The sequence below is a fragment of the Punica granatum genome, chromosome 3 (genome assembly GCF_007655135.1).
Source record: "Punica granatum isolate Tunisia-2019 chromosome 3, ASM765513v2, whole genome shotgun sequence".
Taxonomy (NCBI): domain Eukaryota; kingdom Viridiplantae; phylum Streptophyta; class Magnoliopsida; order Myrtales; family Lythraceae; genus Punica; species Punica granatum.
The window spans coordinates 26,010,165-26,154,343 of NC_045129.1; the positions used below are offsets into that span (position 1 = coordinate 26,010,165).

The following is a 144,179-nucleotide window of genomic DNA, read 5'->3' on the forward strand; positions in this document are numbered from 1 at the left end:
AGAATCCCTTTGGACTTCCCGCCGCAACATCCCTATAAAATCCACCCAAACAAACTGATTCAACCTCCCATTTCTCCCGCATTCCCTTGCCCCCTTCATCGATGTTCTTCGTCGATCTAGTTCTTCATCGATGTACACTGTCCGATATATTATTTTTCCAAAATTATATGCTGCTGTTTCCTCAATGGGTTGCAAGCTAAGCACTTCACAGCACTCAAGTTCGAACCGCCGGCTGAAAATATCCGATCACGAAGGAGGCCACAGTATAAGTAGTACATCCAGACCCAGAGGTTCAACTGTGCTTGGTCTCATCAAGTCCGACTGCTTGAAAGTGGGGAGGAAGAAAAGGCAGTTGAATCTCAATCCACGGGATGACAAAGTCGAAACAGTGGTGAAAAAGATGATCATAGAGGAGCAGAAGCAGAAAGAGAAGCTGGTGATATTAAATCCCGATCCACCAGAGGAGAAGATCACAGCCCTGACGAAGAAGCAGATGCAGATGACACTGGAGGATTGGCTTCGAGGCTCCCCTAGCCCGAAGCTAGAGCACCTCATGAGCAGCAGCGAGCTCTGCGTATTGAAGGCCTTCTCTCGGAAGGTACACCCATCTACCCCGAGAAGCACAACTTGCAACGGACTTGGAGATGAAGATAAGGGACGAACGACGGGAAAAAGGCTTCCTGAGAAGTCGAAGAAGAAAGAATTAAGAGAGATCAATGGCAGTTTCGAGAGCGCCTGTGACTATTTCCGAGCACTTGATGGGTTAGAATCGGCTGCTGCTGTGAAGATCAACCCGTTCCTAGACCGGTCACTGGACATTGACAACACCCAATGTCCTCGTCAGGAAGAAAAACATCTGATAATAGAGAGAAGATGCAAGATCGATGGAAGGGAAGAGGAAGATGGAACCGACAATAGGTCCAGCAGGAGGGTTACATTTAGGTCACCTAAGGAGTCCGACATCATTGTATTTTACTCTCCAAAGGACAGAGATGATGAAAGCGTCGCTGAGAGTGACATCGATGAGAATTGCAAGTGTGAATTTTGTTTCTGATCTGTAAGTTATCCGGGTTCTTGAAGGACCCAACTTCTGAACTCACCCGATTTTTATGATCCATAAACCCTAAATATCAACCAGCAGGAATAACACCAATATATGTATATAGAGCTTGCCAAAGTTCATCCTGTCCAATCACACGATCAAAGTTCATTTTGATCCAGCCACTGATTGTTGACCCTCTTGTTAAGACTTCAACAGTGAACTACAAAAGCACATGAGCGACGCTCCGCCCCGGATCCGATCTCCCAAGATGCTATCTCCTTGTTTATTGCTATTTAAAGATTTTCCCAAGCTGTAAAGCTTCTCATCTATACAAGAAGCATCGTCCCACAGAAAAGACAAATGCCCTCATGGGAAATAGATACTCCAACACGGTTAGTTGACGCAAGTTTCTCGAAAATATCGTGCATCACTTATCCAAATATATATATATATATATATATATCGTACATAATCCTCACTTTTCTCTCAAAACCACATAGCTGGATCCGTTTGTCTTCTGTATCTTTGAAATTCTCCTCAGTATTTCTGCAAACGCATCCTTGTCCTGGCATCATGTCAGAGCGGAGCTACCTCAGCAAAAGTCCCATCATACCCATTCAAAAACTTTTTCTAAGAAAATCCTCATCCTATTCTACAAATCCTCAAACTATCCCAGATTTCAATTGCTCTTTGCGCCGATAGGCCATAACCATGAGTTAGATGCATCTTTCCCATAATCAACATGGATGACACTCAAAACTGTGGATTTTTCGAAGCGTTAGTTATCTAAAAAGGCACGACATTTGTACTTTTTTCTAAATATAGCACAACTTTTACAAAATAACACAAGGCACGACTTTTGTATTTTTTTTTAAATATAGCACGATCTTTGGAGAGTTGCACAAAAAAGCACGGTATTTGCAATTTTTCTTAAATATAACACGACCTTTAAAAATAGCACAGAAAAACACGCCTTTCATGTACAATCTTTTTTATATGCTAAAATCGAAGCTAAACCTAAATGCCATGAATTTTCTATGATATTTTTTAAAAGTCGTGCTATATTTAGAAAAAAAGTGCAAAGATCGTGCATTTCTATGCTATTTTCGAAAGATCGTGCTATATTTAGAAAAAAACTACAAATATCGTATTATATATAGAAAAAATTGCAAAGATAGTGTTTTTTTAGATGATTAACCTTTATTCTAATTAGTACAGGGAAATCCACTCACATGGCAAATTTATGTCTGAATGCATTTTGTTTGCTAAGTATGTGTTCGCTCCACAATAATTTGCCACCAGTTTTTCCCATGTTTTGCATATGAAATTTCTATCAACCGTGTTTTATTCAGCCAAATATCCAAATGTCTCTCCTTCAATCAAACAATTAATTTCCATCAAGACGTAAATTCTGATCTCCCATCTATCCATTCCAAAATTAGTTATATTCTGTGCATCAGGTATATTTATTAAAGAATTTTCCGCTACTACTAGATTACAATATATAACAATTATGATCAACTAGAACGATGCATCCATACATATCTCCAAAGAAATTTACCTAAAGAGCAGGTTGCATAGATTGAATAGAGCTTGCCGCTTATTGCCAGCCAGATGACACAGTACATGTGACGACCACTAGTGAATCTTTCTGATCAGTGATAGCTTATTTACTTCTGAATAAAAGACTTGGTGTTTTTATAGATTCCAACTCTCGAACTATTCATGTTTAAGACTTCTCGTTTCCCTAACTATAATTTATCAAATTATTATTGCTTGACGAAAGTCGTCCATTGTCAAATTATCTAAACTTCCACTGGCAGGAATATCACTTAAAAATTTCAAAGATCAAAGCACAATACTCATGTTTGGCAACATTTACCATAACAAATATTTGCATGAGTTTTCATTATAGCTTACGTCTCGAAGGTGTCCATTTACTTTGTTATGAATCCGGCACTTGCTACTTAAGACTAAACATGCAGTCATGCACCCACTTATCTCATGCATCAAGAGGAATCTATTAACGTTATATTCATTATGATTTCCAACTAGGAAGGAACAGCACAGTTTGCTGCTCCACGTAGTAAGACATCAACTAAAAATACATAAGAGACCAGACTTGGAGGACATACCTCACGATTTTTGAGTTTGTCTCTGAACTTAGCAACAAGATCCTGTGTAGTAATTGGTGATTTTTGCAGTAAAAAGGCCCTCAACTCAGCCTCTGAAACGGGCCCGGCAGGTGCTGTTGATGCTGTCTTCGAGTCTGAAGGCGTACTTTTGGCAGGTCCACTGCTTTTTGATGGGGCCGCGCTCTCTTCTTTCACGGATGATTTCTGCTCCTGCTCATCCAAGAAGAATTTGTAATTTTGGAAAGAGGATTGTGGCATAATAGGCTGTTTTAAAAACCAATGCAGACCAAAGGGTCTGATAGGTCTGATTGGGAATAGCCTTACTTGCTGGTATAGATCTCTGAACAACAGCATCAACAAATGAACCACTGAATGGCAGAACCTTGAACATCTCACTGGATAGTCAGTTCTTTGTGTTCTGCCAGTCCAGTTCTCCTTAAAATTATCGATTTTAATATTCTTTTACAGTACTCAGTTTATGATCCTACAGATCCTACCCAACACCCAGTCAAGCGCATCAACCTAAAGATCAGTCAGTTCAATCTTTGGTCCAACTCAGTTATATATGCAGCATACAATCTTAACGGGGACCAAGCAAAAAGACCATGTAAGTGAAAGACTTACTGATTCAGCCTTCACCTTCTCTGAACAACAGCATCAACAAATGAACCACTGAATGGCAGAACCTTGAACATCTCACTGGATAGTCAGTTCTTTGTGTTCTGCCAGTCCAGTTCTCCTTAAAATTATCAATTTTAATATTCTTTTACAGTACTCAGTTTATGATCCTACAGATCCTACCCAACACCCAGTCAAGAGCATCAACCCAAAGATCAGTCAGTTCAATATTTGGTCCAACTCAGTTATATATGCAGCATACAATCTTAACGGGGACCAAGCCAAAAGACCATGTAAGTGAAAGACTTACTGATTCAGCCTTCACCTTCTTCGAAGGGGCACCGTTTGGCCCCTTCGTCTCATCACTGTTCAATTTCCTCTTCGCCTTCGATGCCTTTGAAGCAGGTGAGACTCCCTTAGTGGTACCCGTAGGTGTAGGCTTTTTTACAGGACTGTCTTCTATGGGTTCCTCTTTGAGTATGTCCTTCTGCTTAGGTGCCAGAACAGGAGACATCCCAACCTCATCTTCCATCTGGAAAAGCAGAAAACAATTGTCAGTGGAAACACATCGCTGATAACCTTCTGACGTAGCAAAAATTATTATTGTGCTTGCGAAGAAGCATATATTATATGTTACATCATCGTCGTCGTCGTCATCATCCTGGTCGGATTCATTAAGCCCAGCAGCTTTGCCAAGCAGCTTCTTCAACTCCTTTCCAGATTTACTCAGTCCTCCTTCCTCTTCATTAGCTTCATCCTCCTCATCGTCATCCTAGAGAAGATAATATGTATAAAAGTTAGCAGTTTAATAGATATTAAAGAAACTCTATATGGACGGAAAAAGGGGACATCTAATTGCAGCAAAAGAAGCTACATATTATTGTAATACCAGGTTAAAGTATAACTAGAAAAGAAACAAGTGAAAATCTTCTCATATTTGAGGCCAGCTTTAACTGATAATACCACAAGGCAACATATGATCCTTTAATAGAACAATCTGCATCACATACAGAAGATCCTCCAAGTATGCTCCCCTTATTGATCAGCTAATAAGTCACTAAGTCGGATCAGTATAAAGGAGAAGCCACTGCTTTTTAGGGTGAGAGAATTTGGAACTGCGAGACATAGACCAAGAAAAGAAAGCAATTGGGCTATTCCATGTGCTTTTAAGGAAAATTGTTTGTAAACTGAATTTAAAATGACATTTACCAAAAATGAAAAGGTTTCCTAACTAGACACGTCTTTTCCCTATCTCCAAAACCAAAACAAACAAAAAAGAAATGTTCAGAAATGGACTATACTATACTATCTCTTGCCAGAGGAAATAATCCGCAGAAAACTACTGATCCAACAAAAGAAAAAGGGGGCGAAAAAATGTTCCTTGAAGCTAGACCAATATTCCATTATATCTAGGAAGCAGCTATTAAGCTGATTACAAATTGAACATCAAATACATGATCTGATGGTCTAAAGTAAAAGTGCCAAAGGCTCAACACATCAGATAACTTCTGCATGAGGACAGCTCAGAAGGTAAAAAATTGTATTTCATCCACTAAAATGACATACACCAACTATAACACATCCTAGATTGGCATTTTCTGCCAACTTCCTAATTCATATCCTTTTGTCAGCATAATAAGAGCCAGAGACTACACATATCACTAGTAGTAGAGTTATATAAATTCAGTTTTGTCACCACTATACTTCATCCATCCAATACACCGTCTTGCTGCACCTATAGATGATGTACTTATTATGATGTCCATCTCATATAATAACAGCTCCTAAAGTGAAAAAGGATATGATAGCATCAATACAATCCTAGAAGAATTCCCCCTTTTGGAGCACTACGGGACTAGACGACAGAAATCTCTACTGTACCTACACTTAAAGTCAGGAAGAAACAAATAATTACAATGCATAAGAAAAAAGGCCTCCATATTCTCTGGTTCTAAAACATACAAACTTCAATTAAAACTAAAGAGAGGAGCTCATGTCTCCCTTTTTTCTGAGATAACTATGCTTTGCTTAATTAAATCAGTGAGAAACATTTATACAGACCTTGATTTCTGGAGGAGCCGCCTCAGGGGCCAAATCTTCTCGTTCCTCAGGATCATTTCCAACAGCCTCATCATCATCCGTGAAAATTTCTTCATGCTCCCAGTCATCACCTAGAGTGAAACAAGAAACATCCATAACATGAATATTACTAAATGCACAATTAGAGAAGGGAATCGAAGTACAGATTCATATTACAACATGCATAATAAATACTGATCGCACTGATATATTAGAAATTCAAATTGTAGGAGCATCATTTATGGAAGTAGAAATTGAGCCAACTCATATAATTGTTCAAGAACCAATAGATCATGATAAGCAACTGAACTATGGCTTTTACTGGTCCTGGAGAAAAATAACTGAACCTTTTATTTTCTTAGCTTCAATTTGTATCCGGTCAAAGTGCTCACCTTTCTCAATATCATCATCATCCATGTCTAGATCACCACCCCTTGGACCTTCATCATCATCATCTGCATCTCTTTTATTAAGACCAAGCCTACTCTTTCTTGCGGCTTCTTCTTCTTCATCTTCCTCTCCCTTATCTGAGGCACGACCTTCATCATCATCAGCACTTGCTTTTTTACGTCCTCTCCCACCACCGCCGCCGCCAGCACTTTCTTTATCATCAAATTTCTCCACCTCGCCAAATGCAGCGGCTCCATTATTTGCAGCTTTCATCATCCACCTCTGATAACCATCTGCAGTTTTCTTCCTATTCTTCATCTTCTCTTCTGCTTCCTCCAATGTCAACTGCTTATACTGTGCAACCTTGTTAAAGTTGTACCTGTTTCCAGCATATTGGATATTACTGAAACTGTGTGTACAAAATGACACAAACATCAACTATCCTATATAACTGAATTATGTAGAACATTGCATAGGGAATTCAAGTTTAAAGACAATCTATGAAGGAGAACAAAAATCTACCCCTACATTGCCCTATGAAGAGTGGAACATCCCCAATTAAAATGACATATCTATTTCCAATGAATTGATTCTATTTCATTATATGATGGTGAACAGAGAAATACCACTGGCCAATGTTATCGCTTATATCAACTTATTTAAACTGGAAGATAGATTCTTTACTGAAGTTCAGATCAGTTTGCTGGGACGGCAACACAAACCACAAACAATAGGCCAACACAACAAAATTTGCAGAACACGGCAATCCCACCGCAGCCCAGAAACTGAAGCGGAAAGTGCACTTTTGCCTCCATTAATTCAATTTAAATAGATATACAAAGACCAAATCAATCATAGATTATCACGTTGATGCATTATACATACCATGAGCCAGCAGGAATAGCCACAAATTCTTTTCCTTGAAGCATCAGAAGGTAGTAAGTCGCTGACTGTGAACCTTCAAGATGTCCATGGTACTGAGACTGCCCCGTCTCATCCTCCAGGAGCCAAGGTTTATTCTTATACTTCTCCTACAAAACAATTTTCAAAAAATAATGTGTTTAAGGCTAAGACAAAATTGGTAATACAGATGAATCAGAAACACAAATAATGTGAAATATTAAGATAATCAGACCAATAATGGGAATTAGCAGCACGTACACAAAAATACAGCAGTCTATGAAAGTCAATCACGGCGTACAACTAATAAGTCAAATCCAGATACCAAAGAGACTGGAAATTGAAGACAAATGGACCTCCATTCAGAACCAAACTCAAACCAGTATCAAGGCACTTCGCTCAGACTGAGAGTGCAGAAAGACAATCCTTGCAAAAAGATTAAAGAAAAACTAAACTTGAAACAGACAAAGCACCAAAGTTTATCACACAAACAAAAGATACTTTATTTTGGTACGTGACAAACACTTCCACCAATTAAGAATACCACGTCAAAAGTGCACTTTGCAAATGATTTTCATTACCATAACAATGACCAAGAGTCCAGTAGCTTCTTAAGACATTTACATCAGGCAGTCTGGTATGATGTAAGGGTGGACCACAGCTTCACTTTAGGAAATCAATCTAATCTAATGCAGGGTATCATCACACTCACTTGTTCCGACCATTTGACAGAAGAAAGAATGACAGTAGGCCACCATTTCCAAAACATTAACAAATGCAAATAAGGGACATGCACGCGAGTGAAATTGCGAAAGCAAGAAGCATGGATGCAGAAAGAACTTTACGGCTAGGCATCAGTCTGCCAAAACATTGATAAACAAGCAACAAAATCCCTCATAAATAACCCTCAACTACCGAGACCAGAAAAGACACTCTACCTTATAACCTGACACTAGAGCGCCACAACAAGCAGCTTTTCAGGAAGTGAAGGGACCGTTAATTTAAGCAAACAATAAGCGTTAAGCAAGCTAAACTGACTGACGCAGAAACAAGTACAGGATCAATACCCGCAAAGTATCAGTCAGTTGACGACCCTGCAAGCCTTCCTTGTGGGCAGACCATTTATTCTCTGCGCTTTTCTTCTTCGAGAAGTTCGGCAGCCCACTGACAAATCTGCCGATGAAGTAGTTCTTATCGCTGCCAGGACCCGCTCGGACATTGTACTCCTATAATTAGGGAAGACAAAAATTAAGCACCAAATTCGAGTTTCCAATATTATTAATTGATCGTTCTTCCAGGATAACAATAATTTCAAGAGCCAATATCCCCATAAAGCATGTCGTTACGGAAAACTATTATATTCAGGCGAAGATTCAGCAGGATCGCCAGATTGAGCTTCCAGTGATTATGAGAATACTACACAGCAATTAAGAGATCCCTAAGGACTGGACCTAGGATTCGAGCAAAGCGAGGGCTTGGAGCGAACCCGAATGAGACGAGTGAGGGTGGTGCCACATTCAAAACACTTGCTCCGATTCTCGGCCATATTTTTGCCGCAGGAGGAGCAGAGCGTCATGTGCTTGCAGTTGCTCCCATACAGATCGGTGGTGGCCCCACACCCGCCGCAAGACGGCTTCAGCATGAGGTCGAACGACATCTTCCTTTGCCCTGAAATCAATCAGCCCCATCAGAAAATCTCGTGAAATAGGAGCAACTGATCAGGACGTTTCAGGGTTTTGCGGGGCAAACGAATCGAGGGGCAAGTCGAGAACTCTTTGGGTACCCACCTGTGGCAGTCCAATCCGGGATTCCTTCGTCACAGTCGGTTGGTTCTTGAAAATTCCGATGGAAGGAGGAGGAGGAGAGAATTGGGAGCCCCGTTCTCCTTTCCGGTGGAGGAAAAAGGAAGCCGTCAGTGGCGAACTGAGCATTGCCTGCTGCAATAAATATTGTTAGAGATATTATCAGTGTAATTGATTTTAAAGTTTAGTTGAGTTTAATTTTAATTTTAATTAGTTTGTAATAATTGTGTCGTTGAATTATGAGAAAAAAAATGTGAAAATATAATGAATAGTTGAGAGAATTTATTATTAAAAATTGAATTGAACTGTTAAAAAAATTAAAAAAAATGAAAAAGTAATAATTGTGTTGTTGACTTTTGTTGTGTTAGGGTTAAAGTTAGAATTAAAATTTTAAAATTAGATTGCGAAATCAAACGGATTGTATTAGTTTATTTAGGAAATGAGTTTTTACTCCAAATGGCCCATAATTTACGAGCTTTATCAAATCTATTTCATATTTTTTTATTAACTATATCTCATAGTTTACATTTTGCTTGAAATCTATCCCACCGTTATATCTCCGTCAACGTCTAACGGTTTTGCTACAGTAACCCCTTTTATCCGGGATAGATTTGAGAAAAAATTAAATCATGGGATAGTTTTGAGGAAATAATTAAAATCAAAGATAGATATGGAACAAAGTTGAAATCATAGGATAGATTTGCAGCCTACTAACGTTTCATTAACGAATAACAAAAACGGCATGATTGATTTCGAGTAAAATGTAAATCATGAGATATATCTGACCAAAAAAAAATAGTATAGATTTGACAAAACGCATAAACCATTGGTCATTTGAAGTAAAAATCCCTTTCGAAAATAGAATATTTTCATAATAAGATCAATTAAGTAATATAATTTTAGGATTTTTTAAATCTGATTTTGATATTATTTAATTTTTTTTACATTTATTTTTAGATTCTCGTAGCCTATAAATGGCGCATTCTCTATGATATTTTTGGAATCGTTCTATCTATATATTTCAATCCCGTAGTTTTGGCTTTATGGCCACCACGTATCATTTTATCTCTATTCTCTCTTCAATGAGACGACAAATACGAGAAGAGATGAGAAAGACGGTTTTTGTCCTCAATGAGACGACAAATACTAGGAGTGACGATAAAGACAGTTCTTTGAAGGCAAAAAGGTTCAGCTCAATATTTTATGGCCTCTGAAGTCAAGATGCTCAAGCCATTTTATTCGACCTCTAAAGGCAAAAGTCTCTAGTCGATTGTTACGTTATTCCTCGACCTTTAGCCAAGGAGCTTAAGTCGATTTCTCAATGATTGTTGGGCAAAGAACCCAAGTCAATCCATACATATTATCTGCTATGTCGGGAAGCCTCTGTCATCGTCAAACTTGTCTCTACATGCAAGACGACCATTTTGCAACGCTACATGCTCATCTTGAAGGGGAGTGTTAGAGATATTATTAGGTTATTTAGGAAATAGAATATTCAGAATAAGATCGTATTGATCAATTAGTTAGTTATTATTCTTAGGATTTTCTAGATTTGATTTTGATATTATTCAGTATTCCCCATAGCCTATAAATAGGCGCATTCTCTATGATATTTATTGAGTCAAATAATATTTATTTAGTCGTTCTATTCAATCAATACTCCTATGGTTTTGACTTTATAGACACCACGTGAATTGACTTCATATTTCAATTATATGAAATTCGTTATATATATTGGCCGATTTGATATTGTTTCCTTTGGGTCGGGTCAACTGATAGATATAAATGTTGTGTTTAGTTTTAGAATTGAGTTGAGTTGAGTTTTGATTTTAATTGGTTTGTAATGATTGTATTGTTGAATTATGAGAAAAAAATGTGAAAAAATAATAAATAGTTGAGAGAAAGTAATGATTGTGTTGTTGAATTGTGAAAAAAGTAATGAATAATTGAAAGAATTTAATATTAAAAATTGAATTGAATTAAATGGTTAAAAAAGAGAAAAGTAATAATTGTATTATTGAATTGAAGATAAGTAGAGTTAAAATTAGTTTATAAAACCAAACGGATTGAAAGCTTCCATCCTTCCTTGTTTCCTTGTTCATCTCGGGTCGGGTCACTAATCCGCCTCTACCTCTTTTGCTTGGCTTTCTCTTCTCCTACTTTTGGTCTCAATCAACCAATATATACATATAAAAGCCGGGGCACTCTTATGAGATATCGCCATGAGACCCATTTTTTAGAGCTCTCGGCTCGTGGTTGCATGTCTTTTCAAGTGCACGACCTCATAAATATCTTATGAAAAATTCATGTATTTATCATCGTAACGCATGCAAGCATTTTTTTTATTGTTTCTAAGAATTGCAACTCTCCGTACCATTCATCCTTTAATTAAGAAAAGCTTAACAATCTAAATTCTCTCAATTTATCTATTATTGTATTTTTATTTCAATGTATATATGTAAAAGTTGAGGCACTCTTATGAGAAATCACAATGAGACACATTTTTTAAAGCTCTCAGCTCATGGATGCATGTCTTTTTAAGTGCACGACCTCAGAAATATCTTATGAAAGATTCATATTTGTCGCCGTAACGCAGGCATGCATATTATTTTATTTTTATTGCATAATTACATTAAATTATTACATCAAAAATTGAGAATAAACATTAAAAGATTTCTAGAAAAATAAGAAACTTATCCAATTCATAATATATATGAAATATATTCCCAAAAGGCAAAAAAGTCTTCTAGATAAATTAAGTGACTTCTCGATATGTAAACCGTGTAAGGCCACAACCATCTAATTATGATCTTTAATTATTATATAAAAATTACAAATAAAAGTCAATCGAATAAATTATAAATTGAAAGAAAATCTGTAATTTAGAAAATTTTCGATAAAGTATTATTTCTTCCATGAGATATGGAGCCAAAATCTAATAAAAAAATAAAATTATATATCCACGCAATGCACAAGCTTTTAATATATATCTATTATCCATCTATTACATATATAGTGTGAAGCTCAATATTGTGTTTCTCGATTTTTATAATTTTCGCTTTTACCTTTAATGTATGTAGACAATTATTATAATTCATATTTCGTCCACTTGATGTATCTGGATATCCCAGAAACTCTATCAATTCTTCCAATTTATTTAGACATATTTTCTATTAATATTTTAATTATGATAAAACACGATTCCCTTGTAATAGTGTCTATTAGGGAAAAAGTTATATCTTGTTTAGAAAGATGATGATATATATATTTTTTTTGTTGTGATTGCCAAGATACTTCATACACCATCAACTAAAATTTATCTATTATTATTATTATTATTATTATTATTATTACTCCTCCTCCTCCTCCTACTACCACCACCACCACCACCATCATAAAAATACTGAGCTGGACAAAGTGGTTCTCGATTTTTCTTAATTTCAGTTTTACTATTTCAATGAATTTAGGCATATTTTAATTTATATTATATCGATTCGATGACTGTAGCCACTTCTTACATATTGAATGTATCAAGACAAAATTTAATTCATTCATGTATCTTACTGCATAGAATCATGTTTCTTCACAACTAGAGTGACTAAACATGCTCTTTCATACATCAAGACACATCCCTTCGTTTTATCTATGCATATTGACTGAAGGATAAATACATGCCTCTTCAGTCTTCACTTCATCTAATCTATTATTCTTCAGTATGACATAATTATCTTTTTATGACGCGTTTTCACTCATTTAATAAAAGAACTTTGAATATTTTCTTATTCTTATTCGGGTTAAGTGAGTCAACAATCATGAACCTTCCTTAGATTTTCAAATGTAGCACGATATTTTTTTTACGGAAATATACTAATAATCATTTTAGTTTTAAATCTAACGTTTGTCAATTTTTACATCACATAGCAATCTATTAGTAATATGGCACCAGAAAAATATTAAGTAAAATAAATAAATTGCATAAAAATAAAAAAGGGAAAACTCATAAAATTCAGGAAATAAAATAAATTTTAGAAAAATAAAATTAAATATAAAGAATTAGAAAATTAAATTAAAAATAAAAACTAGTATATTTCTAAATAAATTTTCAAAGAGTTAGGAAAATTAAAAAAAAAGGTTTTAACATTAAAAAAAATTCAAAATCTACAAAATAGAAAGAGAAAGAAAATCAAAATTTACACCTATAATAAAAATGTGAAATAGCTTGAAGTGTTTTTGCACTTGGAGAAGTCAATTGTGTCCTTTCATAAATTCCCACTTTTTATCTCTAATTTATATGTTTCATTCTAATGCCTTTTCAAGGCTTCCACTTCCCGCCAATTCCCTACTCTTTTCTCCTTCCCGTTCATGGTCGGTAATGTTGACCACTCTCTATCTATACATACATCACTTCCCACAGTCATGCCACCTAGCCCTATATTTCCCCATTCCTTCTCCTGCACCCTCTTCCTCTCTCTCTCTTTGCTTTTCATTCCCAAACCAGACAAACTTCCTAATTTGCATAAATTATTCCAGTGAATGGTGCATAACTACGACTCCATACTATGGTGAATGAATCTCTAATTAACCAACAGATTTCAGAAGTGTATTTATACATTACAAATATTTTTCACTAATTCAATGAAATTGAGTCACTCTAAAAAGTCCCAATAAGTATCTAATGAAAGGTTTAATACCAACACCTTCCATTGTTCCTCCCTTGTGAAGTACGGGCAGAGATCGATAACATATATGACAACAGATAGATTTAGTATAGACTATTTGATTTGTTAAGAGGGACTTAAAGTTGAAATTTTTTCACCAGATAGGGCAATTATGGCATTTACGAAGGAGTAAAGGAAATGGTTCGTGGTTGGGAATGATATAAGAAGTAGACGAGGCAGAACCATTTTATTATTTATGGGCAAAACAAGAGCAAAATCTTATTTGAGGCAATTTAAACAATCATCTGGCTGAGAAATCCCTAGAATAAAACAGCAAGTATCTAATTAATCAACGATTTTATATCCAAGTCAAGCGTCTGAGGCACCGGTAGATTATGATTCACGGTTAGGCACCCTTGACCTGAGCATTAATCCATCCTGCACCAATATTATAACGAAATGATCAATCAATATGTTTAGTGCGATAAAGCAAGATACGCATATGATTATATAAAACTGAGCAAGGAACTACTTCATGGCAATCCTTCTGCTCCACATTCTTTTTATATTCAGAGTTCTCATCCTCTTCAGAGTTATGTTCATCCTTACTTTCCCCGTTATCGTTGTCCTCATACCCACCAAGGTTATAGTCATTACACTGAGCCTCCTAAGTGAAGTCAAAAGGGTTGACCAAGAGGATAAGTTCAAGAAGGTTGGAAATAGCAGACGTGAGAGACATAATTTTTCCTATTTGTTTAAACTTTTAGTTTTTTATTATATTTTAATATTTTTAATATTCTCAATTTTTTTATTTTATAAAGTTTACTTTTCATGAACTTTCTAATATTTCACGGTTCATAGTAATTTTATTTTGAGTTTTTAATTATTTTTAAACTTAATTTTTTCTATTAATCTTATATTTACTATTATTTAAGAAAGTTCAACGTCTTATTTATAGGATGTGGTTAGAAAGCCGAAGGTGCCCTTTATTCTTAATCATATGATGCAATATTTTACATTAGGTAAATTACAAAAAAAAATCCAAGTTTTGTAAAATGTCTCAATTTTGTCCTAAATTTTGTTTTGTAACAAAAAAAACCATAAGTTTTCTAAAATGTCTCAAAAATGACCTCCGTTATAACTTCCGTCAATTTTTGCTGCTGATGGTGGGTCCCTTTAACAGTCCAGGTAGGTCACACATAGGCTAGTGGGTCCCTTTAACAGTCCACGTAGGTCACACGTAGGCAAAAATTGACGGAAGTTATAACGGAGGTCATTTTTGAGACATTTTAGAAAACTTATGGTTTTTTTTGTTACAAAACAAAATTTATGACAAAACTGAGACATTTTACAAAATTTGGGTTTTTTTTTGTAATTTGCCCTTTTACATTCAATGTTACTCTTCTCTCTTTAATCTCTCACGCGTGACATTATCAATTTATCTATTATTATTATAGATTCAATGTTATTCTTTTCTCTCTAATCTCTCACGCATGTCATTATCAATCTATCTATTATTATAGATATTTAACTTTGACTCCCTGATATTATGCAATATGAGGCCTCCATTCGTATAACCAAAATGTGCCAAATCAGCACTTCGAGAACTTTAGAAGTATCTAAGCAATTTACCCTTACTTTTTCTTGCATTATTTTATATGCCCAAAACCTAATTAAAAAGACACCCTTCATTTTCTTGCATTTAGTTTTTATGCCAAAAACTGATTAAAAATAAGTGATTCTCAGACAAATCTTTTAGTTTAGGGTCTGTCACTGGCCTTCTTGTATATATTAATTCACACTATACTCATGAAATTCTCCCTTTTATGTGATGAGTCTTCTAGACATACTGTTAGCTCGTGATTGATTTTCCCTTCAAGTCTCCTCATCAATATATACTTTGACTTCTTTTTACAAATTTCCATAAATAATTTTCAAATTTTCATAATGCATTTAATTGAATGTTTTTGAGGGGATTATTTATTTTATATGTTTTCATAAACACGACAATATCAACAAATTAATCAAAAAAATCATTTTAAAATATAAAGTGCAAAATCCCGCGCAACAAACGGGTTATATGACTAGTCTATCCTTGTTTCACTATCTCCAAGTGTATTTGTCCATTTAAAAACATTCTTTCACTAATTCTATGAAACTGAATCACTCTAAAAAGTTTTGATAAGTTTCTAATGAAAGATTTAGTTATTTAATACCAACAATTTACGAATTGTTCCTCCCTTGCAAAGTACAGGTGGAAAGTGATAACATCATATCATCGTAATAAATTAAAACTGTAGTAATAAATTCATTTTATTTTCAATATTTTCAAAAAAAATCTCCAATTTTTCTTGACATTCTTCTAATATCATATTATATCATACATATATCTCTTATATTGAAAACGGGTACTTGACTTATGCTTTTCTAATTAAGTTACATGTCCCTACTTTTTTAGTTTTCACTTAATTGCCCCAGGATTTTATTTTATTTTCAATATTTTCAAAAAACTTCTCCAATTTTTCTTTACATTCTTCTAATATCATATTATATCATACAAATATTTCCATTACTACATTGACAATGGGTAATTGACTTTTTGAGGACGTCCTATGTCATGTCATGAAATTTCTAATCTATTTATTTTTAACTTATAATGCTTACTATATTATTAAAAAGATAAACTTGAACACGAAAAGGAAGAAAATTTTTGTTCTGCACAAATTTACAAAGAACCATATTATGCAAAATTTCATTATTATGAAATACTGAGAAGAAAAGGATATATAATTTTTCAAATTTTTAATTCTAATAAATATCGAAAACATCTTTTCATAAGTTAACAATTTATTTTTTTACTTTAGTGATGTTGTTTCGATTTATTTTCTTCCACTTATGCACTTATTATTATTTATAAATATTTCTTTTTGGTATGTACTACTTCATATTCGGAAGTTCACTCGGTCCAATAAATCCAAATTCGAGCGAGGACGACCTACTAAGGGATAAACCTCTCCTAATTGTGAATTTTCTCCAATCATAAAACTCGCACCCAATGTCTTACCTAAGAATAACATGAGCCACTCACCTAAAACCAACCCATGTTGATAAAAAAAAATCTATTTCAATTTATTATCAATTTAAGTAATCTCTTTTTATTTGTGATTCTTTTCAGTATACCACTTGATATTCGAAGTTCGAAAATCCATTAGGTCCAATTAATCTAGGTTCGAGTTAGGACAACCCACTAGCGGATAAAATTCTTTCATTCCTGAATTTTCTTCAATCACAATATTCACACCCAAGGCCTATGTAGATAACAACACTGACTCACCTAAAACTAACCCACATTGACATAAAAAAAAAAAGAAAAAAAGAAAAAGAAGTAGCCTATTTTAATTTGTCACCAATTTAAATAGTCTCTTTTAATTTGTGGTATTAGAAATGTCCTTATGTTTATGGTGAAATGCAATGCGAGGCTAACATATTGACTAAGACTACTTTTTGTTTGGGTATTATATTGGTCTTGGTCATAATATGCTTTTAATAAATATCAAACCTACTATAAGAAAGTCCGTCTACCTAAATTAGCAGACTACTTAAGGTTTACTATATTGACGATCATGATACTTTAGAAATATTCAAAACCTTTTTTCAGCGAAAGAAATATTGAAATTTCAATTATATTATATATTAATTATTACAAACTACTATAACAAATCAACAAATTCGTGAAAAAAATTATGACCCACGACATCGTGCGGGCATTGTCCTAGTATATATGAAAACTTAAAGATTTAGTATTACATAATATTAATCAATAGCATGTATGAAAATAGATAGATTTAGTATAAAATATTAAATTTTGTTTCTATTATTGGTTCATAAGAGGGACTTACAATTTTTTGCCAGAATGGGATCCACAAAGGAGAAGAAGCAAATTGTTCATGGTTGGGGATGATATAAAAGATGACAACACACGCCATTTATATCTATATGTAAGCATATATATCTATTATATATGATTTTTTCGATTTTTGTAGTGAGAGCTCTCCATTCTCTCAAGGAGAGATTTACATAAGCTTTCCTTCAACTTTAGAACATCCATTCACATCCCTTTATTAATACACTATATGATTAATAAGATGAGCTCATTAACTGCATGAGCTTTCTCTCAACTCATGATTGAATGCCCATTCACATTCCATGCATTAATGTACTATGCGATTACCAAAATGAACTAGGTGACAACCCGCGACTTGCATGGAATACTTGGAACTAAAAGTATTATCCCTAATAGCTTATTAATACATAAAGTTGCCTATACGTATATTGAATTATAAACTCTCATATGTCAATATATAGAAATTGTTTTGAGAGCAAAAGGAACAAAATTGTTAGTTTAACGATTATAATATTATGCACGATGATTCGGACTCAATCATAGTAATCCATGCAATACATTGTATAATCCCAACACGATGTACTAAGCAACCTAGCCACCATAGGTGCTTCCAGTATATGCAAAAAATTATGTAAAAGATCACCATATACCGAAATCACAATAATCAAGTAACCTAGTTTACACTATTCAAATGCTTCAACATATGCACGAAATTACATATTACCATATGTAAAAAAAGCACTGAATATCTCATTTTAAAAAGAGAAAAATTCCAAGCTCTTGAGTGATGGTGTGCTATCTAGACATAGGTTTTTATAGGCATAGTAAGAAAAACAAAGTATCTATAACGTATTTCCATTAAGTATAATGAACTTTTTATTGTGCAAATATGAATTGAACATGGACAATAAACTAATTGTAGCATGTATTCAAAGTATGCACGAATGTGAGAAAATAAACTGTCAAATTTAATGAATTAGCTTGAGAAATAAACTTATACACAAATCCTTTTATTAGAAATTTAATTTTTCGAGCAGATCAAGAGGCAATTATAACCACGAGTTGAGGGTTTACAAATGATGATGCCTCATGAAAGCTTTTTGATTTGGGATTTTTACCCAAATGGCCCATGGTTTACGCGTTTTGTCGGGTAAATTGCACCGTTGGTCCAAAATGTTTTACAAATGTTTCATGATGGTCCAAAAAGTTTTTTTCGCTACATGATGGTACAAAATATTTCAAAGTTGTTTTATGATGGTACAAACCGTCAACTCGAGCTTGACGCCGTTAAGCCGACGCTGACGTGGCTACTACGTGTCACCTCCTTGCTGACGTGGCCGAAAATTTTTAAATAATTCCAAAAATTTTAAAATTTTAAAATTTTAAAACTTTTAAAAATAATTTTAAATTTTAAAAACTTTTAAAAATAATTTTAAACTTTAAATTTAAAATTTAAATTTAAAATTTAAAATAATTTTAATATTAAATTTTAAATAATTTTAATATTAAATTTAAAATTTTTATAAAATTATTTTTAAAAATAAAAAAATTATTTAAAAATTTTTAAAAAAATTAAAAATAATTAAAATTTTCAAAATAATTTTCAAATTTTCAAATTTTTAAAATAATTTTTTATTTTTTTCAATATTTTTACTCTTTTTTTGTATTTTTTAAATTTTTTAAAAATAATTTTCAAATTTTCAAAATTTTAAAATTTTAAAATATTTTTTATTTTTTTTCAAAAATTTTACTCTTTTTTTTTGTATTTTTTTGGACTTTTTAAAATTTTATTTTGTCTTAAATGATGTGACGCACTATGATTGGTTCCACGTAACAAAAGTGACACATAGGACGCGGCACGTCAACAAAATGTTAACGGCGTCAGCTCGAGTTGACGGTTTGTACCATCATGAAACAACTTTGAAACATTTTGTACCATCATGTAGCGAAAAAAACTTTTTAGACCATCATGAAACATTTGTAAAACATTTTGGACCACCGGTGCAATTTACCCCGTTTTGTCAAATCTATCACATACTCTTTTTTTTGTCAGCTATATGCCATAGTTTACATTTTGCTTCAAATCTATCATGTCATTATCTTTTCCGTCAACTTCTAACGGCCGTGTTGACGTGGCGCCCACGTGGCAAATGTGGCCCACTATCGCTCCACGTGCCACGTCAGCACGGCCGTTAGATGTCGACGGAAAAGATAACGCCGGAATAAATTTAATGTAAAAAGTAAACCATGGGATATATTTGACCAAAAAAAATATAGGATAAATTTGACAAAACGGATAAACCGTAGGTCATTTGGGGTAAAAACCCCATTTTGATTTTTATATATTGTATTAGATAGATTAATTATATAATAGATAATAGACCAAAAAAAACACAATGAAAATCTATTTTTTAAGTTTTATGTCAATATTCTTTAATTCAATTTTAAATATTAATTAAAATAATAAAATGAAAATGGTCGCGCAATGCGTGGATCACTACATTTTGCTTCAAATCTATCATGTCATTATCTTTTCCGTCAACTTCTAACGGCCGTGTTGTGGCGCCCACGTGGCAAATGTGGCCCACTATCGCTCCACGTGCCACATCAGCACGGCCGTTAGATGTCGACGGAAAAGATAACGCCGGAATAAATTTAATGTAAAAAGTAAACCATGGGATATATTTGACCAAAAACAATATAGGATAAATTTGACAAAACGGATAAACCGTAGGTCATTTGGGGTAAAAACCCCATTTTGATTTTTATATATTGTATTAGATAGATTAATTATATAATAGATAATATACCAAAAAAAACACAATGAAAATCTATTTTTTAAGTTTTATGTCAATATTCTTTAATTCAATTTTAAATATTAATTAAAATAATAAAATGAAAATGGTCGCGCAATGCGTGGATCACGTGATTAGTGTGTATATATATATGTATAATTCGAACTCACGTGAGGAGAGTGCTTGATTCTTTTAACGTGAGGGTTGCACATAAGCCTTTTGCCTCAAACCCTCAGTTCCGATTGCCTATCTCTTTGAGTCCCTTACATTTAAAAATTTTGACCTTCTAAACATTTTTTGGTAAAAGAACTTTCATTTTCTCAGTAAGACCACCGTCAATCCTACCCTCAATTAAAAAAAATTTCAACAAGTTGTTATTTAGTTTTACCTTACACCAAAATCTTATTTTCACTCTATCCTTCGTCCACCATTATTTCTCTCTAGAGCATTCTACATCTCCTTTTATATATCTCTTTATTGTGAGCCTAATGACAGTCAAAAACTAGCTATTCCAAAGTTGCATTTTGATAACGTAACTTTGCTGTAACACTTTTATATGTGTTTGCACTTTATTTTCATTTATTTAGTTCTTGTTTTCTTGATTCTTCGGCGATCTCTTTCAAGAAGACCCAAGTTTTTTTTTTGTGCAACTTATACAATATGAATTGGGTATAGTCCAAGCTATAAATTTCATCCGTACATTAGAATTATCTATATTTATATATAATATATAAAAGCAGGAACGAATCTCTAAATTACATGACATAGGATGAGGGTGACCTTATTTTAAGTGACTCTTCCTACCCCGACTTGATACTAAATAACATTTGGCTTAATATGGATATGACACATTGCATATTATTAAAGAAAGAAGCTGATGTAAGGTTTAACCAATTTAGTTGAGACGATTTTCTGGATTTTTTCTTTTAATCGTTATAAACATCAGTCCTATAAAAATTCCAACCAAATTTGATAAAAAGAAGCCAAGAAGAATGCAACAAGCTCTCTCAACAGAAGAAAGCGTTGATCAATAAGGAAGGGAAGAAGTTGAAAAATTAAGAATTAACTAACATTTTTAACTAGTAATTTTCTAACTATGCGCAGGCCAATCGATTAATTTGGATATGAATCTCGAATATCTCAGCTTAGTTTTAATAATTCTTAGACATTTTTTAAGTGTTTTTCTTGTGAACTTGTTGTTTTGGTGCTTTACGAAGGAACAACAAAAATAAAACTTGATTATTCACGTTAGTTATTCAATATACTTATGGCATTTGATCATATCATGTGTAATTAAGTTTATTCCTTCTTGAGCATTACATATATTCTCAAAATGAATAAGGTAAGCATTTCTAAAAACTATGGCGACGTATCACAAAAATTAAGTTTTCGTAATAATAATTAAAAATAGTCGAATGTAAACTACCGTGCAACGCGTTGGCAATTTAACTAGTTTTATATTAATTGCCATAACAAGAGTAGAATCTTATTTAAGGCAAACTAAGCAATCATATGACTAAAAAAGCCCTAAAGTAAAACATCACATATATTATTAGTCAATAATTTTATCTCGAAATTAAGGGTTGCAAGCCTTGGAAGATTATGATCCATTATTAGGCCCTACGACTAAAGCGCCTAATTCCATCCTGCAATAATATTACAAATAATTATAGATCAATCTATGTTAGTGCCATAAAGCAAGAAATGCTTATAATCATATAAAAATAAGCAAGGATCTACTTTATGACAATCACCTTCTACTTCACATTCTTTTCATCAATCGTTACTTTCCTCATCAGAGTAATCTTCATCATTACTTTCCTCGTCATCACTATCCTCATCTCCATCATGATCATAGCTACTAGCCTGAGCCTCCCCAGTGAACCATTTGATGGCATGCGGGATGATCTTGTCTCTAATTGTCGTTCTGCAAAATTTAATCATGAGCCCAACTTAAACATATTAGTTCCCCATTTGATCAATATAAGACACTTCCCAAGAGAATTATTATCAATGAATCGAAGGAAATGTGCAAATAGTAAAAAAAAAAGAGACTAAACTAACCCGATGTCATAATCTTGCTCCATGTATTTCTCAAACTTGTCAGCCTATAACAAAAACTCATTCTTTTATACACAAAAGAAAAACAAAATAGGGTCAAGGAGCATTACTTAAATCGATGATTTGTTCTTACAGACTCCTCGTCCAAGTTATCACGGCGAGCCGGGATTTCAGGTGGACTGAAGAAATGAAAAAAACTCTTATGCTCTTTACTTTTGCTAACGAAATTCGCTTTTTTCTCCACCAATTTCTCCATGGGACTTGTGGGAGTCAAGCATTTTCCAGGATACCATTCAATCTCCGTCCTACAAGGAACCCAAAGGGAAAGAACAATCACAAAGAAAACGTGATAATGAAAACATGGAAATGAAACAAAGAATTAAACTAATGTCTTCAGTTGATTTACCCAGTTGCCTTCTCGAGAATAGGTTCCTCTCCGTCAATCATGTGATATATCTTTGTCAAAATAGAGTTCTTGAAATAAGGATTTTTGTTGAAGAAGAATTCCAGCTTGAATCCCTTTGGACTTTCCATCATACTCCACTTAATATCTTGCAGATACTGAAGTAATTCTTCATCTCTCTTGAATATCTATTTTGGGATAGAAATTGAGCCAATAGTTAGATGATCAACTCAAAAAGAATCAAAAGATGAAAGGATTATGCTCCACAAAGGGTTAATTCCCAACCTTATGAGCAAGCACTTCATTGTTTTTTAGCACTGTGAGCCAAAAGTTTGGAATGCCTTTCGTCCCTACACAATTTAAGAAAAGAAAGTTACCATTAATTTCTTAAAAGGTTGTTCCGAATTGAATTGTAAAATCATTACCATCATCATGATCTTTTATAGCATTGTTCAAGGTTCCATGTACCTCGACCAATCCATTCACAATCTCATATCTCTGCAATGATTTGATATGGATATCAAAATGAGTGATAATAGGGTGGAGATGGTCGAGAGAAACATAATAAAAATCACTTCAATGGTGTTTTACCTTGGCATATAAAGGCTGATAAAGATTTTGGTACTTGGCTTTCAGCACAGCCATCTCTTTAAGGAACTCCACTTCGTGTTCATCATGCACACCCTACAATTAGCATTTGGATAATTCATAATAGTATTTGCACTTTTAGGTGATAATGTAAATTATTACAATTATGAAATAGAATTTTGAAAAGTAGACATGCCTGTATTTCTTTTAGAACCTTTACACGCCTCCAGATGAATGGCAAGTTGTAATCCGGCACCTTTAACAAAATGTACCGAAGCTTGTCCTATACGTGAAATCAAAATTTCAACCCTTGTAAATCATCACAAAATGATATATCGGAAAACAATTCAAATAAAATGGATTTTATAAATATCATTGACACAAAACTCGACTTGTCAGTAGTGACTTCTTAAAATTATAGTAAATCAATAAGGACCACTCTTAAAATTATAGTCAATCACTAAGGACCACTCATTCTCAAAGAGCATTATTTCATTAGATAATCTAGAAAGCCAAAACCTAGGGCTCTGACTCACATATAAAGTTCCATATGGGATCGCAACTTGGTTCTCATTACGTAGAGCTGCGAAATGAGAAAAGGCACGTTAGAGAAGTCATGATATATGAAACTGAAGAAGGAAATTAAGAAAAAGGAACAATGAATCACCAATGGCAATCTCAGTAATGTCTAAATATTTGTTTGTAGAGGTCATTGTGATGATCTGTTGATCTTGAACTTGAGAATATTGGAGAGGAACTTGGATTGAACCTAATTGAATATAGCAAAGAGCTTGAGAGATATGATACTAGAGAATAATATAAAAGAGACGTTGAAATTGAGAATGGGGCAACCTTTTTTATAGTACCAGGGAGTAAAGATTATGGTAAGAACTTGTTTTGGTATGCTCAAACGAATGGAATGGAAATATTTTAAAATATTTCAATTTTCTCTTGAAATGACAATGAAATTACTGGGTTCATGACATATAGTCGGCCATTTATTTCTTTCATAATATTGTAATATAACATGCCCTTTTAAGGAAAATTGGCTGTGGATACATTTGAATCATACTATACATAATTGTAATAAAATATAAGCAAGTATGGTCTCTCAATAATTACATCAGTAACGATTTCCTGACACGCGTTACCGTTACCAATACAGTTGGACAATTATTGTACAAATGATCTATTCGCCGCGTATACTGATTAAACTACTTAAAGTAAGAGGATTTTGTATCGCATCATCCATTTATAATTCAAAATTCACGTAACGAAACCACTTAATTATTCTAATGTAAAGTAAGTTCTTATAATGTTCCCATGGTCCGTTAATGTTCCTTTTAATTGTGTCAAATTTTCACGAGGCCTATAAGTGATTGAACTTTTATTCGACCCAAAAGCTCAAGCTGATATGATGAGGAACACAAATATTTTAAATTGCCCAAAGTGGGACAGAACAACTCTCAGCAATTCAGTAAAGACTATTAGCAAATGAATAATGAATTTGCTTTTTTTTTACATGTAATATAAATATATAATTTCTAAAGTAATAGTATGGTACATATATATAATTTTATTAGTTATTATTTGATCATAATATTGTCCTACTAGCTGCCCGTTCTCATTTTAGCAGATTCTAGAATTAATTTAATAAAATATGTGCATTGCGTTGGAACGTATATATGCCCATTGTTTTGTAACATGGCAAGTCTTTTTGAAGAAAACTCTCTTTTAAAATAATCAAACCCATTCATGTATATACATTACAGAACGTAAGTAGTTTGGCTGTTCAATAATTACTTCGTCAATGGTTTTGTTATATCCATTATCGTTATATGAGTAGTTAGAAAATCATTATGCGAATCATAATTTGTGGCGCCTATTGACCAAATTGCATAAACAACTCGACTTATTATACAACTAGATTAGTTCATAATGCATCTCAAACTAAAGATTGGTTATGTAGGGAAGAATTGGCTTTCATGCTCTACTCATGCCGCAATTAGATGTCGTTCTTTTTGTTGGGTATAAAATTTAGTAAGCTAATTAATGGATTTGCTTTTCATTATACTCGTTGTTAGTCTATTCGTGCAAATTCTAATTCATCATACATAATTAATTATTTAAGTAATAGTTGATTTAATAACTTTTAAATATTTATCAAATCATTTTATTCCTTATAGTTGTTAATAAAATATTGTTTATGGTAAAGAAAAACTTAAGATAATGTGTTATTTTCGGGTAAAAAATAAAATTTATATAATTTATAAAATAGTCCTTTAGAATCACATTTTAATTCTGATTACGTGCCAACCTACTAACCATGCGATTCACGAGTAATTCAAATATTTATTTTAATTCATATTGGCATTAAACTATTTTTAAAAGAAAAATATTATAAAGGGGTTTTTACCCCATATATCCCATGGTTTCACATTTTTTAAAATCTTTCATATGCTTTTAAAATTATCAAAAATATCCCATGGTTTACATTTTTTTCCAAATATATTCCAACATTATATTTTATGTTAATAAAACTTAAGTAGGCTCCAAATCTACCAATGGTTTTAATTTTTTTTCTCAAATCTATCCCATGGTTTTAATTTTTTTCTCAAATCTATCTCGGGTAAAGGGCCATAGTGGCAAGACCGTTAAATGTTGAAGAAAGATATAATGGCGGGATAGATTTGGAAAAAAATGTAAATCATGGGATATTTTTGATAATTTTAAAAGCATAAGATATATTTGAAAAACGGGGAAGTGTTTGTTTTTTGATAAGTTCGTATTCCAATGGCTTTACTTAAATATTTCAGAATTGTATTCATAATTTAATGTCATAAAGTACTAAAATACACAATTATGTTAAGGTACTTGTTTTGGGTTAATTATTGAAAAAATCATGAACTTTGCACTTTTTCTTAAATCTAGCACGAGTTTTTTGAAATGACACGTAAAATCACCAACTCATCTTCCATTCTCAAACCAACATTCCATCAATCCTCCAGTTAATTTTAATAGATTTTACTTAGCGGCGCCACATGGCGCATTTGGATTGAATCCCACTGTATTTATTTAATAATTAATTATTCTTAAAAGAAAAAAATTAAAAAAAATCGAAGGGAAGTGGAGGAGGGGGCTGGCGGCCATGGTAGCCTCGAACGCGGCCACAACCCGACCCACCTCCCCAATCGGGTCGGTGGCAAGCTCCCCGATTGGGGGTGTAGCGGAGGTAATTGAGGCGCCACACGCCCCAATCAAGAGAACCCCCAATTTCGGGGATTTTCTCGATTGGGGTTGGTTGGGCCTTCACTGTGGCCGCCACCCCCCCAATCTATCGTCGCCACCGACCTCGATTAGGGGGGTAGTGACCATGATAGAGGTGCCACCCGCCCCAATTGAGAAAACCCCCAATTTTGGGGCTTCTCCCTATTAGGGCCGATGGCGCCTCGATCGCGGCTGCCATTGCCCTCTCCCCCCCCCCCTCCCCCAAAAAAAATCGAGGTCGCTGGCGACGACAAAGTTCATTGCCGACTCCGATTGGGGTGTGGCGACCATGATCGAGGCCAACGTAGCCGCTAGTCCCCCTCTTTTCTTTCCCTTCAATTTTTCTTTTTTTATTTTTAAAATTTTTTTCATTTTCAGAATAATTAATTATTAAATGAGCCAAGTGGGGTCTATTCATTCAATTGGAATGCGTCACGTGGCGCCATTAAGTAAAATCCTTTAGAATTAACGGGAGAATTGACGGAATATTAGATGTGAAAGCGGAATGTGAGTTAGTGATTTTACATGTCATTTCATAAAGTTTGTACTAGATTTAAAAAAAAAAGTGCAAAGTTAATGATTTTATTCAGTCAGTGACCCTTTAGTTTTTTAATATGTAGTTTGTATTTATAAATACAAAATATTTTCAATTGAAACTTAGAGATGTTTACATAATTAAACCACTTATTATATAAGCTACTTTACTTTCATTTTTATATAATTATTATAATAAATAAATATACATAATTATACATATGTAATCAATGATTATAATATTATAATAAATGAATATACATAATTATACATATCTTCCAATCAATGATTACAACACAATAAATTCATACGTATGTAATTTCTAAAAATTAAGACATACCAAACAACAGAAATCGTCATGAAAATTAGTTAATATTTTAATAGAAAATAATATTGTACAACACGATATATTGAATTTTTCACTTGGTAACATATAGCGTGATTTTTTTCATCAAATAACATGATATTTTGAAAATTTTATACAGCACAACACATTGTCTATTTTCTATCAAAAGTTGGACAAAAAATTGATAGGACTTAATTTTTTGGAGGCCCCATGCACAAGTAGACACTTGTGGCCCCCAACTTAATTTTTCATAAGGTTATAAAAAATAAAAAACAAATAAATAATAAAAACTGAAAGAAGAAAATTTCTAAAAATTCTAAACCCTTGGGGGAGGGGGGGATGGGGGTGGGGGGTTGCGACGAGGGCCTCACTGGTGGCAACTAACCCTCAATCAAGGTCGGCGGTGGCAACAAAGGTTGCTCCGTGACCCTTATTAGTGTGGTGGCTCAGGTCCTTTTGATTCCGACCATGGAAGCATCGATTACGCCCACCCACCACCCAATCGAGGTGACCAACGACCTTTGTTGTTGTCAGCGATTTCATTTGGGGGGTGATGGTCGCATCTCAACCTATTGTTTATGTTGACCTAATGGGAAAAGAAAACTTTTGGTCCTCAATCTTTAGTGGATTTTTCAATTTCCTCCTAATTCATATTTTCATTAAATATTGTCTCGAGGTACATGATTACTCCACGTTTGATCTAATCGTTCAAATCATTGTAAAAAATATTGACATGAAAATATTTTGTTTAATGCAAAATAAAAAGGGAAAGGAAAAGATGCTTATAGGTATTCCATTTGAGATCATCAGCGACCATTAAGGTCTTCAATTATCTATGGTTAGGGTATTTGCTACCTAGCCATTTTTCATGAATAATAAAATATTTTTAAAATTAATAAATAAAAAAAGGAAACATCGATGAGGAGTAGGAGATTGATGGTATTGCCAGTACCTCAACAATGTAAGGACCACTAGCTAACAATGATCTATGGGTGATTCGAGTGTGGAGGGGTCGAGGGATAAATGCACCCCATCTTAGATCATCGAGGACATCAAAGAACAATTATAGTCATTAATTTTACGCAAGTTCCCCATGGTGTTGTCTTCCTAGCCAATAGTTTTATTTAAAAAAATTTCACAAAAATATTATTCGATAGTAGGTATGATCTTTCGATGTCACAAATAAAAAAGTTTTGGATGTCAATCTCGACGGGTGAAGTCTCGTCAATAGACCCTTTGCTTTAGACTGCTGAGAGCCTCAATGGTGATTAACAAGTTCCTTTTTTTTAATCTAAAAAATTTTTATTCATAAAAATATTACATATCAACAAGTTTATTGAAAATCCAACAATAAGACTGAAATGGACAAACTATGTATGGTTGAGAATAAGAATAATTCATCAAAAGAAAAATAATAATGATGAAAGTGAAAAGCAGTTAAAGTTTGATGACCAAAAAAGATTATTAAGTCAATAATGTCAACATGTGAAGTGTCTATTCTTCTAATTAAGAATGGAGTGAAGTGTGATTAAGTAAAACTCAGAAAATTGGAACGTATTTTACAGAATGAAGGTAACAAACTTAAGAAAATAATTGCAAATTTTAGTGTATGGTAGCATATATTTTTTACATTTTCACCAAATAGCAAGATATTATTAAATTTTTATACGGCACAACACAAGGTCTATTTTGGAGGGTTAATTACCGTTGATGAGGCCCTTGTGGCCCCTCATCCCCCCCTAAACACAACAACAAAATGAGGGTCGGAGATGGCTACAGAAATTATGGGTGACCCCGATTACCGTAGTGGCGTGATTCTTTTGATTCCGACCGTGGGAGCCTTGATTACGGCCACCACCATCCTAGTTAGGGGGGGCGACGACATTTGTTGTTACCGGTCATCTCATTTGGGAGGTGGTGGCTGCATTGAGGTCCCCCATCGACAACCCCTTTTTCCTTTTCCTTATCCGTTTTCTCTTTTTTTTTTCTCTCTCTCTCTCTCTCTTATTAAAATATGGCGGTGGGGGTCTCGTCGGAGGCCACCACCGCCCCTGTGTTGTGGGTCATCACCGGCCGGCCCCGTTTTCCTTTTCCTTATCCGTTTTCTCTCTTTTTTGTTATGTTTTTTTTATAATTTGGTGGTGAAGGCCTAGCCGGACCGCAACGGCCCTGTGTTGCCAACGACCCATACTTGGAGGCTAGTGGCTGCGATGGAGGCCCCTACCATCGGCTCCCCTCCTTGTGGTTTCAAGTTTTTTTCTTTTATTTTTTTATTTTTTTTATTTTTCGTAATTTTTATGATAAAATTAAGCTGGGTGACATATTATTTAAATATATACTTTCATATTAACGTATAAAAATAACAAAAATTAAAATGGTAATGAGTATTTTGAAATATTATTGAAACTGAAGAATAATTAAAACATCTTAAGGTTCCTTTCTGAAGTTTCATATTGAGATATTTCATATTTGAGTGCACCATGTCATCAGAATTATCTAACCAATATTTTTAGAGTACTATACTAATTATTCATTTCTAAACTTCTCATTTGTATATGAGAAGACTGACCTGCTTGAGGCCCTGAAATTGAAAGCCCGCTAAGAAGAATGTTGTATTTATAAATCCCTATATTATATTATATATAGTAAAATTGACTCCACTTTAAATTAAATAGGGTAATAGTTAGTAGGATTAAAATGACCAATTTATACTTATCTAATATTATTTAATTGGATATTATTATATAAGTTATATTGGAAAACAATTAATTGATCATATATAGGACAAAATCATAAACTATTGACGTGTGAAAGAAATTAAAATATATGAAATTGGGTATAAAAATGTATTAAATCAAATTTGTAAATTTAAAAAAAATTATATTGAATAAATTAATTAGTTCAATTTCATGAAAGGTTATAGTTCAAAGATTATTTTGTGAAATCGTAAACTATTTTTTATATTTTTATAATTCCTAAGAATCATATTATTTTAAAACTACATATAATTAGTTTTCATATAAAAATTTCCCACATAATAATAATAAATTACTAATTCTACGAATTTATGGTGATGTAACTAATATTGACTCCTATCTTAATAAATGATCTCTCTTTAGTAAACAAAATATTTTAAAAAAATTAAGAGAGTTATTTAATCATGTGAATTTTATTTATTTAATTCGACGTTAACCTAATTTCTATTATAAGATTAAAGTTGTTATTATTATATATGAACTTAAGATAATATAAAAAATTAAACAGGGATGTCACAAAATTTGCATATTTAAAAAATGGGTAAGGAAGTAAATATATATGAAGTTATTATAAGGATGTCATCTATAACAAATCTCTCTAACATACTTACTATAAAATGAATATATAATATAATGCTTACTAATTGGGATGGTTTGTTGCAAAATATATATTAAGCTATGCAAACATAATCTATATTTATTATTAAATTATCGTATGAAACTTGAAATTAATTATTGAAAATATTTTATGGTGTTAAAAAGGCAATATGGTTTTTAAATTTTAGAATAAATGCTATTAAAATGATAGATAAATGTTTTAAGCTCATAAATAAAAATATATTTTTTAAAAAGTTATCATCTTATAAATGAAAAAGGATTATGATACAGTCACGCTGCTAATTTTCGACCCAGGCTCGGTCACTAATGAAAGAAAGAAGCCCCAGGCACGCTATCAGCCTAAGAGCTGACATAAATGGAGGGAGGAACTCAGAAGACAGTTTTCAAGACAAATAAGTCCTCGAGTGCTATCCTTAAGCACTTTTTTTTAATTCAGTGCCATTTTTCAAAACAATACGATAGTCGAATATATTTTTCTTAGGATTCGCACGTGAAAAAATTGATTTCCCAAAATGACGTGTAATTCCCATAGATTTTTATTTAAAACCCGTCTATTTGTATTTTCCCTTAAAATCGGCACCGTAATTATTTTAACTGATTAAAAAATTCAAAACCCTTTGATTACCACATTTTATCAAATTGAAGAAGGGTTTGAGACGGAGAAATCTATATTCTCATGTAGCGAAAAATATTCATTTCAGGATATTTTCAATTAGATAATTATTTCCTGATGCTGAAAATATTTTTCAAAAAAAATTATTTACTCAAATGCGCTCCAAAATCCAAAAAATGGTGAAAATAAAGTTTTTTGACAAGTTTGAGGACCGTCATGCTATTATTTCCTACAAAACCAATTTATTTCCTCTAGACCACCGAAAGTTCGAAATTTTTCTTCATTTTTACCCGACGGTTTCGAAAATTGCAAAATACCCCCTACCCTCCTTCCTCTATAAATATCGGGTTATTATGAATTCAAGCACCTTTGCGAAGCCTCATGTGTTGAAGCTTTGCCAAAATCACCCAAAATTCCATCAATTTCACCTTAGGTCATAGCTTTATAGTAGGATTTAGCATATTTGAGTCCAACTTTGCCGATTCCAAGCTCGGAGATCCGAAACATTGCCCAAACTAAGGTAAAGTGAGGTTCATATTTTGGGTCGGCATGTGTCTATTTTACGCATTTGCGAGTAGATTATGTCAATAGGTGGCTATTTATTTGTAATTAATGCCCCATAGGATTAATCGGTAGTGGCATGTTAATTAGGCTTAATAACTCGCTTAATCTTGTTGAGTTACTCTCGGATCAGCTCTGGTCACGTGGTGTCCAAGCCTAATTTGTAGTTAATTGAGTCTAAATAGAGCCAATTTGAATGAAATTGGAATAATTGAACAATCGGCTATAAGTAATTAGGCTCATGTTTGCTCAATTATTTGACATTGGCATGAAATTGGGCTCGTATGCAGGCTGTTATTTCCTGGCTGAATTGATTAGTGGCCTCAATTAGGAAAGTTTGTGGTTAAGTAGGTTTAATGACATGTTATTTGTGTTAATTAGTATCGGCCATTACATTTTTTTTTTGGTAAAATAAGAAGATTCATTAAAACTTAATTGTCCATGCACAAAGTGCTTAGAGATCGAGGGGACGAAAGCCCCATAAGGTCCTTAGAAAGAAGTTTCCTAATAGAAGGAGGTGCATGAAATAAAATAACGAGGCGATCCAGAAGCTCTGCTCCAAGATTGGCAAGGTGGTTGGCGCATTTGTTTGCTTCCCGGTAGGCATGTTTGGGTGAGATGATCTCAAACTGTTGGCACAGTGTCCTGTATCGGCCATTACATGATTAGGCTTAGTTGTGACCAATTGCTTCAATTCTTGCTCATATTGATGGATGGGGCCCTTTGTGATGTTAGAATTGAAAGGGCGAGTGGATTAAGGTAGCAATTAGACTCAATTTTGCTTGATTAGAGTCAATTTTGTCTAATTAGGTCACGGCCACTTAGGATTATTGATTGAATTGGGTCTAATTGATTTAGCTAGCTAAGATTGATCGAAATATTCTTTCTGTGACTCGATGAAATGTGGCTGAATTGAAATCTTGGTGTTTAAGTGTCAATTGGGGCCTTGATCGATCAATTGTAGTCCAAATTGGATAATCACGTACACTTGGCATCTAAATTCATGGGAATTAGGATTAATCACTCACTTAGAATAAGAGTCTTAGGTTTAATCGGAGAAGATCCTAGTGGACTTGAGGGTAGGACTAGCTTTGTTTGGCATTTGAGTTGAGTTTTAAATCAAATATATTTTAACTTTGAATATATATAAATTAATTGGGTTGTAAAGATTGTGTTGTTGAATTATGAGAAAAAGTGTGAAAAAGTAATGAATAGTTAAGAGAATTTAATATTAAAAATTGAATTGAATGGTTAAAAAAATTGAAAAAAAAAGAGATAAAAGTAATAATTGTGTTGTTGAATTGAAGATAAGTGGAGTACAGTTAAAAATAAGTTGTAAAACCAAACAAAGGGTTAGAGTTGGGATTAAAACGTGATCAAGTCCCCACTTGGTGAAAAATTGAAAATTTTTGAATAAGTGTTTAATATTTGTGATAATTGGTCAATAGGAATTGAACCAGTTAGAATGTGTTTGAATTTAGAGTTGAGTTGAGTTAAGTCGAGTTTTGATTTTAATTAGTTTGTAATGATTGTATTGTTGAATTATGAGAAAAAATGTGAAAAAATAATGAATAGTTGAGATAAAGTAATGATTAAGTAATGATTGTGTTGTTGAATTATGAGAAAAGTGTGAAAAAGTAATGAATAATTGAGATAAAGTAATGATTAAGTAATAATTATGTTGTTGAATTGAAAATAAGTGAAGTTGAGTTGAGTTGAGTTAAAAAAAATTTTAAATCCAAATTTAATCACTTAAATTTGTCACTTAATTCACGGAGTTGGGGATAATGAACCCACTTTAAGTGTCCTAGGATCTAAATTGAAGACCATTCTCGACCTTGAGGAATTTACGACCTTTTCTTATATTTTTGGGCAAGTAATGGAGAATCACGTAAATTTGGCCCGAGTAAAATAGGAATAAATTAGAAAAGATAAAACTTGTAAATAAGATGAGTAGACTTAGGAAATTCACTTAGATTTTCCTAAACTAGGGGTTATAGGCTCACTCTTATGCTTTTTGGACTTTAGGCCTACTTAGCCCATTTACTTATTGAAAATCCAAGTAAGGCCCAATTAATGAACCATGATATATGTGATGAATGAATGGACATATGTATCATGTACGGACGCCTTGAATGAACATGGACAAATGTGAATGTATGATGGCCCATCTCGTAATTATTGTGCATATATACATAAATACATGAATAAGACCACTGACCTTAGGATAAAACAATTGAACTTCGAATTAATCTTAAAATTGACAAGTTAGGAAATGCACCGAATGATTGAGTACCGATTCTAGCGAGGCCATTGCTTGCAAGCAATAGAATCGTAATAGAGCCTCCGAACTCGAATTACTAGTTCAAAGACCGACAAATTAAATCCATAGGAGGTTAGTATCTTGACCCCATAGTGGATTGTTAGGTGGCTTACTTGCCTATGAAAATGGTTGGAAGCGACTCCAAACCGATCCCAAGCAATCAGACTAATCTAACCCCAAGTTGGTCGAGAATTTTCCTCCGACATAGCACTATGAGCTTAAATGCATAAATAAAAATAAAATTTTAAAAATAAGAATCTCATAAATATTGTATGAAAAAAACGAGCGAAATGAAATTTTATTCTATTACTAAATTTAATATATGTCAATCTATAATGATAACTAACAAAATTATGATTATGCATATCAATTGAAATAAACAGTTTGAAAATATTATTATAATAATTAACTAGCTATGTGGCAAAATAATAATTAACTTACTCTTATTTTTATCAAAAAATATTAAGATAAATATTTGAAATTGTAATTAATAATAAAATTTTTATTATTTTTAATTAGAAAATTTGTGTTTCAAAATGTAAATAATTGCAATAAAAAATGGTATATGAATATAAGGAAATGAATTCGTGCAACACAAGGGATATAAAACTAGTATATTTGTATTTTATTTTATACTTCTATGTAATAATTAAGGCCCCTAATCATTAATTCATTTCTAATAGGTATCGCTCTCTCATTTACATTGATTAGCCACTACTACCTTATTAGTTTCCACAAATCCCCAATCCCATTTATATCTCACTCTCCCCACAATGGTACATTCATTCACATATAAAGACTTATTCTTCTCCAAATGCTTATATTCAATATAAAATAATGTTAACGATTCCGGTAGAGTCAGTCGGAAGAAGTTTTTCAAAATTAAAACTAATAAGATTTATCCAAGATCTACAATGTTTGAAGAAAAATTAAATAAATTACTTTTATAATAGTAATGAATCACTTTCATTATAAACTAAAAAAATATTAGACGAAATCGATTATAAGAATGTAATTAGCAATTTTGCATTTCAAAAAACTAAAAAAAATAACTTTTACATAAAAGCTTTTATTAATCTCATTGAACAAATGAAACGCGTCATTAATATTTCACTAGGCGATAAAGTCAAATTATAGTTCCAAAATTATAAAATTCTTATGATTTGAATTGACAGATTTAATTTAAATTGCAAAGACAATAAAGATATTACATTTTACATATATTCAACTTAATTAGGTAAACTTCAGAATAATAAAGCGTAATCCTAAGGAGTTTGGTCTAGTGCTTAAGAGGAGCGCATGTATCCACTCAATCCCAGGTTCGAAACCCCATGGGGCCAGCTCGGACGACCTTTGGTCGGTTTACCCTATTCTGTGCACTTGGGAGCCTATGCACGAGACCTATTCCATCTAATAGCACACATATAGAGGCCAGTATTCTTATACACGTATATATATATGGGTAAATTGCACTGGTGGTCCAAAATGTTTTACAAATGTTTCATGATGGTCCAAAAAGTTTTTTTCGCTACATGATGGTACAAAATGTTTCAAAGTTGTTTCATGATGGTACAAACCGTTAACTCGAGCTTGACGTCGTCAAGCCGACGCTAACGTGGCTACTACGTGTCACCTCCTTGCTGATGTGGCCGAAAAATTTTAAATAATTCTAAATATTTAAAAGGGGAAAACTTTTAAAAAGAAGGGGAAAGGGGAAAAGGGGAAAAAAGAAGGGGAAGGGGGGAAAACGGGGAAAAAGAGGGGAAACGGGGAAGGGAAAAGGGAAAAGAAGGGGAAGAGGAAAGGGAAAAGAAGGGGGAGAGGAAAGGGGAAAGAAGGGGAAGAGGAAAGGGGAAAGGGGGAGAAAAGGAGGGAAAAGGAGGGGGAGAAAAGGAGGGAAAAGGAGGGGAGAAAAGGAAAAAGGAAAAAAGAAAAAAAAAAAAGGAAAAAAAAAAAAAAGGGAATTTTTAAAAGAATTTTAAAATTTTCAAAATTTTAAAAGAAATTTTTTATTTTTTCTAAATTTGTACTATTTTTTGTATTTTTTTATATTTTTTTAAAAAATAAAAATTATTTTAAAAATTTTAAAAATAATTTTAAAAATTTCATAATTTTAAAATATTTTTTATTTTTTTCAAAATTTTTACTCTTTTTTTGTATTTTTAAAATTATTTTTTGTATTTTTTTGGATTTTTTAAAATTTTATTTTTTCTTAAATGACGTGGCGCACTATGATTGGTTCCACGTAACAAAAGTGACACATAGGACTCGTCACGTCAGCAAAATGTTAACGGCGTTAGGGCCAATTGACGGTTTGTACCATCATGAAACAACTTTGAAACATTTTGTACCATCATGTAGTGAAAAAAACTTTTTGGACCATCATGAAACATTTGTAAAACATTTTGGACCACCGGTGCAATTTACCCATATATGTGTGTGTGTGTGTGTGTGTGTATGTAGTTAAATAATACAGATATTTCGAGAAATTATATGATACATATATTTATATGATTTTTAGTGTGTAACCAATTGAATTATATATAAAAAAAATTTGAGATGCCCTATACAATTATCGAGTAAATTTTTCATTTTTAGGAAGAATATTAATAATTTATCAATATGCATGAGTAATGTGGATTAATTGGAAATGATTTGTTGAATTTGATCCAGCTAAAACATATTGTAAAATTCATCTAATGAAACTAAATGGACAGTCAATATAGAACTAAGGATTTGCTAATCGAGCTTAGATATTATATCTACATCGTGCTTTTCATCTTTTATATATTATAATTGATTTAGGCCACAAGTTCTCTTGGGTCGCCCATGGTCCCACAAATATTAGTTTTTCCACATTTGAGAGAGAGAGAGAATAATTAGGGTCAAAATTTTATTTTACACCATATTGGTCTTGAATACTAAAAAAAAGATAAAATACACTTTGTTTCCTTGACGTTTTACTTAATAACACTCTATCTATTCTTAACCAAAATAGATAATTCACCCATTCTTGACCAAAATAGGCATTCTGCCCCTTTCTTAATAAAAAATTGATACTCCACCGTTTGATCATGTTGAACTAATAGAAAAGATAAAATCTTTTGGTCCTCAATCTTTAGTGGATTTTTCAATTTCTTCCTAATTCATATCTTCATTTAATATTGTCTCAAGGTACATGACTAGTCCACATTTGGTCTTACCATTCAAATCATTATCAAGTCTATTGACATATAAATATGTTGTTTCATAAAAAATAATAAATAAAAAAGGAAAGGAAAAGAACACTTGTAGGCACTCAATTTGAGATCATTAAGGTCTTCGGTTATCTACAACTAGGATATTTGCTACCTAGCAATTTTCATAAATAATAAAATAACTTTTAAAATTAATAAATGAGAAAAGGAAACGTCAACGAGGAGTATGAGATTGATGGTACTGCCACTACCTCAACAATGTGGCGGGGTCACTAGCTCATAATGATCAATGGGTGCTGCAAGTGTGGAGTGGTCGAGGGGTAACCGCACCCCATCTTAGATCATCGAGTACTTGAATGGACAGTTATAGTCGTTAATTTTATGCAAAGCTCGAATGTATTTAAGTAATTGTCGTTCTGTAAGACCATAATGAAAACACAATTTTTGTTTTTCTTCTAAACGAATACGATATTGAGATTTTTTCTCGGAGCACGATCGGTTTCTCAGATCACCTCCAGCCCTAGGCCATTTACTAGTTAGTCTTGGTAAAGTCCCTAGATGGCTTTTTTTTTTAAAATAATTTTATCTTTCACAAAAAGCTTGTTTGATAATAGGCATGATCTTTCGATGTCACGAATAAAAAAAGTTTGGGATATCGATATTGAAGAGCAGAGATGTCTTGCAATACCCCCCTTGCTTTAGACTGTTCAAAGCCTCAATGGTGATTAACAATTGCTTTTTTCTTCTTTTAATCTAAACATTTTTTATTCACAAAAATATTGCGCATCAATAGGTTTATCGAGAATTCAACAATAAGACTGAAATGAACAAACTATGCACGGCTGAGGATAAGAATAATTTAAAAGATAAAAGAATTAAGATAAAAGTGAAAAGCGATTAACCAAAAGAGATATCTTCTATTAAGTTAATGAGGTCAATACGTAGAGTGTCTATTGTTTTTATTAAGAATGGAGGTAAAGTGTTACTACTCCTAAGCAAAACTCAGAAGATCAGAGTGTATCTTACAGAAGGAATATAACAAACATTAGAAAATAATTGCAATTTTTAATGCTTTTTCCAAACTTTCTGAAAATCAAGTGGGATTACTTGACCACTGTGAGCAAAGTAGATCCACCCCTGCTTGCACCACCCGTGAAGTTTGGTTGGCTCTGTTGGGACCTTATTGTTTTGCACTTCACGTCCTCCGGCTAGATTCACAGCGATTGTCTTTGGCGACATAATTGGAGCTAATTTTTTTTAGATAATTGGAGCTTATTTTTTGGAGCGTTTTTTTGTATTGTTTGATTTATATAAATATGAAATATTTCTTTATAATTTTAAATCGAAGCCGACCGTTTTTGTCTGTTTCCTTATCAGTCAGGGAGTCAAACTCTCAGTGTGTTTGGTTTTAGAGTTAAGTTGAGTTGAGTTTTGATTTTAATTGAGTTGTAGGCTCTGTTTGGCAACAAATAAATTTTCAACTTAACTCCCAAAACGACAAAATATGAGGTCGAACGGTAAAATCCTGGGACCCACCAACGGGAAAGCAGAGAACTTGACTTGTCTTACTCTAATTTCTGCAAAGGGAAAACTGTCGGCAAGAACAATGGTAGGGGTCCTCATCCATGCGTGTCGGAGAGAAGAGTAGCGGCAGACGACGACGAAGCTCCTTTGCTACTGCGCAATTGCGACCCCATTGTCCTTCGTGCGAGGGCTACAAGACAGCTACATCGGCAACTTCAACAGTCCTTCGACGTCTGCAATTTGCAATTAGGTAAACTCTCTGTTCGCTGAAGCTGCAACTATTGGGTTCACTAAAGCTACCGAAATTGGTTTGAAATTCCATGTAATCGGCCCACTTGGAATGATAGCGAACGCATGTTGAAGGAAATCATTGTCGGAATGGCGCAATTTTGCTTGCAATTTCACGGATATGTAGTCCTTATTTGCTTGCAATTTCACCTTGCTTGATTAGGGCAGAAGAACCGGGAGATAGGACCTGCAATAATAGGGCAAAGGCCCCCCTTTTGTCAGTAGAGATTCCCTAAAATTGCGACTTTCGCAACTTGCCCTTCAGAGATTCCCTCCTTTGGAATATTTCGCGGGTCCTTCCCCTACCCTGTTCACCTGCATGGGAGGCTTTAAGAACCCCACCGGCACAGCTCGGGAACGCCATCTGCATTTCAGGTAATTTCTTCTTTCCTCTCGACAACAATTTTATGTCTGTTGCATAATTTTCCGAATTATCTTTCACTGGTTGGTCACTGAGAGTATATGTTTTGTTCTTGTTTCGGTGAATGTCAGTGTGATGCTGGTTTGGTTGTTCCGTGAAATGCGAATTTGAAAGGGATTGTGCTATTTCTGCGGTGTAAGTTGTTGTTCTGCTTTCAATTTTGTTGAGTAATATGCTTCTCTCCTGGTGTTGGTTACTGCTAGTGTGCCACTGTGTGGTCGATGAATGAGCTTTCCCTGATATTTCGCACATGTTAGAGTATTTTGTTGCTCTATTTCAGTATCTTTTCCCATGCTGTCATTCTCTCAATCTGCGTTCTGTTGCATTGTCTGGCTTAATCTAAGCAGCGAAGGGGGAACCTAAGTACGAATTACCCTGTTTTATGAGTAATTGAATTAAGATGTACTGCGGTCAAATTTGTATTAAATGGTGTCTTCAAGGTAAATTGGTATTGGAAGGTAAATTGATATTGAAAGGAAAACCCAACATGGGGCCCACCATGAGTTGCAAAAAATTCAAAATTTTGTCTTCTAGTGTAAATGAGTTGAGTTGAGTTTTCAAAACTCATTTGCCAAACACAACCGTAACGATTGTTTTGTTGAATTATGAGAAAAAGTATGAAAAAGTAATGAATAGTTGAAGGAATTTAGTAGTAAAAATTGAATTGAATATAATGGAGGTGTATGTGGATTTATGTATGGACCCCATCTTTTTTACTTTGAAGAGTTGATTTTTATTGTATAGTGAGTAGAGTTAAAAGTTAAAGTTAAAATTTTAAAATTCGATTGCGAAACCAAACGGAGTGTCAGAACCTACACCTAACTGAGATTGCTCGCTCACAACGCACTGCACTGCCTTCCATGAAAAGAATTCTTCCCCCAAAAAACAAAAGTCATTATAGTAATACCGGGAAAAGTATGATTTTTGGTCCTTTAAGTTTGATTTTTTTTCTATTTTCATCCTTTTACTATTTTCTTTTATGTTTTTATCCTTCATCTTTAAACATTTTTCTATTTTAGTCCTTCCATTATAACACCGTCAAATAATGCTTAGTTGGCATCACATTAGCTGACACATATGATACTTTTGCACACTAATATCAAGAAAGGAGAGTCGACAGAGGGAAAAAAAATTGGCTCCTCCTCTGCCACATTATGTGGCTTTTCAAGTATTGGAGCCCGAACCAACATTATGTAGAGTTTTCTGCTTTTTCATTCTTCTTCGTGGGCTTCGACAATGATCGAAAATTTCAATTCCCTTTGATGAGATGATTTGCTAACTAATGATAAAGCTCAAAACCCATGTTGTTGCCATCTTCTTCCTCATGCGGGCCATCCTTTATATAGCCTCTCTAAAGGATTTGATCACTTAATCCCTCCTCAGAAAGATTGAGAGATAGTCCCATGGAAAGAGATATGAAAGTTGCGGCAAATCCCGTTTTGATTCAATCCCATTTAAGGATGTAGAATTTGCAGTCGGTAGTCGCTACTGAACCAAGAGCTGAGATTGCAATTGTTAGAAGTTAATAGGGATATAGAGACATAAGAAGGTGTTGCAAATCTCGACGAACCTGTTGCAAGACCCAGCAATAATAGAATGAGATCAAACCTGGGATCGTCCAATGAAGGTTTCAAGGATATGAAATATTGATCCGATAACTTTAAAGAACTAGAAACTAATATTATAAATTTCAGGAAGTACAAGTTATCACACTTGCAATATCCACAAAGTTGCTCACAAATAGCTCGAAGAAAATCTCTCTGTCAAATAGATTAAAAACTTATATATCTTTCTCTATGGATGCCACATGCCTATTTATAGAGAGATACTAGCTAATAACTTAAATGGACTAATGGATTTGGCTAAAATAAATCTTAAGTGTAACGAGCCTAAAATGAAATAGGCTCAACTTATTGAAAGCAACTAATTATGTCTTAGAACAAATAGCCCAAATTTAGCTCTTTGAATTTGGATCATCTTCTAAAGAGACTTCTAGGATATTAATGGTCGTGGCTTCATGCTCTACATGCATCTCACCTAGGAGCTCGACTTCTCCTCCAACGACAGGCAATAACATCCTTTGCATGGCTTGTTAGTTCCCTTGGCTCGTGCTCTTGTACTTATCCAGCTAGCACATGTATGTCCCGATACTCTACTTCATGCCAGACCTCGTCATCTTGAGATCCTTACTCATGCCCATGCAAAGGGTCTCCCGCTAGATCATATCAGAAGGGCCACCAAATCAATGAAGCTCGCTCAATAAATCGAAATCGTAGAAGACCTAATCATCTTTCTCCTTTCTTAGATACCACTAAAATGCACTTGCTCCACCATATTAGGGCTTCCATTGAATCAACACTTGAGGAGAATAAGAATTCTCGGACTTTGACACGTCAGAGCCGAAGGATAAAATAAGCATATGACGTTGTTATTAGTGCTTGGGCTTTAGTAGACTTATAGAGCTCAAGAACCCTTTTTCCTTTTGGTAGGGGTAATTAAATTGACATTATTTTCTTAGAAATATTAGTAATGCTGCATGGAATCACATGTGGCAGCTGATGCAGCGCTGACTCAGCATTATTTGATAGTATTATAACCGAAGTATTAAAATAGAAAAGAATTTAAAGATAAACGATGAAAATAAAGGAAGGACGAAAATAAAATAATTGTCAATCCTAGAATACCAAAACCGCACTTTTCCCTAATAATACCCTTCCACTTCCATCGCTAATCGAGACCCCTGTCTCCTTTTCCCCCGTCACATCCTTCCCCCACCCTCTCTCTCTCTCTCTCTCTCTGTCCCTCACTCACTGTTTCTTTCTCCTTCCATTGCCGTTCTCTCTCTCTCTCTCTCTCTCTCTCTCTTTCTCTCTCTGGGTCATTTCATCGAACATGGCAGGCTGGCACTGATCAGACCACAGCCCATTGATCCTTCCTGTACCCAAAGAGGAGGAGGAAACTCTGAAACTGTCAAACTATCTGGGGAGTTGGGTCGCAGCGGGATATATATGGAGGGGGCAGAAGAGGAGCTCGAGAGGAGGAGCAAGTTCCTGAGCGGCCTCATACAGAGTAAGAAGGCGGCTGAGCAGCACGACCGCCTCAACGTCCGGGTCAGGGCCTCCGACATGCCCCTCCCCCTTCAGAACCGGGCCTTCCGGTGTGCCCGCGATCACCTCGACTCCATGCCCCGCGGCAAGCTCGACAGCAAGCGCCTCGCTCTCGCGCTCAAGAAGGTTCCCCCCCTCCTCCCTCACTCCCTCACCCACCTGGGCTTTGTTGTTGCTATCGTTTCGTCTCTGCTTATCGGGTCCGTATGAATTTGAGCCTGCCCGCATTGATCATATCTGGCGTTTTTCACCATGTAAAACGTTGGAACATCAGGCACGAACATAAGTAGTAGAGTCTGACAACTTACATAAACGAGTTTCCTTTATACGTTCACAATGACTTTCCTATCACTTGTTGGATGCCAGGAGAAGACATTGTCTTGAGTTTCAATTTGCTGTTATACTGTGGAGTTGCTGTCTCGGTGCTGGTTGGTTGTCGATGGAGAACGTGATATTTGCTCGGACAAATTTTTGCCGGTGTTAGTGTAGTCACATAATGAAATCTTGTATGCCCTTGGTAGTCCTGCCAGTATCCCATGGATTACAAACCTCCTTTAATGAGTTCCATTGCATTACTAAAAAGGAGATCTGAGTCGGGTCTAATAAACTGGCCGCTTCTTTTTATGACCCTGCCCAGTATTGCTTGGTTACTTCCCACTCATGGACTGCTTGGTCATTATTGTTGAGGATAATAGACCAACAGACTGAGCTAAATTACTTCTCATATATTCTATCTTTCCTTACAAGACCATTGTTTTCTCTCTTCTTTATTTTCTTTTTCTGAGACGGTGAAGACAATCCCTTAAGAAATGCAATGTCAATTGAATTGCTTTCATTTTAGCTATTTAGCCTGAACTTTGAGGATGCTCACTTAAGCTGAAAGTTTTATTCATTCTGTGCTATGGCTCTCTTTTGTATCTACTTACTTTTCAAGGATTTCTTAGGTTAATGCGGCTTTGTTTGTTTGGCGTTGTTCCTGGTCTCTTTGTTCTTTAGATTCACCGTCTTATGCTTAGTATTCTGTGAGATATGAAACTTTGCGGCTGTTCAATGAGCTGAAGGTGGACTTTCCATTTATGGCCTCTCTGACTTATCATTTGGCATTTGTGATGGGACACCATTAGATCCGGCTATCATTAATGAGGGCATATAGCTTGAGCATTGAGTTTGCTGGCAGCATTTGTCCGTTTGTTTACCATGTTGCTGTATTTATTGGTCCCATTGAAGTATATCAGGTAAATTTTTTAAGGGGAAAGGTAAATTCGGCCAATTGCTAGGTTCCGTAATTCATTACGTGCCTTAATATATATATATATATATATTTTTTTTTTCGTATAGGCATTTCTGTATGCACTTGTTTTTTTCTCATCGGTGTGTTTGGCGTCTTTTGTGGCTTCTTATGGAGGTATCTGCTTGGAGTTTGAGATGGTTAAGCTAAATTGACAACAGAAAGTCAGCAGTAACTAGTCATTTACATCAGTTTATCTCATTGAGTATTTAATTTCTATAGACCCAAATGACATGTTTATTCATTTTCCACCTTAGGTATACTTCCCTTTCCAGCTCTTTCTTGATCACTACCTTGCTTACATTTCCAGTCACTTTACTTCGTTTGGTTTCGCAGTCAAAATCACAAAAATTTTAACTTTAACTTTAACTCAACACACTACACAACAAAAATATACATTTTCTAAGTCAAAAATTTTAACTTTAACTTCAACTCAACACATTACACAATCATTTGTCCTTTTCCACAATCAAAATCAAAGTTACTTTAACTCTGAAACCAAACGCACCAGAACTTATCCTGAATTTTCTCGATATATATTTCAAATATGTTGTAGTTTCATAAGTGTGAAAAACTTAATTCTAACAATGCCTCTTTTATTGGACCACATAGTTTTACTAGTTACAATACCAGCTGAGGTGTTTAACCAGAAACATGGTCCCGTCACGGGGGCATCTCAATAAGAAAGCTAATATTAGAGATATAAGATAAATTCATATTAATTGACTCAACTGGTGAGGAAGTATCACATAGGATTCAATCAATTACTCCTGGGAGAACTGGCTAATATTAAGTCATAGGGTCAAATTGATCACAAATTTGTGGAATAAATGCTTCAAAGCTATTCAAATTTGGTTGGGAATACAACATAGGGAGGAAGCAGTGAGAAGGAATATCATCTAATTTGCGTAAATAGAAATGGCTTAATTGTTGCTCAATCTATCGTGAGATTGGCTCTCTACTTGCTTCTTGCGCACTTTCTCCCCATTATTTTCATTCAAACCTAAATGCTAACTCTTGAAGCACTTAATCCATTAGAAGTTATCAGACACAACCTTACTTGTGCTAACAATGAAACCTTTTTCTCTTTTTTGGCATATCTTATCCTTTTACGAATTTGCGCTTTTACTTTAGTCATTTCACATCGTGTCAAGTAGCTCTAGTAGGCCTGCTTTCCCTTTTTAGCAACAGAGAAATCTTCACATTAGATTCACAATGCAGAATGGCCTGTAAAGTCTACTGTGTATATGTGTGTGTGTGTGTGTGTGTGTATATATATATAACAAAATATTGCTACAAATCTGTATATCTCATCTAGCAACTTGGTCATTATCTCTATTTTTTTCATGCCTTCCACATCGGGGAAGAATTGCAAAATATATATTGTTTGTATAAGCGAGAACACATAGGTTTATTAGTTTTATCTGATACATTAGGTTACCTAGCTTGTGATTCAACAAGTTTCTCTATCTCTAAACATGTTTTGCAACCATTGTTTTTGGAAAGTTCCTAGTAATAGGCATTCCAAAAAAGAAGAAACAATGACAATATGGTTCTGTGTATTCTTTTGCTTATGGTGTAGCAGGAATTTGACTGTTCGTATGGTCCTGCATGGCACTGCATTGTCGGGACTAGTTTTGGCTCATATGTCACTCACTCTCTCGGGGGTTTCTTGTACTTCTCCATAGACAAGGTTTACATCCTCCTATTCAAGACTGCTGTTGAGCCCTTAGATCATCATTGACTGCATTGCTGGATGTTGCTTCATCTTCTTCTCGGTGACGTGTCGAGAAGGAATTACAAGGTCTTCTTAATCAAGTCTCTGTAAAAAAAAGTTTCTGGATTGTGAAATATTGGCGGTTTCACTGTTTCATTAACTCTGAGAGCATTTTTTCGTAGTCTCTTTCTGAGGCAGGAATCAGCAAAGCTGCTTTATAACGCTTTGGATCTTGAATCAACTCGTGACTGCAATTGGAACTGTGACTTTGTAGAATGCATCTTAGATGTCCAACATTTGATGAGTGAGAGGGGGAACGGTGTTTCCGAAGCTCTTCTTCAAGATTTCAGACATTACATCAACATCATCGTGCAGTAACAGTTGTATGCAGTGTGAATTCTTGATATGCCCCCTTGGTCCAATTCCTGATCTCGTGTAGGGCCTAGTGCCAGAGCAGACCACCTCAACCCTGTATCAGCCTAGATTTGATTTATGGTCAATATGGCTCGAAATGGGGTGCCGCTTAGAATCCACGTAAGGTTGGTACTATCCTCTGCTGGCTCGGCTCTAGTAACTTGGCTGGTCATCAGTGGTCGCAGCTCCAGTGATCACATGAGTAGTTCCAGCTGAAATTTGGGGAGTATTTGGGCCATCCCCCTGAAAAAGGATAACGACTACAAGATGGTTGGAAATATGTGTATATATCTACACACAATACATACAATGATAAAATTCGTCTCTGCCACGTCTCCTTTTTTGCTGGAGTAAATAGGCAATTTCGTACATGACTTTCGAGTCTTTGGTTACATCAATAATGTCCTCGAGTTTTTGAATTACTACGTCAATTTGGTCCTCGTTACATCAATTTAGTCCTTCACTGGTCAATTACAAGTTCCTGTGTTTTTGTGTGACATCAGAGTGATCTCCAGTGACATTAATTTGATCCCTCAAATAGCATATGTGTCCTTTGTGGCAAAGGGGTAGACGGCGTTAAAACTCCATTAAGTTGATGAGGGATTGAACTGATGTCACGGCTGGGCAAATTGATATAACCCAATCGAGTAGTGTTTAGTGTTTGAAATCGCAGATTCAGTGAAACCTCTGCTGCTGTGCTTCGAGAAATTGAAATGGCAAACTTACTTGAAACCGAGAAACGTCGAAGCCCACTCCTTCGCTGCTCTACTTTGATTCGTGTTCGGAAGCTAGGGTTCCGCCTTTCCCCTCATCCTTCTGCCCTCCGGTTCGAGGACAGAAAATTTCTTCTCCACCACGAAAGCTAGGGTTCCACCTTATACTCCGCTTCCGTAGATTGAGCGCAACTTCTTCCGCGGAAGCTAGGATTTTATTGCGGATTAGATTGAGCGCAATTTCTTCTCTCTGAGCTTCAGCAGATTGAGCACGAGAGGAAGAGGGAGAACGAGATTGAACGTGAGGTCTTGCAAGCCCTAATCTCATTAATAAATAAACTAGCATATTTATTAAATTTATGTAACAAAAAGAAATATGTATACTCTCTTGTAAATACTTGTCTATTTATTCATATAGTCATTTTGGTAATTCCATTTTATCTTGGCAAATATTTTCATTCAATTAATTTCATGCTTCAATCCATCTACAACAGATTTGTCCTCTAGTAGCCCAAGATGGCTTTGTTCAGTAGGGGAAGGAAGAAGGAAGGCGGGAGTTCAATTTGTTAAACTATAGCGCATGGACTAAATTGATGTAGTAAGAAGACCAAGTTGATGTAATAATTTTCAGCATTTAACACCGTTAGCATTCACACTTAACGACATGATGTCTAAGGACTTTATTGATGTGGTAGGGAACCAAACTGATACTTCATTTGGACCTGATCAATGCACCTATACTAATAACCATCTAATTGATGTAATCGTCGCACTACTCGATATCCATGCACCAGTGAGGGATTAAATTAATATAACGATGACCAAATTGATGTAGCAATTTAAAATTTGAGGACATTATTAATGTAATCAAAACATTAGGGATTAAATTATGTAAACCTCAACAGTCGGGAATGAAATAGACCGCTTGTATCTTTTATCTGTCCGTCGTCGCTCCCACCCACCAAAAATTATCAGAAGCCAATGGAAGCTGAAGAAGCAGGGCAGCCCCACGAGGCTCTCTTCCTGGTCTTGCCTTACCTTCCCCTGTTCGACCTCTTAGCCCTCACCCAAGTCTGCACATCTCTGAGAGATGCCGTCCACATGGACGTTCTGCCGTGGCTGGAACTCGTCATCGAAAATCCTCTGAGTCGAAAGTTGTCCGATGATATCCTCCTCAAGTTCACCTCCAAGGCCAGCGGCAGGCTCCGGATACTTTCACTGTCAAACTGCTCCAAGATCACCGACGATGGGCTTCTTCGGGTCATCCAAGACAATCCCCTCATCGAGAAGGTACTTAAGTCAGATTTTGGTTTTCACTTCTAGTATAAATCAATCCATGGAGTTTAGTTTATAATATTTCTTGCTTTTTGAATCATGGTATCCCCTGTCGTCTAGTTTTCGGAGAATCGGTTCCTTAATTAAAAGTTTTACATCGGACATGTCTTTACGAATTCATCGATTATGGTTTTATATTATCACGATAGCAATCAAATAATGTATCTTTGGTGTAGTATTAGTTTCTCAATTATATGATTGTTGACTGCAGCTCTTTGTTGCGGGTTGCACTAGCCTGTCCCCTGAAGGAATTCTAGACGCCGTGAAGACTCTGATCTCGACCAGCAACCGCCTCAGGTGTCTCAGAATAAATGGCATCTACAACCTGAACAAAGACCACCTCCAACCTCTCCAATTCTATCTCGAGCTGAACCAAACAACCCTGCAGGAACCGCAAGTACCAGCACCGATCTTCTTCCACGACCATGGAGATTCCACCCGAGTCAGGGAGTGCAACAGTCGCTCCATTGATGTGGAAATCTGCCCAAAGTGTGATGAAGTGAGGATGGTCTTTAGTTGTCCCCGGGAAACGTGCAAAGAATGTCGAGGGTGCATCTTCTGCATTCCGAGGTGTGCGGAGTGCGGGGTCTGTGTCGATGCCTCCGAGGAAACAGAAGAAGCTGTTTGCGGGGACTTATTATGTTCTGCGTGTTGGGTTCAGCTTAAACCCAAGTGCAGTTTCTGTAATCGGCCTTACTGCAGGCAACACCGGAAGCAAGAAACGCGGTGTTCTTCAGGGCCTCATGGGTTTGTGTGTGGGGTCTGTAATTGGGAATATATTGAGAATATGTCGAATGGTAAATTAGTTTAGTTTTAACTAAAACTGCGAGGTAGTTCTTGAATTAAACTCTATTAAAGATGCAATTTAATGGATGTTTTATCTCTCATGCCTCTGCTAATGTATTTATTTGATTGTCATTAATTTTTGTAATTTCTATTGGTTCTCCTGACTGCGACGTTGATTATGTTCGCCCATTTGCGATGAGTGGTGTTTCAGTAATCTATGGGAACTCTATACCTTACTTGACTCACTAATGGAAAAAGTTTTTCCCATGGAAGGAAAGCAATTGCATTGGCTCCTGCAAGCCACTAACATCAATTCAATGGAAAGAAACATAGTTGGTGTAGCTTTTGCAGGTTGATGACGAGGCCTGGATGTGGAACCAAAGTATGTGACGTTTGCCATCATAAACAATATTTTCCCCTGGTAAGAAGTTCAAATAAGTTCAATGGATCTTAGCTGCTTAGTTTATGGCTTGTCTGCAGGTCAGTTTTTGGCTAGTAAGACAATCATTGGTACTCATTTTAACATTTACATGAGTACTTTTACGCATGTTCTTCTGCAGGTAGTATATAAAACTACACCTGCCATTTCGACTACACTATCATGTTCGATCGCTAAGGAAATTTGCCACTGGATCAGGAGCTTATTCAGCAATTGGCGAGTCTCATGAACATAGGAAATTTCACACAGCAACAGTTGGATGCGATGCCTGGCAGGAAGTGTTTATGGCATCGAGCTATTTCTTTTGGACTTGTCCGGAACGACGAGTGCATGGAATCTGCACTGCTGAGTCATTCTTTCCTTATATGCTGCATCTGCTTTTAGATGATTAATTGGCTCTTCCTCGATGGAGCATACGGCCTCTATGCTGGAGATTAAACTGCCGTACGATTGGCAAATGACCGACGAACATAAGTTGATGTTTACGCCTATTTTCCGTATTTCATGGAAAATAGCAGAGCCGTGACATGTGTGTGGTATTTTGATGATTTTCCGGGTTGTAAAAAATATCGGGTCGGACTGATTGAAGGAAGGGAGATGGGCCGAGTCGGATTTGGGCCCAAGTGTTAAGGCAAGCTATGGGAAGTGAGCCCATTATGGAGATTAAATGCATATATGCATGTGTATGGGCGTGACTTCGGGTACAGAGGCGGTGGGGGATTTTATTTGGTAGCCAAGCAATCTTAGTGATCAAGTATGTAATTTTCATGCAATATCTCGTGTAATCTTGTGGCATAAGAGTTGGATATCTTTCGATTTTCTATGTATTTTGCTTTTAGGTGAGTTAGGAGTTAATTTCCTATTTAGATTTTTCCCGATATCGTATGTCGTGGCGTATCCGATTTAGATATACTCTCTAGGGTTTCATCGTAGAACCTATATATACGTGCCATATTGTTCATTGTTAGGTTCTACACATCAATCAATTAAACCCGCACTTTCATTCTATGTTTCGTTTATCACACTTTACTTTACTCACTTTACCTTACCTTACTTTCGTTTATCGCACTTTACTTTCCCACACTCTCGTTTATCCTTCAATCGATTCCCTGTGAATCAAAATTATCATCATCTTTGGAGCTTCCGGGCATCAAGACAAGATTTATCATCCTTTGGCACCACTTGCCGAAGTTTACTCGAGGTTTGGGTTCACCTGTTCGGGTGAGCTTGTTCTATATTCAGCTCGGCTTTCTGAGGCTGAGTGCTAGCCGAATTTTGATTGGACAGGCTAAGTAGCCGCTTGATCGTTTTTGGATCCACGTTCGTGTTCTTGTGTAAAAAATTGGTGGAGAACCCTAAACAGTCAAATCCTCGGACCGTGAATCGTCTAAGGCACACTCTAATATTGAAGATCTAAATCTAACCGCCAAGCGATCCCGCGGACTTCTAAGGCCATGGTACACGCATTGTTTTGATGGGGCTAGCTAAGGATACGTGGATATACTTGGAATCGCTTTTTGGCACGCCTGGATCTTTTCATGGTGTTGTCAATTAAGTGTCGAGCGTATTTAGAGTTAAAAATCGGAGTAGACATTCGTACCATGGCATGAGGATCCTCCGGTAGTTAAGGATCTTCAAGAGGCAAGGCACGCAGCTCTGAAGTCTGCTGCTGGCCTTCAGATATGAAGGACGCTTTGACAGTTCGAGTTTCTGCCATTACCCAGAGCAAGAAAGACGACAAGAATTTTAAGAATATCCTGATACGCTGATGCGGGAGATCTACAAGCATAAACAGAAACATATCTTCAGTCCGTGCACACCTTTCTCATGATAAGGACAAGTGGTTGAGTTCATGTCCTGATACTCTGCAGATCGGCATGGAGTTACTTCAATGTTGTAGATTCCCGAGGTGCACTTTTCGCACGCTTGACATTGTTTTACCCTTCCGTGTTCATCAATACAATTCATTGACATCTTTAGCATGCAAGACTGTAAGAAGAAGCTTCAAATTGTAATATCTAGCTCCCAGACATAAAATATTTGTGCTTATTATTCCACCGTCATGGATTAGAACAGAAGCAAATACAGATATGGAAATTCCGATCCTAATTCTAAATGAAAACAGATTATTAGACCTTCTAGAAGACGGTTCATGCCTGCAGAACTAATTCGATAAATCACGATGGAGATATTCAATAATCTGATGTATATACATATAAACAAATTTTCACATCTCCTGAAGGTGGCAGCAGCTGCTGAAAGGCAGAAAATCAAAAGAGAGCATCTACCATCTGTGGAGACCCTCCCTTCTCTATCTATTACTCTAGGACAGCCATACAACAACTGTACCGGAAACAGATCAGATAGGAGCAAAGGCCCCTGGCCCCTGCCCAATTTACATGGAGGAACCGGGTAAAGGACATGCCTGCAAAGATGGCCCGTCGCAACACTGACCCGTATCCTTTGAAGTTCCCTCTCTTCACAGAATTTTCTTACTTGCATAGTAGGTTTCCCGATTCACATGATCTCACGACCTGTAACATCATGAAATTGCTCACATTTTTCCGAAATACTTCAATTGTCATGGAAGGTTTTGAGAAGCTGTTTTCATGGAAATCTCTGGATGCTTCATGGTGATTCATCCCCGAGTAGAGTTCTTCTGACTTTTCTTGATCATCACCTGTGAGTGGTTCACAATCAAATCAACATCAGTTTCATATCTATGATTCACCAAATGGTTTCGCGCTGGAATTCACCCATCCATTGTTTTGATATATCAAAGAAACTTCCATCTCAAAGAACAACAATGTGCTTCTGATATTGTGTCGTACTCGAGGAATCGAAAGCCTTGGAAAATAGAAGGAACACATTGGCCATAACACAGGAGAAAAAAAGAATGGCAATCAAGAGTAGTCCGTTGTTCCAAGCTTCCCTCATTTTGGAGCAGAAATGGCATTTCACAGCAAGAACACATCAAAAGCCAAAGATAAGCCTGCAACCTTTAATGGAATATCAAAATTGTATAAACCTCCACTTGGCCTAACTGACTTGACCAAAATAGCTTCGAAGCAAAGTTTACTCTTTTTCCCTAATACCATTTAATAGGCTGGAAAAAGTCGATAGATGATAATAAGGTTGGAAGAATCGTCAAAAGATATTGATAATGAACTATGCTTCATACTTAACACTTTTCCATCAACAAGCAAGCAGATGTAATGAGCTTCTCTCATTCTTACGAGTAGAGTAGAAACTTACCATTATAATATATATATATATATATATATATATATATATATATAGGAAAATCAAATTGTTCTCCACAAAAACCAATAAAGTAGAGGAAGGAACCTATAGATCCTCTTTTATGTATTTTAAGATGCTTGGGTCCAATCTGTCATCTAAGAGTAATTCTGCGGTCGAGGAATCTGCAGAGAAGCTATTATCACGCATCCTGTGCAGAGGCTCTAGAGTAGTTATGTCTTCATTATTCTTAAGCATAGCCCTGATAAGAATGTTGTAAGTGGCAGCATTCGGGAAACATCCTTCCTTTCCCATTTCTTGGAGCAATTGACTGGCCTCATTTACATGGCCTTGCTTACATATTCCATTTATGAGTGTGTTAAACATCACCACATCACCACAAAGTTTTAAAGAGTCTCTTCGCATCTTCAAGTTTCCCAGTGTTGCATGCCTTTATGACCACACTATAGATAACAATGCCCGGATTGACCCCTTTATCTTCCAATTGTCGAAACAATGCCACTGCCTTATCAAGATGACCGTGTTTACAGTATCCATCCAAGAGGATAGCATATGTTTGAAGGTCTGGAGGGTGACCAACCTCTTGCATCTCCTCTTAAAGCTCCTCCGCAGCCTGCATTTTGCCAATCTGACAGAAGCCCCCAATAATAATGTTGTATGTTACATGGTCAGGAGTCAAGCCTTTCTGAAACATATCACGGTAAATTATCCCTGCTTTGTCCATTGCTTTCCCCTTACAATATCCATCCATTTGATTTTGAAGACAATATCCAGCGATCAATGAATTGTACGTGACAACGTCAGGCTCGATACCTCTTTGAATCATAGCATCAAAAGTAGATTCTGCCTCGGATAACATCCCATCCTTACAAAGTGCATCAACTATTATGTTGAAGGTTCAAACATCCGGCACAATGTCTCCCTGGATCATTCCCTTCAAAAGTGCTTCAACCTCTTCCCAATGTTCTGCAGAGCACACAGCATGAATCAAGGTGTCATATGTGACAACAGTGGGTTCAACACCTTTATCCATCATCTTCTTGAAGAGCTTAAAAGCCTCCGCCAACTGCCCTTCCTTGCATAGGCCCATGACTACCGTGTTGTACGTAACGACATTCACCCTGCTGCTGCTTCTGCCCTCCCACTTCTCTAGCAAGCCCGAGGGCCAGAGAGGTCTTGCCTGTCCTCACTAAGCCTTTAATTATTGTTCCATAAGTGACCGTATTGGGCTCGGACCCTCGTTCTTCCATAAGATCAAGGGAAAAGTACAAACCCCCATGTTTGAGCTTGAAACAAATTGGACCGTGTGACTTTTCTTGGGACAAATAACACCATGTGGTTCACTTCATGAGACATAATGGACCTCACTATTAATTTTTTCATCACTTTTGGTCCTCAAACTTTTCTTTTTGTCATTATTACCCTCAAACTTTCAACTTTTTTTGCAGTGTGGTCCTAAAATTCAAAAAAAAAAAAAGGTGAAGGGGCTTGGGCCGCCGGTCGACAACCCCAACCTCACCACCAAGGTTGCCGACACCCACAGAGGACGTCCAAAACCTCGAGGATGCAGACGACCATGGAGGGTGAGGTCGGGTCTCCGATTAGAGGTCCTAATCCCTGAATCGACCTGGATCTCGAGTTCGAGATCCAGATCGATTCGGGGACGGGGCCGCAGATTGGCGGCCCCGACCCGATCTCCATGATCGCCGGCATCCTCTGTGGATGCATGCGACCTCAATGGTGGGGTCGGGATAGCCAGCCAACGGCCTTGGCCCCTACCCTTTTTTTGTTTTTCGAATTTTAGGATTAAATTGAAAAAAGTTGAAACTTTGAGGGTAATAATGACAAAAAAAAAGTTTTACGACTAAATATGATAAAAAAAATTAACGGTAATATCCATTATATTTCACGAAGTGTATCACGTAATATTATTTGTTTCCGAAAATACCACAGGGTCCAATTCGTTTGAAACTGGAAGGTTTTGTAGTTTTCCCTAAGATCAACTAACTGCACAGCTCTAGAAAGTTTACCCTCATTACACAGCCCATTGACCAGCGTGCTCAAGGTAACCACGTTTGGTTGAAAACCAGTTTTAAGCATTCTGCACGTAACAGCGAAGCCAAGATCCACTCTCTTCAATCGGCATAGACAGTTGATCCAAATACTGAAATTATGAAGGTTATAGTAGATACCAACCGCGTTCATCTTTTTTATTAGACCAATAGCCGCATGCGAACGATGACCCCCAAGAGCAAGGCAAAATCAGCAGCGAGAGGCAAGGGCCGCAATCTGATCATTCCGTGGAACCAAGACAGGGCTTGGTCAAGGTTTCTCAAACCCCCGGTCTTGCATTTGTACCTCACCTCATCCATGAACATATCAGCCCTCATCGCCTCAGAATTTGCAGTCGTCGTGCAAAAATTACGCCAACAGAGAGATGAACGAAGGAAAGGGCCGCTTATGGGCTGTTGAAGAAGAAGCCATGGAGAGGGACGGACAGAAGCTGGAGCAGCGGAAGGTATTGAAGCAACGATTCTTCTCAATGTCACCGCCCCCATTACCATCCGCGGGCTCGGCAGAGCGTGCGAGTCAGAGAAGTAAAAGTAGAGAGAGAGAGAAACTGGACGGAGACAGTGACCGTGAGGCGGGGAACGAGTTGGAAAGGCAATTTAAAAAAATAAAAAATAAAAAGAATTTCTCATTGAAACACAAATTTTAACTATAATTTTTTTAAAATTTTCTACTAAACATTATTTATTATATTACCGAATAGAGCCACCATGTTCAAAAATTATGACAGCATCATTCAATAACCATTTGACACGATTATGTGATCCAAAAAGTGACGGACGGTGATATTTCAATCGCCCCTTCCTCTCTTTACTTCTCCTTGCTATTCGAAGTTTTTTAGCTTTTCTTTTTTCAAAAATATTTTTATTTCAGATTGTAAATTTATTTTTAAAATAAGACTTATGTGATGTGAGCCTTATTCAACTAAAAACAAATGCATGGTCTTAGAAAGAACAAAGAAAAAAAATCCAAAGGTATGACCCTAACTAGTATTTCTTTTTCAAAAAATTTATTGATTTGATCGAATAAATCAAAAGGAACTGTGTATTTTTTTTTCCCAACAAATGGATCAAGTATCATTTCTTCAAATATCAAGAGAGGTAGTTAAATTATACCCGGTATTAAGAAAAATTCTTATTCTTAAGAAATTATATGATATTTATTCATGATTCAGAAAAGTTTTTTAAGGGAAATCTTTTAATATTCATCATAATTTTGGTCGCTATGCATAAAATATATAGTACCAAAAATATAAGACTGCTTTTACATTAATTACATTTTTGTGACAGCATTGCATCATTCATTCATAGATATTGAGGATCAAGAAAAAGTTCTCATTATCATTGGCCATCCCATGTGGACTTATCTTTGTTGGGATGCATAGCGACCAACATTATGATGATTCAGGATCGATGGATCAGCAAAGAGCCAAGTTTTCACGACTGACGGCAATATCTTGAGGAGCCAAATATTCGATATTGAATCGCGCCATCGGGACTAAATGCTGGATTTCATAATGGAGTGGAAACCTTTGCACGTTGACTGCAGCTTTGTATTGTATTGATCGTTCAACACCGTAGAAGTGAATTTATCCTGGAACAGTCCATCATGGTCGACCACATCAACCACAAACCTCAACTTTCATCTTAAAATTCAACTGCATAAATTCCCAACTGCAGACAATCACCGTCGTCCAATTATAGGACTAGCCTGATCTAACAAAGCCTGCCAAGGCTCATCCAGGCCTAAAAACTCTGGAAAGCTAAGCTCGGAGCGGCCATTACAAAGTCGGAAAGATGGAAGAGAGAATGTTCGTTGATAAATTATTTCATCATAACACAAGTTTTTTATTACAGTTACTGTAACCCATTACAAAACCATGAACGCAGCTCTATTCTTACCATGTTACACATGCAATGCAAATCACACACACAGCCTGGATAAAATATATACACTTTGATTTTCTTCTGCAAATCTGACATAGGGAAAAAATTAAGAGGAAAACAATTTCCAGGATCGGATATGAACCTTGGCTGCAATCTGTTAACTTAGTACAATTTTGTTTCTCTACTGACACAGCTGAAATTCACTCCCCACATTTCTTGCCGAGGTTGTAAGGTGCCACACTCATTACCCTGCATCATAATGTATGAAAATTTTAATTAATTGACAGAAATATTTTCCACCTTCTGGCTACGAATATGGAGAAAGCCCAAACGGTTTGAAAGGACATTCCTCCGCCAACCGGTGTAAATTGCTCACAAGTAATCTTCAAACAACTAACCAAAACCAGCCATACAGACATCCGGAAACTCTGACAGACATAGTTTAATCATAATTTTTAAGAGAGACCGTCAAAATTACAAGCAATCGATGACAAGGAATTTCCAGAAGATAAATTGACACACTGGATTGACGATCAAATTATAAATTTCTCAAAAGTAAAAAAATTCCAGCTGCCATGGTGTAGATATCATGATAGGACATGGTATTGCAATAGAGTGCAGCTAGAAAAGACTGAAATGAACAATGAGAAAATTGCTGAGAAAGCGGACCTACATGAATCAAGGTATATCTAACAAACACCCAACAATCTGCTGAAGGAAATATTTTCACTCCTCCAAACAGAAAATATAAAAATAACTTTTCAAGAGAATAGCTCCTACTGCCTTCACACTTGCCTGGTGGGTGTTAATGTTAACAACTTTACCTTTCCTTGCGCTTCTCCAAAAATCGTCCCAAGGAGGCTTTGCGAGCTTGAGGAATGGCTGCAACAAGAAAAATGAGGGCGTTATCTTTCTCAGAAAGGGTTGATTAATGGTCCGAGAGGCTATTTCTGAGTCAAGAAACCCCTTCAGAATAAGATTATAATTCTCTAATACGCTAATACGCTAACCTAATGTATTGAAAATGTCAGAGACAGATTTTAGGCAAGTGTTTGTCCTCTCAGGTATAATAAGTAGACAGGTAAAGGTACATGGAGGAATAAAATTAGAAGTTGAGCAAATTTGAAAATGAAAATAATTGATGTTTATATGGAAAAGAGGCATAGTGCAACGGCACATGCCGTCACCTAAAAAACAAGAGATTCTGGCATCGATCTCGCCAGTGGGACTACCTGTACCCATTTATTTAGAATTTAGATTCTATTACCTTGTATAAGGTCTATGAGGCTCTTTTGTAACCCCAAAAGGAAAATAAATAATTGATTTTTTTTCCCCATAATCTGGGTGCAGAGAAGAAGCTCTAGATTCGCCATCTTATCTTTCTTGATACATTCCTTGTCACATTTAGCTCAACTTTCTGACAGCATCATAATATTCTGACAATTCCCTTGTTGCAACTTATTCTCCTTACCAGTGCCAGTCACAGCTCTCATGACATCCACTATTTTTGGAGCATCAACAAGATTGTCAGTTAAAGGACTCGCTGAGAATCCTTCAGTAGTTGCAACCATCAGATTATTCCCACTTGATTCTAAGTCAGGTTTGCCAAGAGCGGTGGTTGTAATGCCAGTGTGTGTAGCAACAATCAAATCATCAGTGCATGTGGATGAGGATCCACTACCCGACTGAGCGGTCCCTGTATGGGAGGACACTGATAAAGGACTTGAGAGGTGAGACTCGTTATTAGGATGGACCAAAGCAATATCGCTGGCAATATGACCAGAAGTTGGTCCCTGAATAGGAGAAGCCTTCGCAAGAGTTAGCAATTTATTAGCCATGGAAGTCTCATCTCCTGCCAATAACATAATAGCTTGCGCCTGCAAAAGTGGCAATAAGTATCATAAGTCCATCTATTACTTAATTAACCAAAAAACAAAGGCACCAAAGGTGAGAATCTTTATTTGCATGCATCACTTCCATCTTGACACTTACTTAATTCAGTGAACTATTTTTTGCACTGATAAGGAAACTTTTCAAAGTTAAAGAAAAGTTTTAACTAGGAAAAAATTGAATCACAAGTGTTATTTTGGTCAGAGAATTTATATAGATCCCTAGGTGAACTATTACGAAACTGTAGAGTCAAATCACGACACTTAACATTTTCCCAAGCTGGAGGTTCTACCTGAAATTTCAACAAGAAAAGAGGCAAGGGTTTATAAACTAGCCAATTTTCTTGAATTCGTACAGAGGGAGAACAAGCAGATATAAATACACGTCAGAGTGTAACCTTTTCTGGGGAGATATCATTGTAGACATTAACTGTTCCTGCATAGAAGATAGTCAATTGGGCCGGAGGCTCTGCAGACTTCACTCTACTCCTACACCAAAAAATTGAGATAATATTTCAACCATCTGTTCTAATTACTCCCATTCATTCAAGTACCATCGAAATTAAAACCTATGGGGGCACCAAAAATATTAGTTACCATGGTTCAGTGATTCCAGCTATGAAACCATTAACAGGAACTGGATGTGGAGTCAAAATGGTAATATCTCCAGGAAATTGCTGCTTTGTGGTAGCAGTCAAATGAGACTTAAGGAGATGCTTGCTTGAAGATAATGAGTTCACTTGATTTGATACTGGTAACATCTTTGCTTCATTACTGTGGCTGGCGAACGATGCACTGTATGGAGCAGGATGGGATGCAAGAGACAAATGGGGAGCCACTTCGGTGTCATGATTAATGCGCTTCTAAAAGGAATGAAAGAAAAGCATCAGTAATAAGAGAGAGAAAATCAAAATGCAAAATGTCAATTTGTCATTTCTAGACAGGTACTGTATATCTTAAATAGAAAGAAACAGAAATAAAATCGTATTATTAGTTGACCAGTTATATTCACTTTGTTAAACTTGTTTGCACACGCCTTATTGTCAGGGTACACTAGGTGCAATACACACTCGAAAAAGTCGCACTATGTTTCAAATAGAAAGTTCTTGAGTTCAAATCTTGTTAGTGAAGTTTATCATACGGCTTTATTTTTTCTTTCATTATCTTCAATCAAATTCAAGGGCTTCCCTTGTAAAAGAAAATGAATGGAATATATTATTAAGATTATGATAAATATCAAGGAAAAATGGATGTACTATGAATTGGGAGAGAGAGAAACAGGAGGAGAGAATAGGGTGAAGAAAGGGAGAAAATCATGGCGAGTAGGTGGTTATTTTGTTACCAAAATGCAATTAATTCAATAATGGGTAGCAATATAATCTCTCTCTATATATATATAGAAATAATAACAAACTCTTTTGGGGGCTCTTGCTCATCTACCTCACAAAGCTCAAACCTCATGAAACCATGTCGTCACTTTATAGGCTTTCTCAAGAGAACACATCAAATTTGTCAATAGGACTTAAATACAGTAATTTTTTAATATTTGATATACTTTTTAACAGTTTCAAATCTTTTATTATAAGAAGGCTGCTTCTTCAGTGAATATGTTTTGATTTTCCACACCATACATAACTACTTTGGGCCCTTAGAGTCCCCTCAATCTAATCTGGACCGCCCATTTTTATAAGTTTTAAAATTTCAAAAACACCCCTAATAAATTCACGATCTGATTCCTTTGTTATATAAAATGTGATTCTTGTCCACAATTCTTTCCGTAAGAGAGCTGACAATGAATAAACAGAGAGCCGACAAACAAGCAAGAATTTTTTTATCCTACTCCACCGCTACAGATTCTGGTTAGCGACACTGGGAACCGGCAAAGAGCTGCTGCCATCGGAGTCTCCTCGTCGGCGTTGGCCAGCTGTGGTGGCAGAACCCTCCCATTACTCGGTTGGGCTGACACCAAGCCCTGGAGCTTCGCAGGGGCGCCTTCGTAGAATGCACCGACGCCGAACCTCCGCTCGATCTTCAGGAACTCCCCGGATCTTGCATTTCTGTCACTAATTTCTCTCTCTCTAGAAATGGACGCTGAGGAAAGAAAAGAAATGGGCACAGAGGAAAGAAAAGAAATGGGCACAGAGGAAAGAAAAGAAATAAACTAATTTGCTACCGTAAACATAAAGCAAAAAGAGTGTAGCAGCACTTCCTTGGAGGATGTTCTTCAGGCCAAACAGCAACCAATAAAATTGTTGATGGTTCAAAGCAGAATAGACTCGGCAGTAAATTATCAAGGGTAGATTCTAGGCCACAGCTCAAATTTCGAGTCTCTCTTCATTGCCTGGTGTGCACGGGTACATGGTAGAACCAGAACCCGTTGGATCCTATCCTAATGGGTAGGTTCTGGGTAGTTCCAATTAGAGATTGGGTAGGGTCCGGGTAGGACAATTGAGAACCGGTGAAATTCGGTTCCGATTCCAGCTTGTAGGGTACCCAGAACCAGAACCGGAACCGGAACTAGTCCCTTCTATTTTATATTATATTTAAGTACAATAATCAAATTAAGAAGGGAAGAAAAAAGAAATAGCTGCACTCAAGACAGTAGGGTAGCTGCACTCAAGACAATATGTTTCCCCTAACTCCTTACTCTCCTCCCACCGCACCTTCTCTCTACGTACCACTCATTCGACGCCACATCAGCACATAGGCACTACCGGATCAAATCCAACGGTCCAAAGGGATGTCCATCATGCGCCACCGTGTACCTCTCGTACAAGATCGCCCCTCCGTTTTCCTCTTCCCTCATCTTCCTTCTCCGTTCACTTGCCTTTATCTCTTCACTCGGTTGCCCCTCTCTCATACCGTACTCTCTCGTCTTCGACTCTTCTCAAGATTATAGGACATGTTGTAAGGACATATTACTCTTTGTTGTGTGAGATTGTATTATAAATGTTTAATTTTGTGGATGTATTGATGAGACATATTATTCTTTGTTATAGATGTATTGTGGATGAAACATTTTCGATTTTATTTAGCGAGATAAAAAAATTTACAGGTTCCAACAGGATACCCAGAACCTGTGATATAATATAGGTTCTGGATAGGTTCCGGTTCTAGGATTCAACAGGGTAGGGTTCGGCTCCAAAATCTTGGAACCTGATCCTTACAGGGTAGGATCCAAGTATCGTGAAAAAAAATGGTACTTGGAACCAATCACCTATGCAGGAAAATCTTACTGAAACAGTAACATTTTCTCTTTTTTGGCAGACAAATTTCAGAAAGGTGATCATTAGTGTTAATTCCTCCAATCTTCTGCAAATTTCGATTTCTGTCAGACACATCTTACTTTTCTTCCAATTCTTGAAGCAAGGATATTCAAAAGTACTTTATCCTCATTGGCCGTGAGGGCTACTATTGAAGGTTTGTGGGATGAAAATGGGAAAGTAAATAAAGAAATACTTAAAAAAAAATTATGTAAAATGGACAGTCCATATTAAATGAGAGGGGATGTAACTTATATTGGTTTTGTACGGTGTGGAAAAATCAAAATTATGCACTGTAGAATTTGGGTTATAAGAAACTATATTAGGAAAAGCTTATATTTTCAACAATATATATATATAGAAGTCGTTTCACTATATATAGTAGAATATACATAAGTGTACTTACAGTGAAATATTTTAAGGAATAGCAAATTTCCTTATCAAATTATTAAGGATATAATTTGCATGACTTTATGTGTATATATAAATGTCGTTTGGCTTTATATGGTGAAATATATGAAACTATAATTATAGTGGAATGTTTCAATGGACAGGGAATTTCCTTTATCTAATTACTATGGAAATAATTTGCATGGCCTTTGTGGACTTGATATATACACATATACTATGCATGCTTATGCAGTACGAATACCGCATATTATATCAATTTAGTCGTATCACAAGGTTTCATTAGGTTTTTTCTTTAGTTTATTTTAACTTTTCCAGTTTCTTCTCCTGTGCCACTGGATCCTATGAATAACTTTTATGTTTATAGCATTGGCCGCTGAATCTGTCCACAAGGTAATGTATTTTCTTCATTTTCTATACAAGCAATTTGTTTAGAGCATTATCTTTTCATTGAATGCTTTGCTCGATAAGTTCATTACCTGCTCAGAGCTACTAAGAAAAGTGATATTTGGTCACATGTTTTCATTCAAAGAATAGTTCACTCTTGGGGTTAATTAATTGGTTATTTATTTTTTTCACATATTTGCCTGATAATCTTTTATTCATTTTTTTTAACCTATAGCATGATCTTTGAGACATTAGGGTGGATTCCCCATAGAGTTATCCGCGCAATGCGTGTGTTCACCTAGTTTATAACGATATGGGTGAAAATTGAAATTGAAAATACGACGCAGTAATTGCCAAAGCTTTTTTTTACATGCCTTGCAGTTAAAATATATTAGCAAACCACTCATCCAATATTTATTCCTTAGTAAGATTCACTTGTCAAAAGTGCTTTCTTGTGCCACATTGCTCAGATCGAAGATCAACCATTTTCTTTACTCTAGAAATTGATATCAAATATCTGGGAACAGTGGCATCCAGCAAGGTGTTTTCCTGCTTCATTAATAATTTGAAACCAGCTTCTTATTTAGTGAATCCAACAACTAATGGGGAAGGATATCTTTCGACATGCCACCACAGTAAAGAGGTCAGCTGGGTGCTTTCAAAGCTAATGCACTAACAGAACGATCATAAAATGTATCACAGAAGAAAAAAGGGGAGGAAAAAGAGTAACAACCTGAACTTTAACCACTGAACTGTTTATAGAGTTAGCTACTCGGAAAGGCATGAACCCTGAAGATATGGGAGGATCAGAAACAATCCTGTTGTCTTTGTGCTCATGAGGAGTCCTCAATGACGTCACATGAGGCAGGGCAGAAATTTTGTTCAAGAAGGGCCACTGGCTTGCTGATTGTTTGTTATCCCCTGAGGAAACACCTAAGCAACCAATATCATTCAGCTATGTTCATTCTTCAGGTTCCTTCATAATGAAATCACATAAATTTGAAAAAGCATTGTTGCTAGACCATCTCAAAGTTGTCTTACATTGCAAAACCTAAAATTAGCAACCCCAAGATAGATGCAATGATCTCGGTTTCTCACTAGATGGCCCAGTGAAAAGCCAAGAACACCTTTATTTTTACAATGTTTTCTGCATTGTATCAAACACTGGCACCCCGCAATTTTGTGGAAAGCTATCTTAAATAACAGTCAGCTACATAAAAGCTGTAATTCTAAAACAAGAGAAGCCAACATTCTCTGACACATTTATTTTTTGTTTTCCTGATCTCCCACTTAAGATAATACAAAATCTGGAAACAAAGCATTGACGCTAACACGGGGAACAACAGTTTTGTGAGAGAAAAAAGATAGAAAGAAAAACCCATGAGTGAGATTTACAACCGATTCCCCCTCCACTAATCAAAATAAAAACTATAACAAAAGACAGAGAGGAACCCATGACAGTTGTGTACCAAATGGACATCAAATTGCAAATTACACACCTCAACAACCATATCTTCACACACATTTATCACCATTTTCTGAACGAAAAATAGAACAAAAACTCATAAAATTCCGCATTCAAAACATACCAAAATCAGAAAAAAAAGATTGACAAAACAATAGACATACCCAAAATAGATGAGCAAGAATATCCATTCAGACACTAGCAGATTAACTAGACAACTGCATAGAGCAGCTGTCAAATCAACATCTCTAATCCAACTAGCGTTGACTGACTGCATCCAAATAAGATTAGGCAAAAATCACCAAAATTGGAAGAAAATTAAACTTCAATGGATCGTAATTACCAGGAGCACAACTATTAATGGACAGAAGCAAGACAGCATCGTTTGTTTTATGGTGGAACGCGACATAGCAACATCTTTCCGTAGGAACATGAATTACCGGCAATCAATCGTATAGCAAGAACCCAGAAACCAGAATCAATTAAATTAATCATGGGCTGAGAAATAAATAAACCCAAGTAAGGGACGAACCAGACTCATCGCGGTCGCCGTCGTCGTTCTCTTCCTTCAGCGGGGCTGATGAACTCTTTAAACCTAAACCAAGAAAATCTCTTTCCATTTCGCGGTGGACAGTGAAATTCGATCTTTTGACAAGTACGGAAATTGAACCAGACCCACCCCCAAAGTAGAAAGTGAAACCTCCGGCACCCTTTCAGTCTCTTCCAATCCAATTCCTGCCGGATTTGCAGGGAAAGTGGATTTCACCGAAACCCATAAACGGGGCACTCGCGTTTCTAAGCCTTTGAGTTGCTGAGGTTTCACATGCAAATTCAAAGAGAGAGAGAGACACTGGACAGAGAGAGAGATTCCGAAATTCCGCAGAGACAGAGCAGAGGTTCTGCTGGGAGGGAAGGGTAGGGAGAGGGGGGAGCTGCCCTGTTGGATCACATGGGTGGAGAGGAGTGTAAGGGTCGGCAGATCTTGGCCGTTCATCTTCTCGGCCAATTATTATTTCTCTCTACTGAAAGAGAGGCAAAAGTTGCTGACGTTACGGTTCATTCCAGCCGCTAATTTTTTCATTTTCTTTTTACTTTAAGAAATAGCGTTTTCACGATATCTTAACATAAATTTTCTCCGATGACAGAAAAAATATGATATCTACATATATAAAAGTACGATTAATATAGATAAAAAAAAATGAGGTATTTACCTAAAATTATTCATGGTTTGTCCGTTTTGTCAAATATATCCTTTTTTTTGTCAAATATATCTCATGGTTTACTTTTTGCATCAAATCTATCATGGCGTTATCTTTTCTGCCGACATCTAACGGCGGTGCTAACGTGGCGCCTACGTGGCAAGTGTGGCCCACTATCTCTCCACGTGCCACGTCAGCACGGCCGTTAGATGTCGACGGAAAAGATAACGCCGGAATAGATTTGATGTAAAAAGTAAACTATGTGATAGATTTGACAAAAAAAAACATATAATAGATTTGACAAAATGGACAAATCATGAGTCATTTTAAGTAAAAACCCCTAAAAAAGACATAACAAAAATTCTATAGATGAAAATGCGAGTAACACATATTAAGATATTGTTATGCTGTATTGTGTATATTTGATACTAGAAGCAACTTGTTCTACGCATAGAAAATTTATACAATGACAATTTATACACAAAAAAAATTTAAATGAGCTCCATTACATCAAACTCGAGATATTTTTAATCCTATTAATGTTTTATGAAGTTAATTAAATATATTGAGGAAAAGAGCATGAAAGCAAACAAAAAAGAAAAAGAAAAAAACCAAAAGGGCGGTGAGAGAGGGAGAGAGAGAAAGAGGAGAGTGGGAGCGGCTGAGACAAAATATGAACAATGTTTTTTGTAAAATTACCATACTCTCCATAATCCAATGATTGTTATTAATTGTAATATTTTGCTATGAGGGCATTTCTAGAAGTTGAAAGTTACACCACTAAAGGATTCTCCAATATATGTATTATAGATATTGATATAAGAAGAGCATCAAAAAAAGGATATAGTGCAGCGACGCATTCTTTTATCTGATTATTTAGAGATTTTAGGTTCAATACAAAGTGGTGCTCATTTATTAGCTATTAGAATTTTTATTTCATTGTATTAAGTACATGGACTTCCCTATAATAATAATAATAATAAGATATACGAAGAGTGGTAGATATGGTGTAGGAATTAGGGTGTCAAAAAAATTATATTGAATCGAAAGTGATGTGTAAAATGAATTTCCATACCTTCTATTTATAGGATGTTCAAAACATTGAACTTGCAAAATATCACATATCTCGACGAATTCTACTCAATAATCGAGAAAGTTTATCGATAAACTACAAACATTGAATGTAGAAAATATCTTCTCAGTATTTAGAGACTATGTATGTACAAAGTACTAATATAAAAACAAATAGATACACGAATATCTGATTTAGAATTAAATTCTTTGAACAGCCGAAAAAACGATCAATATTAGTTGAGATTAGCTAATGAAACTCCCACAACATTACTGCTCAGCTTTTATATATATTATGACTAGTCGACAACTTCGCATCGCGTGATAATTTATTTTATCAAAATTTTTATATGGCCAAAATTAGATAATTAATGATGAGTACAAACTAAAATACATAGATATAAATATATATATATATGTTTTTTTGTTGAGTATATATACAATGTATACTACAAATATTACAAAATACTACATACTGTGAAAAGTTTTTTCGTGGTAGCAAATAAATGAGTAATATAGTCATAAAGAAATGCAAATGATATATGTAACGTAAGTCCTGTAATACGATCCCAATAGAGATGGTATGTATAGTCGGACAACCTATCCTATAGGATTGCAGTGAATTCATGTGGGTTGTTAGGGTTGGTGAGGTTCAGACACTCCTTGCTATTTTTTTTTTTAAAGACACAATAATGTGCTACACTGAAAAATGGGAGATATCGTTTATGAGTTATGATGTAAGTAATATTAAACTAACTAAAAAGATGATGAAAAGAAATGAATTTTCGTTTCATATTTATAACGCTTTTAGGACATTGAATTTAGAAAATGTCTGATATCTTGAGGATTTTTTTCCAGTTATCGGAAATATTTTAATACTTTCTAATAAATTAATTATATGTTATCATATACAAATAATATGGACGAATATCTAAAATACATTGATTATGACACAAATAAAATTTAGTAAAATTCACTAAACTAAAATTAATAGATCAATTCAATATGGAGATGAGAGTTTCATAGTTTAGCTACATGGTGCTTTTCCCTTTCGCTCCCCGACGCTGCATGATTACTCTTGGAAATCGTATCAAGTCTTCTTGATGTCCTATATACATTAAACATAGAAAGCCCCTTCTCAATATTCTACATACGTAGATTAGAGACAACGTATTTACAAAATATTAATATAAAATTGGACAAAAGCATGAATCTTTGATTTGGAAGTAAAATCTTTGAGCAATTAAAAGGACAATCAATCACGAGCTAGATTAGCCAGTAGAGCTGCCACGATATGCTTCTCAACTTTTAAATGTTATAATAGATTGGTTGACTCTAGTTTTTTAAGATTAAAACCGGGTGCATGCCCACTCGCTGCGCAGGTATGTGAAAAATTTAAAAATTTATTTATTTGAAATTTATGGGAAACAATTTTTAACTTATCAAGATAATTTTTTCTAAATATTGTTTTAATATTTCTTCATGAATTGATAAAATTTTTATTTTTAAAGAAAATATTAAATATTTATTTTATGAATTAAGGAAATTATTTTCTTTTTTTCCAGTTAAAGAATCTCTTTTTTGTTTTTTAGATTTTTAATATGATACTATGAAAGATAATAATTTCATTAATGATGTTAAATTTTTTAAACAACTTAATAGACAATCTTCACAAGCTGAGATTTTTTAAAGAATGACATTGTGTTTGTTAGAGGGAAAACTCCCGATTTGACCTAGGGTTAGATTAGTCTGATTGCTTGGGACTAGTTTGGAATCGCCAATAACTGTTTTCATAGGTCATTAAGTCACTTATCAACCCACTATGGGGTCAAGATATTCACCTCCTATGGATTTAATTTTTCAGTCTTTGAACTAGTGATCCAAGTTCAGGGGCTCTATTATAATCCTAGCGCTCGCAAGCAATAGTCTCGCCCCGAATCGACACCCAGTCCTCTGATTCATATCTTAACTTGCCAATTTTAAGATTAATTTAAAATCCAATTGGTTTATCCTAAAGTCATTGGTCTTATTATATATGTACAATAATTACAAGATGGGCCAGCATACATTCACATTTGCCCATATACATTCATGCCACACATGATACAAATATCCATTCTTACATTATGTACACGGCCACATTCATTCATCACATATATTGTGGGCCATCAACAAGCAAACGGGCCGAGTGGGCCTACAAAGTGGGCCTAAAGCTCAAAAGGGTGGGCTCCGAGCCTCTAGCCTAGAAAAATCTAAGTGTTTGCTACGTCTACTCTTTTTATTTACAAGTTTTATCTTTTCCAATTTATTCCTATTTTTACTTGAGCCAAATGTACGGATTATCCATTAATTCCCCAAAAATCTAATAAAATGTCGTGAATCACTCAAGGTCAAGAATGACCTTCACTTTAGATCCTAGGACAGTCTAGATGAGTGAATTATCCCAAAGACCATGAATTAAGTATCAAATATAAGTGATTAACCGATTTTAAATTCCCTTCAATCAATTATCACAAATATTAGACACTTATTCAAACCATTTCGATTTTTGGTCAAGTGAGGACTTAAACCATGATTAATCGCCAACTCTAAGAGTCCTAATACCTCAAGGTCCCATGAACCTTTTCAATTAGATTATTCTAAATGAGTGATTAAATCCCAATTCCCATGGATTAAAGTCAAGTGTAAGTGATTAACCAATTTGGACTCCAACTTGTGAAATTAGTCCTTAGTTGACACTTAGGCCATACCAAGCACATATGCGGCCACACACGTACCATATATTCATCAATTCCATAAACTGGTCCTATTGACATTGAATTAACATGAATTGGACAATAATTCCTAAAGGCCGAACCTAATTAAACCAATTGTACATTAATTAATCTAATTAACCCCAATTAAATCCTAATTAAGCAAAATTAACACCAAATTGAACCTATGCCCACTCGGCCAAGCCAATCCCGAGATCACCAAAGACTTCACTCAACCATTCATGCATCAATTAGAAGCAACTGAACATAAATTAGCCTATTTACACACAATTGGAAGCTAAGTATCAATAATCATGCATAATCGAGCCTAATTAAGCCCAATTTCATCGAATTGACTTACCCAAGCCTAGGTAATCGGAACGACCAGAATGTCACAGAGCATAGAAAGGTCCAATTTCATGCTTATTTGAAGATAAAAGGTGGCAATTAGAGCATACCGAAGCCTAATCATGCACAATCAAGCTTAATTGAGCTAAAAACCACCAACTTAATCCCTCTAAGCTTATTTAATCATCAATCACAGAAAATTAAAGAATAATGAAAGTCTAATTCATGCTAATTTCACTCAATTAGTCAAATTAAAGTTAATCCTAGTAAGGTCAAGTTATTAGAAGTCCGATTTCATGCAATTAACACTCTAATTGACACAATTAACCACAAATTGAACTTGAATTCGACAAAATCAGAGTTGACCCGCAACCAATTGAGGGGATTTTAACCGAGTTCAAACCTAATTAGGCATGCCACTACTCAATTAATCCAAATCGGGCACTAATTACACGCAATTGACCACCTATTAGCATAATCTACTTATAAAAGCATGAAACAGAGGGTTGTCGACTCAAATACTAGCTAGGGAGCTCGATTCGAAGTCTGACCAGAGGCGATGATTCCTCTTTTACCTTAGTTCGGGCAAGTGTTCGGATTCCCAAGCTTGAAAATGTCGAAATCGGGCCAAAGCTCTTCGAGAATCCTACAGATTATATGAACTTAGCTGTAATAATTGGATTTTAGGGTTATTTTGGAAAAGTTTCAGCACATGAGACTGGCCAAAAGTTTTTTTGAATTAAGAAAATAACCTGATATTTATAGAGAAATTAGGGTCCGGGGTGTTTTTGCAATTTGCTAAACTGTGGGGGTAAAAATGAAAAAATTTCAAATTTTCGGTGGTCCAGATGACACCAGCTTGCCATCCAGGGAACTGCGCCTCCGTTCTAAAATTCCCGATTTCTTGGAACCGATTCAACTACTTCGAACTGAATTGGTTTTGTCGGAAATAATAGTGTGTTTGTCCTCAAATTTGTCAGAGAACTTCATCTTTACCCATTTGAAGATTTTGAGCAGATCTAGGGGAGAAAAATTACCAAAAAATATTTTGAGTTCAAGAAATGGTTATCTAACTGAAAACCTCGAATAAATATTTATCGCTACATGAGAATATTAACTTCTCCGTTTCGAACTATTCTTCTATCATATAAAATGTGGGAATAAAATTTTTTTGAGTTTTTATCAATCGAGAATAATTAAGGTGCCGGTTAAGGAAAAATATGGATAGTCGGATTTTAAAATAAAAAATAAAAATCTCCAGGAGTTACACGTTATTTTAGGAAACTGGTTTTCTTATGTGTAAGCCATGAGGAAAATATTGTCGGCTATCGTATAATTTTAAAAATGACACCTAATATAAAAGAATTGCTTCAGGATAGCACTCGAGGACTTATCTTATGTGTCTTGAAGACAGTCTTCTGGTGTTATCCTTTTGCACTTCCTTTCTGTTTGAGTCCGCTCTTAGACCGGTTAGCACGCTTGGGGCTTGCTCCCGGTAGTGACCGAGCCTAGGGCGGAAATGGGTGCTTTATTGTGGTGATTTCTCGTATCACTTTACGACTTTTATATAATGAAAAGCATTTGATATTTATCAAAAAAACTGTCTTATTTCGTGAAAAACTTTTATGTTTTCAATATTGCTATAAATCTTTAGTCATGATTTTAAATAGAAGACAAAGTTTTGTTTGATTTTGAAATCATAATTTTACTCTACTGCACTTTACTTTATTCTTCCTTCAATTCAACAATATAATCATATATTACTTTTTTTTTATCTTTTTCTCCAATCTAATAATAATTTCTCTCACATACTTTTTTAACCATTATTATAACTAATTTTTTAACGCTACATTTTCTCAACTAGTCATTATTTTTTATTTTTCTCCAATTTTCTAATAAATTCTCTTATATATTTTTACGTAGCAATTATTACAATCAGTTTTTTAATAATAAATTTCCTCAACGATTTTATCTTCATCCCATGGAGTAGAGTAGAGTAATAATTCTATTTCGAAACCAAATACAAATAAAAACGTGAATAAAAACAATTAGACTTAGGTGAAATTCATTAGATTTTCCTAGATATGGGCTCTGCGCCCCGTTCTAGACCCATTTGGCCCAATTGAAGGCCCATGATAATGTATGATGTGTATGATGATGAGATGCACATGTAATGACGGATGGGCATGTGTGTAAAGCGCGTAAATCCATATAATATTTTATCTTTTTTTGTACATATACGTATATATACGTGAATCGTGACCCTTAGGCTCTAGGAAAAACAATTAGACTTTAAACTAAAAATGTTAGTGGAAATTAAGAGGGAGGCACCGAAATGGCGGGTTATTAGCTTGCGAGTTTCTAATATCATAATATAGCTCCGAATCTTGTTCTTTGGTTCAAAGACCGATATATTACCCCCTTAGGTGACTAGGTGGCTCACCGGCCAATAAAATAGTGTGGTGGCGATGCCAACCGTAAAAGAGAGTCCTAGGTACATGGATTAACAAGAGCCTCCGATTCGGGACGAAGACCTCAAACTCAAAATCACGACTTGCAAATACTACATAGAAAACATTTTCCATAATTTTGTAACTTTAAAAAATTTATACTCTTTTTCCTAAATAACATTTGAGATGACATTGCGAATTTAACAAAGAAAATTGCTATCTTTAATAGAAATAAATAAACAAAGGAAATAACCTATATTTCTAAAGGATATACTTACCCAAAGAAATAACATCATCCATCCATTAAGAAATTAATTGAAGAAATGCAGGGTTCATTCATTAACCTTTGCCGTTTGAAGTTCCAGAATGCCAAATCTGGCTCCAAATGAGATCGGTGCTTCCATAATTTCAATTGGTTTTCTGGTTATTGATCACCCATGTCTTGATTGAGATTTTGAGCCATGCAATGACAGGCGGAGCAGTCCATTTCTTGGTAAGATCACCGAGCATTTGACCTAATCGCCCCCGTAACCTTTTCTTGCAGTGGCGAGGTTACGCCCATTTGATGCGCAACCATCAAACGTAATGATCTAATAATTCTAAGTTTACTCTCATGTAATTTGATAAATTCAAAATCTTAAGTTTAAATCCCCTCTGCGTATATTTTTATAAATATTTACTAGAAATATTCTCTTCACCTGGGCTGAAAAGATACTGATTTCTATGAGTTATATTAGACCTTTGTTAGTATTATGTTCGGGAATAATGGTGGCGACATGTCTTCCACCATTTAGATTCATTAAAAAAAAATGAGGTTAGGATATGCCTCCTTTATTGTAAGAAAGCCTGGCTAAGTTTGGCGCCATCAGTCATCACAGTTTTTTTTCTTTTTTTTTTTGGTTGAATAGAAGTTCATCACAACTTGACAGAAGTATTATGTATTCTAAAGGTTGGAAACGAATAGTTGAATTAACGATAATAAAAGATGAAAGAGTTTAAAATTTACTCTCTGTTTTTTTTTTGTAACCCAATATTTCGAAGCATATTGGTCTCACTGATCCAGTTCGAGTCGGATCGACCCACTCAGAATAAAGGTATTTCAATCAATTCATTTTTTTTTTCAATGTGTTTCGTGGTATCTAAAAATCTAATAGGCCCAACTAATACAGTTCAAGTCCAGTCGCCTACTAAAGGGGTAAAACTCTCCCAATATGAATTTTTTCTATTCATAATATTCGAACTCGAAACTTTAAAAGAAATAAACGCCAAACTACTTAAACCAATCTATGTAGGTAATTTTTCTTTTAAAATATAGAAACACAAACAAATTAATTTGTTTATCGTCTTTTCCTTCATGTAATTTTATTTCATGTTCTTCCTTTCTTCCTGCTAAATTATTCCATGTTCATTTTATGAGACCATATAACGTAACATGAAAATTATCATTCTTAGATAATGGGAATGCGGTGCGGTTGCATATCGCATAAGATTCAAGATATTTTGAATTCGAGTCTAATTGGTTGGACTATATATGCTCTTTTATATAGCTCAGTTTTCTTGAATTAGGTCCATAGACCCCCCTATTAACCAAAGAATAAACTCTATCATTCTTATCCTTCCTCATTCCCTCTTCTCATCAATTATGTTTTCTCTCAATTCTATTTCGTAGAATCGATTTGATTTGTTAGGAGTGTCACGAACAATTACATTTGACATTCTATATATGCGGGGACTTAAAAAGTACGTTTTACACAAGTAATGAAAATCTTAAACAAACTTATATAGGATGGATATTCCCGATTAGTGGAACAACAAATCAAAGGTTGAGATTACATGCTGCAAGAACTAGGAACAATTTGATAATGTAACAAGGACAACGACAGGCCAGGGTGACACCTTCGCGCACCACTCAGCATAACAGTGTGTTGCCTCCATGGGTATGCTTTGGTCGAATCAGGCTTGAGCTGAGAAGTACCCGAGGAGGCCGATGAGAGGGGCATTGATGTAGGTAGTGGGCTCGGACTCCTGGAAGAAGGGCCTCGAGTCGGGGAAGGCATCCGTCACATTAGGTCCGCCAACCACAGCTCCTACGAGCAAGTTTGGGTTTGGGTTTGGGCTGAGGAAGTACTTGGACCCAGCCTTACACCCGATGTGGGTCGGGTGGGCATGTACCGATGGCAGCGAGCTTGCCCTGTGGTGGATCCTCAGGGGGTAGCGTGCGCCATATCCGACCATGTAGGACATTCCCAATGGATTATCTCCAAGAATGTAGTCAACCTGCAGCGACACAAACAACGTGCATGAAATATATAGAGATGTATATTCGGCAAAATTACGAGGTATTCTCGGTCTATACTACGTACTTGGCGCTTGGCTAAGTGGCGGAGGAGGGCAGGGGAGGCGGTGACACCGCCGCAAGAGACAACCTTTCTGGCGCGGCTGAGGTAATTGGAGTAAGCCAACAGCAGGAACGACAGTGATGTCACGTGCTGCATGTTGCTCCCTCCCGCCTTGAATATCAGCCCACCTAATTTAAATAATCCAATCTCATACATCAATTTAATTAATTTAGTTTAATTTAATCTCAACCACAACGGCCCATACATTAGAATAATTAAGATATGGAATGTTCTAATTCAAGATTTTAATTAAGACAATAGTCAGTCAGTGGTATGACTAATGAACACAGAACACAAGTTAAACAATTCCCGGGCACTCGGGGATGTTTCTTTTTCAGAGTTATCGATTGGTCGATGTCCTAGAGTTCTGACATCCACGAATGGAAACTCGGATTTGGAACATAATTATATTCGATTTATGTGTATACGTACCTGGAGAGTATTGAACCTGAGTACGCGAAATTCCGGGCAGAACAGAGCAGATGAACGCATCTGCGTTATTCTTGAACGACCGGAAGTAGCCTGCTCTCCCCATCAACACCTCCTGTAAATATATATTACATTCTCAAAATTAATCGATTTTTTTTTGGGTGGTGGAGAAATTATTATTATTATTATTATTTTGTTTGGTAAATGAGAAATTATTGATTGAAAAATAACAGTGAAATAAATAACCAGAAAAAATTAAGTAGTTTCTGACAAAATTCAAAGAACTGAGAGCGTAATGGCTCAAAGTATGGGATGTGATGCGTCGCATCCGTCTCTCTTCAACGGGTCACCCCAGCCCCAGGCCTTACGCACATGCAAGGCATCAGGGATGAGTGAATTAAGTCTCTGATCCATCTGGCCATGTGGGAGAAAGGGGCCCCACTCCCTAAATGGCTACCGGTCTGTTCACTTGGTAATTTTTGTTAAGTATCTGTCACTCATATTGGACAGTGCAATAGATTTCAAAATTTTCATCAAGTTAGATCTGCTTACTGAAAAATAAAATTTTTATGTTCGTAAATTTTTACTATTTATATGACTTGAATTTGATGCTTCATTTAAAAGAAATAAATATCGGACTAACTGAACCAACTCACGTTGGTATCTGTTTTTTAATTTTGATCGGAGAAACACAAGACAGCCTCGCCGATCTAGGTACCCACCCCCAATTACCCGAATACAAATACATGTCGGGTGCGCTACAGCAAAAGGAAATGAATTGAATGAAATGAAGTACCGACCGAGTGCTCATTACGATGAGCAAACAATAAGGCGGATTCGATTCGGTTAATTCATTGGCCCGAAAATTGAGGGGGCTTGATGGCTTTGGCGACTTTCCCGAAAGATGGGGCATCTCTAGATTGAAATGTGATCCACATAAAGGATTGGTGAGGCCCACAGGGAAAGAGGGGAGTCTTGAGCTAAAATCATAATGGGCAATCATCAGATTCATTCCCGTACCCCTTTATCCTTTCAATTGCAATCCTTTATTATCAAAGAAAAAGGAAAAAAATCTTAGGAAAGAAATGCCATTTATTGAACTGATCTGAATATACCCATATGTGTAGGGTCCATATAGGCTGATGTAGATAACCTATGGCCCTAGATGACCAACAAAGTAGAGACACTGTCCTACGCTATTCTACAGCCCTTTTTCCCACAAGCTTGACTATCTTTCTTTCCCAACTAAAGGTTTAAAAAATTTTAAAAAGGAGTATAACGTTATGATATATACATTCATATGAAAATTAATAAGTTTTTAAATATTGTCAATGAAATTATATATATTTTATTTACTTTTTATCTCCTTATACAGCTGGATCTCCCGTACAATTAAAATAAAAGAAATAATGAAATTTCCCAAAATAAAAATTTTTCGATTATAAAAAAAATCTATTGACTTAATAAAATGAAGTAAAAATCCTCATAATTAATATAGGTCAAGAATAATCACATTAAATATCGAATATGATAAGTATTAGCTAAAACATACAATTATATATATATATACATATATATATATATATATATTATAGGATAGAATAATGGGTGCAGTTTTGGTGTACGACCCTAGTACCCAAGTTGTTCCTACTTCCTACACCGCCCCGCACTGCTCGTGACACCGTTGACGCACCACCCCCCACTTCCTTTCTGACACATGGCATTCTCCAATTTAATGTTATATATCCTTTCTTCCATAGCTTCTTATAGCAAAATGCCAAGAGGGCTAAAATAAAAAAACAACATGGTTTTCTCCGAGTATGGAAATTCAAAGTTGCACATATGCCTTTCTGGAAAATATATTATAATATACTCTCTTTTTTTTTCCCAAAAATGCAAATTAAAGAAAAGTTTGTTTGTTATGTCTGTGCAATATTAATAATGCCAGCAATAACAACAACAATAACAATAATAGCAGTAAATTTGTTAAAACTGTCGAGAATATATGGCATATATTAGAATTTATTTTAAAATATCCAGAATTTTATTCACCGAAAAATTTATCCAGAATTTATGGGTGAGCGCTTAAGTACTGTTATTATTGGTCACTCCAATTGAAAGGTCATTGTAGCTCATGCATTATGGTAAAATATTTATAATTAAATCGGGCATACTATCCTTTGGAGCATATGAAATATATTTATTTTATATTTTTATACTTGACATTTGATTGGATATTACTGCGTGACAACTTGTTACTATTTTTCTTCTGCCAATTTGCAAGTTAACTCGATAAGGTGAAGCTAGATTTGCGATTAAATCATTAATATATTTGAAAAGGAGCGAACCACGGAAAATCGCGAAAGATTCCAAGGCAGATAGGAGGGAATAGGCTATATATATAGATATATAATAAACATATACATTATATTATATGTATTTTGTATGGATAATATAAACAAGACCAGACTTAGCTAGATTGTGCACCGGAGGATTTGGTTAATCTAATTTAGACTAATCACATTTCAATATTATATGATATATAGTGAAGATTTGTTTAATTAGCTTAGAATGAGGACTAACCTTGGAAATGAGGACATTGATGCCGGCATGTTTGTTATCCCACCCGAACTCATTAATGGTATCCCCGGCGTGCAACGAGATCTCGTTCCGCATTATGTACTCTCTGTACTCCCGCCTCCTCGATGCCTTGTGCAACCACGCCGCTCCCCACAACAACTCATCCTGTTATTACATATTAGTTCCATTATTTCTCTCTTTCCAGGTCTCAAAATTGAATAAATTAAATAAAATACTTGATTTGATGGATAAATTGGGCAATTTTGTTATAATGAAACGGTCGGAAGTTTGTGGTCACTGACCTGGTAACCGTTAACGTCACAGTAAAATGGGCAAGCCGCTCTGCGGAGGCTGGAGCTGTACGCGCCCCGGTACCTGTCAGCAAACTCGAACACCTAAAAGCAGCCCAAAAAAAAAATTTATTTTTTTTCCGACCGCAAAGAAAACTCATAAGTTTATAGTACATGTGAACAAAAAATTAAATAAAAAGACACAAATAGTGTCGTTGACGAAAATCGAATTCAAAATATTTTAATTTTTAAACTGTGTCGTGCCCTCTTTCTCGAGAAACGAACAAACAAATTTAAAGAGGCCGTTTCAATTCTCCCTCAAACGGTCAACTTCCCTTTGCCCTTTCCCTTTCAGCTGCGGTGAATGGAATTGATTGCTCCCTCGATCTACCCCTACAATTGTGAATTGCCCACACTCATTCTGCAATCGTATTTACTCCCCCCACGTTACCAACTGTTACACTTGCCGCTATACTACTACATACATATTAGACCCCGATTGACTTCCCGTCTTTTCTTTCATCGATACCGACCAGGTGAATGGACAGAATACGTTCACATGTCATCCTAGCAGAACTAGTTAAGTGCGCACAATGTTGAAATTAATGCCGGACCTCCGTCCTCCTACAACATATATATGTTGACTTTAAGCTTGTTGCACATTTTAATACTTTGTGGGAGCTAGTGAATTTGATTAATGTTGGAAGTGAAGTGAAGAGTGTCACCAAATCGGCATATGTTTTACAATCATAAAGAAACCAATGGAAAGAGATCACACAATGGGCCACGCGACATGAGACAAAGGAGATACCTTTCTTGTTGTGATATTCTTTCCTACTACTACAATAAATAAAATGGCGAAAAAAAAATTGATAAACCCCAACGTGTTAAGGTGGCGTATGTTTTTTTTAAACAAGCATCAAGTAAAACGTAAATAAACAAATGGATAAGTGTCACGAACTTTAAAAGGCCTAATGTCAGTTCTAACTGGAGAGTTGCATGTTATAATGTACGTGTTAGATCATTCAATAATTTCATCGAGAATCCTTCAATTTAGTTATATTATCACGTGGCCAAAAATCAGAAAAAGAAAAAAGAAAAGGGGTTATTTTATAGGGTTAATATTACCACATAGCATGATATTTTGAAAGTTTTCACCACATAGCACGTATCTTATTAATTTCACCGTTCATGATGTAGCACAACAAGCAATAATTTCATCACGTAACACAAAATTTTGAAATTTTTTCAACACGTAGCAAGATGTTAATTTTCCATCAATTTTTTTGTGCAATATGGCAAAAAAATTTCACAATTTTATACTATTTAGTGAAATTATTATTTTTTGTACTATTTCATGAAAAAAATTTTCAAAATATCATGTTGAATGGTGAAAGTAATATGATATGTTTTATGTGATAAAAATTTTCAAAATATCGCGTTATATGGTTATATTAATTCATTTTATATTATATTATAAAATGCCAACCAATAAGCAAGCAGAAAATAAGCTTTGGTTTGCCAAATTCATGATCGGCTTGTGCAGTGTGCTGGCCAGAGACCTTTTTCAGACACCATTCCATCATATACTAAATCTACCCAAAACAGTGAAAAATGTAAATTCAATTAATCCTTCAGATATGATCTACAGAGTAAGCTCGGGATGAAAGAGACGTACCGAAATGGCCCGTTGGAGCAGAAGTCTCGAGTACGCCGGGTCACGTGACCGGAACACAATAGAGGCTGCTGCCAGAGCGGCTGCGGTCTCCCCTGCCACGTCGGACCCTGGGTGGTCCCTGTCAATCCGGTATACCGTCCTCAGCGTGTCCATGTCCTCGGGCCTCTCCCAGCAGTTGTGGTCCGAGTAGGGATCTCCCACCTGCACGTACACCACGCCCTCCACCGCCGTTGCCTTTAGCAGGTAGTCAGTCGCCCACCTGACGGCTTTCACCGCATTCCTCAGCTCCGGCCCCATCTTCCGCCCGAAGTCTATAACGCTCCACGACAGCAGGGTTGTCGTGAAGGCCATCGGGAACCCGAACTTCACGTTGTCCCCGGCATCGTAGTATCCCCCGGTCAGGTCCACCTGCAATGCAGCAGCCGGCTAGCGATCAGAATCAGAGGTAAGATGCAAGAAACAGAGCAGCATTGCTCTGCCGGGGAAGGGAAAGAGCAAAAACAGAGCAATGTCTATGTCTAAGAGCAGGAAACCGAGCAGCATTGTTCTGCCGGGAAAGGGAAAGAGCAAAAACAGAGCAATGTCTATGTCTAAGAGCTGCGGGTTGGGTCTTACTCCGGCGGAGGAGCCGTCGTGCAAGGCAGAATCGCGGCGCCACCTGACGCGCTGGTCGGGGGGGAGCTTGCCGGAGCGCTGGCCCTCGAAGAAGAGGATGCTCTTGTGGAGGGCGTCGAAGTAGTTGTGGCGGCCGGCGGTGGCTTGCCGGAGACAGGGGAGGAGGAGGGTGAGGAGGAGGAGTAGTACGCGAAGGGCAGGAAAAGTTCCCGACAGACTGAGAGCCCTTCGCGCCATTTTTCCTCTGTTTCCGGGGGAAAGAGCAGCGAGAATGGCACAACCAACGGGGGAATGGGATTCTTATACCGGAAGGTCACAAAAATAAAATAAAAAATAAAAATGAAAAAAAGAGAAAAAAGTGTGTGTCATTGGATTCCAGGTCCTTGTCCAATGGGGACCTGCCACGTTGATTAGGGGTAGCATGGTGTGTTCTCTGATAACGAGGCAGCAACAGGCTTGACCGGGTGCCCTCGGACTTGACGGGTTGACAAGTCGGGTCATGTCGGTTTATTCCCAATAGTTTATTCCTTTCTAGTTAGCCCCTAATCCGTGGGTTGCCCTTGTGGTGAATATCTGAGACCCTAAATTATCAACTCATCCCTTGAAAATTTTAAGGGACGTTTGGATTCAGAATTAAAATTACTTTAATTTTGATTGTGAAAAAGGACAAATGAGATGTGATTATAAATTTAACTTGGGAAACGTGTGTTTTTGTTGTGTAGTGTGTTGAGTTAAAGTTAAAGTTAAAATTTTTAAATTGAGAAATGTGTATTTTTGTTGTGTAGTATGTTGAGTTAAAACTAAAATCAACGAACTCTGAATCCAAACGGAACAAGTCACCCAAACATGGAGGGTTGGGGGGTTCGGGGTGGGGAAGAAGAATTACCCACTAGTTATGTGAGGGGGAAAATATTGTCAGACTCTCCACTGCCCCCACAAGCGAGATCGTTAGTGGCCTCGAAGGTATACATCGATTAAAAAAAAAATTATGTAATCCAAATGGTATGATATTCTATTCATAAAAAAAAAAATGATATTTTAGGCTAGCGGACAGTGGTCGGAGAAGAAACTTTCCACTGGTTATTGGGGGGGGGGGGGGGGGGGTCTTCACTCTCCACCATTCCCCATAAGCGAGATCGTTAATGGCTGAGAGGTCTCGATGACCTCGTCCTGGAGGCTTGTGGCCAATGGCCAGCACGAAGACTCCCTACTATCCCTTCCTCATTTGCCCCTTTTTTTTTATAGTTATAATAGGAGACTCATGAACTAGTATAAGAAAATTGAAAAGAAATCTATATAAATGGGCACAGATAGTGCCACTAATGAAAATTGAATCTGAAACATTTAAGTTACTAGGCGAGAGTATTAGTCACTGTATTACATTTTTTTTCTCCATTTACCCTCTGTGTTTTTGTTTTTTGCTTTTATCTTTTTATTTTCAAAATCATGGTCAACATGCGTCATCTATTTAATGGTTTACAATGTTTTCATCATCCACATTAGCCTCCATGAAGGTTTTTTGTCACAATTAAGTTAACATTGTTAATAACTAACCATTTTGTATGACGGAATCAATTATGTTGGGTCATCTTGAGGTAAAAGTTTTCGAGGGATTGAATTAATTGCAGCCATTTTGACATTTAAAACAAGTTTTGAGGTCATAATCATTCTTCATGTTAAAGAATCAGTTCACTTTGAAGGTAATTAAGGGAGGAATGTCTCTTGACTTGTGATCAACCAACTTGCGATGCCAGTACTCAGCTTTTGGATTTGGCTAGTAATTAGTGATTCAACACATCCTAGTAGTGTTGCAATAATTTTTTTGAAGTTATTTGGACACCATAGTTACGAGAAGTTTCACTCGAGTTGAAATCATTTTGTTTCAGAAAAGAACATGCAAAACTACACTTCACCTTCTTAGTTTACACATTACTATCTTTTCTTTGGAAAGAGTTTTCTCCACAGCCTCTCTCTGTCTCTATTTTTTTTTTTTGCTAATGGAATATATAACTTAGTTGAAAAAGAGAAATGATTCGATTGAACTCCCTACCGCACTCTCGAAGCATTTGAGCGGACTGGAAATGTTGCGCAATGGCTAGACCTGAACTATGGGGAGGGCAACACCGCCTCCACTGAGCTTAACCTAATTACTCTTGTTGTGATGAACCCGAGAAGTTATTGAGTGACGCCTTTACTGATACTTGGAATCGGAACCTACCTTGTTGATACTTGGAACCATGAAAGCAAATGTCAGTATTTCGGCACTGTAAGCGATGATTATGGTCCTCAATGTCGATGTAAGGAGACTTACCACTGGAAACGGCAATGAGCCCTTTGCAATAGAAAGTGAAAGCCACTGCGTCGACTGTAGTGGATTTACTTATAATGTGGCGATTGCTAAAAGCATTTCATGACTAGACCAAAGTCGATGGCAATTATCTACAACGTGAGCTTGAAAGTGAACTGATTACTGAGTACTGGCACCGCAAGTTGGTTGATCACAAGTCAAGAGACAGTCCTCCCTTAATTACCTTCAAAGTGAACTGTTTCTTTAACAAGAAGAACGATTATGACCTCAAAACTTGTTTTAAATGTCAAAATGGCTGCAATTAATTCAATCCCTCAAAAACTTTTACCTCAAGATGACCCAACATAATTGATTACGTCATACAAAATGGTTAGATATTAACAATGTTAACTTAATTGTGACAAAAGACCTTCATGGAGGCTAATGTGGATGATGAAAACATTGTAAACCATTAAATAGATGACGCATGTTGACCATGATTTTGAAAATAAAAAGATAAAAGCAAAAAGCAAAAACACAGAGGGTAAATGGAGAAAAAAAAATGTAATACAGTGACTAATACTGTCGCCTAGTAACCTAAATATTTCAGATTCAATTTTCATTAGTGGCACTATCTGTGTCCATTTATATAGATTTCTTTTCAATTTTCTTATACTAGTTCATGAGCCTCCTATTACTCCGTTCGGACACTGTGATGCAGACAACATGGGCTTCTCTGGTTCAGGGTGATTTTATCTACAGCGTGAGCTTGAAATAATTGGAAACATCTTATGCTCGAGACCAAGTGAATGTTTAAATGACACTACGATTATTTGGCATGCCGCATACGCCCGTTATTCCACCCAAAAATAGATTGTAGGAGGGGGATGGGAGGGGAACGATTTCCTCTGATCTAAACAAGGCATAAATATTTTCTCGTAAACCGAAAAAAAATTATTTGAGATATGTGATTTTTTTTAAAAAAAATTCAATGTGCTCGATATTCTATAAATAGAATGCTTGAAAATTTATTTTACACATATTCTTTCATTGCACTACAGTTTTCCAAACACCTTAACCCATATATGACATCTACCACTCTTCGTATGTGAATATACTTATTCCAAGATTATTATCTCTTAGTATTTATGTTATTTTCATTTTCATAAGACTCGAGATGATTTTTGCTGATTTAACTCCACTCACTATTTGTAATGTTTATTACTTCAATTTGGTAAGATATAGTTTTTGACATTTTTTTTCTATCTATATTAATCGTCGATCACTATGTTTCCTAAAAAATCATTGATTACTTATTCTTTCTCACATAAAAATTGATTGAGATTACCGTACAATGTGTAGCAACTAATTTATAATTAATTGCGGGCACTCTTCATCCAGGCTTCTCTTTATTTTTGGCCAATTCATCCGAGCTTGCTTGAATGCTTTCATTTTACACAGACCATAGATAGATTTCTATTAGATTAGATTAGATAGATAGATCTGTGATTGGCGTGAGAAATTGAACCATCAATCACCTCCTACACATGTCTTTCTTCAATAGATCGGCGAGATATCATTATTCCTCCCTTGGACCCCCAAATTGTTAATAGCGTGACACAAACGCCGCCACAGCCCCGTGAGAGAATAGAAGGAAAAGAAACCCCGCCTCCCGTTTTCTGGCGGTAAAATGGAAGCACTGCCTGCAGCCAACCTCCACTAATATATATTTTCTTTAAACAAAATATTACTATTAATTTTCTTTTTCTCTCATATATTTATCTCTATTTTTTTAATAGATTTAGGTAAAAATGTAGCGTCCATGTTTCTAATTGGGTACTTAATTGGATTCCATGTTAGCAAATTTAACAATTAATAGAAGAATAAAAATAGAAAAGTGGCAAAAAGTAAATAACAAAAATAAAAAAGAAAATAGAAATAGCATGAATATAGAAAAGTTACTAAACTTACCAGATTAAAAACATACTTTTCCCAAAAGAGAAATTCTTTGATGATCTCACCAAAATCACTAGGGGATTGGCACAAATTACTCAAGTGATTAGCCCTAACTTCAAGTATTACCATTTTATTGATCCTTTCTCGATCATCATAAGACATGACCATTAATGATTTTTCAAGAAGACAACATGTCATATCAAGCAAATTTTCTCCCTCTTGTCTTTTTTTCCCCTTAATTTTTTATTTGACAAATTCATAGAAGTGGTAGAATGTCGGTGTATGCGGATCCGGATAATCTATTTTTTTTCACGGTACCTGTACCCTATCCTGTAAGAAACATGTTTCAAAACTTTAAAATCGGATCCTATCCCGTTGAGTCTTAGAATCGGAACCTACTCGGAACCTGTATTATACCACAGGTTCCAAGTACCATTTGGAACTTGTAAATTTTTTTGTCTCGAGTATTGGTTTTGGTTTTGGTTGAGGGTATCCTATATGCAAGAACCAAAATTGATTTTTATCGGTTTCATATTTTAATACTCAAATATTACCCTATTTTCAATACGAACTACCCGGATCTTACCATAACGGGTATGTTTTAACCGGTTCCGAATATACGCAGTATCCGTATACACCCTAGTAGAATGTCTCGCAATTGAGTTGATGGGACTCGGTTGAAGCCCTCTCAACTGCACTTTGTTGCTTTTTTATTTTTCTTAATTTTTTCTTTCAACTTTTTCTTCTTTTTGTATATTCACCATTACTTATTTTATTTTCTTTTCATCTTTTCGTTTTCTTCATTTCCTTTTTCTGTTTTGTTGAAATAGTAAAATTTCTTTTTTTACTTGTCAGATATGCCTTTCATATAACTTAATAATAATATTATTAATAAATTTATTGTGCCGTAATAGAAATATATAGAAGTGGATATATATTCCCTAAATTAAATTTGACGTCTTCCGTATTAATTTCTTGCTATAGTTTCAAATTTAAGGAATTTAATTTAGTATGAGCAGTGCTAGAATTCTATTTTTAACACACACACACGCATCTATATAAATATATATATCCATATATATAAGTAAAATTGTATCCTATTGTAATAAATGCTCTCTCATTAATAGAAAATTTATTTTAAATATTATATTAAAAAATTAAGAGAATTGATTTAATCAAATCAAGCGCAATTATGAAAATCCAATATCTTCTCGGCTTATTAGAAAAGACCCAATTAAAAAATTAAGTGATAATTAAGTATACTAACAATTAATTATTTAATTAGATATTAACATAATTTCAATTATTAAAAGGGTGAAATTATTGTAATATATGAAATTATGGTAATATAAAAAAATAAATATTGTCATCAAATTTTGTATTTAAAAAATACGTAACCAGTTTTGTGTGAATATCTATAATAATATGTATATTTTATAATTATTAGATAAATATATAATGCATTGAGATCGTTGGTTGGAAAATATTTGTAGAACCATTGAAAATTAGTCTAATTTTATTAAATGATTATAGAATGAAACTTCAAATTTACTTCAAGCATATTTTATTTTAAGTGTAAAATTATTGTAATATGTGAACTTATTGAAACATAAAAAATAAAAATTATATATTTGAAATTAGAATGTCATCAAGTTTTGTTTTTAAAAAGTACGTAACAAATTTTATTTGAATATCTACAAAAATATGCATATTATACATTGATCGATTAGTAAATATATAATGCATTGATAATAAGTTAAAAAATATTTATCAAACCATTAAAAAATTTTATTAATTGTTTATGGAATGAAACTTCAAATTAACTTTCATCATATTTTATTGTGTTAAATAGCAAACACATGTTTCAAAAATAAGAATAATTGTTATAAGAAAGGTATATATGTGTAAAAAATGAACATATACATAAAATACCAAATGATATAAACAATACAAAAAAAAATTATGATTGTCACGACCCGAAATTTCAGTAGAGTTTTCCCTATATTTCCTCGATATCCATTTTCACATTAACTTTTCACATAAAACCTGCTTCCCATAACTCCCAAAAACATATAACCAATCCAGCAAGTTCTCACATGTATATATACATTCTAAGATAGACCACATCACTAAGCCAACTAATCAAATTTTCAAGTCGTAACATACTCAATACATTCTATACAAAAAGAATATTTATCAACTAACTAAGGTCTAACTGCAAAAAAATCCTTATGCTAATCCCCGATAGCTAAAAAGTTCTCATGTGCAGTTGGAAGCTTATCTAGAAAATATATGCATGATGTGAGCTGCATCTTAGTGAGTACTATATTTCAAAGTAAAATGACTTATTATTAAATAAATATATAATTGCAAACAACCAAACATTCAAATAAATAATACAATCACATCCAATCTAACTATCCGCTCACTCGCACACATATACGGTGTATATATATATATATATATTATATAAATAATAATTTTATCCAATATAGTAACTAAATTTAAGTTCTACTAACAAATATATACAACTCTTCCAACCATTTTTCTAATAGCCAATAGCATATAAACATCAAATATCAATTCATTTAGCATTTCATAAAAAGTCATTACACAATCACTTAACAAGTCAAGTTTCAGCAACTACACAATTTTCACAGAATAACCTCAGACAATTTCAACAATCATCACATCTCCACTAATCAGACAAGACAAACAAAATAAAACAAAACCAATCAATATAGCCATATGGTCACATTTCCTTGAGATAAGTTAGGACGGTACCATGACCCCGCACATCTCATTCAGGCCTTTATTGATTGAATTATCCTATTAACGATCAATGTGAAATCCTCTATTTATTTGCTTAAACAAGGCATCAAATGGAGAGTATTTTAAGTGGTGTTTGGACAAAGATGAGAGAGTTATAGGACAAAATGAATATGACATAAATAATTTTGCATTGTATTGAGACAATGGGCTGTAAAGAAGTTCGTGGGAGATATTGCAAGCCCGTAATGGTGCTATGTTAATTATTTTCTAAATTTATATTTACAAATCATAGGGATCAAGGAGACTGGATTCTTGTACTTTGAAGGCTCGACCCAATGAGATATCTTTCTTAGAGTTGTCTGTGAGCACTCTATTCCTTTGTGAAATGATGTATTATAGTTATATAATATATTTAAGAAGAATATTATCATAGTTAGAGATTAAGAAATGATCTTGGTACGTTGTGTGAAAGGATTTGAGAGATATTGCCCTTTTATGTTTTATTTTGCCTTGAGATATGCGATGTGATTGTGTATGTTGACTGTGTATGACATATGTGATGATAGTGTGATACCATTGTAATGTGATTTGGATTGTGCTTGTGTATACTGATATTGCTTGATTATAGCCATGGGACCGCTGGACCCGGCGGAATAGAAAATGGGATCCGAATGGCCGACGGAATAGAAAATGGGGCTCGAACTGTCGCTGGACTCGGCAGAACAGAAAATGGGGCTTGAATTTCATTTGTAAAATTCAAAAAGTTACATGATGAAATAGATAAAATATATATGAATTTTTGTACAGATTAGGAATACTCAAAAGATTACAAATTCGATCGGACGAGTAAAAATCCTGATAAAATTCCATGAATTCATCGCCTTTTTGAACTGTAAAATACTAAGAGAATATATTTGGGGGGTGAGCTTGACGCCTAGTGAATAACCACAACCTGAACTAGCCGGATCATAGTATAAGTTCAGTAATATCATAAAAATATTGTCGAGACCTCCAGAAGTCGGATAGTCCCTGTGACCCTTCCCTTATTGTCATATCGTTAATAAATAAATATATGTATTATTTTAAGAAAATAATGATAATCTTAAAATTTCATAAATTAATTTAATTAAGAATCATAGCTAATCTTATAAAAATTTAATTAATTACATCTCTCATTCAAGTGATTAGTTCATTTTATCTAGAAATGCTTAAATTTATAAAACTTATCACATGGAATTTCAATTATAGTAAAGCGCAAGCACATAATGAAGATTAAAAGTTCTAATAGGCTATAAAAATATTATTCTTTCATAAGTTAAAACTAACAATATTATCTAGAAGTATCCAAATATTGAATTAATTTTCTTAGAAATTAAATTGATAATTGTAATGATGTATATATTACATGAATTTCTTACTCAAGAAATTAATGATATATATATGATATATGATATATATTCTTTTATTACAAGCCTAAATTTACCGCATTAAATTTTATATAATATAAAAAATTATTTTTTTCCGTGTTAATATAAATTATAAATTAAAGAATTCAAATTTTAAATTAAATTTTTAGAAATCAAATTGATAGTTGCAATGATGTATATATTACATGGATTCCTTATCGGAGAAATTTTGATATATCTTTGATATATATTCTTCTAATACAAGCATGAATTTACCACAATAAAGTTTTTACAATATAAAACATAAACTTATAATAACAATTATGATAAACTATAAATTCATATCAATTATTGTTATCATATTTAAACCTTTATAATAAACTTTCTTTTATAAAATCTGTGCAACGCATGGGGTCTAAAAAACTAATGTGTGTGTGTGTATATATATATAAGAGAAAGGCTCTTGCTCGATAATTTATAGGTTTCAAACTTGATTCTCGTGGTGGAATTATTCGTGCCCATTTACTAAAATTTTTATCTCCTTGTATTAGATCTATGGATATTACTTGTAACCAGAAAGAAAGAAATATCATATACATATAAGAAATACTCAAATTCTTTTATATATTTAAAGAGATCGATATATAATTCTATATAACTTCTTCAACCAACATTATTCTCAAAAACACATATGTATAATACGTAATCAAATTTTATATATCCAAATAGAGAGATAACTCTATAACTTCTTCAAAATTTAGGAAGGCTCTCTACAATTGTTTCATTCTTATACGATGTGGCTCTCACATTATTTGCCTGGCGAGTCAATTAGGGCCAGCAGTATTTGACACGACGCGATTATACGACATGGATACGACACAGACTTAAACGGGTTCGGGTTGGGCATTTTTGATATTCGGTTTAAAAGGGTCAAACCCGTTTATACAAGATTAATAAGTGATGCGATTCCCGCCAAGAATGACGAGACCCGACAACTAAAGGAACCCAAGATCGTTCCACGATCAGATTTGATTGACAAACCTTCGACCCGTTGTTTACGACATAAACAAGAACCTTGGTATAATTGACCTCAACTCGTTGTTTATTGTGAAACAAGAACCTCGGTATATAGGAAGACACCACAAATGGTGGTGGAAAACCGTCTGATAAGTCGATGAAGATGCCACAAACGGTGGTGGAAAGCTGTTTGATAAGTCGATGATGAACGCCACGGAAATTTCCGATAAGTTCGAATTAGTTCTTCTAGAACCAAAGAGAATACTCTTACAATTTTCTGAATGTTCCTTTTATTAAAAATTCACTAAGATGAATATATATAGACATAAACTAATCATAATCTGGCCATATCTCCTTCTAAAGATAAGGAAAATAAAACCTAAAGTATCGATAGAGATATGACATAGTCTATAAAGATATGAAATCTAAATATCCCAAGAATATCTCCATGAGATTTAAACTTTAAACAAATATGAAGATATCTTATTTTGATCTTCAAATATTTTAGAAACTTCCTCAAACACTTGCTAAATTTAGCATTGTCCGGAATCTTTTATAACTTGAATCATGTTGATGAATCTTTGTTGATCACGCGGTTCATGTCCAATGGGTCTCCACGAATTTGCTTGAGCCCAAACCTCTTGAATCAGACCGTTGAGTTTATTGTTAAACTTCTTTGCTCGTGCTTGCGTAATCGGTTTAATTGGAACTTGAACTGAATCACTTAATGTCGTGCTACCATTTGCATCATTCCCCTCCTCTTGAAAATGATTTGCATTCAAATCATCACCTACATCAAAAGGAAGCAAATCAACAACATTAAAAGTAGCACTTACATTGTACTCACCAGTTAAGTCTAGTTTGTAAGCGTTGTCATTGATGCGTTCTAGGACTTGAAATGGACCATCCCCTCTTGGAAGCAATTTGGAACGTCTTTGCGCTGGAAATCGCTCTTTCCTCATATGCAACAAAACCCAATCTTCGGGTTCAAAAATCAGCTTATGACGCCCCTTGTTGGCGTATTTTGCATACTGCTCCGTTCTTCGCTCAATATTAAGTCTTGTTTTCTCATGAATCTGCTTGACAAATTCAGCTTTCTTTTTGCCATCTAAATTAACATGCTCAGTCAAAGGTAAATGAGATAAATCCAATGGAGTTAAAGGATTAAATCTATAAACAATTTCAAATGGTGAAAATTTAGTAGTAAAATGAATATATCTGTTACACTCAACATGTGATAAACACTCTTCCCATGTTTTGATGTTCTTTTTAATGATTTCCCTTAATAAAGTAGACAAATTTCTATTTACTAGTTCAGTTTGACCATTAGTTTGTGGGCGACAAGTAGTAGAAAACAATATCTTAGTACCTAACTTACACCATAAAGTCTTCCAAAAATAGCTCAAGAACTTAGCATCTCTATTCGAAACAATTGTTCTAGGCATGCCATGTAACCTCAGAATCTCCCTAAAGAACAAATCAGCAACATGCGAAGCATCATCCGTTTTGTGACATGGAATAAAGTGTGCCATATTAGAAAATCTATCAACAACCACAAAAATTGAATCTCTCCCACGTTTAGTTCTAGGTAATCCTAACACAAAGTCCATTGAAATATCAATCCAAGGCTCACTAGGAATAGGTAAAGGAGTATACAAACCGTAAGGTTGCACTCTGGATTTAGCTTGCCTACATGTGATACATCTACCACAAATTCTCTCAACATCTCTTTTCATATGTGGCCAATAGAAGTGTTCTTGCAAAATAACTAAAGTCTTTGTAATTCCAAAATGTCCCATTAATCCCCCACCATGAGATTCCTGCACTAATAACTCTATCAAGGAACAATTAGGCACGCATAACTTATTCTCTCGAAACAGGAACCCATCACGCCTAAAGAACTTACCACAAGGGGTTTTCTCACAAGTCCGATTGTTAGCACCCCATTTTGGCTCACCATTCCAAACAACGATATTAGCAATGATTCAGACTATGACTTGAGTAGGAATACAGAAAACGGCTTGCTATCTTCAAGTCGGCAAAATTGAGCAAAAGACATGTACATGCAACAGAAGGACTCCAGGGGTCACCAAAGGATAACAGAGTGATTAGAGAGCTCAACAACGTCCAAAATCGGTATTTCCAGTGTACCACATGGACAATCCTATTTTCCGATAGTTCGCTCGACCGTCGGAAGATAGCCAATATTGGACTTCAAAAATCCACATCGACGCCAAACAAAGGAAAAGTGTCTTCAAGCGCATTTCGCAAATTATCTGCTCTATACAGAACAACTTTATTTATACAGACAACTTTTCAGTGGACGTCCAAAAATGCCGATTTCTCGGAGAAAATTAAATTCCAAATATCAGATGCTGCCATGCCCCACAATCATATAGAGCACGATCAGTATTTCAGATTGTCTTTTGGAAGCCATACAGACACCTCGAATGACTTCCGAGCGACAAAATGGGCATACCCCTCTTCGAAAGAGCATAACCGGAGACTGGTTTGATGGAATAATGGCAAACGAAGTTGACCCTGTATTGCCCCGAAAACTCCAGCAGACAAATGCAATTGGGCAAGCAGACAGCAAAACCCTTTTCAGTTTCTCGAGTAACCTCCGATGAGCATAAAATGCCATTTTCAGTGGAAATTCATATTCGGATGTCCTCTTTGGGGAAACTTGACGCCGGATGCCTACCTTACACAGTGCTAGCCTTCTCAAGGCTCAATGTGGAATCGTCGGAATGAATCACACAACTCATCTAAACCTCCCAAGTAGTGCTTTAGAGGTCTCAGATGTATTTCTCAAGTCCTTAGAGGTCCGATCTCGACAAACAGAGATTACAGTGATCTCTGGAGCGCCCAAACAACTCAGAAAGCATTTTGAGAAATCCAGTTTCGGCCTCCTAGGACGTCTCCGACTCCACGTTTGCATTACCGGCTTAAGGGACAATTGTTCACGTTGTCTGACAATTTATGTCAAAATGACCAACGTGAGATGCAGACACAAGATCTGCTGTCAGAAGTGGACAACTTCGCTCTGGTCACCTGCAATGAGCAAAACCGGCTTCCGAGTCTCATATGGATCCGGGGCATTTCTCCTCGAAAATTGCTAATCTTGGGCTCATTTAATATGTTTTCTCGCATACATCGTCAATTCGACGTTCAATTCGAACCACGAACTTCTACGCTACCAATCGAGACCCGAGCTTTCTCCCTATTTCTTCTCTTCGGCCGTAGGACCCACGGGTCAGGCTTAGCTGCCCCATCCTTGCCCTAGGTGTCCTCTCCTTTGTTTTCTTCATCTCCATGAAGATAAGAAGACAATTTGCACACTTATCCCTTAAAATATCTAAGTGTTTCATTCTTGCATTCCAACTCCCCATCAATGCTCATTAATGTTTTATCTCTTCTCCATCAATGCCAATTGCACAAATATCTTATTCTTCCATTAAGCCAAATCGATTTTCCCTTAAGCATGTCCTTAATCAAGCTTTTTCTCACTTAATTGCACTTAAGCTTAGCCTATATATTGCATTATTGTCATTAAGCTAATCACAACTCATCACACATCATCTCACTAGCTTTCTCACTCTTCAAATGCTCTCCAAGACTTGAAGAAACCGCAACAAGCAAGAGGAAGCTTCAGCTGAAGCAAACCAAGCAAAATTCGGGCAAAGTCTTAAGTCGGAATCCATCCCGGCGTAAATTCAAACTTTACCAAACTTCATATCCCACATGTTTTCGACCTCCTCTATCCATTTCCGGGCTTAGATTTTAGTTTTGGAGCCTCCAACCCATCGGAACAAGCAACCACAAAATCTGAACAGATTTGATCCTTCTCGGGTAAAAAATGTCAACCAGATTCCAAGCCCTTCCAAGTCAGTTTGAGCTAGCAAAACCCAACAAACACCTCCCCACACAACCCTAGGGTGTCAAGGAGTCATGAAATCAAAGAAAAACCCGTCGGTTTAACCCCAGGAAGAAGAAACAACTCGACTGCCTAGCCGGGTCGAAATTTCTAACTGTTTGTGCAGTTTTCTTGCAGAACGGGTCGACCCGATAACTCTGGGACCAAACGACCACCATAGTCACCTCCGAGGGTTAGTTAGGAGTCAAGAGCCGCTGACCTTACCTCAAAATTCCATCGGGAACCTCAGTGGTGACGTCCGACCCGACTGGTGCCAGACGGGTCCGAAATTCTAGACGTGCTCTATTTTTCGTGATTTTTGCAGGGATGTACGGGTGGACTCAATAACTCTGGGATCGAACGACCACTATAGTCACCTCCGGGGGTCAGTTAGGAGTCAGGAGCCGCTAACCTTGCCTCAAAATTCCATCGGGAGCCTCCGTGGCGACGTCCGACCTGACTTGTGCCAGTTGGGTCTTTTCAGTTTCCAACCGGGTCTGTTAAGGCTATTCGGGTCTGTGCAAGGCCAAAACAGCCCAAACCCGACCCAACAAAGGTCCAACCTGACTTTTTGCAGTCCCATCCCGTATCTCGGGATTAGGTATGACCATTCCCGACTTAGATGAGCTAGGACTTTTACATTTTGGTTGTGTTTACGGAGTCATAAGGCGTTTTTATGCAAGTTTCACTTCCAAACTTTAATATTATGCAATTTCCTTATTATATCATGCATGTTTATCCTTGATTAACATGTTAACATGTCGAAAAACACTTGGATCGTAGTTGGGAAGAACATCCCAGCTCGGGATAGGTAAAGAGCTCACGGGTTACCCTCCATGAGAAGTGGCCGATTGCTCTCTTGCTCCTTTCGGGCAAGGAACGGTCTTCATGGCCCGATCCAAGTTCGATTCCAGAGTTTCCTCGTGTTTTCTTATGTGCATGAAGCGGTATTGTTTTATCGATACCTTAAATAATATGTTTGTGCATGTTTACATGTTTGAATGTGTTATTTAAATCATGGCAATACCGACTTTCGTTTAATTGTGTTATTTAACATGTTTGATGTTTGAGCATGCGAGAAACGATTCAAAACAAGACGAGAAAAACTCGTGGAACCAAATACAAGCCATGAGACCTCTCGGCTTTCTCCAAGGAGAATTGGCCGAAAGTCTCATGGAGTTATTCGGGTTCCATGAGGCTTCCTCTTCCCGTTTTAAATCCGTTCTCGAATTTCGTATAATTTGCAAGTTCATTTACATCGAGAATCTCACATGAAATGTCTTTCCAAACCAAAATATGCATGGATTCGCAATTCGAAGACCCTTTTGGGCCTATTAAGACTAAAGGGTGTTTCGGCCATTGTTGGCCGAATCATCCTCGGTCTTTCTTGACCCATCTTGGTCACCAAGTGTCGAGTCGTTTTCATAATTAATGCAATCGGCAATAACCTTAAGCATTAATGTCTCAAACGGGTTAATCGGGACGCTCACACGGTTAATTCATTCAATTTAAATAACTTTGCAAGAATTGGACATTAATGTGTAACTCGCGTCGACGAATTACAAAACGGTGTTAATGCCTTTTTCAAAATACGCATACTTCCAAACCTGAGACATGCAATACGAAGTTACATGGACATCTAGGAGAAACTTGTGTGTTTTGACTTGAGTTTCACCTGACTTCAGGTAATTCGGGTTGAAATACAGAAGCTCCTTTTAGACCACTTCCGGATAGATCGACCAAATCTTTGGCTTTTACGAGGTTCTCGCATAAGCCTGAAAGATCTAAGGAATTGGTCAACACCAGTTACAGGCTGAGGTGGCCCGTATTGCGTTGTTTTCCTTTTCTGAAAATACATTTTTAAGTCAAGGGTAAGAATATCATTTTGTGATTTGGCGACACCCCAGGGGTTAGTTTGATGGAAACACGATGGTATCGGAATAGGAACGGGCTACCTGTTCAGGCGCAAGTTCATCTGCATAGCCTTTCTTATTCCCACTGATGAGTTTCTGTCATCCTATCATAGTTCATTGTGCTAGTCGGGTATTCTGTATCAAAATACAATTACTTGACTAATCATTTCACTCGATCTAACCAAATGCTAGAAAATGGTTAGGTGGAACTCTAGGTTCCAAATCTAGAGTCAAAACACAAGTTTGGATGAATTCAGTATAACTTCAGTGTCACAACACCGAATCACTGTTAAAGCAATCCACGCACAGGAAACTTGACTACGGACAATCGATATGTTAGGTTCTCAAACTTAAGCCGAATGCTAAAATATTGGCACGTTTGTTTGTCTAGGGTAGGATTTGCTTGCAAGATATCTTGGGCTAACAATTTGTTAAAACACGTACACTTGACAGTAACAAACACTTTGTCTATTATTAACATGTTATGTGTTACCTTTCTGCACATGTTTGTCATGTGGGTCGAGCCTGATCCATAGGCCGAATAATATTAGGGTTCGACGCCCTAATCATCAATCACGGGGTCCAACGCCCTAACCATCACTCACAGGGTCCAACGCCCTACTTAGTGAGAGTGTATATTGAATTTCAGTTCTTCGGTCTTTTCCCTAAACTCATGGCGAGTTAGAGCGGAATAATAACCGAACGCGAATCGACTGTAATTCGACCCTTTTTGTAATTTGTATTTATTGTTTTCGAGAGCACTGTAAGGATTTTATTCTGTATATTCCTTCTGTAAGAATTCCAGTCGGTGAGCGAACGGTTCGAGAGTTGAATTAATCGAATCGGTCTAATGCTTGCCCAAACACAAGTAAATCCAAGATCTTGCGGTTTCGGTTCACGCAGGGATTCAACCTCTATGGTTTGATGAACTGTAACGCAAGATTGTGAACCAATTCCCTGACACACAGGTTTACTTCTTTCTCGGCTTTTCCACTGACATCGTTTAACTCACCGAATTTTCGGTGTCAAAATGTGTGAGCCAAGCGCAACTTAATCAACGCGGTAAATAATAAAACATGCAAGCCTAGCAAACCAGAGTACCGAAAGGGCGTTCGGGATATAGGCCCGTACGTAACATGAACCCCCGAACTCGGACTTTCCGGTTCCGTACAGACCAATGCCTTAACAACAACTAGGCGTTCCATACCCCTAGACCTGGGTAACTTATCCGCCCTCGACCTACGGGTCGTAAAATGATAAGTGGCGATTCCTTCTCACGCGTGTCCGTCACGCGTCCCAACGGGAAGGTGGACACTCCCAAGCCGTGTGTTCCAAAAGCACGCGATGCGGGCCCCGACGAGAGTCCACATTCTGGTCCGTACACCGATATTACTCACAAAATTCATGGTCATCAGCATATAAATTTTTAATGTGCTCAAAACCAAGCAATTTTGCATCAAGTGTAGAGAGTAATGCATACCTGCGAGAAAGTGCATCGGCGACCACATTCTCCTTACCTTATGCACTAACAACAAATCCCAAAAATACAAGCTTATCGGTGCAAAAAGTACACTTCTTCAAATTAGCAAATAACTTTTCCTTCCTCAGCATATCTAAAACAGATTTCAAATGTACCTTATGATCATCTAACTTTTCGCTGTAAACGAGTATATCATCAAAGTAGACAATAACAAATCTACCTATAAATGCACGCAAAATATGATTCATAAGTCTCATAAAAGTTCTTGGAGCATTAGTCAAACCAAAATGCATAACTAACCATATTTTGTTTTAAATGCAGTTTTCCATTAATCTCCCTCTTTCATTCTAATCTGATGATAACCACTCTTTAAATCAATTTTAAAAAATACACAAGAATCATGTAGCTCATCTAACATATCATCTAAGCGAGAAATAGGATGACGATACTTTACCGTTATGTTGTTGATTGCTCGGCAATCAACGCACATTCTCCACGTCTCATCCTTCTTAGGTACAAGTATAACCGGAACGACGCATGGGCTCATGCTCTTCCTCACGTACCCTTTCTCCAACAACTCACTGACGGTTGAAGCTCCTTTGTCTCCTCAGGATTGCTCCTATAGGCTGGTCGGTCATGAATTGTCGCATCGAGAACAAAATCAATTTAATGTTCAATCCCTCGGATTGGAGATAACCCATGTGGTGTTCCCCCGGGAAAGACATCCTCATATTCCTGCAAAAGAGAAACAACAGAACTAGGCAGAGCGATGTCAAGTTCGTTAGCGTTGAAAAATGCCTCTTTGTACAAAAGTACAATCATCGGCTGATTTGAAAACATTGCTCGCTTAATTTCACTCATTTTTGTATGGAAATTCTTTTGTTTTCTCTTTGATTTTCTCTTAATGGCAGATTTTTGATTTTCTTTTTCTCTCTCATTTTTCTCGGCTTCTCTCTAATTTTCACTCCTTTTCTTATGTTCACTCTCTTTCTTTTGATAACTCTCGTTTTGCAATCTCACTTGATCCTCATATATTTGATGCGGTATCAATGGTACAAGAGTGATCGATCGTTGATTAAGTACAAATGAATATTTATTCGTAAAGCCGTCATGCTTCACATGCCTATCAAACTGACATGGACGCCCTAGCAACAAGTGTCCTGCTTGCATTGGTACTACGTCACACAACACTTCATCTTCGTATTTATCGATTCGAAATGCAACTAACACCTGCTTGTTCACCCTTATTTCACCACTATCATTCAACCATTGCAGCTTGTATGGCCTAGGGTGCTTTAACATGGAGTCCCAATTTTTCCACCATTATTGTGCTTGCGACATTAGCACAACTACGACCATCAATAATCACACTACATACCTTGTCTTTGATGTAGCACCTAGTGTGAAAGATGTTCTCCCGCTGCACTTCTTCAACTCCTTTTGTTTGCAAGCTCAATGCTCTCCTTGCCACCAATGTCAATGCATCTGGAGTTAAATATTTCTCCTCGGGAACGTCCTCCAATGGGGGCATGTCATCGGTGTCGGAATCTTTAGTGTCGGTCACAATGTCACCATTGTCTCGCATCACTATGACCCGCTTGTTCGGGCATTGACTTGCTATGTGTCCCCTGCCTTGATATTTAAAACACTTAATGTCACGATTTTTGGAGATAGAAATGTTGGTTTTACCTTGAGGAACATGGCTGGTTGCATCTTGCTTTTGCTCGGTTTTCGACTTCAACGTGGATTGCTTCTCATATTTCTTTCACTCATTCGGTTTCCAAGTGAATGTGCTTGGACTTTGGCTTGCACGTGTATTGCCTCTCCTCTTGAATTGATTCTCAATCTTGATGGCCATGTGCATCATATCCTCCAACTCCACATAATGCTATAATTCCATGGCATTCGGTTCAATCCAGCAAAAAATCTTGCCATAATAGCCTCCCGATCCTCCTCTACATTTGCTCTAATCATGGCCATTTCCATATCCTTAAAATATTCTTCTACACTCCGGTCACCTTGTCTAAGGCTTTGCAACTTATTATACAACTCCCTGTAGTAATAACTAGGAACAAATCGCTTCCTCATCACCCTTTTCATTTCCTCCCACGTATCTATAAGTGACTCTCTATTTGTTCGTCTGTTTATCACCAATTGATCTCACCAGACAATTACATAATCCGAGAATTTAATTGCTGCCAATTTGACTTTTTTCAACTCGGAATAACTATAACAATCAAATATAAACTCCACCTTTTTCTCCCACTTAAGGTATGCTTCGGGATCACTCTTTCCTAGGACGATGGGATTTTCATCTTAATACTACCCAAGTTATTGTCTTCCCGATTTCTAGCTTCTCTAAACCGCCATCCATGTCTCCTGTTACTAACAACCGAATCCCGATCATCTTCTTCAACAAAACCAGCCCCATAATTCTCTTCATCTTCAACCCTTACTTCCCTCGGTTGGACTCTTTCCCTCCTAGACATATTAGGAGCGTTTCGCGACTGCTCTACACGTGTGTTCTCCATCTGATCTATCCGTTCATGAACCAGCTCCAACTCCAACCTCATCACACGCCTCATCTCACTCATCATGGCCTCCATAAGTACTTTCGAATCAGCCAATTCTGTAGCACCTTCGGGAATACTCTTAGCACTATTGTGAGACATGATTGCTGCAAAATAATGTTAGAAAGAAAGGACCTCACAATTCTCTCCCTGACGTGTTTACACTCAAGAATGTGAATCACTCTACACTCGTATTTTCACTCAAACAAACGTGGCTTTTAACCTCTAATGTTCTCACCACTCCTGCCTTTTTCCACTCGATAATTCTCTTTCAGATATTTTGAAACTAAACGAACAATTCTCCAAAATTTCCAGCAGCAATTCACCAAGAACTTATCAAGGAAAATTAATGGTCGAAGAAAATTTAAGGAAGAAAGAAAACAAGAGAGAAGGCAACTACTATGAAAGATTAAATAAACTAGAATGTGATATGAAATTTTGGGATTAGAATCAATGTAGATCACAAAGAAAGGGAAATAACAACTTTAGAATGGTCTGATGCAAAGAATTTGGATCAAATTGACTACAACAACTTCTTTCTTTTCTTATTTTTTTTAACTAATAACAATCCAGAAAGAACAAACTTAATGATACGAAGCTCAGCAAATTGAAACGAAAACTTGATTTGGAGCCTGATGCTTTGATACCAAATGATGCGATTCCCGCCAAGAATGACGAGACCCGACAACTAAAGGAACCCAAGATCGTTCCACAATCAGATTTGATTGACAAACCTTCGACCCGTTGTTTACGACATAAACAAGAACTTTGATATAACTGACCTCAACCCGTTATTTATTGCGAAACAAAAATCTCGGTATATAGGAAGACACCACAAACGGTGGTGGAAAGCCGTTTGATAAGTCGATGATGAACATCACGGAAATTTCCAATAAGTTCGAATTAGTTCTTCAAGAACCAAAGAGAATACTTTCACAATTTTCTGAATGTTCCTTCTATTAAAAATTCACTAAGATGAATATATATAGACATAAACTAATCATAATCTGACCATATCTCCTCCTAAAGATAAGGAAAATAAAACCTAAAATATCGATAGAGATATGACATAATCTATAAAGATATGAAATCTAAAAATCTCGAGAATATCTCCATGAAATTTAAACTTTAAACAAATCTGAAGATATCTTCTCTTGATCTTCAAATATTTTAGAAACTTCCTCAAACACTTGTTGAATTTAGCATTATCCGGAATCTTCTATAACTTGAATCATGTTGATGAATCTTTGTTGATCACGCGGTTTATGTCCAATGGGCCTCCACGAATTTACTTAAGCCCAAACCTCTTGAATCAGATCGTTGAGTTCATTGTTAAATTTCTTTGCTCGTGCTCGCGTAATCGGTCCAATTGGAACTTGAACTGGATCCCTTAAAGTCGTGCTACAATTTGCATCAATAAGTGTGTCTTACCGGGTTGAACCCGTGTAACTCGATTATACACGATTAAACCTATTTATTTAGATGTGTTTAATTGTGTTATTTAATCGTATAACCCGTTAACCCATTTGTGTAACTGAATTTATCAAAATATTCTTACATGTAACCCTAATTTCCTTCCAGGCTTCCACCTTCGGCCTTCCCTTTCACACGTGTTTGGTTCTAATTTCTATTTTAGGGCCGTTTGGATTTAGATTTAAAGTTACTTTGATTTTGATTTTGATTTTGATTTTGATTTTGATTTTGATTTTGATTTTGATCGTGGAAAAGGACAAATGAGATGTGATTATAAATTTGACTTGGGAAACGTGTGTTTTTGTTGTGTAGTGTGTTGAGTTAAAGTTAAAATTAAAATTTTTGAATTGGAAAATGTGTATTTTTGTTGTGTAGTGTGTTGAGTTAAAGTTAAAGTTAAAGTTAAAATCAATTGTCTTTGAATCCAAATGGGCCCTAATGGGCCGTTTGGATTCAGAGTTAAAGTTACTTTGATTTTGATTTTAATTTTGATTGTGACAAAGGACAAATAAGATGTGATTATAAATTTGACTTGGGAAACGTGTGTTTTTGTTGTGTAGTGTGTTGAGTTAAAGTTAAAGTTAACATTTTTGAATTGAGAAATATATATTTTTGTTGTGTAGTGTGTTGAGTTAAAGTTAAAATTAAAGTTAAAGTTAAAATTAATTAACTCTGAATCCAAAAGTTTCTAGCCCTAATTGCTAATTCTTCACTTTCTGCAACACTTACAATGCGTTTGTTTTCGGAGTTAAAGTCACGAATTTGTGATTGTGATTGTGATTGTAGAAGAAGACAAAAATATATGGGGCCCACCAGTTTGACTTTTGAAATATAAAATGAATGGAAGGTAGAGATAATTAATTATAATGAGATTGTATTTTAATAATATATGGGGCCACCAATTTGACTTTTGAAATGTGTGTTTTGTTGTGTGGTGTTTTGAGTTTAAGTTAAAGTTAAAATCTTAAATCACCATTTTGAAAACAAACGGAGCAGACTCTCAGATGAAGACGAACCCGCGACACGCGATCTCTAGCCCGCAACCCTCGAGTCCTCAACCGCGACCTCGAGCCCGCTGCTCTCACCTCTCTCAGTTCTCTGCCCTTCGAAGCTGTCTCAGTCTCCCCTTTCTCATGCTCGTAGCCGCCTCAGCCTCCCTTGTTTCATGGTCGCAACCGCCTCATCACCTCTCTCTCATGCTCGTAGGCCTCCCCTCACAACTCAAGGTTAGTCGATTTTGAAGAAAGGGTTTCGAATTTCAGCTGAGATAGTGGAATTACATGTTAGGTTAGTTGAATTTCAGTTGAGTTGAGTCGATTTTGAAGTTAGGGTTAGCAAATTGTGAAGTTAGGGTTTTCAATTTTCATGTGAGGCTGATTTTCATATTGATTTTAGTCGATTTCAGCAAGGCTCTTTCAGTTGGTTGAGCAAGGCTCTTAAGATGAGGGTGCTGAGCTCTGTTGTGGTCGGCTATGGCGGATTCTTGATCTGAGTTTAGCTCTTGCTTGTGACTTGGGAGAAGGCTCTGTCTACTCTGCTTCAGATTTGGTCACTGGAGTTTTCTGTCTTCTGGGTTTTTCCTGTGAATCTTATGCTTTAGATATATTCAGTAAAAAATAGATATATTCTTGACATTTGAGGTTAAGCCATGGTGAGCTTCGCTGTTGGTCTTCCATGGCGGATTTCAGGTAGGTTCATGCTCGTCTCAGGTGGCACCCTTTTGCTTGAGTTTGCTTTGTTCTTAGGTTCAGTGGCTGCAGTGGAATATGTTGCTGAAATCTTGTCCTTTTTCATAGACGGGTCCTGTGCATTGTTATCGGCACTTCGATACAACGATAAATCTTGATTTTGATGTATATGGTGATTTTGCTGAGAAAACATGGTTTTACATTCCAATGTGGGTTTCGAGGCATTTGATCTTAGTCGCCACACAACAACCCTATGTTTGAAATTCCATCATTTGGTTCCCTTTTGCCCGTGCTTGCACTTCTCAAGCGGAATTATATGCAATTGCTTAGCAAAGTTGGGTTTTTTTCTGCTTGATCTCTGAACAGAGCCGAGTGCGTAGTTGGTTGCCTTGCCTTCACAGGGTTTTCGTTCCATTTGTGCTGCCATTGTTGTTATTGTTGATTTCAGTTGTTGCCTTGTGTTTTGTGGAAAAATTTCGGTCAAGTTAACTGTGTTGTATTCCGTATGTCTTAGCTTTGGAGTCGCTCGTTCAATCAATTCGAGCTCTTCCTTTCTGGCGTGTTTTGTTTTCAAATGCTGGTGTTGTTTCTTTCTACTGGATCGGATTATCTCATATGTATTCTGATGAATGCTGATCAAGAAATAAAAGCCTTTGTCATAACGATGTGGAGTAATGATGAGTTGTTAATGTTAAGTATGTTTAAGCAGGTCGTGTTAATGTGTTTGGGTAACCAAGTTGAACGGATAAACATGTCGTGTTAACGTGTCCGGGTAATCGAGTTGACACGGATAAATGGGTCGTGTTCAAAATTTAATCCATGTAATAATCGTGTCGTGTATGGATACATGTACTTATTATGACATGTTTCGATAAACAGGTTTAAACATGTCGTGTCCAGATTGACACGGATATAAACAAGTCGTGTTCGTATTTTCAAAACCTGACTCGTTTAATAATCGCATCGTGTATGCCTTCGATGACACGCATCCGTTTAGATACGACACGTATAAACACGACACGGCACGAATTGTCAATCCTAGAGTCAATCAATATATTCTACTCTTGTAATTTTTGCATGAATATTTTTCCGTGTATTCGCTTTTTGCATTGGACCGTTTATGAATGATTCTCATTATCGATAGGGGAGAAAAAAACTCCCACCGTAAAATGATGATAAAAAAGTAGCAAAATACATGAGGAAGAAAAGTAGCAAAATAATTTTTAAAAAAGCATGTCCAATTTGAAGATTCCATAATAAAATAATAATTAAAAAAAAGTAAAAATTGCGCCAGGAACTGGGGGAAAGTTCTATGGTGCAATGATTGCTCAATGCAAACAAAGTGAATTACTATAATTCCTAGTATATTACCTAAATTTTAGTAAATCATTAATAAAGAAAGTAAACTCCACCCAAAAAGAAAAAAAAGAACCCAATCAAATTATAATTTTGGGAGACGGAGCAAGTTATTCTCCATTCAAAAAGTATACTTTTCAGGACATGAACTTGCATCCTCCTGCTAATAGGATTGAAGATACTTATCATTTAATCAATATTTTATTGATAATATATTAATTTTCATGTACACTTTTAATAATGTATTTGATGATATAGTGCAACCAAATTTATTGATTGGGCCATAGAATTTTATGGCTTTTGCACCGAGTCATCCATTCATCAGCGACTTCAGCGCTAAAAAACAGTCTAAGCTGACTTTCTTTTCACCTTATAAAAGTTGCATAAAAACAATAAAGGTTGCGTGCATCTGCAGCAGACAGTTACAATATGACTTCGCTTCCGTATTTAAAGGTCTAAGATGTAGAAAAACAGAGCAACAGAACTTCTGTGTGTAATTTGCAGGCAATAAAACAACACATCAGACTTTTGATTTAGCAATCAGATCAATATGATCATGGCAATAGTAAGTGGTCCTACCTTCACGGAAGCCTTTCATAGCACTCAAGGGTATATTGCTTCCTCAACTGTCATCCTTGTCATGGTCTTGATCTCGACTTGTGATCTCACTCTTATGAGAACTCAAGATGACAGAAAAACAGTTAGAAAACGTATTCATTAGTAGAATTCAGTTCATTCAGGACTTGGCTCGTAAACATACGCAGCCTAATCTAGCTTGGGGCTCGAAGTGGCTTCCCGCCCTTATGAGAATCACCTGGAACTTGATATATATTTCTTTCTTTTTGGCGGGATTCTTTAACACAGAGCATATAAACATATCCGGATTTTAAATCAGATTAAACCCCAACTGACTCGTGGACTTTTGTGATATCAGGATCAATCTTTGACGCTAAATTTCGTGTTCTACAGCGTGAATATTAATGGACTGATAATTCAAAAGAAAGGAAAAAGTTCTATGGAATGAAAAAACGATCTAAGCCCAGCAAAGACTATAACTTTTTTTTCCAGAATTTCGAAATTGTAACAGTTTTTGCACAATAGTATCCATCCATGAGCTATGAGAGGCGATGGAATTTTCCCTAATACATCTCTTGCTGAAGAGAATCATTTCATTCATAAATATCAATAAAAAAAAATAATGTTTGTGTTCACGAATTCAAATTTGTATTTAGAAATCATGATTCTCTTCTAAATTTTGAAGAGATCATGTTACCATCTAGCCCCCAGGGATAGTTGGTGAAACAAAAATAGCAACGTTGGGATATCTCAGGTAAAAAAACGACGTTGGGATAGATCTAAGAATATCTGTCAACGTTAAGCTATATGGTGCAATAAACCCTAAAAGTTAAGGCAAAAAGAAAAACCTTATTATGCTAAGGGTTGAAGAAAAAGAAATTAATAGTATTTAGTCGCATTTACATTTTTTTAACGAAATTAATTGTCTTCCAAGAAAAAATTTATTTTAATAATTTAGAAATAGTAAATTTATAAGGTATCCATTAATAATATTTCAAATATTTTTTATGGAAATTAATATTTCAAATATTAGGGTAAGTAATGGATAAGCATTTTTGTAACCGCATAGAAATAAATTATAAAAATTACTTATAGAGCTAATAATAATAATAATAATAATAATAATAATAATCATCATCATCAAATCTTGTGGAAGTTACGTAAATTTATTGCATTTAGCATGCGAAAGGTCGATGAATTAGAAATGGCGTATATTTATAACCATTTCAATTTAAAATGGTGCATAATGGCGAATGCCCTGGCAATTATATATTATATAAATAAACAATAATAATAACGGTAATAACAATAATAATAGCAATAACAACGACGGTGATGACAACAACAACAATAATAATAAACATATAAGGTTAAAAAATGTAAATTATGAATATATTGGAGTCTTTTTATTTTATTTCAATGTTGTTTGCATTCTATAAACATATTTGTCGATGATGATTATGATGCCTTGTGGAAGTTACATACATTTATTGCATTTGGCATGCGAAAAGTCGGTAAATAAGAAACTCTCGTTTCAATTTTTTTGGAAAATAACGTATTATGGCTAATGCCCAAGCAATTATATATTATATATAGATTTCAGGTTTCGCATGGGAATCAAATATGTCCGATCAAGTTATGCAATGAAGTGCTTGAATGATAGGGAGAGAGGTCGAACAATGAATAAGTAGGGCATATTGGGTCCTGATTGATACTAGTCCTGGTTGGTTCTTCCATCCATAATCATAGTTGATCTTCGTCTTGCTATGCTCGAGAGTATGTGCAATAGCAGCGAGATTAAAGAGGAAAGCAAGGAATTATAATGGAAAGCACAATCACCACAAGTTCAGAACCATAATTCCAAGAGCATACGGAACACCCCCACTTGGCCCTTTGCCAGATGCATAAATGAGAACACCACATTCGCTTTCTAAACACATCTAAACCATATGCACGACCAATTGCAACCACTAAGCATATATGGGAAGCCGCCAAAAGACCAAGGCATGGGCAATACAACTAAGAATGAGCAAAGTAAGCTGCCACAATTGACAAATTTAGCTAAGAAAATTGTCCTACTAACAAGTATCTGAGCCCATCGAATAACATCCCGGGAGAAGGGTCTAAGATTGGCTCAGCATTTTTGGAGTAGCATATCGATGTTAACAGCTCAGAAACAACAGCAATAACAACTCCCTAAAATAAATTTTAATACTCCAACTATTCCGTGAGCGAGTTTATGACATTTTAGTGTTGTACGGATGTTGGATCTGCACGTCAAGGGTCCTCTGCCGGTTTTCATAGGGGAGGAGCTGCCACACACTTATTTGAGGCCGTTGGGACCTTGGGCCGATAAATTACTGGGATCTAGAAATGGACATGATGTTACTTCTTAGATTTGTTAAGGTCATAATCTATGAAATAAAAAAGTTTCAGGTTTGGGGGTACTATTACGATCAAATTTCCCTGATCACTCGAGAATTGGTACTCGGCCTACTTGAGGTTTCCTAAATTTTAATTATTTGTTGAGTTACTTAGTCATTATGCGCACCATCGTACGTATTTTGAAATTCGTGAATGAATTGGATCAATTTAATTGGATTAGGCATATGAGATGGACTCACCCATTACTTGGGCCTTCAATGGACCCACTTCCTATCCATCTTACATGACTAAGCAATTCCATCGATCCAACCCTGTGTACCCTCGAAATTCACGTGGGCTAACCTTGAGATCATTCCTGTGACCGGATTGATTAAAGTCAGCGGAAGTGGGTCATGGGCCCGTAAACCCGAGGCTAGCACATGCGGTCATGAATTCACACTTGCTCACTGTGTTATTCTATCGAGGTTTAATTACCGAAATTATTTCAACATGAGTCTCCATTTAGATCGAAATTCTCATTTTTTTTCTTATTTTTTATTTTTGAAAGGGAAGAGGGAAGCTCAACCCGGCCCATTGGGCCGCAAATGGGCCCAATGGGCTCTCGGGTGGCCCGACCTTCTCACGGGACTCGCTAATCCGACCCAAGGACCTTCTCGGGTCTAAGGGGCTTCTTGGGTTGGGGCGGGCCGACCACTACTCTCTTTCGAGTCAGTTTGGTCTTTTTACGCTCGTTTTTTGTGCATTGATGGTTCGGGCTCGAAACCATAGCATAAATAAACTGTTTTTAATCCTTTTGTACCGTCTTTAAATGGATTAGCGGGTTCATATGAGGCCAGTTTTCTTAAACAACTAATGCCAGACATCTTATACAAGATCAAACCACTACAAAAATCTAATCTCATCACATCATGATTCCAACATATAAAAACTCTATAATAGCTCAAGAACACATCATGAACATCACTAACATTATTAGTTCTTCATCTAACACAATCCGACCATGTGAGCTCCTCGGGATCATTCAATGTCGTCTTCCTAGCATGAAGCTAACACGAATCACTACGCAAATCGAGGAACAAACTCCGTAGACCCATTTTATGGTATGTTTGTTTTCGGAATAATATTCAACTCAACTCAACTCAATTCCACTTATCTTCAATTCAACATCACAATCATTACTTTTTTTTATTTTTTAAATACTTTTAACCATTCAATTCAATTTTTTATATTAAATTCTCTCAACTATTCATTACTTTTTCACAATTCAACAACACAATCATTACTTAATTATTATTTTCTCTCAATTATTTATTACTTTTTCACACTTTTTCTCATAATTCAACAATACAATCATTACAAACCAATTAAAACCAAAACTCAACTCAACTCAACTCTCAATCCAAACACACTTTTAGTGTCTCGGCCGAAAGCAAGGAGGGGGAATCAAGCTTCCTTTTAGTCGTTTTCATGCTAAATGGTTGGTTTCTAGTTCGATCTTAGGCACACAAGTTCGATTTAAGATTATCGCATTGAGATTAAGTGATTTCGGGGCATAAGAGTAGCGGCCAAGCAGGAAATCTCATCTTAGCATTCAACATCTAAGGGAGCTCCTAAGCACGATTCTAAGTTCCAACAATTTATAACTATCCAAAGAGAAAGTCGGCAATAGGAACCCGAGAGCACCACGCCATATGTGGTGTCTTTATGTCAACCGGCCCTTGCCTTAAGAGGCCGTGTCCACACCTGTTGGGAAGGAGTGTGCGGCTGCTGTGGTGTCAATTTGAGGGACCTAGAAGCTCCAAATGAGGTTTTGGAGCTCACGGATGGAAAGAGCTTGCGAAATCGAGTCGGGATGACCCGGGTCTTCACTTGTGGATACCTTTTTTGACTGAATTTCCTTTAATTATAAGAGTGTCATTCTAAGATATGGATAGTTTTGGCTGGGAACATGTACCATGCACATGTGTGAAAATAATTGGACCATTTTGGCCTTAGGAAATGTGCCATATTATTTTTTCAGTAAAACAGGATGTTTCCGAACTGCTCTGTGCTGCGCGGTAATTCTGGGATAATCGAGACCATGACACCCACATTTTCTTTTGACCATCGCGAAATTCAGTGAGCGGGGAACCCGTGGCCATTGGCCTTGCATGAAAATACGAGCTGAGGAATTTTAAATGAATTATTCCATCCAGTGTCTCGAATCTGTCCACTGTTTACTAAGGAGTGCATAATTCATTCCAAATTCTCGTTCTCTCTCCTAAGTTGAATCTCGGAGTGGGCCAGCAGCCAAATAGATCCTAACTCAATTACGCATGTTTACGACTCATGAATTTTATCGTTATATTGACCCCAAAACGCGTGTTCGAACTTGCAAGCAAGGCTGTCCAGATTTCTGGTTTTGACCCCTCAATTTCGAAGTATTTTATCTCTCAGTTCCGATAAGTTTTTGGGGTGATTCTTGCTTCCAGGTGTTGCTAACTTATCGAACTTCAAAGAAAAAATAAACTTTGTTTCCAATTGGATTTGCAAAAGGTCGTCGATTTCGTCGAAGATCAAAGTATTGAGAGGCAGTTTTTCTGCATTTCAATATCTCGAACCCCGAATTTGAAGAATCATATATCGACTTCCCGGATGAGCCATGGGCTCCGTAAAACTCCAGAATGCATCTCTTGACATGAGCTACCTCTCCAAGAATTTTCGGGTCAACCAGAGCCCCGTATATTGGCAATTGGCGAATCAGTTATTTCAAGTAAATAACTTTGCTAAAGTTTGACTAATGTTGACTTTGGTTGACCTCAATTGGTTTGGATATGCCTTGATAACACCTTGATCGCTCTTGACCACTGGGCCCAAGGGTCGGCCAAATGCGAAACAGCGCTCACAATGGCTCTTGGTTGGTGATCGTAGCCGATGGTCGATACTTTCAAGAATTGACATTGCCTTTGACTTTGATTTTAGTTTATCTTGATCAATGTTGATAAATTTTGACTAACCTTGATTTCAGTCAATTTTGGTCGGTTTGACTGCCCCGAATGTCACTCAATTCTTGCCTTTTTCACGTGCAGCCTATGACAATCAACCTTTCCTCGACCCAGCGGGGTTGATCGTGGTCAATTTTCTCGGGCCACCCCGGGTTGACTTTTTGCTGCTCCTGGACGATTTTGCCCCTGTCTCTTCCTTCGGCTCTGATGGTCTGCCTTGGACTGAAATTAGGTGTCTAAAAATGTCACCGTCTAATGACAGACAATAGAGAAAGCATTGAGCGCCATTTCGAGCATAATTTTCCATGACTAAACGTAATTACGAAGCTATCTACCGCTCAAGCCAGGTTACTGGAGCGGTATAGTGAGCCTGAAATCGAATAATTAAGCATGTCTCCAATCAATGTTGATATAAAAGACGGCTGAAAGCGTACCGCTAACATGGAGATTCGGTTCTGAATTGCAAAACTGACGTACTTTGATCGGGGCTGGTTAGAGCTTGGCTTGAATGTCGATTAATTTCATATGATTAGTGCTAGAAAAAGAGCGGTTGACATGAGCTGAAGAGTGCTTGATTTCGGAGTGATTCGAGGTGATACCAAAGTGGAGGAGGAGCTGAGCTCGGTAGGGAGTTGTTGCCGGAGTTTGGCGAGGTTGTGTGTGCTCTGTAGGAAGCAGCTTGCAGCTGCAGATCGAACCTCGATGAAGGAGGAGGAACTGCTGTCGTGGACAAATGTTGGATCTCGGGTGGGGCCGAAATAGGGCTCAGTAGAGGAAGGGGCGCTGGATATACTAGGGAAGAGAGACAGGAGACAGAGAGAGAGAGGGTGACTTAGCTTAGAAGCTTGGTGCAGGTCGGGCTCCGCGGAGCTTCAATCACGGTGTAGGAGGAAGTGTAGTGACCGTAATTAACGAGGAAAGGAGGGCAATAGGGAGGGCCTTTGGGTGTAGAAAAATCAATTGCGCCTTGTTGATTAACCGACTGAGACTTCTGCTATGTTATGGGCAGAATTTACTTACACGACAATTCCTTTCCTTTGCTGCTATCCTCGGTTACATCTACCAAAACATCAATTTCTCCATTAAATTTACTCACATGGCCGTTGACGGTGTTGACACGGCAAACATAATATGAGCGGTCAATTTTTTTTTTCTATAAAATCCTAAACTTTTAATTTATTTTCAGATCTATCATTTTTTTTAATTTTTCATAAAAATAAACTTTTTGTTCCTTTAGTTATTTCAAAAATATTGATCCCTTTCTATGATGGGATTCTTTAAGTTTCTAGGTATATTTGTTTCTAAGCGTATTTTTTAATTAGTCTTATTTGAAAAACAACAACATAAGCAACGTAGGTTGATTCAAGCGGTTTCACTCTTGTTCCCTTAAGTAAGATCTCGGGTTCTAGTCTTGTGAAGGGAAAAAATTAACGCTGGGAGAGTTTTACCTCTTAGTGGGCCGATGAGGCTCGACTGGATTAATCGGGATTCATAAGGCTTCCGAATATCATGATTCACAACGAAAAAATAATATAAATTAGTTTTTTCGATATTAGTGCTCAAATTATTTGAAATTTTAAATGAGTTTCTATATTTTGTGATAATGACATTCACTGGATATGACCAGGGACGCCCCATATTTGGATAGTAACATTTATCAATGCAATTTTTTTTTATCAAAGATCTATTTTAGCCATGCAATTATAAGTACATATAGAGTTGGATTTCAACAAGTGCTCCATGAAAGATTATTAACCACCTAGTTTTGAAAACTTCGATTCTATCACATCGTACCCTAGCTGACAATCCTCAATTGCTGGTTGGAGTTTGCCTTGCTTACTCGCGGCAGGTCAATCATATACAACGGTGGGAAGTAACTCTAGGTACCAACTTAATTTTTTCCTAATTTCTGCTTCTCAAGTAAGTGGATGTAGCATGTCTTGCTTCGTTGGGCAAGTCAATCTAGTCTATGAGAAGTAGCTCTAGTATCCTAATTACTAGTAGAATTTTCCTAATTCCCGCTTCTCATGTAAACAAAAAAAGAAATTCAAGTAGGAGGGAAGTTTGCTTTGATTATTAGGGGACAAGTCAATCTAATCTAACAGCCGAAAATAATTCTGATTATCTGACCATTTAGCTTGTTGAATTCACTTTTTATTTTCTTAAGTACGATAATGGCCTTGAATATGATACATAATAGTGTGAAAATCGTTATAATTTCATTATACTAAGACGAAATACAGTAATAGTACCACATAGTTAAATAAAAATCACACATACATATTTGAATTTTTTATTTTTATTTATGTGGGAAGAAGGAGCTAGGAAAAATTCTACTGGTAATTAGGATATTAGAGTGGCTTCCCACCGGTGGATTAGATGAACCTGCATTCTACTGAGGAAGTAGGAACTAAAAAACAAAAATTATCGGTAACTAGGGCAACTACTTCCAATCATTACATTATATTGACATGCCCTCTACCAAGCAATGTAAACTACATCCGTCAATTGAGGATGGTCATGTACGCTATCATACAAAACCTATTTAAAAGTTCAAATGATTTGAGGAATGAATATTTATAAAACCAATTGAAACTAAGTTTAATTTTAAGCAAGATTGATTAATAAATATACCTAGAAGCAAATACTCCTAAGAATAAAGAAATCTCATTATTAAATTAATAAATTGGCTTATTTATTAAATAATAAGAAAATAAAGACAAAATTAGTAAATTTGGAAAAATTTTAAAGTTTGTGATTTTATGAAAATAGTTGGTAGACTTGGGAAAAACTTAAAAGTTTGTGATTCTATGGAAACAAAAAAAAAAGTCAGCTAAAATTCTGTTTGCCACGTCAATACCATTATCGTCTGTGTCGGCATTTTTAACGTTGGAATTGACGTTTGGTAGACGTGAGAATAGAGCGAAATTTTGTGAATTTATAGATGTAAAAATAAATTTGGTGGATTTGGGAATTTAAGGAAAGTATATGTATTTTTAGGCTACTTACCCTTTTATTTATTAAATGATTAAGTGCCTCTTTTTACTTAACCTAATAGGTTTTTTTTTCCTTCATTTTTCCTGATGAAAAACTAGCTTAATTAAGTGTTGGAAAATTATTTAAAGCACTTATATCAAGTAAATTAATGGTCACGATTTCCTCTACCATCTGAAATTCGTTTCCGCACTTATATCGGTCCTTATTTTGAGCTTTTACTCCATCAAAATCACATTATCTTTACGCCGCCAGCTTGCGTAGCGATCGAAGTGGATGAAGCAAATCCACTTGAGGTGGGTCTCAAACCATTTACAACCTTAATTAAGGCTACAATAATTATAAGAACATAGAGATTTATATATTGGACCACATTATCTTATAAGTAGCATAGTAACTCTTGAAATTTCAAATACAAAAAGTGGAAGCTCAAGGAACTTGAGGTCCCTATCTAATTAAGGGATGAAAACAATAATCACCCAGAAATCTGTCACAATTCATGTTCATATGTACATCGGAAAACCAAATTAAAGTAGCATAAGCTGTAGCCCAGCTTTTCCTTAAATTTGTAATATGGAATATATAGATATACATATATACTAGTCATCTAACCCGTATGTTGCTCAGATCTTTTCACGATTTTATTTTATATTGATATTATTGTATTTATGAATTTTATAATAAAAAAATTGAAATAAATAATCTCATAAAAATATATATAATACATTATGAAAATTCAAAAAAACTTAATTATGAAAATGTGAAAAAGTCTAGGTACATATTATTGAATAAGGGATGCGAATGGTTGATCATCTAAGAGCTAAGGGTTATGAAAAAAACTCTTCATCAATCGAATGTAGAGTTTTCGTGGGAGGAGTGTAAATTACATAATATTAATCATATAACTCGTGTGTTGCACTTTGTTTGTTTATATTGTTGATATTACTATTTTACAATACAAAATATTTGAAAATAAATAAAAAATATTGGAAGTGGCTATATTAATTTGTATCTCTACCCAATTTGTAAAAGTCTCATTGGGAACATATAACAAAATAGTAAATATATTATGAAAATTTGGAAACAAAAATTGAAAAAAATTCCAAGTTTATCTTAATGGGAAGACTCGAAGTGACAGCTCATCACGAGCTGAGCACGATCGGAAAAGTTTGTTGAGAGTAGACTAAATTAATATATATATATATATATATAGATATAAATGTGGTCCTCGTAGTTTTTTGTTTTTTGGGTCGAGTGAAGAGAGGAGAAGAGCTCAAAGAGCGAGCTGAGAAGTGAGGTGGGGTGGTCCGATAAGCTGCCTCGGCATTTTACACAATACCTTCTCGAATTGTAGGCCACTATACAAGTGAAAATGTGTGTATATATATGTATATATGATAAGGAATAAAGTATTGAAAAGGCAAAAGGTTTTCTAGTAAATTACTTATACATTAGTACATTATACAAACTTACAGAATTTTACTTAAATTATTAATAAATTACAAAATTTTTGAGGAAATTTTACTTAAAATTTTGTTAGAATATTTAATTGCGCTAGACAGAATGTTGTATATGCCCTCTTTAACTACGATATTGATAGAGGAGGAATGCTACGCAACTATATGCCTCTTCTCTATACTTAAGGACAGCCTCAAAGAACGAGTTCGATGTCACTCTTAAGAAAGAAAAGGCATGTTTAAGGAACGGCTCTAGAAGAGAACACCAAGGTATGTGTTGTGGCAATGGAAATATGAAAGGGGCTTGAACACAGGTAACATGGATGAACCAAGGGATGAGAGGGGCAGTCACTCCTAAAATGTTGACGCTTATGAGAAATTTATATGTACTTCTTTCAATTTTTTCATGAACTTCCGAGGTGATTTTAAAGGTATTTTAGATATATTTTAGGGGATATTTAGGGTCTTGAATCTATCAATATGGGATGAGCCTCGTAAATTAAGTGTAATAATCTTGGAAAGTTCTCTGGTTATACTCTTGGAGTCTCTAGACTTTTAGAGTGAGAGAGTGGTGAGAATGAAGAGAATTATGAGATTTTTCTATGGTTAGATCTTGTAATAGGGATAGGAAAATACGAGAGTGATCTAAAATATTAACTACAAGAAAACTGTCTTGTATAGATGGACATTAAGACGGAATATTTTTCGCTCGTAATAGAGACAAAATTTAAGACAAAATATGAACATAAGTAATAGAGACAGAATTACATACGGAAAAATCCGTCCAAACACATAGAGACCGAAAATATGGACGGAATTAATCCGTACAAATTTTAGGGGCGGGATTTTTCTTCCAAAGTTCCGTCCTAAAATTTATAGACTGATGTTTAGACAGAATATTCCGTCTCTATGTCCCTCTACAATTTGGAACAGATTTTTCCGTCTTTGTTCCTTCTAAAAGGGCTTTACTTTAACTTAAATCCCAGTCTGACTCCATTTCACCCATCCTTCATCGTCCCGGACTTTCTTTCTCGCGGTAAGTCTCTCTTTTTAAGTTCGGAAATTGTTGATCTTGTGTTATATATAGCTTCTCCAAGTTCTAGCTATGTGCCCATTCATGTATGTGTTGTATATACTCGTAAGTGTCATTACATAATATAATGGGTTGGTTATACTGATCTTTTTTTGGCCGATATCTTGTATTACTTTGCGTTTAAATGTAGATTGTGGATATTCCTCCACGTAGATTATGGATGTATAATTTGATTGATCCTACGCGTGAATGTTATTCAGTAAAATAACTAAAATAATTTAAATAATAAAATAATTGAAAATTAAATTAACAAACTAAAAAATCAACAAAAATCGATTTCAATATATGTTTGACTCTTAAAAATTGCGTCCAACATAGCCAAACCCAATTAATTTTTATGTAGATTTCGGTTAAATGAATTGGAAAAATGGGTATAGTAAATAAAACATAGGAATGTATTTAGGGGTATGAAAATTGGCATCAATTAACGCTTGACTCTTAAGAATTTTATCCAAAATAGCGGAATCGCTTTTATATGCAGAATTCTTTATTTTTAAAAAACTCGATTAACCGGTAAACCGAGTTGTCAAAATGGCTAATATTTTTTTAATGGTTATCCGGTTATATTTTTTAGGGTGTTTTTAAGAGTTTTAAAAGTAGGGATTGAATTGAAATGATTTTACACAAAAAAAGTCTAGATTAGGAATTATTTTCAAACTAAGCCCAGTTTGGGAATAAATTTTAGAAAGAAGTTTAATTTGGGGAAAAATTCAATAAAAGACACTCCCTTGAGATTTTGCAAAATGCCACACCACCCTATTCTTGACGAAAAATGGACACTCCACCCCATTGATCATCTTTAACTTAATACCATAATTCTTATTATGTCTCAATCCTTTAAACTTTTCGACTCCGTCCTAATTCATTTTTCTTTTGTTTATTCTTATCCTCAAGATTATGTCCACTTTGATTTCTTCGTTTTGAGTTTTGGATATATCTATTAATTTTTAGGCTACAGACAATCTAGAGTGTTAGGTGGCTATTCATAAGGCCCTACTACTAGGAGTGGGCACGATATGTTTGGTGTGATTTTCAGTATGAAGTATAATCGTCCTAAATTTTTTGGATAAGAATTTAGCAAACTTTATTTGAAAATCATATTGGAATGAAAAAAAATCCCAAATGAACTGTGTTCTATTTTTGCTAATCGAACTGAATCGATTGATAAAATTATAAAACATAATTTAAAATCATAAATGACGCAACGCGGATCACTGTTTCTCTCGCCTAAATCTGAATTTAGACTTGAAGGGAATAAAACACGGCTAAACCCTAACGATATGCTGAAAATAAAGAATTATGACAAACTCAAAGTATCATTCATTAATAGGTGTTTCTGAGGTATGTAATTCTCTTCTTACAATGAAGTGAATAGTCTATATATAGAGGGAAGACACCTCTCTTGACTATAGAATAGGAAACTGATATCTATACTCCTCTAGATTACCTTCCTATAATGGAACAAAGAAATAATCTGAAATAGGAAACTTCAGACTCTTGACTCAAACTAAAATTGCAAGTAATATCTAATTCTAAATATATTTCTATCTAAATTAAATATACTATCTAATTAAGATAATAATATTCTCAATCTATGGATCAAGACATCTCATCTTTCCCTTCCACATCACGAGAATATTTCATTGATATATCCAAGATATGCTTCTTTGGGCTTGGGCTTGTTGATACAGATATGGGCTGATACCAACTGACACAACGTGGATCACGGTTTCTCGCGCCTAAATCTAAATTTAGACTCGAAGGGAATAGAACACGGCTAAACCCTAATGATATGCTGAAAACAAAGAGTTATGGCAAACTCAAAGTATCATTCATTAATAGGTGTTTCTGAGGTATGTAGTTCTCCTTTCTAGTACATTAAGATGGACTATATATAGGCCTAAGAAATTTAAGAAACTAAAATAGAAAATTAGAATCTAAGCCATTACTATGTAACTTCCTAAAACAAAACAAGTAATTATTCAAAAATTGGAAACTTTAGACTCTTAACTCGAACTAAAATTGCAAGTAATTTATAATTCTCAATATATTTCGATCTAAATTAAATATACTACCTAATTAAGATAATAATATTCTCAATCTATGGATCAAGACATCTCATCTTCCCCTTTCACATCACGAGAATATTTCCTTGATATATCCAAGATATGCTTCTTTGGGCTTGGGCTTGTTGATACAGATATGGACTGAAAATTTTCCGCGTCATTCTCCCCCACTTGTGAAAAGCTCGTCCTTGAGCTTTCGATGTGCTTCGAGTATTGTAGTCATCATGAAGTTGAATCGCTCGTATGGATGGATCTTCATTCACCACAACTTCAAATTCCATATGTGGAAATGTTAATACCGATGACACTTTTGGGAACTTCTCTTCAAAATATAAATTCTTCACAATCAATATACGCAACTCATGTGATTCTAGAGTTAACTCGTTCTTCACCTCGACATCATCTTCCTTTTTAGGACTCTCAACAATCTTGGAAACTTCTGTAATCTTCTCCTCCTTGCAATCGATTGGCGTTGGTCTCTCGTCTTCCTTTTCGTTTCCATGGTTACTGTTCGAAATTTTCTCTTCCATCGCTTGATGAATATTCGCCTTATCACTAAGATTTACTTTAGCCCTTTCATGATGAAGTTTGGCAAAATTAGCAAAATTTGCTCGAGGTTTTGTTCTAATTTGTTCCTTGAATTGCAATTCAGCCTTAAAAGCTAAGCTGCAAGCTTCAGATAAAGTCGAAATCACCTTATTCCCCATTCTTTCTTGTACGCCAGGATTTAGGCCTTCTAGATAACGCTTGATTTTGATATCTTCACTTTCCACTAGTAGAATGCATTCAGCTAAGTAAAGGAATTTCATGGTATACTCTTCAGCTGTCCTAATTCCTCGAGAACTTTGCTGGTGCAATTGAAATAAGTACTCTTCATACTCCAAGGAAAGAAATCTTGCCTTTAGAAATCTCTTCATACGCCTCCATGTAAAAACTGGATCTTTGCCATCTCGAACGCGATCTTGTTGCAATCTTTCCCACCAAGAAAAAGTTTTACCTCTTAAGCGATAAACCACCCGATCTACTCGGCTTCCGTTATCAGGGATATCATAGTAATCAAAGAAACAATCCACATCGGAAATCCACTCTAGAAAATCCTCGTCACGTATTCTTCCATCAAAAATAGGAATTCTTCTGGGATGGTTATCTCCTGGATCCCATTGAAATCTTCCCCCATAACAATAATTCACAACTTGATCGTATCATCCATCTTGATATGGTCTAGCATCGACTTGGAGTGTACGATTGGTCGAAACATGTCGAACAACAGGCTCTTCACGAGGAACAACTCGAAATGCCCGACGTCCGTCTTCCTCGTTTTGACAAGCACGCAAGCCTAGAGCACCAAGCATGACACGCAGCTCCTCAAACCTCTGGTCTAGCCTCCGCTCCAACCTCTGTTCGAGTGTCTGTTCCATCCTTTCAATCCTCTGCTCTCGTGCTTGAATTGCTTCCACCTCCTGCTTTTCGACATTATGGTGGTTGTGAATCGCCTCGTCCGCCATGATCAGATTTAGGCAACTCCTGCTCTGATACCAACTGACGCAGTGCGGATCACGGTTTCTCGTGCCTAAATCTGAATTTAGACTCGAAGGGAATAGAACACAGCTAAACCCTAACGATATGCTGGAAAAGAAAGAGTTATGGTAAACTCAAAGTATCATTCATCAATAGGTGTTTCTGAGGTATGTAGTTCTTCTTTCTAGTACATTAAGATGGACTATATATAGGCCTAAGAAATCTAAGAAACTAAAATAGAAAATTAGAATCTAGGCCATTACTATGTAACTTCCTAAAACAAAACAAGTAATTATTCCAAAATTGGAAACTTTAGACTCTTGACTCGAACTAAAATTGCAAGTAATATATAATTCTAAATATATTTCTATCTAAATTAAATATACTACCTAATTAAGATAATAATATTATCAATCTATGGATCAAGACATCTCATCTTCCCCTTCCACATCACGAGAATATTTCCTTGATATATCCAAGATATGCTTATTTGGGCTTGGGCTTGTTGATACCGATATGGCTGAAAATTCTCCACGTCAATAAATCCAAATGTTATCGTAGTTTAACAATTCGTAACTAGTTCACCTAACGAAAAAAATAAATATATAAAAAATGAACTCTCACTTTAGAAGAAGAATTGTGAAATTTTCTTTTTTACTTTTTAAATTAAAATTTCAAATTTGGAAATGTTATATATATATATATATATATTAAAATGAAATCTCACTATAAAAGAAGAATTGGTGAGATTAGTGAACTGTGGGATATGTTTCATTTTCATATATATATATATTTTTTTCATTATATGAGCTATTTATGAATTGTTAAACTGCGATGGCACTTGGAGTTTAAGATTTTAATTTATACTTTATAATTTTATCAATCGGTTCAGTTCATTTTGAAGAAATAAATTACAATTCATTTGGGATTATTATTTCTTCCAATACAATTTTCAAATATGATTCGCTAAATTCTTGTCCAAAAAATTTAAGACGGTTATAGTTCATATTGAAAATCATACTGAACCATCCCGTGCCCACTCCTTATAGTAGAGTCTTGCAAACGACCACCCGACACTCTAGATCGTCAAGAGGCTCCTTTTGAACAGATTTATCAAAAACTCAAAACGGCGAAATCAAAGTGGACACTGATAATCTTGAGGATAAGAATAAACAAAAGAAAAAATAAAAGGTAAAAAACGCTAACCTCCTTTGAGATTTTGTGAAATGCCACTCCACTCAACTCTTGACAAAAAATGGACACTCCACCCCATTCTTGACGAAAAATGGGCACTCCACCCATTGACCATCTTTGACTCAATAACATAATTCTTATGAGGTCCTAATCTTTTAAACTTTTCAATTTCATCCTAATTCTTTTTTTTCTTTTGTTTATTCTTATCCTCAAGATTATGTGTATTCATTTTGATATCGCTATTTGAGTTTTTGATAAATCTATTAATATGGAGGCTTTTGTCAATCTAAAGTGCCAGATGGCCGTTTGGCAAAGCCCTACTACTAGGAGTGGGCATGGGTTGGTTCGGTATGATTTTTAATATGAACTATAATCGTTTAAAATTTTTTTGACAAGAATTCGGCGAACCATATTTGAAAAATCATATTGGAAGGAAAAAAAATTCAAAATGAATTGTATTCCATTTTTGCTAATCGAACTGAATTTGATTGATAAAATTATAAAGCCTAATTTAAAATCCTAAACTCCAAATGTCATCGTAGTTTAACAAATCATAAATAATTCACATAAAAAATAAACATATAAAAATGAAACATATTCAAATTTGAGAATATATAAAAAAATGAAACATATCCAACAGCTCACTAATCTCACCAATTTTTCTTTTATAGTGAAATTTTATTTTATAAAAAAATATAAAACATATCGAAATTTGAAATTTTGATTTAAAAAGTATAAAAAGAAAAATTCGCAATTCTTCTATAGTGAGATTTCATTTTTTTTATGTATTTATTTTCTTCATTCTGTAAATTATTTATGAATTGTTAAACCACGATAACATTTGGAGCTTAGGATTTTAAATTATGCTTCAAATTTGGATATGTTTCATTTTTTTTTATATATTTATCTTTTTCATTCTATAAACTATTTATGAGTTGTTAAACTGCGACGAGATTTGGAGTTTATGATTTTAAATTATACTTTATAATTTTATCAATCGGTTTAGTTCGATCAGTAGAAATGGAATACAATTCATTTGGGATTTATTTTTTCTTCCAATATAGTTCGCTAAATTTTTGTCCAAAAAATTTAAAAGTATTGTAGTTCATGTTGAAAATCATACTGGACTATCTTGTGCTTACTCCCAGTAGTAGGGCCTTGCGAACAACCACTTGGCACTCTAGATTGTCCAGAGCCTCCATATTAATAGATTGTGAAAAGTACAAACACTCCCCTTTATGGTTTGAGATAGGAACAAATTGCACCGTGTGTTTTTATTAGGGACAATTAACCTACTTGTGGTGTACTTTGTTAGCTACAAGGGGTTATAATGCTAGTTTTTTTTCTTCATTTTTGGTCCTCAATCTTTAACCTTTTAATCATTTAGGAAAATAGCCTCATATAGCACAGTTTTTACCTCATTTTCACTTCCTAACACGTTTTTAAAAGTTGTCATGATCTAACACGAATCACCATTTTATTCATGAATATAGCACACCATTAAATTCCGTCTAAACACCGATAAACTATTTCTTCCTCCTCCTTCTCCTCCTCCTCCTCATCCTCCACGACTCTTCTTCCCAATTCCTCCAGTTCCACCGACTCTGCTTCACAGCACATCGGTTTCTGGATGTCAAGAGGGCCTAAGGCTACAACTATGGCGTCAAGGAGCTTAGGGAGGTCGGAGATAGGTAGCATCTACTGAGGATGCTTGTGAAAGGGGCAGTTGATCGTCCATGGTGATGATGGGTATTGTCAAGTAGAACCTGAGGGTGAGTTGAAGAATAAGAGGGAACACGGGTGAGTTGTGTTCTGAGCTGAAGGGTGTGGTGGTCTGTGTTATGCTCAAGCTGGCCTCTGTGTGTGTCTCCTCTCCCAAGCCGGTGTTGGAAGGACCCATAAAGCTTCAAGAATCCTTCAAATCGAGACTGGAGCTGGCTATCCAAAGGCTGTTCAGTGTTGAGACAAGTGGTAGTTTACACTCAGCGGCTGATCAGTACGACAACATCTCAAGGAGCTCGGAGAGGGGCCGAGCAGTAGCAACAAAACGCAGTCCGGAGCTCAGGGAAGCACTGGATAGAGGAACAGCAGCTCAGGAAATCTTGGACGGAAGCGACGAGCTACAACAACCTGCACGGAAAGAGGAAAGAGAGCTGCAAGGCTCTGTAGTGAAGATAAGCAGCAACAAAATGCGGCAAGGAGCTCTAAGTGGTCGAGAACGCCAGCAATTCAGCAACTGGAAGAAGCTCGGACAAGTAGAAGAGCAGTAACTCTAGGAGAGCTTAAGAAACTCGCGAGAAGGACACCAGCAGCACAACAACGTGGACGAGGGAGGGCAGCAGCATTCAGCAGCAGCTCGAAGAGAGGCTCAATACCAACGAGAAGCAAGCTAAGGGAGCTTAGGAAGCACGAACAACAACAAAATGGTTCAGTAAGCTCAAGGATGAGCTCAATAGTTGCAAGGAGACATCGACAACAGCTTACAAAGCTCAAGAGAGGACGACAGAACATCGACGAGCAGCATGGAAGCAAAGCAGCACGGAAGCAAAGCAACACATTAGGTAACTAGGGAGAGGGGCCTAACAACTCAGTAGCCAAGAAGAAATGATAGCAGCGGCTTCAAGGAGTTGGAGGGCAATCGAGCTAACGAGCAAAGAGAGGAGAAGAAAAAGAGCCCCTGATGAAATTGGCGTCCACAGAATTAAAGGAGGGACTGGTCTGATGATGAAGTTCTAGGAGGTCCTCCAAAGAGATGAAGATGACAGGAGGAAAAGAGGGCAAAGTCGTGAAGGAGGAGGAGGAAGAAAGAGTTTAACGGTGTGCTAGATCCGGGAATAAAATGGTGATTCGTGCTAGATCGTGATAACTTTTAAAAACGTGTTAGGAAGTGAAAATAAGGTAAAAACTGTGCTATATGAGGCTATTTTTCCTAATAATTTTGGTTCTAAATCTTTTTTCTTTTATCATTGTTATCCTCAACTTTTCATTTTAATCCTCGAAAGAAAATCGAAAGGAATGAGGGGTCAGGGTTGCCAATCGGTGACCCTAACCCCTCCACCGAGGTCTCGCGACATCCTCCGTGGGTATCGGCAACCTCGATGGAGGGGTCGGGGTCGCCGATTGGCAGCCCCAGCCTGCGAATCGATTAGGAAATTCGACTCGGAGTCCTCGGTGCACTGGGGGGTTGGGGCCTCCAATTGGCGACCCCGACCCTTCCACCAAGGTCGTCGGTACCCATGGAGGGCGTCGACGACCTCGTTGGCGGAGACCCAACCCCCTAATCGATCGGGGAATCCGAGTCTGAGTTCCCCATTGATTTGCGAGCTGGGGCCGCCAATCGACGACCCCGACCCCTCTACCGAGGTCATCGGTACCCACAAAGGACACCCGCGACTTTGATGGTCGGCGTCATCGATTGGCGGTTGAAGCCCACGAATCGATCGAGAACTCCGACTTGGAGTCCCCTGTCGATTAGAGGGTTAGGGCCGCCAATCGGCGATCTCGACCCCTCCAACGAGTTCTCTAGCGTCTTCCGTGGGTACTGACAACCTTGGTGGAGGGATCGGGGTTGTTGATTGGCGGCCTTGACCCCTCCTTCCTTTTCGATTTTTTTTCGAGGACTAAAATAAAGAAAATGAACAGTTAAGGATAAGATGATAAAAGAAAAAAGATTTAGAACAAAAATGATTAAAATGCTAAAGATTGAGGACTAAAAATGAAAAATAAACTAACGTCGTAGCCCCTTATGGCTAACGAAGTACACCATAGAGGGCTAATAATCCCTAACAAAAATACTAGGTGCAATTTGTCTTAACTCTAAACTATAAGGGGATTTTTGTACTTTACCCTAATAGATTTATCAAAACTCAAAATGATAAAATCAAAGTTGATACTCATAATCTTGAGGATAAAAATAAATAAAAGAAGAGAGAATTATGATGAAATTGAAAAGTTTAAGAGATTGGAACTTAATAAGAATTTTAGGTTATTATGTCAAAGATGGTCAATGGGGTGGAATGACCATTTTTCGTCAAGAATGAAGTGGAATGACACTTAGCAAAACCTCAACGGAGGTTAGCGTCTTTTACCCAAAAAATAATTATGATGAAATTGAAAAGTTTAAAGGATTGAGACTTAATAAGAATTATGCTATTAAGTCAAATATGACCATGGATGGAGTGTCCATTTTTCATCAAGAACGGGATGGAGTGGCATTTAATAAAATCTCAAGGGAGGTTAGTGTCTTTTACCCAAAATAATAAATCTAGAAATAAATTAAAAATTAAGAAAGAAAGAAAGAGAGACGAATATAGACAAGCAGTAGGGTGGTGTTTGCTCCGAACCTGACCACTACTATCTAAAGCGAGGTCACTGGTGATCCAAAAGGATGCCCACAACCTACAATGGTTGGTACTTGGGAGAGGAGCCAATATTAGTCATATTTCCTTTTACTCTTAAATTTTTTTTATGGTATGTATAATTAAAAATCTTATTTTTAATTAATACAAATATAATTAGGTTAAAAGTAAAAAAAAAGGTTTCAGGAAAAAACTAATGACAGATTCATTTAATATATATTTTTCATCTTTTATAATTAAAAAAAGATTTAAGATCATGATTTGGTCGGAAATAAAAAATAGGAAATTTCTAAGTCATTAAGTGAAAACAACTTAAAAAATAATTATGTTGTTTTTTTAATAATTGCACATAAAATTATCTGATTTATCCTTTTTATAAATGGTTTTCATTTTAAAAATAATTACGCAGTTTCAATTTTTTTTTCTCAAATCTAGCTTTCTCAATTTTAAATTTAAATGTTCTAGAAGGTCGAAACTAGAATCAACTATATACAATTAAAGTTATCAAAAGTTATCGATGTTTACAGTGAATTATCGTAATTCTTTTAAATTTTTCCCTCTACACAGAGACTATTCTCCATGCATCTACCCTTGCTGTTGGACGAGTTTTATTGAAGAGAGGACGGGCATGAGGTTGCAAGTTGGAAAAATTAGACAATTTCGATCGCAATCGGAGAGGTACATCTGGACTAATTATTTGCCATTTATTCTTATCGCAAATTCAGTTGATTGAAATTGAAATTTGTCCCTCTCTGTGAGAATTTTCTCAAACAAGCGGGATGACCTAATTGGAGGATTTAAACAGTTTACTCTCAAAACACTGTTAAACTTGAATGAGCTAAGCTGTGGGGGCGAACCAGAAATAAATAATGATAATTCGGTGAATCCATATAAATATCATTTCCTTTCTCTTTTCCTCTTCAAGAAACCATGAGTCTTCGCCTATTCATCACGTGCAATAGAGTCAGTACCCATCAAAAGAAAATTGGTCAGTAATGTAAACAGTAGAGCTGAAACAATCATTTTTATTTATTTATTTATTTTATAAAATAGACATGGTAAGAATTAGCTTCATTCAGAGTTTTTGGTTGCGTTAATCAATTATATAAAATTGGTTTTCTTTTTGATTCCGTTGGTTTGTTTTACTTGTTTTAGAACAAAAAGGACACCACTTTTTTTTTTTTTTTTTTTTTTTTTTTTTTTTTTTCTGAAAATTGAAATATTTGATTTTTTTTTTTGCTAAATATGTGATAGATGACTTGATTTTATACGCAATATAGTATAATTTTTCTTACCACTTAAGATTAACTAAGCACTTAATGTATAAAAAATTCCGAAATAAGCACGTAATGTCCAAAACTAAAAAATTAGTCCAATCAAACTTATATAACTAAATTAAATTAGGGCTTTATCATTTACACTTAAAATATCAACACTAAATTTTAAGTTGAAACAAAAACTCCTTATTCTGTTAAGTACTTAATGTACTAATCACTTAAAAATGAGAAGACAAAACCATTTAGAATGACATTTTTCATAGAAAAAGTACAATGGCATTTACTAACAATCGAACATTTCTAAAGAGAAATGTATATGACTAAGTCTTAGTAAACGTGTAAGCTAAATAATTATATTTTATATATTATTTTTTTCGGTTACATATTTTATATATTTTTATATATGTATTTTTAAAAAAATAGATATATTAACTAATATTGAATAAGCTCATGCAAAATCCAATACAAAGCATGGTCTTTTGATAGGTTAAAAAAAAAAAAAGGAACTGTGCATTGTATAGGATTTCGCATGAGCTTGATCAACATTAGTTAAAAAAAAAATACTCGTATTTATGTAAGGCTCGGTATAATGCTCATGGTAAAATACCCGTATTTATGTAAGGCTTGATCGGTAATAAATAATCTTAGGGACAAAGTTCCAAAAACTACTACTGATAGCCAATAGCCATATGCCCAAAGGAGAAGGTTTTTAACTGACATTTCCCATCTATAAATAAATAAATAAATAAATAAATAAATAAATAAATAAATAAATAAAATATATATATATATATATATAAACATGGATCGGATCAAGCATTTCGACGCTTGTTCTCTTTAAACAAAGTATATGATTCGAGTCTTATAAATGAAAAAATTCCACGTTGCAAGAGTTTTACCCTTAGTGGGCCGATCCGGCCCGAAATGGATTAATCGAGGCCCTTTGGGTTTTCAAAAATCAGAGTACACATCGAAAAATATATATAAATAAATAAAAGAAAATAGTTTATTTGATCAAGGTGGATCAATTTAGGTGGTTTGGTATTTGATTTCCTTAAGAAAGATCTCGAGTTCTAGTATTGTTTGGAAATGGAGTTGAGTTAAACTCAACTCTATTCTAACTATGTTTTTATATATATATATATACTTAATTGGGTTGTAATAATAAGGTGGAGGAAAAAATAAAAAAGTAATGATTGTTTTGTTGAATTATGGGAAAAAGTGAGAAAAAATGATTGTGTTATTGAATTGTGGAAAAATTAATGAATAGTTAAGAGAATTTAGTATTAAAAATTGAATTGAATGGTTAAAATTTTTTTAAAAAGTAATAATTGTGTTATTGAACTGAAGATAAGCGGAGTTAAGTGAAGTATAGTAAAAAAAAAAATCCAAAACCAAACAAAGCCAACTGTGCGGACCCAAATTTCGTTTCGTCGAGGCCCGCCTGCGTGCGACCGATCACACGGCTTGGGAGCGTCCACTTTCCTGTGGGCACGCGCGACGGATATGAGTGAGAAGGAGTTGCCACTACCTGTTTACGACCTGAGGGTTGATGGCCGGTGAGTTGCTCAGGTCTAGGAGTAAGGGTTACACCTAGATTGCTAAGGCATATGGACTTGCAGAACCTGAAGTCCCAAATTCGGAGGTTCTGTTACGTGGAGGCCTATTTCCCGCATGCCCTATCATTACTCTAGTTTGTCTAGGATTTTTCGATTTTATTCATTTACCGCATGAATTATGTTACACTCGTTTTGCCCATTTTGACACCGTAAATTCGAAGAGCTGATAGTTTTGAGCTAAAACCCGAGAGGAAAATAGGCCATGTTTCGAAGATTCGGTCCGCTATCCTCGCTACGGTTCACCTAAACATGATGATCAGTTTACCCGCGCGGACCGAAATTCCGAAGCATCGGTTCACTCGTCCCAAGGGAAATAGGCCAATTCGGTCGGTTCTATCTCTCAAACCGTTTGCTCGATGATCGGGATTTTACAATGAATGAGTGTACAAAATAAATTCTTACACTGTTATCTCAAATAATAATGAAAATTATAAATTACAACGACTGAATTCCGGTCAGTTCGCGTTCGGTTATTATTCCTCTCTGGCTCACCACGGGGTTTGAATAACTGAAAAATAAATTAAGGCGACTGTCAGTACTCCATTTTGGCCTGTCGGCTCCCAACAGAGAACGCCTGACCAAAGCTTGGGTCACTATTCACAGTCAGGCTAATAGGGGCAAACACACAAACATGGGGGCATGGGCTATAGAAGAGAGGCAGGGGCCACCAGAAAGGCATAGAGGGCAATGAGAGGAAGCGGACAGGCAATAAACCTCGGGACAGTAGAAGCCGGCACTATAGCACTATTCATGTCGGATCACCGGAGCATCAGAAGGTGTCCAATATGAGGTTCTAAAAATCCCTTCTGGTACTAAAACGACCAATGTCACCCCCGAGCGCATTTCAGAAGTCTCCTGCTTAAGCCGGGGCACTCCCGAACATTTGTAGGCGCCTTCCTAACGGGATTCCCGGGACGCCCGATCCACGAACTAATAAACGGCACCCGAAAACAGGTCTGCACACACCAAAGGGTCATCAGGACTAGGGAACAAGTTTCTGACTGCTTTTCGAAACTCATCTTGGTCTTCCTAGTGAATCCCGACCGGGAAAAAGGGGCCATTTTTTCATACAAACATAGCCGGAGACATTTTTAACAAATCATTGGTGTATGAAATCTGCGTCGATCAACCCCAAGGACCTTAAGGGCTTGAGAAATAGACCCTGATCACATTGCATAATCCATTTAGGTTTCCCGAGTACCATTCCGGCAGTAAAAAGGCCCATTTCAAGCGGAATCTTGCGCTCATAGCTCATTCGGGGAAATGTTGACCCCGGAGCTCTCCACCACCCACTCTGAACAACTCCCAGGGGTTAAGAAATACTTTTGGCTTAGACCAAACAAAGCATACCGGTCTCCCGAGTGATGTTTTAAAGGTCACAAACACCTCCCGACAAGCCTTTGGGACCCATTTTTGACAAACAGAGATCGCAATGGTCTCCGAACATATCAAAACATTTGGGAAGCACAGAGAAAGCCCTGCTCGCGGATTCCAAGGACGTCTCTGGTTACCGAATATTGCTTGAGGCCAACAAGTCAACTGTTCCGCTCAATGCGAAAAATACACTGGTACGAGCCTTACAAAATGCATAAGTGCAAATAGGCATCAGAAGCGGACAACTTCGCTCCGATTACTCAAATGGAGCAAAACCGACTTTCGAGTCCCCGGGTCACCCGAGCAATCGCTTACAAGAAGCATGTCAATATTAGGCTCATTAAAATTGTATTCGTGCATACATCGATAATTCGTCGTTTAAGCGAACCGTGAAAATCGAACGCACGATCAATCGAGCTCCGAGTTTCTTCCGGCTTTCTTCCTAACGAAGTAGGACCCTTGAGCTAGCTAAGCCAAGCTGAGCCGTGAGCCATGGCTCTTCTCTAGAGGCAAGCCAAATGAGGCTCTACCACTCAAATTCAAAATATCTCTTACACCCATCAACTCCACTCTTCCATCCATCAACTCCACTTTTCTATCCATCATTTCACATCAACCTTTCAAGACAACTTCCCCTCCCTAATCCCTCTTAAAAATTCGGATCCCCTAAGCACCCCATCTAATTGCACTTTATTTCACTAATTATGCCTCATTAAGCCTCCTATGAGTGCCCATGCATCATTAACACTAATCACAACTCAACTCTCACTCTCTCTCAAGCAAAACTCTCTCTAGGATCCTCACAAAGCCCCCTCAATTCCAGAATTCGGATAGCCATTCCTCAGCCTGGTTCAAGGCTAAGATTGCTGGAAAACTCAACCGTTTTCTGGCGATCGTCACCCAATCCGGACCAAACTTGACCAAACTTCTTACCCCACATGTATTCGACCACCCGAGTCCATTTCCAAGCTTAGATTTTGTATTTGAAGCCTTCAACCTGGCGTTCCGGGTCTGGTCAGTATTGGGCTTCTAGGCGTTTCTCGGGGTCCCAACCGGGTTTCCTTGGCCTCTCCTTGCTTTCACGACTATGGCGACTTGTGCCATCATCTTCTAAGGGTTCCTCACAACCCTCACTCTCCCCCGTGACAAGGTGGTCGCGTGTCGAGAGCCGTTCAACCCTGCACCACCGCAATTTCCCTCCTCTCTCCCTTCACAGATTTTTTTTTTTAGTTTTTACCGGTTTTCTTTGTATCTTCCAAAAAAATCCAGATGTGCAACCCCCACAAAACCATTGCAAGAACAATCCTCAGTCAGTTAGGAGTCCAATGCCACTGACCTTGCAACAAAATACCACCGGGAGAACCCTTTCTTTTCGACCTGCCCAGTCGGGTCAATTTCGCCCAGTCGAGTCTTTTTGTTTTTTGACATTCTTCACTTTTCTTGTAGATCGGGTCGACCCAAGTCACTTCTCGCAAAAAGAACACCACAGCCACCTCCGGGGGTCTCTTAGGAGTCGGGAGCAACCGACCTTGCATCAAAAGACCACCGGGAACCTCCTATAGAGCCTTTTCTTCATTGGGTGCCAGTCGGATCTGTTTTGACCCGACTGGGTCTGTTATTTTTTACTGACCCAACTTTGCTCGTGTTTTCAGGAAAATATAGACGTGCAATCCGCATGAAACTACTATAGGCGCGATCTTCGGTCTGTTAGGAGTCTAATGCAAACGGCCTTGCGCGAAAAGGCCAACCAGATTGATCAGTGTAGCCCCGAGAAGTCGGACAGCCAGTTGACCCGACTGCTCTGACTCGGGTCTGTTCGTTCCAGGGGGTAGAATCGACTTCCCAAACCCGTTTTTCAGACTTTCCTCGACCGTTCCCCGCATCCCGGGGCTAGGTATAATCATTCATGACCTAGAGAAGTTAGGACTTTTACGTTTTCTTTGCATGTGTGGGGAAATAAGGCGGTCCATGACCGATTTGCATGCAAGTTTACATTTTTATGCTTTTTTATGCAATATTATGCATGTCTTCATCGTATAAAGTGCTAGCATGTCGGAAAAAAGCTTGAATTGAATTCGAGGAGATCGTGTTGGCTTGGGCAAGCCAAAAGAGCCCCTCGGCCTCACCCCAAGGGAGGTGGCCGAGAGCCCCTCTTGGCTTCCTCAGACCATGGATGGCCTCCTTTCCCCGACTCAAGTCGTTTCCCGAGTTTTTACATTTTTCCGCTTCCCATGAGTTGGTGCCGCTTTATCGATTTCTCTAAATATCGTGTTTGTCTATGTTTGCGTGCTTGTATGTGTTCTCCGAGATCAGGGCGGCATCGGCTATGTAAAATGTGCGTTATTGTCATGTTCGATATTTTATGCATGCAAGAAGCGATCAAAACCGATATAGGAGACGATCCTTGACCTAAACCGAGTCAAGGAGGTTTTCGGCTTCCCCCTTGGGGGGTGGCCGAATGCCCCTTGACCTTCCTCAGGTCGAGGACGGCCTCCTCTATCGCTTTAAAACCGGTTCTTGAAATTGATTGCAATTACGTTTTTTCGTTTGGTCATTAGTTTTGCATTAGTTCGTATATTAGGCGCGTTAGTTTTGGATAATAGTTCCATTGATCCATAACATTTGAGGTTCAAGGTCACAATCACTGAATAATTTCACACACGGGAAAATGGGACGAATCATTTGGCTAACTAGACCATTCGGCTTAAATTAAATTGCACGAATCAACCACCAATTTGTAATAGCGTCGACGGATCGCGAACCATCGGGAGTGCCCTTTTTTAAAATTCACAATTTAAAACACCAAGACGCATAACACGAATAGAATTGGCGTCTAGGGTAGACTTGCACGTCTTGGCTCGAGTCTGGGCCCGATTTTAGGCAACTCAAGTCAAATCATGCGAGTCTCCCTTAGACCTCTTCGTGTCGCGCGATCTCGATTTCACTAACTCTTTACACATTTCACAAAGCAAGGGCACAACCGTTGTTTGGTGATACGCCGACATTCTAGGCGTTAAGGAGATCGAAACACCTCGATTTATGGTTAGGAAAGGGCAGCCCGTTCGGGTGCGAGTTTTATTCGCATGGCCCGTTTCATCCACTTTCGGTGTTTCCGTCATCTTACCGTAAATTCGGTAGCTAGCGTTGTTATCTCTGTCACAAAACATATAAAAACAGATTAATCATTCACTTGACTTAATCAAACATTAGATAATGGTTAGGTGGAACTCTAAGTTCCAAATCTAGAGTCAAAACACGAGTTTGGAGTATTCAGTGAAACTTCAGTGTCACTAAAAGAATAAAGTCTTAAAACAAACCCACGCACATAGTTGGCCTAGAACTGCATACTAGTACATCCATTTGCTTGCCAAGGGTAGATAAATTATTTGCCAAATAACCCCGGTTAATAACTGATTAAATCATGTAAATTCGACCTAATAAACAACTTGTTTGTATTCGTCTGTATTTATCAGTTTTCGTCAATTTCTATCTGTTTTTCTCTGTTTTTCGTTATTACTTGTTGATTTGTTGCGGTTCGAACCCGAACCCATAAGTCACGCTTATCCCGGGGTCCAACGCCCTAAACCTTCGATCACGAGGTCCAACGCCCCCATACATGTCGAGCGCGTGCAACCCGAGTGCGGAATGGGGTCTAGCCTTGACTCACCACCTTGCTCCAAGTAGTGTCTATGTGGAAGACCACTTGGATCGGGTGCGTGAATCGAGGTTAGACAATCGCCCGGGAGCTCGACCGCTCGAACGGCCGTCTTGAGAGTCCATCGACTCTTTTGCCATCCGTCAGTCCGGTCGGACCCGACCCCTGGCTCCTTGAGCCTGCGTTGCTTTAATTTATTTGTCGGTCACTCAAAATCTCATGGTGAGCCGGAGCGGAATATTGGCCCAATGCAAACCGATCGGGATCCATTTACTTTATTCAGTTGTACTTTGCAATTATTCCAGTGGACATTATGAGGATTTCATTTGTACATTTAGAGTGCGTTTGGATTGAGAGTTAAGTTGAGTTGAGTTTTGGTTTTAATTGGTTTGTAATGATTGTATTGTTGAATTATGAGAAAAAATGTGAAAAAGTAATAAATAATTGAAAAAAATAATGATTAAGTAATGATTGTGTTGTTGAATTGTGAAAAAGTAATGAATAGTTGAGAAAATTTAATATTAAAAATTGAATTGAATGGTTAAAAATATTTTAAAAATAAAAAAAGTAATGATTGTAATGTTGAATTGAAGATAAGTGAAGTTGAGTTAAGTTGAGTTAAATTTTGTTGCGAAAACAAACGGACCCTTATTCATTCATTTGTAAGGATCCCCGATCGGCAAGCGAGAGGTCTGAGTGTCGAACCGGTCAAGTCGGCCTATTGCTACCTAGAGATGAGTAAGCCCGAATACTCGTGGTCTCGGTTTGCGCAGGGAGTCGACTGCCATGGTCTGACGAACTGTAAACGCTAGGATAGTGAACCGATTCCCCGACGCGCAAGCCTACTTCTCTTTCGGGTTCTTGGTCCAATTTGATCGAATCATTGACTTTGCGATGTCAAAGCGGGTGAGTCAAGTGCAACCCTAAATCATACGGTAAATAAATAAAATGGCAAGCCTAGCAAGATAGAGTACCGAAAGAGCGTGCGGGATATAGGCCTGCACGTAATAAAACCCCCGAACTCGGAATTTCTGTTTCCGAACAGACCAATGCCTTAGCTACTAGGTGTACCTCGTAGCCCTAGACCCGGGCGACTCAACAGCGCTCGACCTTCGGGTTGTAAACAGTAAGTGGCAACTCCCTCTCACGTGCGTTCGTCGCGCGTCCCCAGGAAGATGGACCTTTCCAAGCTGCGTTGCGTAGGCGCACGCATTGCGTGCCCCGACAAGATTAAAATTCGGGTTCGCATAACTTGGTGACTCCACTAGGGACATACTTAGTGGATTCGGGCTCGATCCCGTTTGCTTGCTTGCATGTTCATTTATCGCTTTCTGTACATTTATTTTAAGCACATTTATTTCATGCACATTTATTTTCTGCACTTGCATCGCATCATCCTAGCAGGTTTCTAGGTACCACGTCCGTAATCCCACGGGCACCAAAATAAGAAGCTAGGTTAGTTAGAGGTTTCGAGTAAAGGAATGGATCGAGTCGGCTATGCCACCGAACTGGCCCCAAAGATCGTCGCTCGATTTCAAGGAATTCACACCCTTGAGTTGGGAGCCCCCATCCATAGATAGGACGGTCCCTGTAGCACCAAACCATACATTGTGCTATGCCTCCATGCAAGCCTTCAACCCGACTCTGACTACAGTCCATCGAGTCGGCCTGTGTGCCACCTGAGTCTTTTTTGTTTCAAGAGCAATGTACCTTGTAATTTGTACTAAGCCATGGGCATTTACTTTCGTCGCACACATGCATCATGCAGTTTTTAAAAATTAGAATGTCATTCATGTTGACAAGTCATAAGTGGATTTTCCTGTCGTCTTGGTAAGGGACGCCTTGCTCGGCCTCCTGCTTGTGTCTCGACAGAGTCCGTCAGCTTACCAGGACCTCACCAACCCGCCACAGAATGAGGAATTCACCGGCCAACCACAACCTCAGAGGGAGCTCGCCCAGACCCGCGCCAAGCTGTAGAGACACGATCGGGAGCTCGCTTGAGCGAACGCCGCCTTGGAGAAGTCTAGGTAGAGGGCTCGAGGAGGCCCACTCATGCACTCTATGATAGATATGTCTACAGGGCCCTCGCCTAGAACCAGTGCTTTCCGAGGCTGCGCTCGCTCAAACTCCGAGTGTGATGGAAGATCGGCTTAGGGCTTTATTTTACAAAATTTACATTGCACTTTGAACCTTTCGAATCAATGTAAATGACAACATTAACTTTTTAAAATACACGCATTGTATGCATCCTATTCATTTACTGTTTCGCATAACTAACATCTCACCATACAAGTGAGTGAGGACATCCTTCGCAGATAGACCAACCGCGACTTTCACCGTCCCTCCACGGCAAGGTGAGCCATTGCCCGAGGGCCGATCCACCTTCCTAGGCAAAGCTAGCTTCTCACTAACCCTGCGCAACCAAGCGTCATCGCGTGATCGAGCACATGTCTCTTCGTGCAATCGAGCACGTCCACCAGCATAACCAGTCCTTCTGCGTCGTGCGAGCTTGCCTCTACCTTACCCATGCACACACCCTCGGCGCGCTCGCACGACGCCTACCAGGCTAGTTCGATCCCTTGCGCCATTGCGTTGAAATTGCGAACATAGTTTGCTCATTCATTGCTCCCCTTTTCCCATTTGTAGGAAATAACCGACAAAAAGGCAAATCTGAATATCAAATGGCCACAATTGAGACAGGAAACATTTCTCTACTACCTCCTTGAACTCCAAACACTGAGGGTCGACCCTCCCTCCACGAAAGATCACAGGCGACAGCTCCGACGAACGGAGCATGGCCCTGCCCACCCGCCATGGGAGTCATTTGCATGATCACACCTCCGACCGGAGAATGGACCCACCCCACCCTCCACTGTACGCACTCTTCCTTAAACTCTCTTTTACATTCATATGCATTCACAAATGGGTTCTCGGCATGAACAAACCTTTCAAGTGTTGAATCTGTTCGACTCGCCTGTCTTCTTGGGACCCGGCTCCTTGAGCCTTCCCTAGGACGGCTGCTCATGCCAACTCGCAATTGGGGAAAGTACAACTATGCGGTCCCCAGTCACGGTCTGATCACTCCAAGGTGGTGATGATTACACTCCTGGAATTGAGTGTCTCCCACGCGCGGCACCCCATGGGTCGCGCGCTGGACGAAGGAATTTTCCATGGGTCAATCATAAATTTCTCACCATATACTCCACCGCATAATCGCCTAATGCATCATCCTCTTTGTTATCCTTCATAGGGACACGCCGATCGCGGGCGAACAGCGATGCGCGGGTTCACACCTCCCCGAGAACTCCTATCGGGTCTTTCTTCCTATACTTTAGCAGGGAAGGGCCCTACAAGGAGGTACTCCCTACGAAGCCGAAGACGGAAGTGTCCGAATGAGCCGCATACCTTCAGCGCAACCGTCTCAATCGACAAACAAGCATGCTTATCGGCTTCGAGAGCATACCTCTCTAGCGTACAACTGATGCTGGAGCCACAAGCACGATCGAGGACGATGATTGCACAAGGCGCCCACCACGGGTGACATTAACAATGAAGACCGGGGCATTCACGTTCATCATTCACGCCGAAACCACCTTAGACATCATCCGCCCACGATGAACATTTCCAAGCGACATACACTGGAGCATCCCTGATTAAAGTTCGCCCTGAGGTCACCATAGCTGGTCACTCCAGCAAACGACAATAGAACGCTCCCGATCATCCGCATCAAGAACGGGCGTCTTCCACAGCAAACACCAGGACAACCTTGGTCACACATTCCCTAGGGCAATTTTGCATTTTCTTTTTCTAGACAATATGGGAAATTACTTGTAAAGTGTGCAAGGGCGAAGAACACGTAGTTTGACTTCCGATTGCATAAGACAAGCCTCAAGATCCAAGTCTTCACGGGGCAAAGCACACCAAAGCGGCCTCGGTGATGCAAAGCCGAGGAGCTTCAAACAAAGACACAGGGTACAGAACAAACCTTAGCTGCAAGAAAAAAACAGAGCAAAAAGAAGTGGGAAATACCTGCCAATGAAGAGAGAGAGAAAAGATGTGGGAAGAACCCGCTAATGAACAAAATAAGGCACCGCCTAGATATAAAACTCCGGCACCGCCAATTCGAAGAAATCAACAACCCCCGACAAAAAGGGGAGCAGCAGACGCAACTCCTCGACGGAGACAAAACGCAACGCACTCGGAGGTCGAATCCTTCGAACCCTTCGCCCTCATAAACTCGAGAGACAAAAGAATCGAGCCCGCTAGGTTGAAAATCTCTTGTCTATGCAAAAGCTAGGGCAAAAGAGAAGCACGACCAGAAAACCCTTGTGGGCGGCCGTGGCAAAAGGAGAGCTAATCCCTTTTAGGTTGAGAGGTACGGCCCCGAGGTGGGTGATTGTGGCAAAAGGAGAGTAAAACGAGAGATAAACAAAACAGTCACCCCTGGGCCCTCGCACATTGCACGGACCAGGGATCCACAAGGGAAATGACCAGGTTGTCTACTCCAATGCGATCCCCGATCGGCTCTTCTGCCAAACTCAACCGTCCAAGGCGGATTCTTCCTCAAGCACAGTGGGCGACCGAGCGAGCCATCCAAGCAGTTTAAGACAACCAACACCAACAGAATGATGGAAGAGAGGAGGGGTACATTTCGCTGCAGGCGTGAACCCGTGTATCCTTTTAGCTTGGGGCAACGTGCTCCCCATTCTTTCTCTTTTCTCTCAGTCCATAAATAACTCTAAACGGGTCATAGCCACCGTACAATCGGCTACCACAAAGCTAAAATCCTAGACATTCCTCTCAGGGAGTCTAGTCATAACATTCTGGAAATGACTAGACTGAGGTCTGACCAAATTTGCACAGAAATCCCCCATGCGGGTCACAAACGTAGCTGCCCTATGGTACCCTGACGAGAAGAGTCCTAAGCCGACGAGTGCGTCGAATAACCGACAAAGTCGCTAGGGCATCATTGAGATTGTCTCGATATGCCCGTGCATGGCCAACAAGAGCCCTGGAGGCCTCGCATTGAGGCCTTGGAAAACGGGATCCCATTTGCATCGCCAAAGCAAAAACTCTCCACGGGTAGCCTAGGCGACCTGAAACTGAAGAGCATGCGTCGCAAACACTTCCTTTTACCTATGCTTACACATCTCTAGTAATCCCATGACTTACTAATGATGCTAGGATCACAGGTACTACAAGCCACGGGAACTACGACAGACTCTGATTCCCGATCAGTCGGGGTATGTAGGCGCCCCACCCTAAAGCTCGAGTCCCACATCACAAGATTGGGGCATCCCCAACAAACAGGCAACCGCCCCAACAGCGAGACTAGTCTCCGGCAAATCAATGCCCTCACGGCTGCATACCTAATGCTATTGTCCAACAAATTCTCAATCGTGCAACAAATGGCGATCGACGCCAACCACCGCGTCCCCACAGCAAAACACCCGCGATATTTACTACTTTCTGGACTTCGCGTTCACATTTACTGCTTTTTGGACTTCGCATCCACATTTACTGCTTTCGGAACTTCGCGTCCACATTTACTGCTTTCCGGACTTCGCATCCACATTTACCGCTTTTCAGACTTCGCGTCTACATTTACCACTTTTCGGACTTCGCGTCCACATTTACGGCTTTCCGAGAATCGGCCTAGCATTTACTGCTTTCAGCGGGCTTCGGCTCAACATTTATTGCTTTCCAGGGGCTTCGGCCTAGCATTTACTGCTTTTCACGGGTATAAGCCAAGTATTTACTGCTTTCCACGGGCTTCGGCCCTACATTTACTATTTTAAAGTTCTCACCTCTCAACTTTGTTACCATTTCGTGACAGGTCCGTGCGCTTGCACAGTTTCTCCCGTACATCTAAAACAAAGGAACAAGCGGCTATGGGGAGAGATACCAAGGTAGTCGCCGAGACCAAATGGGGTGTTTCTCATGATCTTTGGCTACATCCTCTAATCGAGCATGCAACCAAAGAGGGACAAGCTGTCAGCACCCTATTTTGGCCCGCCGGCTCCCAACAGAGAACGCCCGACCAAAGCTCGGGTCACTATTCACAGTCGGACCACCAGGGGCAAGCACGCAGACATGGGCGCATGGGCTACAGAAGAGAGGCAGGGGCCACATGAAAGGCATAGAGGGCAATGAGAGGAAGCGGACAGGCAACAAACCTCGGGACAGCAGAAACCAGCACTGTAGTACTATTCATCACCGGATCACGGGAGCATCAGAAGGTGTCCAATATGGGGCTCTAAAAATCCCTTATGGTACCAAAACGACTAATGGCACCCCCGAGCACATTTCAGAAGTCTCTTGCTTGAGCCGGGGCATTCTCGAACATTTGTAGGCGCCTTCCTAACAGGGCTACCGGGATGCCCGATCCACGAACCGATAAACGACACCTGGTAATAGGTCTGCACACACCCGAGGGTCATCAGGACTAGGGAACAGGTTTCTGACTGCTTTTCGGAACTCATCTTGGTCTCCCGAGAGGATCCCGACCTGGAAAAATGGGTCATTTTTGCAAATAAACATAACCGGAAACCCTTTTAACAAATCATCGATGCACGAAATCTGCGTCGATCAACCCCAAGGACCTCAAAGGCTTGGGAAATAGACCATGACCACATTGCATAATCCATTTAGGTTTCCTGAGTACCATTTCGGCAGTAAAAAGGCCCCTTTCAAGCGGAATCTCGCGCTTACAGCTCATTCAGGGAAATGTTGACCTCCGACCTCTGCACCACCCACTCCGAACAACTCCCAGGGGTTAGGAAATCGTTTTGGCTCGGACCAAGCAAAGCATACCGGTCTCCCGAGTGACGTTTTAATGGTCACAAATGCCTCCCGGCAATCCTTCGGAACTCGTTTTTGAGAAACAGAGATGGCAGTGGTCTCTGAACACATCAAAACATTTAGGAAGCACTGAGAAAGCCCTGTTCGCGGATTCCTAGGACGTCTTCGGTTACCGATCATTGTCTGAGGCCAGCAAGTCAACTGTTCCGCTCAATGCGAAAAATACACCGGTGCGAGCCTTACAAAACGCAGAAGCGCAAATAGGCCTCAGAAGCGGACAACTTCGCTTCGATCACCCAAACGGAGCAAAACTGGCTTTTGAGTCCTCGGGTCACCCGAGCATCCGCTTAAAAGAAGCATGTCAATATTAGGGTCATTAAAATCGTATTTGCGCATACATCAATAATTCGTCGTTCAAGCAAACCGCGATAATCGAACGCACGATCAATCGAGCCCCGAACTTCTTCCGGCTTTCTTCCTAACCAAGTGGGACCCTTGAGTTAGCCAAGCCAAGCCGAGCCGCGAGCCATGGCTCTCCTCTAGAGGCAAGTCAAATGAGCCTTCACCACTCAAATTCAAAATATCTCTTACACCCATCAACTCCACTCTTCCATCCATCAACTCCACTCTTCCATCTATCACTTCCCATCAATCTTTCAAGACAACTTCCCCTCCCTAATCCCTCTTAAAAATTCGGATCCCCTAAGCACCCCCCATAATTGCAATTTATTTCACTAATTATGCCTCATTAAACATCCTATAAGTGCCCATGCATCATTAACACTAATCATAACTCAACTCTCACTCTCTCTCAAGCAAAACTCTCTCTAGGATCCTCACAAAGCCCCCTCAATTCTAGAATTCGGATAGCCATTCCTCAGCCCGGGTCAAGGCCAAGATTGCCGGAAAACTCAACCGTTTTCCGGCGACCGCCACCCAACCCGAACCAAACTTGACCAAACTTCTTACCCCACATGTATTCGACCCCTCGAGTCTATTTCCAAGCTTAGATTTTGTATTTGAAGCCTTCAACCTAGCGTTCCTGGTCTGGTCAATATTGGGCTTCTAGGCGTTTCTCGGGTCCCAACCGGGTTTCCTTGGCCTCTCCTTGCTTTCACGACTATGGCGACTCGTGCCATCATCTTCTAAGGGTTCTTCACAACCCTCACTTTCCCCCGTGACAAGGTAGTCACGTGCCGAGAGCCGTTCAACCATGCACCACCGCAATTTCCCTCCTTTCTCCCTTCACAGATTTTTTTTTCAGCTCTTACTGGTTTTCTTTGTATCTTCCAAACAAATCCAGACGTGCAACCCCTACAAAACCACCACAAGAGCAATCCTCAGTCAGTTAGGAGTCCAATGCCACCGACCTTGCAGCAGAATACCACCGGGAGCCTCCGGGAGAGCCATTTCTTTTCGACCTGCCCAGTTGCGCTCAGTCGTGTCTGTTCGTTTTTTGACATTCTTCACTTTTCTTGCAGATCGGCTCCACCCAAGTCACTTCTCATAAAACGATTACCATAGCCACCTCCGGGGGTCTCTTAGGAGTCGGGAGCAATCGACCTTTCATTAAAAGACCACCAGGAGCCTCCTATAGAGCCTTTTCTTCATCAGGTGCCAGTCGGGTCTGTCATTTTTTACTGACCCAACTTTGCTCGTGTTTTCAGGAAAATATAGTCATGCAATCTGCATGAAACTACCCCATGCGCGATCCTCAGCCAGTTAGGAATCCAACGCAACTGGCCTTGCGCGAAAAGGCCACCCAGATTGACCGGTGTTGCCTTGACAAGTCGGACTGCCAGTCGGGTCTGCCAGTCGACTCGACTGCTCCGACTTGGGTCTGTTCGTTCCAGGGGGCAGAATCGACTTCCCAAACCCATTTTTTCGACTTTCCTCGACTTTTCCCGCATCCCGGGGCAAGGTATAATCATTCCCGACTTAGAAAAGTTAGGACTTTTACATTTTCTTTGCATGTATGGGCAATAAGGCGGTCCATGATCAATTTGCATGCAAGTTTACATTTTTATGCATTTTTATGCCATATTATGCATGTCTTCATCGTATAAAGTGTTAGCATGTCGGAAAAAGGCTTGAATTGAAGTCGAGGAGACCATGTTGGCTCGGCAAGCCAAAGGAACCCCTCAGCCTCACCCTAAGGGAGGTGGCTGAGAGCCCCTCATGGCTTCCTCGGGCCATGGATGACCTCCTTTCCCCGACTCATGTCGTTTCCTGAGTTTTTACATTTTTCCGCTTCCCATGAGTCGGTGTCGTTTTATCGATTCCTCTAAATATTGTGTTTGTGTATGTTTGCGTGCTTGTATGTGTTCTCCGAGATCATGGCGGCACCGGCTATGTAAAATGTGTGTTATGATCGTGTTCGATATTTTATGCATGCAAGAAACGATCAAAACTGATATAGGAGACGATCCATGACCTAAGCCGAGTCAAGGAGGGTTTCAGCTTCCCCCTTGGGAGATGGCCGAATGCCCCTTGACCTTCCTTGGGTCGAGGACGACCTCCTCTATCGCTTTAAAACCGGTTCTTGGAATTGATTGCAATTACGTTTTTTCGTTTAGTCATTAGTTTCACATTAGTTCGTATATTAGCGCGTCAGTTTTGGATAATCGTTCCATTAATTCATAACATTTGAGGTTCAAGGTCACAACCACTGAATAATTCCACATACGGGAAAATGGGAAGAATCATTAGGCTAAATAGACCATTCGGCTTAAATAAAATTGCACGAATCAACCAGTCGACGGATCACGAACCATCGGGAGTGCCCTTTTTTAAAATTCACAATTTAAAACACCGAGACGCATAACATGAATAGAATTGGCGTCTAGGGTAGACTTGCACGCCTTGGCTCGAGTTCGGGCCCGATTTGAGGCGACTCAAGTCAAAGCATGCGAGTCTCCCTTTGACTTCTTCGTGTCGCGCGATCTCGATTTCACTAACTCTTTACACATTTCGAAAAGTAAGGGCACAATCGTTGTTTCGTGATACGTCGACTGTACGGACCCGAATGTGGACTCTCGTCGGGGTCCGCATTGTGCGCTTTTGGATCGCGCGGCTTGGGAGTGTCCACCTTCCCGTGGGGACGCGTGACGGACACACATGAGAGAAGGAGTCGCCACTTATCATTTTACGACCCGAAGGTCGAGGGCGGATAAGTTACCCGGGGTCTAGGGGTATGGAACACCTAGTTTGTCGTTAAGGCATTGATCTGTGCGAAACCGGAAAATCCGTGTTCGGGGGTTCATGTTACGTGCGGGCCTATATCCCGCACGCCCTTTCAGTACTCTGGTTTGCTAGGCTTGCATTTTGTTTTATTTATCGCATGAATTAGGGTGCACTCGACTCGCACGTTTTGACACCGGAGATTTGGTGAACTAAATGATGTCGGTGGAGAAGTCGAGAGAGAAGTAAACCCGTGTGTCGGGGAATTGGTTCACAATCTTGCATTACAGTTCATCGAACCATGGAGGTTGAATCCCTGCGTGAATCGGAACCGCGAGTTCTTGGATTTGCTTTCCTTTGGGCAAGCATTAGACCGATTCGATTAATTCGACTCTCGGACCGTTCGCTTACCGACTGAAATTCTTACAGAATGAATGTACAGAATAAAATCCTTACAACGCTCTCGAAAACAATAAATGCAAATTACAAATGGCTGAATTCCAGTCGACTCGCGTTCGGTTATTATTCCACTCTAACTCACCGTGAGTTTAGGGAAAAGACCGAAGAACTGAAATTCAATGGACGGTCTCATTGAATAGGGCGTTGGACCCTGTGAGTGATGATTAGGGTGTTGGACCCTGTGCTTGATGATTATGGCGTTGAACCCTAATATTATTTGGCCTAGAGATCAGGCTCGACCCGCATGGTAAATAGGTGCGGAAAGATAACAAGCAGCAGGTAAATAACAGACAATGTGTTTGTATTCACCGAATGTACGTGGATTAGCAAGTTTATTAATCCGATGTATTTTGGCATGCAAATCCTACCCTAGACAAACAAACGTGTGCCAATGTTTTAGCATTCGGCTTTGGTTTGAGAACCTGACATGTCGGGTGTCCGTAGTCAAGTTTCGTGTGTGTGGATTGCTTTTACAATGATTCGGTGTTGTGACACTGAATTACCAATGAATTAACCTAACTTGTATTTTGACTATAGATTTGGAACCTAGAGTTCCACCTAACCATTTTCTAGCATTTGGTTAAGTCGAGTGAAATGATTAGTCAGGTCATTGTATTTTTTATACAGAATACCCAACTGACACCTTAAACTGCGCTAGGATGTCGCCAAATCACGAAATGATGTTCTTGCCCATGATTTGAAAATTTTGTTTTAGGAAAGGAAAACAACACAATACGGATTTGAAAGTATGAGGGTTTTGAAAATGGCATTAACACCGTTTTGTAATTCGTCGACACGAGTTACAAATTAATGTCCAATTCGTGCAAAGTTGTTTAAATTGAATGAATTAACCGTGTGAACGTCCCGATTAACCCGTTCGTGGAATTAATGCTTTAGGTTATGTCGAATGCATTAATTATGAAAACGATTCGTGACTCGGCGACCAAGACGATTCCATAAGGATCGAGGATAATTTGGTCCAATGACCGAAACTACCCTCGTAACTGAATCGACCCGAATGAGTTATCGATACCCGAATCCATGCATGCTTTGTTTTGAAAAGACATTTTCATGTGATATTGCGACGATAATGTAAATTGCAAATTACACGAAAGCTGATAACGGACTCAAAACGGGAAGAGGAAGCCTCATGCAACCCGTACGAGTCTAAGAGGCTCTCGGTCACTTCTCCTTGGAGATAGCCGAGAGGTCCCATGGCCCGAATGAGGTTCCATGAGGTTTCCCCGTCTCGTTTCGAATCATTTCTCGCATGCTTAAACGACAAGCATGAT

General features: G+C 37.1%; 7 protein-coding genes and 1 long non-coding RNA gene across 14 annotated transcripts; 3 read left to right on the forward strand and 5 right to left on the reverse strand.

Annotated features, from left to right (window-relative positions):
• Positions 1-1,130: 1,130 nt before the first annotated feature.
• On the reverse strand, positions 1,131-9,111 carry LOC116200195 (transcription initiation factor IIF subunit alpha). Its single transcript, XM_031530954.1, has 10 exons — positions 8,952-9,111; positions 8,651-8,832; positions 8,232-8,390; positions 7,150-7,295; positions 6,267-6,643; positions 5,857-5,966; positions 4,433-4,567; positions 4,106-4,327; positions 3,178-3,387; positions 1,131-1,607 (listed from the first exon to the last, which is right to left on the reverse strand). The coding sequence occupies exons 2-10, from the start codon at positions 8,819-8,821 to the stop codon at positions 1,518-1,520; spliced, it is 1,620 nt and encodes a 539-aa protein (XP_031386814.1). The 5' UTR covers positions 8,822-8,832; positions 8,952-9,111; the 3' UTR covers positions 1,131-1,517.
• Positions 9,112-22,099: 12,988 nt separating this feature from the next.
• On the reverse strand, positions 22,100-38,829 carry LOC116200483 (nucleosome assembly protein 1;2-like). Its single transcript, XM_031531333.1, has 9 exons — positions 38,698-38,829; positions 23,572-23,658; positions 23,379-23,471; positions 23,213-23,285; positions 23,073-23,137; positions 22,791-22,975; positions 22,518-22,689; positions 22,388-22,431; positions 22,100-22,250 (listed from the first exon to the last, which is right to left on the reverse strand). Exons 1-9 carry the CDS (start codon positions 38,827-38,829, stop codon positions 22,100-22,102), a joined length of 1,002 nt encoding a protein of 333 aa, XP_031387193.1.
• A 3,697-nt stretch (positions 38,830-42,526) lies between these two features.
• LOC116200810 (dynein light chain 1, cytoplasmic) lies at positions 42,527-46,723 on the forward strand. Of its 3 annotated transcripts, XR_004155742.1 has the most exons (3): positions 42,527-43,056; positions 45,801-46,022; positions 46,210-46,723. XR_004155742.1 is itself a non-coding variant. In XM_031531726.1 (2 exons), the coding sequence occupies exons 1-2, from the start codon at positions 42,832-42,834 to the stop codon at positions 45,960-45,962; spliced, it is 387 nt and encodes a 128-aa protein (XP_031387586.1). In that variant the 5' UTR covers positions 42,529-42,831; the 3' UTR covers positions 45,963-46,723. The 3 variants fall into 3 exon arrangements, 2 of the variants coding, with proteins under 2 accessions (XP_031387586.1, XP_031387587.1); XM_031531726.1 differs by having other exon boundaries at positions 42,529-43,056; positions 45,801-46,723; XM_031531727.1 differs by having other exon boundaries at positions 42,554-43,056; positions 45,804-46,723.
• Positions 46,724-48,014: 1,291 nt separating this feature from the next.
• Positions 48,015-49,319, forward strand: LOC116200809 (F-box protein SKIP28-like). The gene is made up of 2 exons (XM_031531724.1): positions 48,015-48,352; positions 48,609-49,319. The coding sequence occupies exons 1-2, from the start codon at positions 48,044-48,046 to the stop codon at positions 49,206-49,208; spliced, it is 909 nt and encodes a 302-aa protein (XP_031387584.1). The 5' UTR covers positions 48,015-48,043; the 3' UTR covers positions 49,209-49,319.
• Positions 49,320-53,478: 4,159 nt separating this feature from the next.
• On the reverse strand, positions 53,479-55,273 carry LOC116200484 (pentatricopeptide repeat-containing protein At1g62720-like). Its single transcript, XM_031531334.1, has 3 exons — positions 55,121-55,273; positions 53,836-54,063; positions 53,479-53,748 (listed from the first exon to the last, which is right to left on the reverse strand). The coding sequence occupies exons 1-3, from the start codon at positions 55,271-55,273 to the stop codon at positions 53,479-53,481; spliced, it is 651 nt and encodes a 216-aa protein (XP_031387194.1).
• A 1,479-nt stretch (positions 55,274-56,752) lies between these two features.
• On the reverse strand, positions 56,753-65,221 carry LOC116199543 (protein TIFY 6B-like). 5 transcript variants are annotated; one of them, XM_031529929.1, is made up of 9 exons: positions 64,784-65,221; positions 64,416-64,522; positions 63,520-63,719; positions 60,569-60,819; positions 59,326-59,591; positions 59,127-59,217; positions 58,311-58,716; positions 57,664-57,721; positions 56,753-57,088 (listed from the first exon to the last, which is right to left on the reverse strand). In XM_031529929.1, exons 4-9 carry the CDS (start codon positions 60,623-60,625, stop codon positions 57,040-57,042), a joined length of 927 nt encoding a protein of 308 aa, XP_031385789.1. In that variant the 5' UTR covers positions 60,626-60,819; positions 63,520-63,719; positions 64,416-64,522; positions 64,784-65,221; the 3' UTR covers positions 56,753-57,039. The 5 variants fall into 5 exon arrangements, with proteins under 5 accessions (XP_031385789.1, XP_031385788.1, XP_031385787.1 ...); XM_031529928.1 differs by lacking the exons at positions 60,569-60,819; positions 64,416-64,522 and having other exon boundaries at positions 57,635-57,721; XM_031529927.1 differs by lacking the exons at positions 60,569-60,819; positions 64,416-64,522 and having other exon boundaries at positions 59,326-59,588; positions 64,784-65,220.
• An 8,542-nt stretch (positions 65,222-73,763) lies between these two features.
• LOC116198719 (endoglucanase 8-like) lies at positions 73,764-80,337 on the reverse strand. Its single transcript, XM_031528942.1, has 7 exons — positions 80,064-80,337; positions 79,449-79,856; positions 77,783-77,875; positions 77,484-77,645; positions 74,904-75,015; positions 74,436-74,599; positions 73,764-74,349 (listed from the first exon to the last, which is right to left on the reverse strand). Exons 1-7 carry the CDS (start codon positions 80,298-80,300, stop codon positions 74,026-74,028), a joined length of 1,500 nt encoding a protein of 499 aa, XP_031384802.1. The 5' UTR covers positions 80,301-80,337; the 3' UTR covers positions 73,764-74,025.
• A 21,484-nt stretch (positions 80,338-101,821) lies between these two features.
• On the forward strand, positions 101,822-103,203 carry LOC116198625. Its single transcript, XR_004155354.1, has 2 exons — positions 101,822-102,079; positions 102,249-103,203. It is a non-coding gene; the product is annotated as an uncharacterized LOC116198625 (long non-coding RNA).
• The last annotated feature ends 40,976 nt before the right edge of the window (positions 103,204-144,179 follow it).

Bases quoted from the DNA above. Each gene is read 5' to 3' on its own strand.
- LOC116200809 (XM_031531724.1), top strand. From the start codon at position 48,044: ATGGAAGCTGAAGAAGCAGGGCAGCCCCACGAGGCTCTCTTCCTGGTC. The intron at 48,353-48,608 runs GTACTTAAGTCA...TGTTGACTGCAG, and splicing joins ACAATCCCCTCATCGAGAAG to CTCTTTGTTGCGGGTTGCAC.
- LOC116200483 (XM_031531333.1), bottom strand. From the start codon at position 38,829: ATGTCGCCAAAGACAATCGCTGTGAATCTAGCCGGAGGACGTGAAGTG. The intron at 23,286-23,378 runs GTAAAACACCAT...AAATCATTGCAG, and splicing joins ATCAGCCTTTATATGCCAAG to AGATATGAGATTGTGAATGG. The intron at 22,690-22,790 runs GTAAATCAACTG...GGTTCCTTGTAG, and splicing joins ATTCTCGAGAAGGCAACTGG to GACGGAGATTGAATGGTATC.
- LOC116198719 (XM_031528942.1), bottom strand. From the start codon at position 80,300: ATGGCGCGAAGGGCTCTCAGTCTGTCGGGAACTTTTCCTGCCCTTCGC. The intron at 77,646-77,782 runs GTCAGTGACCAC...ATGTAATAACAG, and splicing joins GTGACGTTAACGGTTACCAG to GATGAGTTGTTGTGGGGAGC. The intron at 75,016-77,483 runs GTTAGTCCTCAT...ATATATTTACAG, and splicing joins TCAATGTCCTCATTTCCAAG to GAGGTGTTGATGGGGAGAGC.
- LOC116200484 (XM_031531334.1), bottom strand. From the start codon at position 55,273: ATGAGGGCTGATATGTTCATGGATGAGGTGAGGTACAAATGCAAGACC. The intron at 54,064-55,120 runs GTTCGCATGCGG...TAGTGAGGACAG, and splicing joins CCTTGCTCTTGGGGGTCATC to GCAAGACCTCTCTGGCCCTC. The intron at 53,749-53,835 runs GTTGAAGCACTT...GCACTTTGTAAG, and splicing joins CTGCAGAACATTGGGAAGAG to GATGGGATGTTATCCGAGGC.
- LOC116200195 (XM_031530954.1), bottom strand. From the start codon at position 8,821: ATGTCGTTCGACCTCATGCTGAAGCCGTCTTGCGGCGGGTGTGGGGCC. The intron at 6,644-7,149 runs GTATGTATAATG...TGCTGGAAACAG, and splicing joins GCTATTCCTGCTGGCTCATG to GTACAACTTTAACAAGGTTG. The intron at 1,608-3,177 runs GTATGTCCTCCA...ACATGATGCCAG, and splicing joins ACAAACTCAAAAATCGTGAG to GACAAGGATGCGTTTGCAGA.
- LOC116200810 (XM_031531726.1), top strand. From the start codon at position 42,832: ATGGAGGGGGCAGAAGAGGAGCTCGAGAGGAGGAGCAAGTTCCTGAGC. The intron at 43,057-45,800 runs GTTCCCCCCCTC...CTTATGGTGTAG, and splicing joins TCGCTCTCGCGCTCAAGAAG to CAGGAATTTGACTGTTCGTA.
- LOC116199543 (XM_031529926.1), bottom strand. From the start codon at position 64,871: ATGGAAAGAGATTTTCTTGGTTTAGGTTTAAAGAGTTCATCAGCCCCG. The intron at 63,720-64,783 runs GTTCGTCCCTTA...TTGGTTGCTTAG, and splicing joins CGGCGACCGCGATGAGTCTG to GTGTTTCCTCAGGGGATAAC. The intron at 59,218-59,325 runs GTAACTAATATT...TTTTTGGTGTAG, and splicing joins GCTGGAATCACTGAACCATG to GAGTAGAGTGAAGTCTGCAG.